Raw genomic sequence first — 111,837 nt, forward strand, 5'->3', positions numbered from 1 at the left:
GCCCTCTGACTCCGCTCTGACTCCACTCTGACTCCGCTCTGACTCCGCTCTGACTCCGACTCCACTCTGACTCCACTCTGACTCCGCTCTGACTCCGCTCTGACTCCGACTCCACTCTGACTCCACTCTGACTCCACTCTGACTCCAGTCTGACTCCACTCTGACTCCACTCTGACTCCAGTCTGACTCCACTCTGACTCCGACTCCACTCTGACTCCACTCTGACTCCACTCTGACTCCAGTCTGACTCCACTCTGACTCCACTCTGACTCCAGTCTGACTCCACTCTGACTCCACTCTGACTCCGACTCCACTCTGACTCCACTCTGACTCCACTCTGGCTCGGACTCCATTGTAACTCTAATCTGGCTCTAATATAACTTTGATGATCGATTGAACACACAGATTAAATACAAAATGCAAGAAAACGCTTATAACACCTAACAAAAAGGCTAACGGTGGCAGCTGGGTTAGCTGCTACTTCTGTATGTTTTAGACCTAACCCATACTGACCTTTGACCCCTATTCACCTTAACAGCTGGTGATAACAGCCTTTTCTTATTCCTTCTGACTAACTCCTATTTTACTGAGTCATACTTCCTGTATCATTTCCAAATTAAAAGCCCTCCATCAGTTTGCATTGAGCCTTTTATCGAGAAACGATTGCAGAAATGTCACGTGATCTGTGGCGTGAGGAAGACGGAGAGAAGACGAAGACGCTCACAGAGACGTTAAGGCCTGCTGATGTTGGCGCGGTTCATGAATCCACTTCCTGTCTCTCTGCAGGTTTGATGAGAAGCTGAACAGATGACCCTCTCTCACGTCACACCGGAGGGACCCAGGAGGCCACAGGGTCAGGAAGCCTGCTGACCTTTGACCTGTGGCGTGTACATATGAGCAGACTGCTGTACGTCTGTGTGCTGGTGGCGTTCGGACTCGGAGAGGACGAACATGCTAACGGGAACTCTGCTGCTGCTTTCCTCTGAACTTGAACAAACGCTAACTTACTGTTTATTTATTGGCGTATTTAAGACGGCGGTGAGAGCGAGACACCCGACACATCGCGCCGTCACGTTTCTGTCTGAGCCTCAGATCTATGGACGTGTGGGGGGCGGGGCTAATCGGGCTCTGTAATCCAGGTGATTGAATCTGTTTTGGTTTTCATGTCCAGGTGAAACACGCGAGTGGAGCTTCACTGCGGAAAGTTGCTGACTGTGTTTCACTTCCTGTAATAAAGCGTGGATCAAGCAGCCTGGCTCGTCCTGTTTGTTTCGTGAGGTCCCGTCTACCTGAAAACGCGTGACGCTGCCTCACGGTTTGCGGCCTCACCGCCGTTTCAGGGTCAGCAGCGGGCTCTTAGGCTTGACGAGGTAATGTTGACAGCTGTGGACAGGACGATTATTTATTTTTTCTTTTTAGTTTTGAGTTCACAGAATTATTCATTTTCCTCACAGTGTAAACGCGAGTGCTTACTGGCTGAAATGATTGTCAGGTGACCTGTATTCTTCTTTCTGAATGGCCTGCAGGGAACAGCTCAATCCAAACATCAACAGTATCAACACCAACGTGAGTTCAGCCCACTGAACTGTGTCAGAGGCCCTGCTGTGACTGTGATTTACGTCTTTTCTCTCACACGTCCAAACCTTTCCGTGATCACTCTCGTCTGTTTTTTACAGCCTGTGCTCGTCTCCAAGTGCTCTACGTTCAGCTTTCCAAAACGCACAATTTCAAAATAAAAGCTCAAAGGTGTTGCGTTAAATCATTATTGTGAAAAGTGAAAATCACAGTGGCACACTGCTGCTTTCAAATCAGTATTGGAAATACTATGACATTAGGGGTGTCCAAGTTCATGGGCTGCATCCTCCTGAGGCCGCATTTGTAGGCCGATTACGTCACAGCGACGCGATGAAGGCTGTCCAACTTCAAAAGCTGCTCCAAATGCGTTCCCCTTTCCCCAGATTTGGTAAATGGACTGGTTCTTATATAGCGCTTTTCTACTCTGTCCGGGATTTGAAGGATGGGTCTGGTGTATCCTTTGTGACCCACATTATCCCAGAATTCATATTCATATTCCAGTTTCCAACAATGGCAGCAGCTACTTTTAATATTACTCTGGGTCACAAAATAAACGTAACATATTTTCAGGCGAGAATGTAGCTGTGTGAACTTCAAATATCTGCTCGGTTTATCACGATATCGCATATTTGCAAAAGTGCTTCGACGGTTTGGGAGACGAACTCCCCGCACATCGTTTTCAACCCCACCGTGTCTTTGGCTACTCAGGTCAAACATGATATACAAGTCAATTAGATACTTATAAATGTTATTGTTTGGCTGTTTTTGGTGTTTGATTTGTTTGTGAGTAAATCGGTTTGGCTGAGATTAAAGTTATAGTTCTCACACAGCTGAATAAACATCAAACAGAAAACTGATTAAACAGAAGTGTGAGATGGTCGAGAGTTTCCGCCAGTGTCCTGTTATGTAAGCAGTGTGGGCTGTTTCACCTGCACCAGAACTCAACTGTTTGCATACAGTGGCTTGCAAAAGTATTCGTCCCCTTGAACTTTCCCACATTTTGTCACATTACAGCCACAAACATGAATCAATGTTATTGGAATTCCACGTGAAAGACCAACACAAAGTGGTGCACACGTGAGAAGTGGAACGAAAATCAGACATGATTCCAAACATTTGTTACTAATAAATAACTGCAAAGTGGGGTGTGCGTAATTATTCACTCTTCCATAAAGGCCAACTTTGTGCAGTGCACGACTAATAGTTGTCCTATGGACAGATTCCCCCACCTGAGCTGTAGATCTCTGCAGCTCGTCCAGAGTCACCATGGGCCTCTTGGCTGCATTTCTGATCAGCGCTCTCCTTGTTCGGCCTGTGAGTTTAGGTGGACGGCCTTGTCTTGGTAGGTTTACAGTTGTGCCATACTCCTTCCATTTCTGAATGATGGCTTGAACAGAGCTCCGTGGGATGTTCAAGGCTTGGGAAATCTTTGTGTAGCCTAAGCCTGCTTTAAATGTCTCAATAACTTTATCCCTGACCTGTCTGGTGTGTTCTTTGGACTTCATGCTGTTGTTGCTCCCAATATTCTCTTAGACAACCTCTGAGGCGTCACAGAGCAGCTGTGTTTGTACTGACATTAGATTACACACAGGAGCACTCTGTTTAGTCATTAGCACTCATCAGGCAACGTCTATGTGCAACTTACTGCACTCAGACCAAAGGGGCTGAATAATTACGCACACCCCACTTTGCAGTTATTTATTTGTAAAAAATGTTTGGAATCATGTCTGATTTTCGTTCCACTTCTCACGTGTGCACCACTTTGTGTTGGTCTTTCACGTGGAAGTCCAATAACATTGATTCATGTTTGTGGCTGTAATGTGACAAAATGTGGGAAAGTTCAAGGGGGCCGAATACTTTTGCAAGCCACTGTAAATAGGGGCGTGGCCTCTGTGACCGACAGGTTATCATAACAAACTGTCTGTGAGGGCTGAGCTTTAATGAGTAAAATTTGAGGATTTTGATTGGATGTTACTGCTGGGCCAAAGATAGTCACTTCAGTACACATGAAAACAAAATGCTGAGGGTGACGGTGTTTTTGGTTGGATCCATTCTCAGGAGGCAGTTTTTGGTGCTCCGGTGTTAACGTCAGGTTCAGTGTCTTATTATTTCCACACAGAGAAGAGAAGTAGCCTTCCCGGCAGGATCCCAGCAGACCTCACAAACTGGAACACAAAAACGCACCACCCCATGCACATGTGAGACCGTACATGGACAGTTATAAAAGTGTGAAAGTATCTTTTACGTGAGCCGTGCTCCGGCTCTGTGTCAGCTCTCAGGTTTCCTGTAGGTGGTGATCAGCTTGAGCTGGATGGTGATGGGTGTGAGCTGGTGGTGGAGGTGTAGTGTATAGGTATGTGTGGGTGGAGTCAAACACACAGCCCTCAGTGTTACAGTAAAACAATATAAAGATAAAAAATAGAAGTCTAATATACAACACAATGCAGTCTTTCATAAACAACAGTGTCCAACACAACCATAGTGACTGTGGGCAAGAGTTCGTGTGTGTGGGGGGGCAGTCAGTGAAAGGGTGGATGTTCAGTTTGTTTTTTTTATGTCTGGGGGGGTTCAGAGGGAAGAGGTGGATGCAGGTCTGGAGTTGGTGTGTGTGAGAGCAGGGAGAGAGTTCAGCATCCTGACAGCCTGATGGATGGAGCTGTCTCTCAGTCTGGTTCTAGCCATGGCGTACACCTCCACCATAGCTGGACTGGCCATCGGCCCACTGGGCACTGGTGGGCTGATGGGGTTTTTTCATTTTCATGGGCCGATGGGTTTTTTTGTTTTTTTCCGTAACGGTATAAACACTGAAAGGTGGTGGATTGGCCAGATGCTGGGAGATGTGTAAAAATAACTCAGTTGTTTGGCTATGGCGGAGCTTCCACAGATTCAGTAACATTAGCAAGTGGTGGAGGCCAGCAGATGCAACACGCTGGCAGGTGGATGACGGAAAGGCAGGAGGAGCAGAGACCCGAGGCGGTGAACTGAACTTCAGGTAAGAAGTTGTGACCTGCAGTCTGTCTGGTCAGATATAACTCGTACTGCTACTAGCTAGCATGACGGAGTTTCTATACTGCTGGGCGGTGCTATGATGTTACTGATGTTGAACTTGTTTTATCTTATTTTATTTATAATGTTAGTTATTAGAGTTGCCAACCGTCCTGTAAAAAAACAGAATCGTCTCGTATTCAGAGAAATTATTACGCGTTTCGTGTTGAGGTGAAAAGGAACAGATTGTCCCGAACTTCAGCTACAATGTAAGTACTAACTAAGTACTGTGTATGATGCCAGTATTTTCCCACATTTTCTAGATTCTGCACCAGTACTGTGTGTAAAATGCCATCAAAAAGTCAATTAAGTTTTATTCTTTCTCACCTGTCTTTCTGTCTCCTCTCACTTTTTAAAGGTTGCCATGTTAGAAAACATATTTTGCCATGCCATGCTGTTTATTGATGTGGCAAATGAATGGTTTATGAAAATATATCTAAATCTGTCATCAGTAATCAGTAATGATCATGTCTCACCTCTAGTCTCCTCTGTCTTAATTTCAGGTTTTCACCATGTGTTGTGTTCAGGAGGTTAACTCGACCAACAGTCTGCTTCCAGGTACTGTTAGAACAGCAGGGAGGATGGTGCAGGTTTAAGTTTATTAGACTGATACCAACAAGACCGTGTACATCACTGTGACAACAGCGTTTGTTTTCATTCAAAGGATTCATGGTTTTTCCTATAATACCTGGTGGGCCGGTCTCTAGTCAAAATGCCCGGGAAGATTTTTTTGTCCCAGTCCAGCCCTGACGTCCACCCAGGAATAGTGATGGGTGTAAGCTGTGGATGGAGGTGTAGTGTATGGCGATGGGTGTAAGCTGTGGATGGAGGTGTAGTGTATGGCATGGGTGTAAGCTGTGGATGGAGGTGTAGTGTACGGTGATGGGTGTAAGCTGTGGATGGAGGTGTAGTGTATGGCGACGGGTGTAAGCTGTGGATGGAGGTGTAGTGTATGGCATGGGTGTAAGCTGTGGATGGAGGTGTAGTGTACGGTGATGGGTGTAAGCTGTGGATGGAGGTGTAGTGTATGGCGATGGGTGTAAGCTGTGGATGGAGGTGTAGTGTATGGTGATGGGTGTAAGCTGTGGATGGAGGTGTAGTGTATGGCGACGGGTGTAAGCTGTGGATGGAGGTGTAGTGTATGGCGATGGGTGTAAGCTGTGGATGGAGGTGTAGTGTATGGCGATGGGTGTAAGCTGTGGATGGAGGTGTAGTGTATGGCGATGGGTGTAAGCTGTGGATGGAGGTGTAGTGTATGGCGACGGGTGTAAGCTGTGGATGGAGGTGTAGTGTATGGCATGGGTGTAAGCTGTGGATGGAGGTGTAGTGTATGGCATGGGTGTAAGCTGTGGATGGAGGTGTAGTGTATGGCGACGGGTGTAAGCTGTGGATGGAGGTGTAGTGTATGGCATGGGTGTAAGCTGTGGATGGAGGTGTAGTGTATGGCGACGGGTGTAAGCTGTGGATGGAGGTGTAGTGTATGGCATGGGTGTAAGCTGTGGATGGAGGTGTAGTGTACGGTGATGGGTGTAAGCTGTGGATGGAGGTGTAGTGTATGGCGATGGGTGTAAGCTGTGGATGGAGGTGTAGTGTATGGTGATGGGTGTAAGCTGTGGATGGAGGTGTAGTGTATGGCGACGGGTGTAAGCTGTGGATGGAGGTGTAGTGTATGGCGATGGGTGTAAGCTGTGGATGGAGGTGTAGTGTATGGCGATGGGTGTAAGCTGTGGATGGAGGTGTAGTGTATGGCATGGGTGTAAGCTGTGGATGGAGGTGTAGTGTATGGCGACGGGTGTAGGCTGTGGATGGAGGTGTCTCTGCCAGTGTGCTGTTTACTGAAGGTTTCTATTCTCACTCTGATGACTCCGCTCTTTGGGCGCTCTGTCTCATTTATGGCCCGCCAGCTTGACGCCCCGCCCACAGTCCATTTCACGCACTGTTCACGCGTCCACTTCGCGCTCCGATTGGCTGACGTTCTGGGCCGGCCAATCACAGAGTTCCCTGTAGCAGAGGCTTGGCGAGTTCACGCTGTCCGCACGTGCTGCTCGGAGGGCAGCGGGACCCCCGCCCCTCCTGCGGTATAAAACGGGACGGGGTTGTTTACTGAAAGAATCACAGACGGTACCGACAGCCTGGCCCGGTGGCACTTCCAGTTCTCTAATTTAGCAGCTGCCCTGGTTCATTAAACCCTTATTTCATTTTGTTTTCGCGCCTCGGTGGCGGTTTCTGCACTAACCGGACATTTCACCGTCGCTCCGTGACACTCTGACCCCTTGACTTCCGGTCCGTTTCGGCCGTCGTCATGGTTCTGTCCCCGGCCAGGAGGCTGCGGCTGTTCCGGGTGGTGTTTTCCGAACCCGGCCGCGCCTTCTATAGCAGCGGGGACAAGCTGTCCGGCTCCGTGCAGCTGGAGACCGAGCAGCCCTGCAGGGTGACCGGCCTGCGCGTCACCGCCGCCGGCTGCGCGCGCGTCCAGCCCCGCAAGAAGCGCGGGAGGAGCCAGGAGGTGGAGTACCTGAAGTACGACGAGGATGTGCGGCTGGAGGAGGCGCTTAGCCCAGGTGAAGCTCCGAGATCAGACAGTACAGGAATTAGTTAATCAATACAGGTATCGATTCAAAGCTCACATAAAAAAAACTTTATTATCCAGATCAGTTAGAGAAACACGCGGAAGAATCTGAATCTGCATGATTTTAGGATTTCTGCAGTCTGTCAGTGATTGGCTGATGTAATGCAAACTTTAATTGTGCTTATAAAAACCCACGAATGAAGGAGGAAATTGTCTTCAGGGACCAGAGCAGTGTCTGCTTCAGCTGTAAACATGTTCATTTTAACATGGGAGTCTGCGGGGTCTGGCTCACTACTGCCTCTGCTGGACTCCAGGGGAACTGCAGGATGTGAGACCCACAGACAGGATAAAAACAAAAAGAAAGTCGCTCTTTTTATTCCTAAGAAGTAAAAGCTCCATCTCCTGCAGTCAGAGAATTGAGATTTAATGTGAAACAGGAAGTTGCTCATTACGTATTTCCTGTGTGTCTCAGACTCTGACGGCTGCTTCCTGCTTCCTGCTGGTAAAACCTTCAGCTTCCAGTTCGGCTTCGAGCTGCCGCCACCCGGGTGAGTTTCCAGTCCCGCCGCTGCTTTCTGATGGCGTGTTGATCATGATGCTGAACGCCACTGCTCTGCTTTCAGATGCCTGGTGTCGTCCTTCAGAGGGAAGTTAGGCTCGGTGCGGTACTACGTGCGGGCCGAGCTGCGCCGCCCGTCCGAGCATGCCCTGCAGTGTGAGAAGGAATTTGAGGTGGAGGAGCCGCTGGACGTGAACCGAGCCGACCTGCTGGTACGAAACGCCCGGAATCAAACTTCAGACAGGAAGTAGATTCTGGTTAATGCACATCTCCTGTCGCTGACTTCCTGTTCTACTGTTAGATGTTCATATCAGACACGGAGAAACACTCAATTTGTTACAGGCTTTTCTACCCTCTGATCTCTGTGATGTCATAGAGAGGGCTAGAACCCTACCCATCTGTTGTCAGTGAGGGGCAGCCAGTCAGAGGATAGTAGTCTTAAAGGGGGTGGAGCTCAAAGTAAGGGGGGCTCAGCATCAGTAAAGGCCATGCAGCGCAGCTCTGCTGTGAGATGTCACCTGTGCTGCTCATTAACTCCTCCCCCTCCCCTCAGGCGCCGGTGGCAGCCTCCGCTCAGAAGAAAGTCACCTGCATGTTCATCCCTGATGGCCAGGTGTCCATTAGCGCTCAGATCGACAGGAAGGGCTTCTGCGAGGGCGAGGACATCTTCATCAACGCCAAGTTCGAGAACACGTGCTCCCGCATTGTGGTGCCGAAGGCTGCCATCATCGCCAAACACTCGTATGCCGTGGACGGACGCACCAAGGTGACGCCCTAACCTTTACTTTCAGACGTGAGTGCCATGGGACAGGAAGTGTGACCTGTGCGGTTTCCTGTGTGCAGGTGTTGCGTCAGAAGCTGTCGGCGGTGCGAGGAAACCACATCATTTCTGGGATGTGCGACATGTGGCAGGGCAGGACCATCAGGGTGCCCAAACTGAAGCCCTCTCTGCTGGGCTGTGACATCATCCAGGTGGACTACGCTCTCATGGTGAGACACTAATGTTGTCATAAGATCAGAAGCAAAATGAGTAAAATGGAAGGATGCAGGCTTAACCTGTAGCCCCACCCCCTCAGATCTACCTGCACATCCCCGGCAGCGAGAAGCTGACTCTGGAGCTGCCGCTGGTCATCGGGACGATCCCGTTCAGCGGCGTGGGCAGCCGGACGAGCAGCATGTGCAGCCAGGCCAGCTCCAGCTGGACCTCCTTCCCCTCGGCCCCTCCCAGCTACAGCAACATCCACCGCGACCTCAGGGTGGACGGCCCCCGCACGCCGCTGCTCTACGACTACGATGGCACCGAGGACGAGGAAGAGGGTGGGCTCATAATGAGAGCGCCTGAACTTCACTGCCCCCCTCCCCCCGTGTACAGTGAGGTGAGCGCGCCAGTTTAACTTAGTGTGATCTCAGCGACAGCAGCAGCACTTTGGACATCACGGGGTCGTTTGGCGGTCTGCTGTCAGCTAATCCTGTCCTGATGATGTCATCCATTTGTTTGTCTTTCTCTTCTTCAGGTAGATCAGAACTCTGAGAACTCCTCTCAGGTGGTTCCCATCTTCTGAGGACAGCGTCCCCTTTAAACGGTCCAACGCCCCGTCTCTCCACCAGGACACGGGTTGAGGGCGGAGCCACAGCTCGGCCTCTGACCTGACAGCCATTCCCGTCTGATTCAGCTGTTTCCTGTCAGTGAAAACAGAGAAAATGTTTTTTTAGATACTTGCTGTTGCATTATTTACTGTAGTAACAGGAAGTTACCTGTGTGTAAGATTTTGTAAATAAGAGCCTATTTTTAATTTTTTTTATCTGATACTTGAGTTGAAAATGTTTGGGTGTTTTCACAGTTTATTCCCAAACAGCAAAAATAAAGCGATCATGAAGAATGTTGCCTTTTAGTCATTTTCTTTTTGTTGTAGAAAATAAATTTTGCTACAGTTTCATGAAATGAAGATGAGTACAAAAACTGAAAAAACAGCCTCAATGGCAAAGTGCAGTGCCCCGCCAAAGTAAAATGGTGTTGGCCCCGCCATAATAAAGTACAGAGCAGGGCTGTCAGATGAATTTTGAATTTTGTTTCTTTCAGAATTTAAATACTTTCTGAAAGTGTTCTCCTTTAATGATGATGATGAGGAGGAGCTTAGAGGAAAAGTAAGTTGTGTTTAAATGTTTCGGGTTCTCCACTTCCTGTTTGATGTTGTTAAACACGGTGAGAGGGGCACTTCCTGCTCTGTGATTTAAACATGTTCAGGTTTACTTCATAACAGCACTGTCAGTGCAGGTCTCCTCACCCCAGCCAGTCCCAGCAGATGCCCCCCCCCCTCCCTGAGCCTGGTTCTGTTGGAGGTTTCTTCCTGTTAAAAGGGAGTTTTTCCTTCCCACTGTCACCAAAGTGCTTGCTCACACACGAGGTCGTCTAAATGGAGTTTCTGTGTAACACTGTAGTCTTTGCCTGACAGTATAAAGCTCCTTGAGCCGGCTGTTCTTGTGGCGGTGCTATATCACTTAAATTGAATTGAACTGCCCCCTGCTGGCAGGAGAAATGAACACGTGACTGAAACATGTCAAATAAACAAGAAAAAACAGTCCACACATAACATCCAGAGATACCTGACACAGAGGACCACAAATGTGTGCGTGTGTGTGTTTGTACTGAAGTGGGTAAGAGGTCGCACAGATGCATTTCTGAGCAGCACAGGTGCTTCTGTATTTTTAACTTCCTGTTTTTCCTGGAAAGATGAGCACACGCTGGACAAGGCCGTTTTTAGAAACCACTGACCCACTGCAGTGTGTGTGTGTGTGTACACGTTTAGACGTTTTTGTGAGGACAGAGAATTGGCATGCCGCTATACTTGTGGGGACCAACAGCCCTTATGGGGACATCATGTCTGTCCCTGCAGGTTTGAAGGTAATTTTGAGGCTCAAAATGTGGTTTTAGTGTCAGGGTTACGGTTGGGTTAGGCATTCATGATGGTGAGGGTAAGCAGCTAGGGAAAGCATTATGTCAATGGGATGTCCTCACTAAGATATGAAAACCAGTGTGTGTGTGTCAGCGGTGGTGTGTGATTGGCTGAGGATCAGCGTGACAGCTTCTGACTCAGCCACTCATGTTTCCAGCTCTGCTTCCACTTTTAGAGCCTGCAGGCAGAAAGCAGGGCAAAGGTCAGTATCACAGCCTAATGTCTGAATCCACACACTCACTTTAACAGGTCAGCAGGTCGCTAACGAGCCTCTACTTTATTATGATTGTTATTTATTAATATTTACCTGCACCTTTAGTTAGTATGACCTGAACCCTTCAGCCTGTTTCAGAGCTCACCTGTGTCGGCCTGACCGTGATGTACTCTGGATTATCTGTGCCTGCATGAGTCCAGCACTGACACTGGGGCAGAAAGTCACAGGCTCATTTCCTTCTTGTTTCCTTACAATCTGGTCTTTAAGTCTGACGTCATTAGCCATGTCTGGGCCCAAACTCAGCTGCAGGTCCCAAAGTCAAACGATCACTGCAGCTTTACTGAGAGCTGAAAAACTGTCTAAATTCTTTCATCTTTAATAAAATGATCAGCGTTGCTGCTTTACCAGGTGCAACAATTAAGTTTAACATCCATGAAAACAGAATTTATGAAATTTAACAGAGTTAGAAGTTAGCAGGAAGTTACCTCGCTAGTTTCCACCTAATCATGATACAGCATTTTCTGACTGAGAGATTTGTGAAACAGTTCAAACGTACAGCTCTGCTGTCACTTCCAACATAAATGAAGACAGAAAGCTAAACAGCAGTGACGTTTGTAAGGTTAGATTGGCTAGCTGGTAGATAATGATGTGCTATGTGACCGCTAGCGATACAGCTATGTTAGCATAGCATAAACAAGCTAACTTTTTTTCCACTCGATAAAAGTTAATGTGAGGGTTCCTGATGGTTAGAGACAAATGCAATCGCATGGCAGGACGCTGTAAACGGACCAAACTTCAGTCAGGAGAACAACTGAGATCCACAATATGAGGTTAGTCATTAATATACTGCTGCTGGGCTGTAGTTACATCATAAGGGTTTAAAACTGAGCTTTAAAACGATTAGCGGTAATAAAACCGAGAGAGGCGATCACTGACTGTTTTTAGGGGCTTGTTGAGATTAAATAGAACAAGATACAAAGCATTAAAACATATTAAAAACACAACAGCCTTATTAAATGCAGACTACATTGGGCCCGGAAGCAGGACTCATCACGTCATCACTTAAAAACCGAATAGCAGATTTTATTCATTTTACAAACTCAGGAAGTCAAATAACGACTTTTTAATAACACACTCAAAGAAAAACTGCAGAAAAACTGTGAAACTGCAGCCGTGGCAAAGAACGCAAACCGTTTTTATTATTTTTGTCTGATTGGTCACAATCCTCAAATCTGCCCAGAGACAGTGAAAGAAGGATTCTGATTGGCCTAAACTGCCCCGGAACTCAGAGCTCATAAAATGAAAGTGAAGACTCTCTGAGACGCAGACGGATCGAATACGGATCAGGACCAATCAGAATAGATCAGGACTGATCAGCTTCATGGACATGTTTGTCCTGCAGCTGATGTTGATGTCTCTGTTGCTCCACCGCACCATGAGCTCAGGTAGTGAAAGCTGCTGTGCTCACCTGTCTGACTGTACCTGTATCTGTCAGTGTTTGGTTATCTGTTCGATTCAATGATTAATTAGATCATTCAGAGACTCAAACGTCACATTTTTAAATCAAAGGTAAAAGATAAAAACATGGTCAGCGATTTCACCGATGGACCTGTGATGTCAGACTGATTTTACAGGTTCAAACTTTTTAGTCTCTCTGTACATTTAAAATGTTGCTCGGCATCGTGTAAAAACTGGATTCAAACTTGATTTTAGAAAGGTAAGAAAAAAAAAAACTAACTTTGACAGCATTTAGTTCAGTTTTAAAAGGATTTCGTCATGTTAGGGCTGTGTGACAGGCAGGGGTTAGGGTTAGGGTCCAAAGTGCAGATTCAACAGAGGCGAAAGTCAAAAAGCAGCTTTATTGCTGAACAAAAAAACATACAAAACCTAAACTGGGAATCAGGAAAACTAAGCATACGTGGAGGCACACAGGGAAACACACAGCTCTAATCTAATAAGTCCCTGTTAAATCATTTAATAATTGATCAAAAATATTAAATTTTCAATTCAGTTCACATCAATTTTATTTATATAACACCAAATCAGAATTAGAATACTTTATTAATCCCTGAGTAGTCTAAGGAGGAAGAAAAGCGTCTGGACTTCTTTAAGTTGCTTGAAGACGTTTCATCCGAGAAGCTTCTTCAGTTCTGAGGTCGATGGTCCCAGCCATGGGGGTCTGCACATGATTGATTGTTGGGTTTTCTCTGTATGCACTATTGTAGGGTCGACCTTACAATATAAAGCACCTTGAGGTGACTGCTGTTGTGATTTGGTGCTGTGTAAATAAAGTTCAATTGAAATTGAATGATAGCAAACACTGAAACACATTTCCTGCACGCAGAAATGAATTTTCCTTGCTCGAAATAATTTTGCTGTCAAGATGCTTCTGAAACCAGTTTATAAGAAGGACAGCAGTCTTAACAACATCACACTGATAGCTATCGACTAATGACAAAGCTGAACACACTTCCTGGGCGTTTCCTACCATTTTAGACTGAAGTAGCAGAGGCCAAAACTCTGATAACCATCTTTGAACAGAGGGGCTGGCTAACGACACCAACCGTCACCACCTGTAATCCAGTTTCCTAGGCGCCTCAACCCGCACTCATACCTTGCATCATGTAGAGCAGGGGTGTTGAACTCCAGGCCTTGAGGGCCGGTGTCCTGCAGGTTTTAGATCTCGCCCTGGTTCAACACACCTGAATCACATGATTAGTTCATTACCAGGCTTCTGGGAAACAAGACACGTTGAGGAGGTCATTTATCCATTTAAATCAGCTGTGTTGGATCAAGGACGCATCTAAAACCTGCAGGACACCGGCCCTCGAGGCCTGGAGTTGGACACCTGTGATATGGAGTGAAACAATGGTTTCACCCAAAACCTGATAATGACCTACATCCATTTGTTTTTTACAATGGTTCATGTGATGAAGCACATGATGACATACCTGGGACTTTTTACCATTTGGTTTTAGAACTGAACAAGCTTGTGGGATGAAATGTCTCAAACAAGGCTAACACACCAACACAACAGCCACTGTGCTTACACAGGCCACGGAGAGCAGCCACTGGTTGCAGGACTCCAACCTCAGCCAATGGCGTGATAATCGGGTTCAGCAGGAGCCGGTAGTGGGGAAGGGTAGAGCCCAGAGGTCGGGAGCATTGGGAACATTAGCCTGAAGTGGACTTTTTACGTTATTTTAAGTAACATTGTTGCAAACTTGTTCCATCAGGCACAGGACGACACTCCCTCTGGGCACTTGCCTCCTACATCCCAGGCTCTGCCCACTTCCCAGAGTTCACTGTTGTTCTGATGTTGGATGACATCCAGGTGGGATACTATGACTCAAAGGTCGACCGGGTGATGAGGGCGAGCACGGCATCTGACCACGAAGCGGAGCTCAACCTGGGCGTGGATGTGCTACGAGACATTTACTCCAGCATGAAGAAGAGGCTGAATCTGGTGAAGCATCGCTTTAACCTGACCATCGATGGCGTTCATGTCCAGCAGAGGGTGACGGGCTGCGAGGTACTGGAGGACGGCCAGCCGGCACTCATCATGTTCAGAGACGGCTCCAACGGGCAGGACGCCGACAGCCTGCTCTACAACATGACCCACTTCACGTACGCTGTCAGGGAAGGCTGGGAGATCCAGTGGGACGCCCTGAAGAAAACCTCCCTCCAGATGCTGTATTCAAACATCTATCTACCGTTCTGTGTGCGGACGCTCCAACACCTCCTGGAGCGCGAGAAGCACCTTGTGATGCGAAGGGTGAAGCCTCGACTCCGCTTTATCACCAGGCGAGTGGTGGGCGGGGCTCAGGTCACCTGCCTGGCCACTGACTTCTACCCTCGCCACATTAACCTGAGCCTGCTGCGGGACGGCCAGCCCGTGGACGAAGGCGAGCTGCGCATTGGCTCGGTGCTGCCCAATGGGAACGGCCTCTACCAAGTGAGGAAGACACTGATGGTCGGCGAAAAGGAGCTGCAGAGGAAACACAACTACACCTGTGAGGCGTCTCACCTGAGCCTGGACAACCGGCTGAGGGTCAACTGGAGGGCGGAGTCATCGTACTCTCACAGAGTTCATTTCATCTCGCCTCTGGTCTTCCTGCTGCTCGCTGCCGTCCTGCTGCTGCTGCTGAGGAGGAGGAGAAGGAGGAAGGAGAGGTCAGAGGGCGTGGCCACAGAAACACAGGAGCAGGTGGGAGAGAGTGAGCAGTCAGACGACCTCGTGACCTCGTGACGTACCTACAGAAGGAACTGAGCTCCAGTTTGTCGCTGCTCTCGCTGCAAACAGAACACAGTAACATGTATGAAATATTAACATGTACAAAAATATTTGCATATCACATATTTCCATCATGAACTCTGTACTAACAGAGCATCTGTGGAGGCGGAGCTTGGATTTTACTAATTAGCAGTATGTGTGGATGCAGACTGATAGTCAGTCTAACTAGCATTAGGCACTCTCGACCAATTAACTTCACTTCCTGAAAGTGACCACGCCTCCAAACACGCTCCTTCTGACTCTCATCTCTATATGTTTCTGCAAGCTGTTCATTCTCGTCTACGAGCCCCACCCTCCCTTTTCAATTCTCCGACTTCTTCACTTCTGTGTAGTACACGGGTTCTGCCTTCCCCAAACCGCAGCTCAGTTCATGTCTAAGCTTTTACCCACTAAAACGCTGTCAAACATCAGGGCGTGTGAAATAAATGAATTAATAACACAGTGCTTCAAAATGAACCCAGAAACAGAAATGTCCTTCTGTTTTTATAATAAAGTCATGATTTTATTTATGTCATATTTATCTATTGATGGATGCTGTCACGAGTTTTTGTGTTTCAAACTTTGTAACTATGTTCTTTAGTGACTGTTCCTCCCTTAGTATTTACCTCAGCAGTGTATACTCTGTGATTTCCCATGTCTCCCCACTCACTGTGTAAGCTGTGTGTCCTGAGTCTGTGTGTTTCCTGTTTTATTTTGATAGTTCCTGTCCTGTGTGCAGTGTATCTAGTTTTGCTTCCCCCGTCTCGTTAGGTCTGATGTGTCCCAGCTGTGTTAACTACCTACGTCACAAGGTAGTGTCCTTAGACGGACAGTAGTCAGGAAGTGAGCGGCTGTGGACAGCCCCCTTTTTTTTCTCCATAGAAACTTTATTGAACAAACAATGAGTATCCAACATAACAGATGGGCTGTGGACAGCCTCCCAGCCTTCAACTCGCCCTTACTTACGTGTTTTTCCGGTCGCTAGCGCCACAGCGCGAAAACTTTAAAATGGACCCAGAAATGTCGCTCCGTTGTTTGGACAATTTTAATTCTCAAGGAGCTAGAAAAACCTTATCGTCGTCGCCCACACGTTTTGTACCTTCGGCTCATCAGAGACAATCATGTCCAGGTAAAATAATTTCCTTTAATCTACACGCATTTAGGAATTATTCAGCTAATTACACGATAATTGAATTATTGCCGGCGTTGTGCCAAAAAAGTGTTCGCCTGCCAAAACTGATTTCCAATGTTTCCGTGTGTAATATGTGTAAAATCTTTATGTATGTTGGTAAATAGACTTCGGTGAACATGGATTACAAAGGTGTTTTATATATACAATAATTACCTGTTGTTCAAGTGTCTTTATAACTCTGGTTATAATGTAGGTACAGCTGATATATTTGTTTTGCTGTCTGCTGTCCTCTTGGCCAGATTACTCTAAAAAATAAATTTCTAATGTCAACAAGATTGTTTGTGAACTGGATAAATAAAGGATATACAAAAGTCACTGCCAAAAACTGACTCCTTGTTACAGGAATGTTGCTGGTGGCTCAAAGTGACCTGATATCATTAATGAGGGAAACATTTGACGTGTTTCACGTATTATAGACCAACAAGTTATTTATAGCAGGTTAAATACGAGCAATCAGTTTAGGGCAAAAACCGGAAATCAGTTTCTGGCAGACGATCATTTTTTGGCACAACATCGGTCATTCTTACACATGTACTGTATTGTGAGAGATACAGATATTGACGGGGTCGGGTTATGTTAAAAAGTATAAATTGTTATACTTTGTTCATTGGTTCAAAGGTACCCCACACTTTTTTTGCTTGTTTGTTCTAGTGTATTTTTCATTTGAACTGTTATTCTGCTAGAGTACTCATATTTACAAGACGGTTATGAACGCCTCATGGGTGTGTCAGAAAAACTCTTGTGTACGTATGTTCCTTGAAGGGGTTGGGAGTCGTTCTTTTTCCACTGCAGCCGAGGGCTGGGAGTTGAAGAGGAGCTGCTGTATGTTTTGTCATTGATCTGATTTTGAAATAAAGCATATGCAGTGAGAAAGCAACTCCCGGAGTCATCCCTGCCTTAAAGCTGCAACATATCATTTAAACTATATAAACTAAATATCTTTGAAATGTATAGAATCTAATCTTTTGTTTGTTTTTTTACACAGCACTTTATCAAACTGTTGTCTGCTACAGAGTTACAAGTATTATACTAATAATACAGTATCCACCATCTCCTGCTTGCATATTTGTGAAAACATCTCAGTGGTGTGGCAGCCACGAGTGAGCCCTGCAAACCTGTGGATGGACGATGCAGTGGACAGTGGGAGGATCCTGAAGCGCTCTGCAGACCACCCTGTGTGATTCTCCACTCGCCGACCAGAAAAGACAAACCGCAGGTCTCAGTTGCAGCACCATCCACGTCTGATCTTCAGCAACACTGCCAGAGACTTCCTGTAATCTATTACAGTTGTTCAAGAAACGATCCAGGAACAGGTCACTCAGGTTAATCCTGTGTGAACATCTTTACACACTGTGTATTTGAAATATTCATGTTTAATTGTTATTGTTATTTATTTATTGCTATCAAATAAATATCCATGTAATATTGTTCAAAGTTCAATTTCAATTCAATTCAATTTTATTTATATAGCGCCAAATCACAACAAATGTCGCCTCAAGGCGCTTCATAGATACAGAGAAAAGCCCAACAATCATATGACCCCCTATGAGCAAGCACTTTGGCGACAGTGGGAAGGAAAAACTCCCTTTTAACAGGAAGAAACCTCCGGCAGAACCAGGCTCAGGGAGGGGCGGGGCCATCTGCTGTGATTGGTTGGGGTGAGAGAAGGAAGACAGGATAAAGACATGCTGTGGAAGAGAGACAGAGATTAATAACAGATACGATTCAATACAGAGAGGTCTGTTAATACATAGTGAGTGAGAAAGGTGACTGGAAAGGAAAAACTCAATGCATCATGGGAATCCCCCGGCAGCCTACGTTTATTGCAGCATAACTAAGGGAGGATTCAGGGTCACCTGGTCCAGCCCTAACTATATGCTTTAGCAAAAAGGAAGGTTTTAAGCCTAATCTTAAAAGTAGAGATAGTGTCTGTCTCCTGAATCCAAACTGGAAGCTGGTTCCACAGAAGAGGGGCCTGAAAACTGAAGGCTCTCCCTCCCATTCTACTTTTAAATACTCTAGGAACAACAAGTAGGCCTGCAGAGCGAGAGCGAAGTGCTCTAATAGGGTGATATGGTACTACAAGGTCATTAAGATAAGATGGGGCCTGATTATTTAAGACCTTGTATGTGAGGAGCAGGATTTTGAATTCAATTCTGGATTTAACAGGAAGCCAATGAAGGGAAGCCAAAACAGGAGAAATCTGCTCTCTCTTTCTAGTCCCTGTCAGTACTCTTGCTGCAGCATTTTGGATTAACTGAAGGCTTTTCAGTGAGTTTTTTGGACATCCTGATAATAATGAATTGCAGTAGTCCAGCCTGGAAGTAATAAATGCATGAACTAGTTTTTCAGCGTCACTCTGAGACAGGATATTTCTAATTTTAGAGATGTTGCGCAAATGGAAGAACGCAGTCTTACATATTTGTTTAATATGTGCGTTGAAGGACATGTCCTGGTCAAAAATGACTCCAAGGTTCCTCACAGTGTTACTGGAGGCCAAGGTAATGCCATCCAGAGTAAGAATCTGGTTAGATACCATATTTCTAAGCTTTTCAGCGCCGAGTACGATGACCTCAGTTTTATCTGAGTTAAGAAGCAGAAAGTTAGTGGCCATCCAAGTCTTTATGTCTTTAAGACATTCCTGCAGTTTAACTAATTGGTGTGTGTTATCTGGCTTCATGGACAGATAGAGCTGGGTGTCATCTGCATAGCAGTGAAAATGTATGCTATGTCTTCTAATGATGCTGCCTAGGGGAAGCATGTATAATGTAAACAGAATTGGTCCTAGCACCGAACCCTGTGGAACTCCATAATTAACCTCAGTGTGTGAAGAGGACTCTCCATTTACATGCACAAATTGGAGTCTATTAGATAGATATGATACAAACCACTGCAGTGCAATACCTGTAATACCTACAGCATGTTCTAATCGCTCTAATAGGATATTATGGTCAACAGTATCGAATGCTGCACTAAGGTCAAGAAGGACAAGCACAGAGATGAGTCCACTGTCAGAGGCCATAAGAAGATCATTTGTAACCTTCACTAAAGCTGTTTCTGTGCTGTGATGAACTCTGAAACCTGACTGAAACTCTTCAAATAAACCATTCCTCTGCAGATGATCTGTTAGCTGTTTGACAACTACTCTTTCAAGGATTTTTGATATGAAAGGAAGGTTGGAGATTGGCCTATAATTAGCTAAGACTGCTGGGTCTAGAGATGCTTTTTGAGTAAAGGTTTAACTGCAGCCACCTTGAAGGCCTGTGGTACATAGCCGATTATTAGAGATAGGTTGATCATATATAAGATCGAAGAATTAATCAATGGCAGGACTTCTTTGAGCAGTTTTGTAGGAATGGGGTCTAAAAGACACGTTGATGGTTTGGAGGAAGTAATTATTGAAGTTAACTCAGAAAGATCGATTGGAAAAAAAGAGTCTAACTTAACATCAATGGAACTAAGAGTAGCTGTAGATAATATTACATCTGTGGGATGATTATTGGTAATTTTTTCTCTAATGATAAAAATTTTATTTGTGAAGAAGTTCATGAAGTCATCACTAGTTAACGTTAAAGGGATGGTTGGCTCAACAGAGCTCTGACTTTTTGTCAGCCTGGCTACAGTGCTGAAGAGAAACCTGGGGTTGTTCTTATTTTCTTCAATCAGTGATGAGTAGTAAGCTGTTCTGGCTTTGTGGAGGGCTTTCTTATAAAGCAACAAACTATTTCTCCAGGCTAAATGATGATCCTCTAAATTTGTGACACGCCATTTCCTCTCCAGATTACGAGTCATCTGCTTTAGGGTACGTGTTTGAGAATTATACCACGGAGTCAGGTACTTCTGATTAGAGACCTTAGTTTCCACTGGAGCTACAGTATCCAGAGTCGTACGTAGTGAGGAGGTGAAATTATTAACAAGATAATCGACCTCTGTTGGGGTAGCGTTCAGATAGCTGCTCTGCTCTGTGTTGGTACAGGGCATTGACGATGATAACAGTGGCTGGATTATATTCTTAAACTTAGTTACAGCGCTTTCAGAAAGACATCTACTTTGATAAAGTCCACTCTCCACTGCTGCGTAATCAATTATTGTAAATGTAAATGTTATCAAGAAATGATCAGACAGGAGAGGGTTTTCAGGAAACACTGTTAAATGTTCAGTTTCTATGCCATATGTTAAAACAAGATCTAGAGTGTGATTAAAGTGGTGGGTGGGTTCTTTTACATTTTGAGAGAAACCAATTGAGTCTAACAACAGATTAAATGCCATGTTGAGGCTGTCATTTTTAGCATCTACATGGATGTTAAAATCACCCACAATAATTATTTTATCTGAGCTCAGAACTAAATTAGATATAAAGTCTGAGAAATCAGACAGAAACTCTGTGTAAGGCCCAGGTGGACGATAGATGATAACACGTAAGACTGGTTTCTGAGTTTCACAGCTGGGGTGGACAATGTTAAGCATCAGGCTTTCAAATGAATTAAAAGTCTGTCTTGGTCTTTCATTAATTAATAGACTGGTGTGAAAAATTGCTGCCAAAGTTATGTTCATAAATCAAATTGAGTTCAGTGACAATTACTGTTTGTTTGAATCAATTTATTAATAACATAAAACCTTTAAACTAATGCAACACACATAACAATGTAACAAATATATTCAAATAAATACATTTCTGAATACATAACTCATTTGGAACCGATCTTTCTAGCAGTGAAAACAGTCAGTCCATCCTCTCCCTGCTCTCCTCTCCTCAGCCTCTCTTTGCTGCCTCATGTCCTCTCTGATGAGGTCGAGCAGCTCATCATCTTCTCCTCTTCCTCCCTGTCGTAGGTGGCTGATCCTCTTCGTCATCGTTGTCGTTTTGCTCACCCACTGCTGTGCTTGGCCCTGGAGTGTCCTCAGGGAGAGAGGACATTAGCACAGGAGGCCTAAACAAAGGCATCTGTCCTATCACCTCATCCATGAGGGCAAACCAGGGCCAAGCACAGCAGAGGGCTTCCCACTGACCCCCTCTCCTGAGCCTGGATACTTGCAATCCTAAAGGCAGGAAATCAAAAATGACAGCAGGCAAATAAAAACACAACAACTCTTAGTAGTTGTACATTTATTAACTTGTGTTCTTAAGAATTATCTTCTTGATAACACACATACGTACTTTGTATTCTTTAAAGTTATCTCATGTCTTCTGGCCTGCAAGCGTGTGACTTTCAGACACCAGAGGAACGCCGTGTGGACATCACAGGTTCTGCACAGCAGCGAGTCGTGTGGTACCGGGCCACGAGAGTTGAGGCTCCGCTGTGGTTTTCAGGGGTTTTATCGTGAACGCGGTGTCCCTGGGTCTTTCCCTTGTTGTAGCTGTGTGTCTTATTTTGAAAGAAATATTTACACGTTACCATAGCGACCAGAGAGCATTAAGCGGCAGAGAGGATGTTACAGGATGACGCTGCTAATAAAGTTACACAATTACACAGTACATTCATGTTTATTATTATATTTACAAAATACCAGTTTTTGGTCATTTTATGTGGTTGTTTTTATCCGCGACACCTTAAAGGCTCCGTGTCTGACATGAACCGGTCTGTGGCGCAACAAAGGTCTGGGACCGCTGCTGTACAGCATGAGGGTTAATGGGACCGCACTCATATGAATATGATGTGTAAACTGATTTATTCTTGTACCTCCACGCCGTAGGGCCCAGTTCTTCACCCCAGTGAAGAGGTGATCGTTTTCTCCTCGTTTTAATAAATTAAGCCGTTTGTTCCCCACAACATGTCACCAATTCAAAAAAAATCTAAATTAGCTGTGTGTGAGCAGCATTACATGAAAAACCCGCAATACAAGCTGGTTTACAGTTATTTAACCCTGGAGAACCCATGGGGTCAGAGCCGACCCCATGGGTTCTCCAGGGTTAAATAAAAGGAACATGTCTCTGCAGATGCCCAAAGCTTCACAACACGACCGCTATAACAATTTAACTTTTGTACAACCAGATATTCATATACTTACATTTGAAAGTGTTTTCCTCTTCGACCACCATCGTTATCAGGAACAAATCTGCTGTATGACCCGCAGTGAATCCTGGGATATAGTAGGACACGAAGGACACATCGGACACGAAGGACACATCGGACACGAAGGACACATCTTTTTGGGTATAAATTTGGGTAAAAGTAGGACGCATTTGTCACCACATTTTGAGCACTCTTTGAATTCGGACAGCCTTCGTCGCGTTGCTGTGACGTCATTGCCTCCAAATACGGCATTTTAAGCATCTTTCCCCTGAATTCGGACACAGCGAGTGACTCATGGTGAAAGCAGCCATTCATCTGACCTGTCTCTCCTTTCCTAATGACGACGTCCCTCCGTCTATATACGAAGCTCCTCCCCAGCTGTGCATGTCCTCTGACTGTGAGGGTACGAGATGTTACTAGATGCTGTTGTTGCTGTGTGTTACTAGTTTTTGTTTTAGGCACGAGTGTAACGATGGCCCTCCTCAGACCAGCTGCTGCTTCCTGTCACGATCAGCTGGTTCCAGGAGGAACGTTCACTAAATGCTTACAGAGCGTGTGTGAGACGTTTTTATTGATCCAGCAGCAGAAAATAAAACTGATTACATTTTGTACAAAAGTTTAAAAACATTCAGAAAAATTCTCATCATCATCATCATCATCATCGTCAGTCTGACTCGGCTTCGGTCAGACCGCAGGAACATGTGACTGGAAGTCATGTGTGCTGGTGCTTTAGTAAATAGCCTCGTCCATGTTGTCATCGCTGTCGCCGCCAAACTCCTCGCCGTTATCAAAGTATGACATGATGTAATCCGTCTCCTGCGGCGCCAAGAAAACATAAATTAGAGATCAATCCCATGTTATTAACAGATGAAGCCCAGATTGGTTTCTGATTGGCTGATTTTTAAACCAGTTAATCCCAGTTTAGAGCAGAAACATCCAGCAGGTGTGATTTTAACAGGACGTCCCAGTGACATCACTGAGATGAGATTAACGACCTTTAGAGATTATCTGGGATTGTTTGGTTACACCCTCGTTAGAGGAGCGTCTGAATAAACTGATCGATCTGGTCTCACCTCCTCAAACTCCTCTTCGTCGTACTCCTCCTCTCCCTCTGCCTCCTCCTCCTCCTGCTTCTTCTTCGTCTCTCCCTCCTCGTCCTCTGACGTCTCCTGCTCCTCCTTCTTCTCCAGGCTCTGGCACAGTTAAGGTGGACTTGTTAGTTTAAGGTGGAACCAGCAGGAAGCCGAAAGTAAACTTGGATCAATAAAACCCAACTCTGTGACACTTTATTAGGAACACCTTCAAACTGAATTAACATTACAATTTTTTTTTAAACATCAAACGCTCGAAGCAGAAACAACCGAACTCAGACATGTGGAACGTGACTGACAGCGAGACTAAATCCAGACTCACCTCCAGTTTGAGCAGCACCTCCTCTTTATCCTTCACACCCTTCTTCTTCATCTGAGGAGGAGGAGACTGAACGGCGGCCGATACACCTGCACACACAGCACACCGGTAAACACCGGACCATCACCATTACATGGGGTGTGATCAGAGTACAGAGTGTAATCAGAGTACAGAGTGTAATCAGAGTACAGAGTGTAATCAGAGTACAGAGTGTAATCAGAGTGTACTGACTGTCTCTGGCAGGTTTCCTGACGTGGACTCGGAGCTCTCTGGGAAATCTCTTCCAGTCTGGAAAACAAGGAGCGGTTAACAGCACTGTGTACTGCTACTGTGAAGTATTACTGTACAGTATGACTGTGTACTGTTACTGTGAAGTATTACTGTACAGTATGACTGTGTACTGCTACTGTGAAGTATTACTGTACAGTATGACTGTGTACTGCTACTGTGTACTGCTACTGTGAAGTATTACTGTACAGTATGACTGTGTACTGCTACTGTGAAGTATTACTGTACAGTATGACTGTGTACTGCTACTGTGAAGTATTACTGTACAGTATGACTGTGTACTGTTACTGTGAAGTATTACTGTACAGTATGACTGTGTACTGCTACTGTGTACTGCTACTGTGAAGTATTACTGTATAGTATGACTGTGTACTGCTACTGTGAAGTATTACTGTACAGTATGACTGTGTACTGCTACTGTGAAGTATTACTGTACAGTATGACTGTGTACTGCTACTGTGTACTGTTACTGTGAAGTATTACTGTATAGTATGACTGTGTACTGTTACTGTGACGTATTACTGTACAGTATGACTGTGTACTGTTACTGTGAAGTATTACTGTACAGTATGACTGTGTACTGCTATATGTACTGCTACTGTGAAGTATTACTGTACAGTATGACTGTGTACTGCTACTGTGAAGTATTACTGTACAGTATGACTGTGTACTGTTACTGTGAAGTATTACTGTACAGTATGACTGTGTACTGCTATATGTACTGCTACTGTGAAGTATTACTGTACAGTATGACTGTGTACTGCTACTGTGAAGTATTACTGTATAGTATGACTGTGTACTGCTACTGTGAAGTATTACTGTACAGTATGACTGTGTACTGCTACTGTGAAGTATTACTGTACAGTATGACTGTGTACTGCTACTGTGTACTGCTACTGTGAAGTATTACTGTATAGTATGACTGTGTACTGCTACTGTGAAGTATTACTGTACAGTATGACTGTGTACTGCTACTGTGTACTGCTACTGTGAAGTATTACTGTATAGTATGACTGTGTACTGCTACTGTGAAGTATTACTGTACAGTATGACTGTGTACTGCTACTGTGTACTGCTACTGTGAAGTATTACTGTATAGTATGACTGTGTACTGCTACTGTGTACTGCTACTGTGAAGTATTACTGTACAGTATGACTGTGTACTGCTACTGTGAAGTATTACTGTACAGTATGACTGTGTACTGCTACTGTGAAGTATTACTGTACAGTATGACTGTGTACTGCTACTGTGTACTGCTACTGCATCCTGTATTTATATTTATTTTATACCTGAAAATTTTTATCCCTAATTCTTCTACTGAGCATGTGCAGAAATTCACCTGGTTTCTGATTGGATAAATCCTGAAAAAAACAGTGAATGCTGCTGATTTTTGATTGGTCACTTGCTGTGGGCGGAGCCTCACCTGGAGCCCAGTCCAGCAGCTTGTCCATCTGCTCGCTCCTGTTGTACTTATCAGAGTAACGCTCCACATCTGGACAGGAAACATGAAGCACAGGTGAGACTTTCACAATAAAGCTGCAAAACATCAGCCGGAAGACGAGCCAAGTGTGACGTGTGACCTCTGACCTCTGTGAGTCACCAGCGGCTGGATGAAGCAGGGCAGACTCCTCATGGCGCCTCTGAAATCCTGCTTCAGGGCCAACAGATACTCCGCCTCCTCCCCGCCTGTCAGGGGGAGGGGCTTCCGCTCCATCACCTTGACAACAGCAAGGCATTAACTCCATGTTCCAGCATGCATTGCTTTCACCACTTTAATGACTTAATTTCAGACTTAAATTACAGCCTGTCTGTGTGCATTGATCAGATTATTGATCAGTGATGGAAGACAGACCTCTGTCAAACTCCTGATCAATAATCAATAATCTGAGAGGACAGGAAGCTGAGTGTTGAGATAACATGCGGCTCAGATTGTGGTGTTTGTAACCAAAATATCTGAAAATGTTATGTTTGTGCACAGATGAGGATTTGTGTGTTTGCTGTGCCTGTGGGTCTTTGTGTCTGCAAACACACCTTAAAAATAAATAAATTGTGTTTTTGTAAAACACATTTACACAACTACAACGTCTGAGTTACAACAAAATATTTACGACCAAAGTCTGAGCCAATAACACGGCGTTTTATTATCAGCATGAGTTATTGGCGGGAACTGAGTGACATCATTAGGTCACACCTAGTCTGATGCTTATCTTCCCCCCCCCCTCTGAGTGGTGCAGGTGAGTCTCTTACAGGAAACACAGGTGTGGGCTGCTGCACCGATGGAGGTGGAGCATCTCCTTTGACTGTTTCCATAGTGAAACTTAGCGTCCTCTGCCCCCGCCCACGTGCCGCCATCGCTGCTCGGATGGGTCTGACTCAGCAGTTAGAGCAGAACCTGGATCAGAACCAACGGAACACAATTAGAAGTCTCCAAAACATGCGAGGCTGAAGTGGAGGCGGGGCTAACAGTGTGAGTGAGCGTGTGTGTGTGTGTGTGTGTGTGGGGGGGATGTCTGCAAACAAACGTAATTATCAAAACAGACATGTGACAGGACGGTCCTCTGCTTCATCAATGAGACGCACACCTGCCTCAGGATCACACCTGAGAGGAACAAACTCCGCCTGCTGGCTCAGGTGTTCCAGTCTACCTTTACTGTGCTCATTTAACTCCTCTGCATGTTACACACGTTTGTCGGCAGGCCAACAGCAGAACTGACCCAAATATTAAAGACAGTACCACCCGACCTGTACCTGTCCTCTACCTGCACCTACCTGTTCACAGGTGCGCTCGATTTACCACACGGAGCAGCGCGAGAGTAAAGCACGAGGGAGGTGCTAATAATCGGCTCGGTCATTTTTAATGATCGTTGGCTTTCAACGATCATTAAAAATGATCGTAATTTAGATTAAAATTAGATTAATTGAGCAGCCCTATGTCACGTGTATCGGGGTGAGATGATACATGACTGATGATTTGCGTGACTTCAGTTCACAGGTGACAGCTCACAGGTGACACACTCATCCGCAATGAGAGGTTCAAGTAAACCCGACGAACCGGATTAAAAAGCAAAACCTGTTTGAATGAAAAAGATAAACAGCACATTATGTGCATGTCATGTCTTTCTGTGTGTATGGAGACAGAGAGCGAGGCCAATCACGGTGCGGGGACAGTTCCCACCTGGACACCTGGTGAGGCGGACCTCCAGCAGCGGGTTGTAGCTGTTAGCAGCGTGTTAGCGGAGCTCCCTAACCGTCAGTGCGCCTCTCTCTGCAGCCTCAGTCCGTCCCGTCGCGCCTTCTGACTCCGCTCTCTCTCATCTCTTCCTCGGGTCTCTGTCGGAGCAGCTGTCCTGTTTCTACGCGCTAAAACATCTGTTCACATCTGTTTACGTGCTGCTCCGCGCCATCACAGCTTCTTCTTTTTCCGCGGTGTGCTGCTGCTTCGGTCCGCCATCGCCACCTACAGGTCAGAAGTGTTTCCGACGGTTTATCTCAGGCGTCTCAAACTCCCTGCACAGGGGCCTCTTCCGGCCCGTGTCACCTCCAGTTCCGGACCATAGATTCATGTGAAACATATAATGCTGTTTGGTTTTTGTTAGGAGGATTTATTTGTTGTGGAGTGCAACAGTTCTAATGTGTACACAAGTGTCTGCATTAATATTGTGTTAAATGATAGAAGTGCTGACACGTGTGTGTCCAGAAACAGAGGACTAATGTGTCTGACTGTTAGTTCACTCAAAGGCTTCAGTTAATTAAGACTGAGGAAAAAAGATTTGCTCTCACATTTGCAGTTTTTATTATTATGTAATATTTGAAATTAAACCTATAATACCCTTTGTATCATGATCAACATGTGCCATAATTTCAAAATGTTATGGACAAAACTGTTTTTGTCTAAAATTAACATTGTTGTTAACAAAAAGTAGCCATAAATGCCCAGTGTATCAGATGCGATAAAAAATATATATAATAAAAATATATCATACACAACATGATGCAGCAGAAACAAATGTGGATTTTGTTATAAGGGTTTATAAACATCTCAGTTCCAAAACATGAGAATTTTCTGGTTATTTTTTGATGGGCCGGGTCTTACAGGGTTAAAAACAAACACTTTGTACTCCTTGAACATTAAGGTGGCCCTCCAGTGCCAGCCCGCTCATTGAGTGTGAGACCCCTGGTTTAACTTCTTCTTTTTGTATCAGCACCGTCCACTGAGCCCGGTGAAGGTCGGAGAATCAGCAGCGTGATGGTGCCACAATAACAGTGTAACACTCACCTGTAGATTGATCAGCTCACCTGTGGGATCAAAGCTGGAAGCTCTCAGCTGAGACACCTGCCACGCTGCCCTGGATCTGCTCTGTTATTGGCTGCGTGTCTAACCCTGTGATCACTTCCTCCTTTCTGTTTCTTTGCCCCACTTTCTCCTGTTATTACATGAGTGTCTGACCTTTGACCTGTGTTCCACTTTCTGTTTAAATTTCAGTTCTTTGAATTCTTACACTCGCTGACTGCCCCCTCCACCTCCACCTCCACCTCCACCTGTACTCTGTCCTGTTAAAGTGCTCGTTTGGACCGAGTGAGACCACAGCAGGACGTTTGAGCTGAAGGAAGTGGGCGTTTAGACTGAACCAAAAATACGCTGTCAGTGCCGCCTTATCAGCTGCTGTCTTCAAACACGTACCGTCTGCACCTCAGCAGCAGGTACAGGTGAGGACCTGCCTGCAGCACACCTGCACACCCGAGTCAATTCAGACTTTTACTAAAATAAAGCCAGCAGAACTCCTTCCTTCATTTCCTTGGTCTGGTTTCCTGATTTCCATCCTCTCCCCTACTCCCCTCCTTCCACCTCCTCTCTCCTCCCTGCCCGCCCCCGTTGTAGGCTCCTCCCCCTCAGCCCCTGAGTGCAGGCTCAATTTGAAGTCAGACTTGCAGAGTTCAGCAGCGCATGTGAGCTGCACAGGTTTCAGATTCAGAAGAAGAAGGTGCAAAGGAAGAAGAGCAGTGCTGATGTTCTGGATTTAACCCAAAGCATGAAGAAGACGTGGAGCTGGACGCTGCTGCTGCTGCTGGAGGGACTCTGCTGCTCAGGTCAGGCTCACACTCACACTGACTAAACCAGTTAGATTACAGAATAGCGCGTGATGAGGCAGAGCTCGTTCAGAAAACCACAAATGAAAGATCTGAAAAAATGTCCTAGCTCAGAATGAGAAGACATGAAGTCATGTGACAGTAAAATGAAAAACAGCAATAAAAGCTTGATTTTCTTCATTCCTTGTAATTCTCTGTGATTCCTTTTCCTGTTTCCTTTAATGCCTCCTTTTGTTTCTTTCTTTAACTTTGAAAGGTCATCTATTATTCCTTCCTTTCTTCTTTATTTCTTTGATTATGCCTTCATTTCTTCCATCATTGTTTTCCTCTCTTTGTTTGTTTACAGTCTCTCAGGTGTTTTCTTGGCTCCTTTCTGGACAGTAAAACATAATAAACTGGTTTTAACTGGTCCCAGTGTGTCTGTGTCTGAACTCCAGTTTGGTTTAAAGTTCCCGTCTCTATGAAACGACAGTGTGTGTGTGTGTGTGTGTGTGTGTGTGTGTGTGATGAGGACAGAAGGTCACATTCATATTCATCAGACTCATTTCTATGCAGTAGACTGAGCGCGCTCAGTGTGTTTTGTTGTTGAACTTGATGATGTGTCAAGAGCGAGAAACTCTCCAGACTGTCAATCAGCTGATGACCCAGAGCGCCCAAGAGCTGATGGGAGGTCTGTGGGGGTCTGTGCTGGTCTGTGGGGGTCTGTGCAGGTCTGTGCAGGTCTGTGGGGGTCTGTGCAGGTCTGTGCTGGTCTGTGAGGGTCTGTGCAGGTCTTTGCAGGTCTATGGGGGTCTGTGCAGGTCTGTGGGGGTCTGTGCAGGTCTGTGGGGGTCTGTGGGGGTCTGTGCAGGTCTGTGCAGGTCTGTGGAGGTCTGTGCAAGTCTGTGCAGGTCTGTGCAGGTCTGTGGGGGTCTGTGCAGGTCTGTGGGGGTCTGTGCAGGTCTGTGGGAGTCTGTGCAGGTCTGTGCAGGTATGTGGGGGTCTGTGCAGGTCTGTGCTGGTCTGTGCAGGTCTGTGCAGGTCTGTAGGGGTCTGTGCAGGTCTGTGCAGGTCTGTAGGGGTCTGTGCAGGTATGTGGGGGTCTGTGCAGGTCTGTGCAGGTCTGTGCTGGTCTGTGCAGGTCTGTGCAGGTCTGTCGGGGTCTGATTGGTACACCTGAGCACTCTGGTAAAAATTGAGCTGGTAAACGAAACACCTGAACCTTCTCAGGTTCACAAACTACTGGACAGGAAGTGACTCAGCAGCTTGTTAATTGGCGTGATTAGCAGTAGTGGGATGGGGTGGGGGGGGTGGGGTCAGGGGCAGATGCAGACATGTGACCTAGAAGGGGGTGGGCAGGGTAACCGTCTGGTTCTCAGGGCTCAGACCTCCCGTGTCTGTGGGGAATCCATTGTCAGCACCATGAAACCGTGAAGTTCACGGTCAGAGCGGCGTGTGACATCACACCGCAGAATGGAGGGCGGGGGGGGGCAGCTCTCATGACCTGCAGAGGCCTCGGGGGGTTCAGTTCGGTTCAGGGGATTTAGGGGGCAGGTCAGGGTTAAAGGGGGGGGGGGTAGGGGCGGGGGGCAGACTGTCTGCTCCAGTGTCTTAAAAACCCCACCCCCCATGGCGAGGACCCAGATGGGAGGCGAAGGATTAAATCCTGTAGGAGGAGACATGTGACATCATCAGCTGATCAGACAGCTGTCCTCCTCCTCCTCCTCCTCCTCCTCATCATCATCATCAGATGCTTCACTTGAGCAGCTCGATGGTTTGAAACATCAGCTGATGTGTTTCTGAGTCGTGATCTGTGAGCATGACTCGCCATCACACACCTGCTGAGCACGAGACACAATACTGCCACGATCCAGGTTATTTGTCTGTCCACTGACGGCCTCCAGAATAAAGACGCCTCTCGGTTGATCCGCAGCCAGAACTGCATCGGCTTCTTTATCGAGTCACAGTCTGAATAAAGCAGGGGTGTCCAACTGCAGTCCTCGAAGGCCGCTGTCCTGCAGGTTTTAGAAGTGGCCACTGATTTAAAGGCTAAATGACCTCAACATGTCTTAAAGTTCTTCAGAGGTAATGAACTAAGCATTTGATTCAGGTGTGCTGACCCAGGGTGAGATCTAGAACCTGCAGGACACCGGCCCTTGAGGCCTGGAGTTGGACACCCCTGGCATAAAGCATGCCCTGCTGTGGTCCAGATGTGTTGTCACGGGACACCAAAAGGTGTGAACGGTCCACACCTGGTTTGTACACCTACATGGTGTCGGGTCCGATCGCGTGCTGATGATTTCCTGTTTAAACCAGTTTTGACTTTTCCTGACGTGACGTCATCAGGATTCATCGTTGCTTTGATAAAGAGGAGTGATGTGGGCCCGGTGCCAGCCCGGTGCCGGCCCGGTGCCGGCCCGGTGCCAGCCCGGTGCCGACCCTGTGCCGGCCCGGTGCCAGCCCGGTGCCAGCCCGGTGCCTGTCCGGTGCCAGCCCGGTGCCAGCACGGTGTTGGTGCTGAAGGAAGATTTAGACATGTTTTCCTGTTCTCCTCTTTGAGGAGATGAAATTGGCCTTTAGAGTGATTTGTGCTCAGAGTCTGTGGAAACAAGCGTGAAGCTGTATAAAGAGGCTGAAGTGATGGATGTTTATGAGGAGCTGCAGGCCTGGAGGCGTCCTGGGGTCCGGCAGCTGCAGGGTTTGGTGTGTTTGGTTGTTTGTGGGATCCTTTGGGGGTGGGGTGGGGTGTTGTGTCTCGGTTAACTTTTGTTTCTCTATTGTCGTCGTTCACACTAAAGGATTTGGTCCTGCTGCCAGACTCAGTCTTTCCTCCCACAGCATCCTCTCAAAGAGGCGATGGGGAGGAGGGGGGGAGCCTGGGAAAGTCACCTCAACCAAGTTCAAGTTGAAAAGGGCCAGAGGAGGGAGGAGGAGGAACGATGCATTCACTGAACAGCATAATAAACAGACACAAGACCTGCATTGGTCTTTATCTGAGGGGGCCCGCAGAGAGGCTGATCTGTGCTGTGTTTGAGGGGTGGCTGTAGAGCAGGTGGCGGTTTAGTTTGCTGCTCCAGCATGCCAAATATCCCTGGACAAGATGTTAGGTCCACTTTGCTCTCCGACACATCCATCACAGAACGAATTCTGTAGAAATAATGTGTGGTATAAACTGCTCTGAGGTGGAGCAGGAAAGCGCTGTAGCAGTTCGTTCACCACGTGATGGAAACAACACACTGCAGACCTGAGCCCGGCTGCTTTCTGCTTCTTGTTCAGTCCAGGCCTTCAGATGATGAGAGGTGTAGTAACACGTAATTTAAAGACCTCAGTCTGTGTGACTGACCTGATTGATTATAATTGGGTGCATGCAGTCTTCTAACGTTCCCAGGCTATTTTGTGGCCTTTATTTGATAGAGACAGTATAGACAGACATGCAGCAAAGGGCCGGGGGTCATACTCAAACCCGGGCTGCTTCTCTCCATCCACGCTGCTCATCCCACTGAGCTAAACCAGCGCCCATGAGCTGATTTATAACAAACACTGGCTCTGATTCTTTCAGTACATATACATCTTTGCCATCATTGCCATCATTGCCATCGTCACATTCATGTGTTCATCATAGCCTGAGGGTCAACGCGAGCCCTGAGTTCTGCCTGCCGGAGTCACCTGGATACTGCTTTGGGCAGGTGTTTCCAGTCATCATCATCGCCACCTCATCGCCACCTCCTCGCCCTTATTATCATCATAACCCTCATCTCCACATCCGCCTCCTGTCAGTGAGTGTTTGTGTTTTTAAACCTGCTTCACCATCAGAAACGTCCACTGAGACTCCGCCCCTGACCCTCCTGCTTCCCCTTAGGTGTGCTCGGAGCGTTGGAGTTGGCCTTCTTGAAGGAGCCTGGTGATGTCATTGCGGTCAGGGACCGTCCCCTGATGCTGGACTGTCAGGTGGAGGGGGAGGGGCCCATCGCTATCACCTGGAGACTCAACGGGGTTCCCATAGCGACTGGTACCAGAGCAACAGTGCTCACCAACGGCACGCTGCTCATCAGAAATTTCTCCAAGAGACGAGAGAGCAACGAGACGGATGCCGGAGAGTACGAGTGTGCAGTGCAGAACCGCTATGGCATGCTGGTCAGCCGCAAGGCCCGCGTCCAGCTCGCATGTGAGTTGCCGTCGACCCAAACACACAAAAAACATCAAACAAACCTCACAGTAACACACAGGTGACCCACCTGTACTAACGGTCTCTTCTCCACCTCCCACCAGCCCTCCCTAAGTTCCTCTCTCACCCAGAGTCCATGCATGTGGATGTAGGGGGTGTGGCCAGACTCACCTGTCAGGTGAATGGCATCCCAGAGGCCAACATCACCTGGCAGAAAGACAGACGCTCACTGAGCCCCGATAACCACAGGTATGTCTTTAGTGAAGTGTGATGAGATGAAATTTTAACGTGTAAGGATTCAAGCCTGTTTGTATATGCTTTGTGTACAGGTACACCTTGCTTCCTAATGGCGTGCTGCAGATCACCGGCGTTCAGCAGACTGACAGCGGTTTGTTTCGCTGCATCGCCTCAAACATCGCCAACACTCGCTACAGCCACGAAGCCCAGCTGACTGTCACCGGTAAGACAAAACTGAGGGCAAGGTTCTGTAAGGCAAAACTCACATAATTAAAGACTGAATGCCCGATCTGGGGGTAAAAAGAGTCCAGAGTGTGGGTAGAAGACTCGAGAGTGAGGGTAGAAAGAGTCTAGAGTGAGGGTAGAAAGAGTCCAGAGTGAGGGTAGAAAGAGTCCAGAGTGAGGGTAGAAAGAGTCCAGAGTGAGGGTAGAAAGAGTCCAGAGTGAGGGTAGAAAGAGTCCAGAGTGAGGGTAGAAAGAGTCCAGAGTGAGGGTAGAAAGAGTCTAGAGTGAGGGTAGAAAGAGTCCAGAGTGAGGGTAGAAAGAGTCCAGAGTGAGGGTAAAAAGAGTCCAGAGTGAGGGTAGAAAGAGTCCAGAGTGAGGGTAGAAAGAGTCCAGAGTGAGGGTAAAAAGAGTCTAGAGTGAGGGTAAAAAGAGTCTAGAGTGAGGGTAGAAAGAGTCCAGAGTGAGGGTAAAAAGAGTCCAGAGTGAGGGTAGAAAGAGTCCAGAGTGAGGGTAAAAAGAGTCCAGAGTGAGGGTAAAAAGAGTCCAGAGTGAGGGTAGAAAGAGTCCAGAGTGAGGGTAAAAAGAGTCCAGAGTGAGGGTAAAAAGAGTCCAGAGTGAGGGTAGAAAGAGTCTAGAGTGAGGGTAGAAAGAGTCTAGAGTGAGGGTAGAAAGAGTCTAGAGTGAGGGTAGAAAGAGTCCAGAGTGAGGGTAAAAAGAGTCTAGAGTGAGGGTAGAAAGAGTCTAGAGTGAGGGTAGAAAGAGTCCAGAGTGAGGGTAGAAAGAGTCCAGAGTGAGGGTAAAAAGAGTCCAGAGTGAGGGTAGAAAGAGTCCAGAGTGAGGGTAGAAAGAGTCCAGAGTGAGGGTAAAAAGAGTCCAGAGTGAGGGTAAAAAGAGTCTAGAGTGAGGGTAGAAAGAGTCCAGACTGAGGGTAGAAAGAGTCTGGAGTGAGGGTAGAAAGAGTCCAGACTGAGGGTAGAAAGAGTCCAGAGTGAGGGTAGAAAGAGTCTGGAGGGAGGGTAGGAAGAGTCGAGACTGAGGGTAGAAACAGTACTGAATGAGGGTAGAAAGAGTCCAGACTGAGGGTAGAAACAGTCCGGACTGAGGGTAGAAACAGTCCGGACTCAGGGTAGAAATAGTCCAGACTGAGGGTAGAAAGAGTCCGGACTCAGGGTAGAAACAGTCAAGACTGAGGGTAGAAATAGTCCTGAATGAGGGTAGAAACAGTCCGGACTGAGGGTAGAAAGAGTCCAGACTGAGGGTAGAAACAGTCCGGACTGAGGGTAGAAACAGTCCAGACTGAGGGTAGAAACAGTCCTGAATGAGGGTAGAAATAGTCCGGACCGAGGGTAGAAACAGTCCTGAATGAGGGTAGAAGTAGTCCGGACTGAGGGTAGAAAGAGTGTAGAGTGAGGGTAGAAAGAGTCTAGAGTAAGGGTAGAAACAGTCCTGAATGAGGGTAGAAACAGTCCAGACTGAGGGTAGAAACAGTCCAGACTGAGGGTAGAAATAGTCCGGACTGAGGGTAGAAAGAGTCTAGAGTGAGGGTAGAAACAGTCCAGACTGAGGGTAGAAACAGTCCTGAATGAGGGTAAAAAGAGTCCAGAGTGAGGGTAGAAAGAGTCTAGAGTGAGGGTAGAAAGAGTCTAGAGTGAGGGTAGAAAGAGTCCAGAGTGAGGGTAGAAAGAGTCCAGAGTGAGGGTAGAAAGAGTCTAGAGTGAGGGTAGAAAGAGTCTAGAGTGAGGGTAGAAAGAGTCTAGAGTGAGGGTAGAAAGAGTCCAGAGTGAGGGTAAAAAGAGTCTAGAGTGAGGGTAGAAAGAGTCTAGAGTGAGGGTAGAAAGAGTCCAGAGTGAGGGTAGAAAGAGTCCAGAGTGAGGGTAGAAACAGTCCAGACTGAGGGTAGAAACAGTCCAGACTGAGGGTAGAAATAGTCCGGACTGAGGGTAGAAAGAGTCTAGAGTGAGGGTAGAAACAGTCCAGACTGAGGGTAGAAACAGTCCAGACTGAGGGTAGAAACAGTCCTGAATGAGGGTAGAAATAGTCCGGACCGAGGGTAGAAACAGTCCTGAATGAGGGTAGAAGTAGTCCGGACTGAGGGTAGAAAGAGTGTAGAGTGAGGGTAGAAAGAGTCTAGAGTAAGGGTAGAAACAGTCCTGAATGAGGGTAGAAACAGTCCAGACTGAGGGTAGAAACAGTCCAGACTGAGGGTAGAAATAGTCCGGACTGAGGGTAGAAAGAGTCTAGAGTGAGGGTAGAAACAGTCCAGACTGAGGGTAGAAACAGTCCTGAATGAGGGTAAAAAGAGTCCAGAGTGAGGGTAGAAAGAGTCTAGAGTGAGGGTAGAAAGAGTCTAGAGTGAGGGTAGAAAGAGTCTAGAGTGAGGGTAGAAAGAGTCCAGAGTGAGGGTAAAAAGAGTCTAGAGTGAGGGTAGAAAGAGTCTAGAGTGAGGGTAGAAACAGTCCGGACTGAGGGTAGAAAGAGTCCAGACTGAGGGTAGAAACAGTCCGGACTGAGGGTAGAAACAGTCCAGACTGAGGGTAGAAACAGTCCTGAATGAGGGTAGAAATAGTCCGGACCGAGGGTAGAAACAGTCCTGAATGAGGGTAGAAGTAGTCCGGACTGAGGGTAGAAAGAGTGTAGAGTGAGGGTAGAAAGAGTCTAGAGTAAGGGTAGAAACAGTCCTGAATGAGGGTAGAAACAGTCCAGACTGAGGGTAGAAACAGTCCAGACTGAGGGTAGAAATAGTCCGGACTGAGGGTAGAAAGAGTCTAGAGTGAGGGTAGAAACAGTCCAGACTGAGGGTAGAAACAGTCCTGAATGAGGGTAGAAACAGTCCAGACTGAGGGTAGAAATAGTCCGGACTCAGGGTAGAAATAGTCCGGACTCAGGGTAGAAAGAGGCTAGAGTGAGGGTAAACAGAGTCTCGGGGTGTTTTTGAGGGTTTCTGGTCTTCTGGACACAGCTGCAGGATCCAGGATCTACAAGGAGCCCGTAATCCTGTCCGGCCCTCAGAACCTCACCATCAATGTCCACCAGACCGCCATCCTGGAGTGTGTTGCCACAGGAAACCCCCGGCCCATCGTGTCCTGGAGTCGCCTCGGTAACGCCTCCTCCTGCACTCATTGATCCAATCACTAGTATTGATTACCTGTTAAGTTCAGCTGTGTTAATGATGGTGTCTGTGTGCGGTCAGACGGCCGGTCCATCGGCGTGGAGGGGATCCAGGTTCTGGGAACAGGAAACCTGATGATCTCTGATGCCACTCTGCAGCACTCAGGCGTTTACGTTTGTTCGGCTAACAGACCGGGCAGCAGGTCCAGGAGGACGGCGCTTGGACGCCTCGTTGTACAAGGTAGGTTCGCTTGCACACATCAACAACACATCAGCTGGCCAAAAGCTGTCCTCACCTCAAACAGTCAAACTTTTCACCTTAGAAGTCCTGCAGGTCAGATCTTTGATCTTCAGACTGAGGGACATTTCTGGATGTACGGCCTCTGTTCTGTTTGAATAAACCTTTATTTGTATTCACACTAAGTTTCAGACAAATCCATTCGGAATGGTTGTGATTATCAGGCAAAGTCGGTCAACTGCTGCTGGTTGAAAATGAGTCACTCTCTGTCCTCCTTTCAAAGCGAGTTCTGGTTCTGGTTCTCCTGAAGGAGCAGCTTTTGGCACTGAAGTGACTCAGGGCAGCGAGTCTGGTTTGCTGGCCCCTCATCAATGATTGGTGTGCAGACTGAAACAAACCTGCTGCTCCTTCATGACTGACACTTCTCCTTGAAAGTTGGGCGCGCAGGATGTAGAGCAAATCATCCACTAATCGGAAGATCGGTGGCTGAGTCCCAAATATTCCTGGGAAAGATGCCCTCAGATGCATCCACCAGAGTGAGGACGGCAGACAGGAAGTACAGGTGCAGAAGAAAGCGCTGGTGTTATGTGTGAATGAGGCAGTGCTTCGAGCACTCAGGTGGAACAGGAAAGAACGCGATTACTGACCAATAAGATCCTCAGAACAAGCCTGAGGCAGACTTCCTGTGAACACAGCGGCGAGCAGCTGCAGAGCAACCACTCCATCTGCTCAGCTCCACCTCATCATGTCGAGTGTGCAAACACACATGCAGGGTGCGTGTGCGTTCATCTGTCAGCTCTTGAACTTGACTGGTTGTGTGTCAAGTTCAGTTCAGCCTGCTGCTGTCGGACTCTTCACCCCCGACATGTGACCTCTGACCCTCTCTGTAAATCAGAGACAGCAGCACCTCAGAGGTCACTTCCTGTTAACGTGAGCGTCAGACGCATTTGTTTCTGAAACCGTGAGGTGTTGATGATCTTATATGTGAGTTTGTGGGAGAAAAACGCACTGGCTGCAGCTTTTCCTGCAGTTTCTGTGTGCAGCCACGTGTCATCTACACAGCAGTCAGTGTTTTCCACACACGGTGGAAAGACCAGCACACAGCCCGAGGACTCCATGAGTTTCCTCTGCAGCTCCACGCAGACGTGTGAGACGTTCAGGGACTCCTGTCCTGCTCGCTCAGCTGCAGCTCAGTCAGAGGTCATGTAGGAGGAGGGGTCAGAGGTCACACAGGCCCATTGTGAACGTGTGTGTGACTGAGAGCTTCATGAGAATCTGGATTAGCATGAGAAGAGCCCCACTTCACAATGAGGACTTTATTCCCACTGAAACGCCGTCTGTCACTCTGACACTCAGACTTGCAGACTGTCCTCGCCACAAAAACACGAGTGGGCAGGGCCACAACAGACGGCCTCGGTCTAAACCCGGCCGCAGCTCCTGCTCTGTGTGATGATCCAGCTTTCCTTGTCCTGCATGAAAGGGTTCATCCCTCATGCACCCATCTGAAGTCAGTTTGACTCAACGCACAAGTAAATCACCCAGTGCTTTCCACTCACACAGTGTGTGACGAACATGTTACACAACAGCATCCAGAGGAGATGCTCACACATCATCAGCGCCCACAGAGACCGTAGGAAGAAGAAGCCACCGTAACAACCTTCTTTTCACGTCCATGTGATCCCAATCAGAGACAGACGCACTAACATCACAAATCATTTCTTCTATTATTATTATCATTATTGTTGTGTTTATCTCTGTTGTTAGTTTCAGCGTACGTCGTTTCCTTGTCTGTAGCTGGTGTGAGTTATCATCACATCTGAGTTGTTTTTACAAAGACGACTTCGTCGTTTTACACGTGTGCCACTGTGAAACTGCAAACAAAAAGCACGCGTGACAAACAATCAGAGACGCTAAAATAAAAGCGAGGAGACGCGATGTTTCCGTTTCAGTCAGGATGAACTCGACAGTGTCTTCAGACGCTGATCATCAGTAAACTAAATCATCAGCAGCAGAGCAATCCCATAGTGATCATCAATAATATGAACACAAATATTCTAGTTTAATAAAAAACAATCAGAAGAGTTTTTAAAGATAAAGTCTGTTAGTGTTGCTGTGCATCGTTCAGGCTAGCGTACAGCCCACACAACAACACAACAACACAACAGGAACACAACAGAAAGTAGGAAAGTACAGATACACAAAATACAGTCCTGCTAAAAATGATAAAAAAAAGTGTGTGTGTGTGTGTGTGTCAGATATGGGGGTGGACATATAAATACATTTTATTTGTGGAGGGATAATGACCGTTGACCTCCTAAGATACAGAACCCCAAGTTCAAGAGCAAAACACACACACACACACACACACACACACACACACACACACACACACACACACACTTTTATAAATGACTCCTATTCATCCCTCTCCCCTCCCCAGTGACCTCTGACCCCTGACCTCCCCCTCTTTCCATATAAAGTGGGAGGGGGCGGGGCTCTTGTGGGGTGACAGAGATGTGTGTGTACGGTTTCCCTGTAGCCATGGAGATGAAGCGGGTGGAGACAGACAGCTGTGTCTGTGTGTGTGGTAGTGGGAGGGTGGGGTGGTGGGGTCAAAGGTCAAAGTGGTGTTCAAAGATAACAGAGACACAAGTTTTCCCTCTGAGGACACGGCGTGTGATGATAACATGATGAGTTTTTAGTGATTAGCTTCATGTAGCGAGTCCATGAGCAACATCACCTTTGAAGGCATAAACCTGTTACAGTTACATTAAACACAAATTAAATACGTGTTAACGTTTTGACCTTGGGCTCGTGGCTTTTCTCCCCGTTACGGCGCTGCTACGATGTTCGATAGCGTTCCTCACATTTCTAAGGTTCTTTAGATAAAATGACCGTCTGACAGTTTTAGTTCCTGGTTCCTCTCCACTCGTGATGGTGCTGCGGCACACCCCCCCACAGCCCACACAAACTTTTCAGAGGGTAAACCACCAGTTTGCCCTGTGCTGAAACTGTAACGCTCTGTCTTCTGGCCCGCAGCTCCTCCAGAGTTTGTTCAGTGGCCACAGTCTGTCTCCAGACCAGCAGGGGCCAGCGCCGTCTTCAGCTGCACGGCGTCCGGCGTCCCCGACCCCCACCTCATCTGGCTGAAGAACGGCAAACTGCTGATGCCCAGCGGCAACGTCAAGCTCACCAACGGGAACACGTGAGATCCTTCTGTTTACGCTCAGGTCTTTCTCTCTGTGAGGTTACTGCACAGTTTAACGCCCCACCTCTTCTCTGCCACCACCTGCAGGACGCTCGCCATCACCCGCATCACCCCCGAGGATGAAGCCATCTACCAGTGCATTGCCGAAAACAGCGCTGGCACCAATCAGGCCAGCGCTCGCCTCGCCATCAGCCAGGGCTCAGAGCTGCCCGAGGCCCCCACCGGCCTCCAGGCGGCGGCGCTGAGCTCCAGCAGCCTGCAGCTGACCTGGGACCAGCCGGCAGAACATGTGAGCCAGCAGATCATCGGATACGTCCTGCACATCAGGAAACTGGGCGGTGAGAGAGGGGCGGGGTTGGTATTTTTAAGTCTGAGATCGTCCGTGTGAGGAGACTAGAAATGAGATTAAAGGGTAATGACGTGATATAATTACTGGTTCCTGATTGGCTGGAGACTGATTGGTGCGTGTAACCGATAAGCCCAATCAATCAGTCTGCAGCACCATCACCTGTTTGACCTTTGATCTGCGACCTCCTCAGAGCCGGACAGTGCGGAGCTGCAGGAGGCCGTCAGCAAAACCACCTTCAAACACGAATTCAGCAACCTGGAAGCTGCCACCACCTACTCCATCTACCTGAAGGCGTACTCGGCGCTGGGAGGCAGCCAGCAGTCTGACAGCATCATGGCCAGCACGCTGGGCGGTGGTAGGTCACCTCTGACTGATAACACTGGAAACACTCACACTATATCTAATATCTATAAAACCTCCTCAGCATTCCAGCCTCGGAAAAGGACCTCCACCTAAAACTAATCTCGTGAGTTCACGAGGTGTTTCAGATCTACTCACAATGGCGTGAAAACATCAGCTGAAGCCTGTTATGAAGTTCTGCAGCTGATGAAGCTGTAGATTTGTAGGAAAGCTGGTAAAGGTTTCTGGTAAAGCTCCCTCGGTGTGAGGGCAGCGCTTCCTACCACACAGAGAAGGATTAATGAACAGTAATCTGATCAGACGTTTGATAGAAGGATGGTGCAGCTCCACACTTCTGCCAGCAGGGGGCACACCCACCCAGCCTGAGGCTTTCAGCACCATCTTTATGTTTCAGAGGATGAATGCAGAAATGTCACTGTTTGATGTGGTGATGTCATGACCAGGGCATGACCTCAGAGGTGCGGGCTGGGGCGGGGTCGACCTGCTCTGATCAGGTTTAAACGTTTTGGAGATGCTGTCTCTGTGAATGACCGCAGGCTCTGTCTGCCCCACAGTTCCCAGTCCTCCCAGTTTCTTCACTAAGGTCCTGAACCAGACCGCCATGCAGGTGTACTGGGAGCTTCCCAGCAAGCCGGGGAAGCTGGAGGGCTTCAGACTGGAGTACCGCAGTGTTTCCAACGCAGAAGTGCAGGGGCAGGAAGCCTTCCCAGCACACATCAACACCCACACCATCTCCCACCTGGGTGAGTACGAGACTGTTTACAGGCAGCCCGACAGGAAGTGGATACAGTGTTGTGATAATCTGTTCGTTTACTTCCTGCAGAGCCGGCGGCCATTTACGAAATCCAGCTGGTGGCGTTTAACGGGAACGGAGACAGTCCGTCCAACCGCCGCCTTGTATCTCTGGCCGAGGGAGAGAGAGCTGCAGCAGGTAGGAGCCTGACCTTTGACCTCTTGCACACCGTCACCAATGGAAGCAGTGTAACATGTGATGTTTGTCGCCCTCAGCTGGTTCAAGCTGTAACTGCGATCAGTCTGACAGCTCGACGTCCGCTCTGCTGGTCGGCCTTCACAGCGGCCTCGCCTGCATCCTCTGCTGCCTGCTGCTCGTCCTGCTGGCGTACAGACGCAAGTAAGGCCTTCACCGTCCTCACAACCACCACCGCCATCATGGTCTTCATCATCCTCACTGTGTTCTCTGTGCTCAGTTTTTTCTGCAGGAAGGGGGAGAGCTGGGAGACTCCACCCACTCTGAATGGCGTCAGTGGTCCTAAAGGCCACACACCTGAGAGCTTCGAGCTCAGCCAGGTAAACACACACACACCTGGATGATTATTAAGTGATTATTATTATTAACACCTTTCTGTCAATGACCCCCTTCTCCCTTGCTCCGCCTACAGAGATGCGATTCCACCCTTCCTCCGCTGATGGTCATGGTTGAACCTGCTCCACCTGTTCACCTGGGCACAGGCACCGGATAAAACACCACACATTACCCCCCCCCCCCTCTCCAACGCCGGCCTGTGGCGCCTTCTCTCCTCCTGACAGCCTTACCACATTTAGAATAAGAGATTAACGCACAGATTATAGTGATGATGATGATGATTTGTCTGAGGAAGCTCCAGGTGGCGTCCAATCGCACAGGGAGACTGAACCCGTTGAACTTGACTGCTGTGACACCAATTCCAAACGAGATCGTCTCCAGGTCAAAACCAAAGCGGAATTCTTCACCTGTAAACACACAGATTGTTGGTCACATGACTCTGGCTCCTCCCCCTGTGCGTTCAGATGCTGATGCTTACTTCCTGTTGAAACCAAAAGCTTTTTCTTTAGTTTGGGCTCATTTTGTTTTAGTCACCGACGGTGCCGAGTTTCCAGAGACGATGAGGCCTTCTGCCGGCTTGACCAGAGACGGCCTCTGAGATGAGAAGTTTGGCGTCCTCAGAGGCCCAGAGCCAAAGGGAATGATTGTTTCTCTGGTCAGCAGGTAACCTTAGAGGACGCTAACGCTCCTCTGCTCGCTTTAGCCTTTCAGTGTTTGTCTGTCTCGTCGAGTTCGCCTTCGGTCAGGATGTGGACGAGGCCCACGGTCGGCTTGCCTCTCCTCCCCTCCCTCCACCCCCCTCTCCAACTCCTCCCCCCAAAGAGAGCTACCTCGGGCTTCGTGCCAAACCTCTAAATTGCTGTTAGCCTCCCGCTGCAGGTCAAGCTAACCTACCTCAAACCAAAAGCCTCCTCTGGGACCTTTTCCCTGTTTTAGCCTTTTTGCCCACGAGACCTTGGCTTCGTTGCTCTGGATCCATCCCTCGCTGTCTGTAGACGTCTTTGCTTCTGCTGATGAGGGACGGGAGAGCAGCTCTGTACCTGAGAAGATCTGACTGCTTCACCTGGGAAAGGTGAGACAGGAAAGTGTGGGACATCTCCGGCCTTTTCTGTCCTGATTCCAATGAATGTTTTTGTTTTCAAGGGCTTCCACTTCCCGTTACCTGCCCACAGGTGTGTGCAGCCCCATGAGCCATGTCTAAACTGACCTCTGATGTATTTTAATGTATCCAATGAATTCATATAGATGAAGAGCAGCTTTCTGTAGAGTTCAGCCAAATATTATTTAAAATGAGCTGAATGCCTTCCAAAGAAAAGAAAAACTAGTTTCCTGTTTGTTTTCACTCCTGTCTGAGTCGAAGAACAAACAAAACCAAAATAATTCCTCGCCATCACATTTGATGTCTCACACAAACACTTTGGAAAAAGGAGTGAAAGTATATTTTCTTATGTCGTCGGATGAGCTGTCAGGAAAACCAAATAAATGAAGGATAAAACCGCGCTGACCAAAAGCTCAGAAATATCCAGATATTATGTTTGTATTTACGCCACAGAGCATGCTCACTCTGTGCGGATTAATGTCTCTGCGAGTGACCTCCGACCCCCTGACCTCCTGATCCTGAGGACCAGGTCCCGTGTCTGATCCGTGCAAACATTTTCCAGACCAACAGAGAAAAATTGTCCACATTTTGGAAACGTGTCCTTCTTCCAAACATACATTCCTCAAATTTAACTCATAGATGATATTTTCTCTCTGCAGGGAATGTTGAACTCTTTTAGGTGTTTGATATTTTGGCATTGGTGCTTCCTAAAACAAGTTAAAAGAGTAGAAAAACAGAATGAAAAGATTGGATTTGCTGATGAAAATGATCCGGTAATACCTCGAGTGCATGAACGCTGTGCTTGGCCATCAGCCCCGAGGACTCTGAGCTTCACATCTCCTCACATGAACGTTTCTTTAATGTTCTTCTTGTGAGCTGAGGGTTGTTGTCTCTGCTGCACGATTCAATCCACAGGCAGATGTCCTGCTTCTCAGTCAAAATCCATCAGTGATGGTGAGCTGTTCTGGTCTGTATGCACTGAAGCAGTCCCAAACCACGACACCACCATAGATGCTTTTGGACTGCGGGAACATTTCCGTAGTTGTGGTCACTCCACGCTGCAGGAAGTACAAACTGCCAAAGTTCTTGGAACCTGTTTAGCTGCTAATTCAGGACTTTTACTCTCTGAGTGACAAAGTGCATGCTGATTGGTGCACCACCATCACTCGCCATTTAAAACAGTGTAATCAACAGTTCTCAGCTCTACAAATGGCAGAAACCATGGAGAACAGGAACTCTGTTCTTCTCTGGCCTCACCTCCACCCTCATTAATTGCAGCGTCACTATAACAGGTTATGTGAAAGTGCTCTGTGGTCCTCGGCTGAGACAGAGTTGTGGTTCTCAATGCTTTCTACTCACGCTGCTCTCCTCCGTCCTCTAAAGAACCTTCATCACCTGCGTTACAGGCAGTGCTGATCATTTCCTGAAGTCCTCGCTCTTCTCATCTGTCCAGGACTCACTTCCTAAAGCATGCGGAGACCTGAAAGCATCTGTTTCAAATATTGTTTTCACCCGTAAATAAAGGGTAATATTTCAATGCTATTGAACTGCTTTCTGTTTAAAACCTTTTACGATGTTTTAAGTTGCACTGATGCAGAAAAGAATCTCAAACTTTTTCCTGGAGCCGGTGCTCCTCCTTAAAGCCCAGACTTATAGACCAGAGTGTAAACTGTGCCAAAGTGTAGGTCAGGGTGGGAACTCCAGGTTTTGGATCTCACAGTCAACACACCTGAACCACATGATGAGTTCATTACCAGGCCTGTGGAGAACGTCACATGTTGAGGAGGTCATTTAGGCGTTTAAATCAGCTGTGTTGGATCAGGGACACGTCTAAAACCTGCAGGGCCCTCGGGGCCTGGAGTTCGACTAGCGTAGGTGAAAACTGTCGTGAGCCATCTTTGTGTCAGAGCGTCTTTGATTTTGGACCTTTGACCTCCTCCCCCAGTTCAACAAAACACCCTCCTTGCTGTCTTCAGGGTCAAAGGTCAGAGGTTGCAGAGCTCCCCGCTGTCTTCATTTCCGCTCTAAAATGAGACGATTGCTCCTAAAAGTAAAGTTTTCAGGTGTTTTGTTGAGTTTTTGTTCTTTTTCTAGAACTTTCCGCTTTCCGTTCATTCTTATCTTTCCGTCGCTGCCGTTTGGCAGCAAAGAGGAAAGCTGCCAAAATAAAGACATTAAAATTAGTATTTTTATTCTAATAATATTATGATTCTTCCAGTTTGACTCTTTTCTGATTCTTTATGTTTGTAGCTGATGTGAAGATATTTGTAGAGTTGTAAAAGCTGTTCCAAGCTGAAGGTAGAGCCTCTGATTAAACAGCCATATTTACCCATAAGCCATACATGATGTCAAAGCCATGCTGTGCATAAAAACCTGTTTTATTGTTCGTCCGAGCTCACCTCCTGCTGTCGACACGCTGTAGAAACTAAACCTGAGATGTAGCGATCGTAGAGACTGAAGCCTAGAACCAATGAGAAAAATGATGCTTTAATGATTCTGTTTCCTCTATAAAGATGTTTGAATAATGTGTCACAAAAATAAAAGCACCCAAAGCTTTAAACTGCTTTTTAAACCGAGCTCTCGTATTCAGAGCCTCCTGTTTGTGCTGCAGATTCTCTGCACAGACTGTTTCTCTGTCCTAATTTCTGCTGTTCAGACACATAAAAACCAAATAAAGCTGAAGTAGAAAACATGTCTTTGTTCATCATTTATTTAGCGGACGAGCTGCTCGTGCAGCGACACCTGAGGTTTGACAAGGTGAGTTTAATGTACAGTCATGTGAACTGCCGATAAAGACGCGTTAAACCGATTTGTGACTGCATCAGCACTAAAACTGTGCAGCGAGAGATTGATGGCCAAGCAGCTCGTGCAGGCGTGAGGTGAAGTACTTTTGTACCTCACCTTAACACCCGGATATCACCTGGGTATCATCTGCATAGCAGTAAAAATGGATGTTTTCTAATAGTATTAAATAAGGGAAGCATACATTAAGATCACTGGTCCCAGCACAGAACCCTGAGGAACGCCACGGCCAGTTTTGGGTGTTAGGGGTTACAAAGTAACAAGTTACTGTAATCGCATTACAGTTGCAATTATGTCATTACTTTCATTGAACAAGTTCTTCAGATAGTGGCAGCTGGACAGAAAGAAAACAAATATTAAAGAAACATTATTGTATGGTACAGTCAGCTGATTCAGTTCATGTGCAGGAGGACATGGTGGAGCAGTACAGCGATAGCTTTCGAGGAGTGGAGATGTGGGCATTGCTTTTATTTTACTACACAAAAGGACAGGAAGACAGTCGAGTGGAAAGTGCAGCCAGCACACAAACAACCAGACTTTTCTACTAACACAACTTTGACTTGTCACAATAGTGCGGTGTCTCCTTAAGACAGCATAACTTGATGTTTAGTGATGTCACAAGTATTCACCACTGCCGTCTGTAGAGCGGCGTGCTCACACATGGACCTCATATCGTTACCTCACTAACTCAAAGTATGTTGTATGAACTGTATGTTGGTTGTATGAACTGCGGTATGATGAGACCGCAGCCGTTCAGCCGGGCTTGTAAGGTTGGTGTTTATTAAAGGACACTGTGGAATTCCCACTGACCGTGTGGTCGCAAGCTTTTGACTGTCCTGCTGAGTGTATCGCTGCCTCCTGTCGACCACTGAACACAGCCCACGTTACAGACACTTTGCTAACATGTGAACGGGTGGCATGCTAACGCTAAGCTAGCCAAGAACCCAGAGTGTTGTTAAAGCATCCAGAGCCTGAACTTATGAGCTCATCTTTAATTTGAGTTAATAAGTGATAAACTAAAATATGTTCATATGTGTGCGGTCATTAGGAGAGGGCTTTGAGTTGGTGTGTGGGACTGTAGCCTGTAGGTAACTGGTAACAGTGGGTTTCAGGTCATTTTGTAGAGAAATCAGAAAGTAATGTAACCAGTAGTCTGACAACATACTTCTCCGGCGAGGAATTAAATAAGTTACTACATTACTTTTAAGAAAAGTAAAAGCTAATGTGTGATCCATTACTTTTCTTGAGTAACTACCCCAACACTGCCAAGGATGATAACGTTGCTAAAAACCTGAAACACAAACAAACATGCATGAGTCACATCATACTCATGATGAGCATCATGGTCACATTTGAACCTCCAAAGCTGCAGTTCCTCTAACATCCAGCAGATGTACCAGTGAGTCAGTCCCCAGAGCCCCCACAGGTCACCTGTTTGAACTGGATTAAGGCTTAACGCTTGCATCATTAGGGGCGTGGCCTCCTTGACTAACAAGTGGATGGTGAAACAGGCAGCTGTAGCTGCTCACTGTCCGCTTGGCTGAACTGGATCTCTGGACCACGTTTGTGCTGTCAGACATCATCTAACCAATAACATGACTGCTGTGAGGTCACCATAGTAACAGACTGAGAAGGCTGAGCTCTGAATGAGTGAGATTTGATTTGATGTATGCCACGCCTATACTGCCTCTGGATGCAGACACATCCTGTTGTCTTAGAGCTCCACCCTGTGGTTCACAGAGTGGGCACGTCCATTTTGGAGGTGTCCCTGACGAGGTCATCCAGACACTAGAAGCTGCTCTGTGGATTCAGATGAGATTAATGATTGATTGAGATTAATGAGAAAAAAAGATGCACTTTAATTTGTAATCAGGAGGCATCAGCATGCTGCTGACCTCTCTTAAAGGCCTGACACAAGGGTCAGAGGTCAGCGCCTTCTCTCTGAGCATCATCTGTGGAGGGCGTTACAAACCATGTGATCTAAACTGATAAAGTCAACATGCAGACAAAATGACCGCGTTATTCTGATTCTGTGGCAACAACTCTGCTCAGGTAAAAATCACCTGACACAAAGCATAAGTCACATGCTAAAGTCACGTTTCATTGGCTGATCTGCTGCAGTCTGGTTGTTGGTGGAGGGCTGCGGCTCGTGCTCCCTGCTGTGAGGACCCTCTCTGGTGGACATTCGGTCTATGTATTGGGGCGAAGTGTCCGCATCACTCCTCACCCAGCGGCAGCAGGCGGCGAGGTCGGCCCTAAAGGACGGCGTGTAGAAGCCGTAGATGATGGGGTCGCAGCAGGTGTTCAGGTTCCCGAACACAAAGAGGGCGTGGTGGACGTACTCCGGTGTGATGTGCAGCACGTCGGGCTGGAACCAGTACCAAATCCCCAGCAGGTAGTATGGCGTCCAGCACACGACAAAGGACAGCACGATGACCACCGTCATCTTCAGAGTCTTCATCCGAGCCTTTGGGATGATGTCGGTGCCACTGCGACGCAGGGGCGACTCACCTGCTGCAAGAGGGAGTGTCTACATTACTGATCATACAACAAATCAGCTGTGATGGCTGAGAACAGGTGTGGTTCAGATGCGTTACAGGTGTTGTTCACAGATGTGTTACCTTTGTCTCTCAGGTGCTGCTGGTGGATGTGCAGCAGGATGCGGCTGTAGCAGCAGCTCATCACCAGCAGGGGGACGACATACAGCGTGGTAAAGTGAAACATGTTGTAAACAGTTTCCTGCCAGCGGCGGCTGAAGCTACCGTGAGACGCACACTGAGTGAAGTCCACCGAGTCCACCCTGATGGTCCTGAAGATAAATAGCTAATGGACGGACAGAGTCACACTTTGGAGGCCTCACATTAGTATTTCTAACAATAAACAACAGTTCATTAGATAAAAATCCAGATGTGACGTCCTGGTCTGAGTTTCAGTCTTGCTCTGAAGCTGCTCTTACTTTGAACTAGCAACTGACGTCTCAGCATCGGTAGCATGCCTTATAGAAACAAAGGGGAGCAGTTAGCCTGAGCTATCAGCAGGAGGTTGTGCATGGATAATCCAGAGCATTCCTGCCAGGATTAACACGCAGTCAGAATTTACTGCAGGAACTTTCACCTGGATCAGCTGCATGTGAGAGCAGCCGGCACCTGCTGACAGGTGGAGAAGCTGCTCACTGCTCAGACAGGAGGATCTCTAACAAGAAAACATGATCATTTGACCTGCTTTAATAAAATCAAGTTTCTTGTCGCCTCATACATGTGGGTGCAGAGTGAGCAGCAGGTGCACAGGTAGCAGCAACACACAACTTAATGTTATGTTACATGACAGAATGCTGCATTCACTTTTCAGCTGTGGAACAAACTCATGTCTTTCATAACAAAGCGAGTCATCTCCAGGTGTTTTATTTTTCACGTATATGTCAGAGACAAAACTCCAACCGTGAGTTACCTCTGCTCACAGTTACCTCTGCTCACAGTTACCTCTGCTCACAGTTACTTCTGCTCACAGTTACTTCTGCTGACCGTTACCTCTGCTCACAGTTACCTCTGCTCACAGTTACCTCTGCTCACAGTTACTTCTGTTGACAGTTACTTCTGCTCACAGTTACTTCTGCTGACCGTTACCTCTGCTCACAGTTACCTCTGCTCACAGTTACCTCTGCTCACAGTTACCTCTGCTCACAGTTACCTCTGCTCACAGTTACTTCTGTTGACAGTTACCTTTGCTCACAGTTACTTCTGCTCACAGTTACTTCTGTTGACAGTTACCTCTGCTCACAGTTACTTCTGTTGACAGTTACCTCTGCTCACAGTTACTTCTGCTCACAGTTACCTCTGCTCACAGTTACCTCTGCTCACAGTTACTTCTGCTGACCGTTACCTCTGCTCACAGTTACCTCTGCTCACAGTTACCTCTGCTCACAGTTACTTCTGTTGACAGTTACTTCTGCTCACAGTTACTTCTGCTGACCGTTACCTCTGCTCACAGTTACCTCTGCTCACAGTTACCTCTGCTCACAGTTACTTCTGTTGACAGTTACCTCTGCTCACAGTTACTTCTGCTCACAGTTACCTCTGCTCACAGTTACTTCTGTTGACAGTTACCTCTGCTCACCGTTACCTCTGCTCACAGTTACCTCTGCTCACAGTTACCTTTGCTCACAGTTACCTCTGCTCACAGTTACCTCTGCTCACAGTTACTTCTGTTGACAGTTACCTCTGCTCACAGTTACTTCTGCTCACAGTTACCTCTGCTCACAGTTACTTCTGCTCACAGTTACCTTTGCTCACAGTTACTTCTGCTCACAGTTACTTCTCTTGACAGTTACCTCTGCTCACAGTTACCTCTGCTCACAGTTACTTCTGCTCACAGTTACCTCTGCTCACAGTTACCTCTGCTCACAGTTACTTCTGTTGACAGTTACCTCTGCTCACAGTTACTTCTGCTCACAGTTATCTCTGCTCACAGTTACTTCTGCTCACAGTTACCTCTGCTCACAGTTACCTCTGCTCACAGTTACTTCTGCTCACAGTTACCTCTGCTCACAGTTACTTCTGTTGACAGTTACCTCTGCTCACAGTTACTTCTGCTCACAGTTACCTCTGCTCACAGTTATCTCTGCTCACAGTTACCTCTGCTCACAGTTACTTCTGCTCACAGTTACCTTTGCTCACAGTTACCTCTGCTCACAGTTACTTCTCTTGACAGTTACCTCTGCTCACAGTTACCTCTGCTCACAGTTACTTCTGCTCACAGTTACCTCTGCTCACAGTTACTTCTGCTCACAGTTACCTCTGCTCACAGTTACCTCTGTTGACAGTTACCTCTGCTCACAGTTACCTCTGCTCACAGTTACCTCTGCTCACAGTTACTTCTGTTGACAGTTACCTCTGCTCACAGTTACCTCTGCTCACAGTTACCTCTGCTCACAGTTACTTCTGCTCACAGTTACCTCTGCTCACAGTTACTTCTGTTGACAGTTACCTCTGCTCAAAGTTACTTCTGCTCACAGTTACCTCTGCTCACAGTTACCTCTGTTGACAGTTACCTCTGCTCAGTTACGTCTGCTCAGTTACCTCTGCTCACAGTTACCTCTGCTCACAGTTACGTCTGCTCAGTTACCTCTGCTCACAGTTACTTCTGCTCACCGTTACCTCTGCTCACAGTTACCTCTGCTCACAGTTACCTCTGCTCACAGTTACTTCTGTTGACAGTTACCTCTGCTCAAAGTTACTTCTGCTCACAGTTACCTCTGCTCACAGTTACCTCTGTTCACAGTTACTTCTGCTCACAGTTACCTCTGCTCACAGTTACCTCTGCTCACAGTTACTTCTGTTGACAGTTACCTCTGCTCACAGTTACCTCTGCTCACAGTTACCTCTGTTGACAGTTACCTCTGCTCAGTTACGTCTGCTCAGTTACCTCTGCTCACAGTTACCCCTGCTCACAGTTATGTCTGCTCAGTTACCTCTGCTCACAGTTACGTCTGCTCAGTTACCTCTGCTCACAGTTACTTCTGCTCACCGTTACCTCTGCTCACAGTTACCTCTGCTCACAGTTACTTCTGCTCACAGTTACCTCTGCTCACAGTTACCTCTGCCCACAGTTACCTCTGCCCACAGTTACTTCTGCTCACAGTTACCTCTGTTCACAGTTACTTCTGCTCACAGTTACCTCTGCTCACAGTTACTTCTGCTCACAGTTACCTCTGCTCACAGTTACCTCTGCTCACAGTTACTTCTGCTCACAGTTACCTCTGCTCACAGTTACCTCTGCCCACAGTTACTTTTGCCCACAGTTACCTCTGCCCACAATTACCTCTGCTCACAGTTACTTCTGCTCACAGTTACCTCTGCTCACAGTTACCTCTGCCCACAGTTACCTCTGCCCACAGTTACTTTTGCCCACAGTTACCTCTGCTCTCAGTTACCTCTGCTCACAAATACTTCTGCTCACAGTTACCTCTGCTCAGTTACCTCTGCTCACAGTTACCTCTGCTCACAGTTACCTCTGCTCACAGTTACCTCTGCTTACAGTTACCTCTGCTCAGTTACCTCTGCCCACAGTTACTTCTGCCCACAGTTACCTCTGCTCTCAGTTACCTCTGCCCACAGTTACCTCTGCCCACAGTTACCTCTGCTCACAGTTACCTGTGGTGATGCCAGCAGAATGCTGAGGGTCCAAGCCAGTAGCAACATGCGTCGGTTCCTGCTGTGCGCACTCAGAGCATCCAGTGGGTGCAGAATCGCATGCTGGCGATCTAGGCTGATGACAACAAGGATGAAGGCAGAGGCGTGCATGGCGAACAGCTTCAGGAAGCAGAGCAGCTTGCAGAGCGCATCACCACCATACCACTGCACTGTCATGTTCCACACTGCATCCAGAGGCATCACCACAAATGTCATCATCAGGTCGGCTGATGCCAGGCTCAGCATTAATGGGCGCAGGTGAGATGCCAAACGCTGCCCTCGCCACACACTGACCAATAGGGCAAGATTACTGCAGGCAGCAAACAAGAAGAGGATAAAGGTGGCTCCAACTCGGAACTGAGCAGCCCGGGTGAAGCTGGGAGCCTCCCAGTCTGGTAGAGGAGGGTACTGGGAGGTGTTGTGAAGGGTAGTGGCCATAGAACTGGTGGGGGGTAAAGACAACCTCAGGATGGACCAGTTACCTGCCATCCTGTACAGAAGAAGAAAAATGAAAATGAAGTTTTAGAATCACAATCAGATTCTTAAAAATTACTAACTGCTTTCAGTTAGTAAGTTTTAGGAGGTAGGGTTAACTTAGCACAAACACTAGCAGCAGGTACAAACTGTTAGCTTACCTTAGCACAAGCTATAAAAGCAATCTGAAACTGTTAGCTTAGCAAAAACCTTCTTATACCCATTTTCTTTTAGTCATTAAGCAGCGTATTCATTGGACGCTGAGCATTCATAGCAGGTACATTTGTGTACCTGTGCCCTCAGTGTTGTCTGACAGTTAAAATGTTTTCCTGGGGTCGCACTAGTTTGTTCTCCTTCATGTTATCGTTTGGGATGTTCTTCTTCTTCTGTATCTTATAACCAGTGGACCTTCTCTGCATTGTGATGCGAGGCTTCTGGGGGTCACTGAACCTCAGTTTGCGGAGACACAGAGACTTGGTGTACAGGTGTTTTCTTAAGGTTTAATCTGTTCTACAAAAGTCACAGAAGATAATTCACTTGCTGACCTTTGATTGGATATTGCAGATCACCTGTCTGTTTCTCTCTTTGTCTACCAACCTGTAGTCCAACAGCTCTTATTGTGTAATAGACTTCCTATCTGTCACAGATAAGAATCTCCTGAAACGCTGAGGAGAAGGGGATGGGGTTACCATGGTAACTGGGGAGTCAGTTGACTCAGGTTCACCTGTTAAAGATAAAAATAGCTCTAGCATGAAGCCCAAGGCCTTTAAGTGTTGGTTCATTAAAAAGAACCAAACCAACCAACCAATGTTGCTATCCTAGTGGGGACATTCCATTGACATAATGCTTTCCCTAGCTGCTTATCCTAACCGTAAACCTAACCATAAAAATGGTAAATGGCCTGTATGGTGCTTTACACATTCAGTCATCCACCCATTCACACACTGGTGATGGCAGCTACACAGCCACCCTGGGGCGCACAACCATAACCCAATTGTAACCCTGACACTAAAACCACACTTTGAGTGTGAAAAATGCCTTTAACTTGTGGGGACCTGGAGTTTGGTCCCCACCGAGATAGGAAAAAAGCACACAAACACACACAAACACGCACGCACACACACACACACACACAAACACACACACGCACACAAACACACACAAACACACACACACACACACACAGGTCAGGTTACAGCTCAGAGGTTTGCAGCTAATTTTGGCTCCAGGATCAGTGTGTGTGTGTTTGTGGGTGTTCATTATATTACCTTGGCAACCTCCACCTCTGTCACTGCAGAGGTTCAGACTCCGCCTCCTACGTCTGACTGGCTGAGCTCCTTGGCCAGCATGTTTGTGTCTGATGCTAGAGAGGCAGAGCCTTCACCAATCAGAGGGCTGGGTGGGAAATATCAGTGTGTTGAACAATGAACGAGAGTGTGTGTGTGTGTGTGTGTGCACGCACGTGTATGTGTGAGCGAATACAACCTGTTAACCAAACCAAGTCTCCATAAACATGTGATTCAGAGCACCTGACCTTCAGCACTGACCAGTCGCCTGAAGGTTAGTATTGTAAAGAGTACAGTGAAGTGAGATGACGCCTATGCACACACACTACGGTGACAGTCCTGTACAGCTCGAGCTGCTCACTCAGTCCAGACAATGGAGGTGAACAATAACCAACAACCTGCACCGCCGTGTGCCATGCCAGGGGCGACAATGGTGAACTAGAGCACAAACTTCCTGTTAAAGTTCTTCTTCTACGCCATCAAACCCAGCCCCTCTTACTTCACCTCCGTTTTGAATATGCAAATTAGTCCCAGCTTCTAACTCCCGCCACACATCCACCTTTTACCTGCAGCTCAAGCTGACCTGCTCAAAGAAAAAGAAGGGTGTCTCCTCTCTGCAGTGTTAGAACTAAAACAGGAAATAACAAGATGACATCATCAAACAGCTGTTCTGGGCTCATTGCAGTCAGATGATCCTTCAACAGGTTAGCCCCGCCCCTCAGGATGATGTGATCAGGTTGAGTTTGATCAGAGAGCTAAGCAACAGACCAAGCTCAGTTCACAATCACATCACAGCAGCTTCACTGAGGCTTTTATTGTGAAAGGGTTTGTTTCTACCTGCTCAGCAGCTATGGATCGTTTCTCTGCCTCAGGTCGGACTCCTCTGTTCTCCTCCTCTCCTCCTCATGTTCTTCCTGCTCTCCAGCACAGCAGAACCCAGCAGAACCCACAGAACCGCCTCTGATCCTGATCCTCAGCTGCAGCAATGAAGAGAACCACTGAGACTCAGCCAGGCTGCAGCGAGGAGGAGGAGGAGGGGGAGGAGCTACAGCCCTGTGTGTGTGTGTGTGCTTCCTGCTGAGTCAAAATCACTGTTTCAATAGTTTCATCACTAATAATTTAATTACAATTACATAATAAATGTTTTACACAGAAAAACAGTCCGAAGAACTCAGGCTGGAGACGGCTGGTTGTGTGCTTTTATTTTTTCTTAGGTTTTCTGTTGTCAGCGTCTCGGGCCAGAGTGAGCAGCACAATGTGATGGCTCAGCTCTTTTTCACGGTCTGAGCCACGGCAACGCTGCCGCCGCATCAGCTGACTGAAGCTCTAAGGACTTCAGTGACAGGTCCTCTCCGATTACCGACTGTCCAATCAGGAGAGCTTACATCAGCAAACAAAACTGAGACCTCCAACTGGACACAAGGGAGGACTGCTCTCTGATGTCACCTGGGCTGCTGGGCGGGGCCTCACTGTCCGGAGCCAGTGAAGCATTGCTAGAAAAAAAAAGGTTTATTTATTGACTTTTAAAAAATTGATTAATAAAGTTTGATTAATGGATGTGTCACCTGTCAGCGCGAGGGTTCCCTCTGTCCAACCACAACTCACCTGGAAACACACAGGTACGTTATCAGTTCCACTTCCTGTCGCATTTAAAGCAAAGCACACCTGTTTGACGAAGTGATCGCCCAATTAGGTTTCAGTTCAATTCAGCTTTATTTATATCAGTAGTCGCCCCAATCCTGTAAACACCTGCAATAATACAGAGAAACCTCAACAGCCCCTGTGAGCAAGCACTTTGGTGACAGGGGGAAGGAAAAACTCCCTTATAACAGGAAGAAACCTCCAGCAGAGCCAGGCCGGTTCAGGATTTAATGAATCAATATTGCATTATTCAAATTAAAATAATTTTTTTAAAGCCAGCCCTGTTCGACCGACAGCACTGTCAGGAAGCCGGCGCCATCCTGAGCAGCTCACTCACACTGAACTCCCGCCTGCATCGGTCTGCCTGCTCTCTCTCATCCAATCAGCAGGAGGCTTTCAGACTCTGCTGCTGTTTGCTCACGGAGACGCCCGGAGGTCCCCGAACGGGAAGCGCAGCGCGCTGCAGATGGAATAATAACCTCACGTAGACCTCACTGCAGCTGTGCACATGCTTTCACATATAAATATATTCATGGGTACAAAGTGAATAATTCATCAGGCTCCGTATTATTCACGGTGACTGTGAAGCTTCAAACAGCTTCTCTTCGTCCTCACACAGCTTCAGCTCTGGACTGACAGTGACAGCCTGCCTCCCTCTTCCTGTGGTGTTCAGGTGCAGACAGACATCAGACCACATGTTTGTGCACACCTTTATAAATCTGACTCAAGGCAACAGGTGCACCCCAGCTCTTCATCAACTTCAATTCAAATCACAGCGGTCACCTCAAGATGCTTTGTATTGTAAGGTGTAGCCTACAATAACACAGAGAAAACCCAACAATCATATGAGCCCCTATGAGCAGCACTTTGGTGACAGTGGGAAGGAAAAACTCCCTTTTAACAGGAAGAAACCTCCAGCAGAACCAGGCTCAGGGAGGGGCGGGGTGAGAGGAGGAAGACGACACAAAGACACGCCGTGGAAGAGCGCCAAATGATTCAGTGCAGAGAGGTCTGTTAACACAGTGAGTGAGAAAGGTGACTGGAAAGGAAAAACTCAATGCATCATGGGAATCCCCGGCAGCCTACGTCTATTGCAGCATAACTAAGGGAGGATTCAGGGTCACCTGGTCCAGCCCTAACTATATGCTTTAGCAAAAAGGAAAGTTTGAAGCCTAATCTTGAAAGTAGAGATAGTGTCTGTCTCCTGAATCCAAACTGGAAGCTGGTTCCACAGAAGAGGGGCCTGAAAACTGAAGGCTCTGCCTCCCATTCTACTTTTAAATACTCTAGGAACAACAAGTAGGCCTGCAGAGCGAGAGCGAAGTGCTCTAATAGGGTGATAGTGTCCACATGTCCCACAGGTGTTCCTCAGGTGTGCTGTGACGTGTATGAGGTGGTGGAGACTCACTGCGCTGCCGCTTGTTTAACTGGTCTGAGCTGGAGACAGAAATACAAACATTGTGGTTTGTTCAGAGGAAACAGGAGAGGAAACAGGAGCCCACCTGAGGTCCAGATCTGGGCTGTGTTGGTCTTACCTCTGTCCAGGTGCTATGCTCATGTATTCAGGTGTTTCCGAGGCCTCCTGCTGAGATCCTGTTCACACACACACCCAACGTGAATCACACAAACTATGAAGTCCTACACAAGCCTGTTTCTAGCTGGAACAGGTAAGACTCACCTGCGGCGTCAGTCTCTGGAGCATCTGGTTGCTGATTTGCTGCTGTGCCCGGGCTCTTTGTGATGTCACTCTTCCTGTGAGGACAAAGCTGATCAGTGACCTATCTGACCTTTTGTGTAGCGTGTAACAATGGGACTTACCTGACGTGAGGTCCAATAGGTAGGCTGTGTCGATGTGGCCAGAGGCTGTGTGGTGCTGGTGGGTGGGGTTTCTGAGTCATTTAAACAGGAGGACATATTACACTGCTGTCAGGACAATATTCACCGGTCTGATGGTTTGATATTGTTTGATATCACCTGTGCTCATTCACAGGTGTGGGCAGGTGGTACTATGTCATGTGACATGCTTATATTTATTGAATCCTGCCTCTCTTATTGATTTCTTTGAACTAACGACAGAACTCTCTTCCTCCAAACCATCACCATGTCCATTCCTACAAAACTGCTCAAAGAAGTCCTGCCATTGATTAATTCTTCGATCTTAAATATGATCAACCTATCTCTAATAATCAGCTATGTACCACAGGCCTTCAAGCTGGCTGTAGTTAAACCTTTACTCAAAAAGCATCTCTAGACCCAGCAGTCTTAGCTAATTATAGGCCAATCTCCAACCTTCTTTTATATCAAACATCCTTGAAAGAGTAGTTGTCAAACAGCTAACAGATCATCTGCAGAGGAATGGTTTATTTGAAGAGTTTCAGTCAGGTTTCAGAGCTCATCACAGCACAGAAACAGCTTTAGTGAAGGTTACAAATGATCTTCTTATGGCCTCTGACAGTGGACTCATCTCTGTGCTTGTCCTGCTAGACCTCAGTGCAGCATTCGATACTGTTGACCATAATATCCTATTAGAGCGATTAGAACATGCTGTAGGTATTACAGGTACTGTGCTGCAGTGGTTTGTATCATATCTATCTAATAGACTCCAGTTTGTGCATGTAAATGGAGAGTCCTCTTCACACACTGAGGTTAATTATGGAGTTCCACAGGGTTCAGTGCTAGGACCAATGCTGTTTACATTATACATGCTTCCCTTAGGCAGCATCATTAGAAGACATAGCATACATTTTCACTGCTATGCAGATGACACCCAGCTCTATCTGTCCATGAAGCCAGATAACACACACCAATGAGTTAAACTGCAGGAATGTCTTAAAGACATAAAGACCTGGATGGCCGCTAACTTTCTGCTTCTTAATTCAGATCAAACTGAGGTTATTGGGCTTCATAAGCACTGATGGGTTTAGTGAATGGGTGTTGTGGTAAGACCTGAGGACCGACGGTCAGACTCTGCTGCAGCGTGGCAGTCAGTCGCTCCACCAGTTGGTCCTGGATGCCGCCGCTGTCCTGAAAGTGAAGAAGACGAGGTTTGATGCTCCCGTGCATCATCTGACAGAGATCTTAATGGACTTCTATCAAACTGACTCTGACCCGAGGTCCAAGCTTTTAGTAGGTCAGATTGTTGTAAGGCTTTCTTTGCAGCACAACGACTGCACCTCATACAGAACGTCCTCACGGGTACGCAGAAATCTGAAGTCACTGCATCAGCTCAGGTCAGCACAGGTTGACCTTTAAATCCATCCTGTGGTTCCCGATACAGCTGTGACCTGCTCAGCTCAGCAGCAGATATTTGAACGGCTCCGAGTGTGTGTCTGTGTTTTTTTGTGTAGTTTTGTTTCGTGTGAAGTGTGTCGAGTTGATGTGTGTGATGAAATGCTGTATGAATAAAGTTTGCATCGACAGTTTGAACAGAGACACGACAATGCTGCTCTGATCGCTCTCACTGATCAAACAACCTCCAGCAGGTGAGTACACCCTCGTGCTGACCTCACATTACCACCGTACCTACCTGGCAGTGAGAGAGCGCACTCAGAGCCTGTTTGTAGAGCTGAACCGCTTTGTGTTGCTTCCTCTGCACCAGGTAACACTCAGCCAGCACCTCGCACACCTGAGCCTGTGCCAGGTAGTCCCCTACACACACACACACACACGTGAGCACAGGGGTCTCACCTGTCCAACGTGCATAGACAGTACTGATGTTACCTGTGTCTCTGAATCCCTGTAGGGCGAGGATTAAGCTCTCTGCTGCTTCCTCTTCCTCGCCGATCCGACTGAAGGCAAACGCAAGGTTACTGAAACACCGAGCCTGGTCGCCACGGCAACCCTGAGAGCCTGTACACAAACACAGAGCATTGTTATAGCTAAACTGATTTTCCTGTCAGACTCCTGATTAAAGGTCACAGATGTGGCAAGTGTTTGTGAGGGTCAAAGGTGAACTGCTGAAACAGGTGAGCCGCAGGTGTGCGCCTCACCGTACAGTCCAGCGGCCAGCCTGTGGTAGTCCACGGCGGACCTGAACTGGCCCATGGAGTTCAGCGCCGCTCCCAGGTTGTGCAAGACTTTGGGCAGCAGGGGGGGCCACTTAGCCGCGGGGCTCAGAGCCTTCTGGAAACACTGCACTGCCTCCTGGAAAGACCTGAGCCGGCAGTAAGACACGCCCACCGACAGGTACAGCTCACCTGAGTGACAGAGAAGCAGTTACAATAACTAGTGCGTGCTCTCCTCCTGCCTGGCTGTTTGGTACGCAGGGACTGAGAACAGGAAGGCTGCACAGATGGTTATCATCACCGCCTTGGAGGCCATCGCCAGATCCTCCTGTCTCAGGTAAACCAGGGCCATGTGATGCCTCACATCCCGCCCACAAACCCGTTTGACCCGCGGCTCTCTAGTGGGTGCCACAGGTCCATCAGGTCCCACACCTCCAGACCCACCTCTTCCCCTGGACCAGGGGTCTGCAACCTTTAACACCAAAGAGCCGTTTGGAGCCGGTTTCCACGCAAAAGAAAACACTGGGAGCCGCAAATACTTGTTGACATCTAAAATGAAGATAACACTGCATATGTTGTTTTTTACCTTTATGCTTTGTGTGAACAACTAAGGTGTGCTGCTTCTGAAATCCATGAAGTGCTACAGAGAAAATTACATTTATTTAAGTAATTAACACATTTAAACTCTTAAAGAAATATAACAAAAGGAAAGCTGAACTAAAATGATCCAGCAAACAAAAACTGCTGTGAGCCACCCTCATATCGCCTTTGTGCTTTTGGAGCCTTGACCTGACTTTTAAAAAATAATTGGAAAAAAGCTCTATGCTGCTAAAAAAAATAAATATTTGCAAAATTCTGCCTAAATATGTATTTTACCTGGTTAATGTGTGTGGCGGGGCGTGGTCTGCAGCGCCGCTGCAGGGGAGGCGGACGCACCTGAGCGGCACCCGCAATCACGCCTCGCCACCTTAATGTCTGTGCTGTTGTGTTGGTGTTGTTGGTGTGTGTCGGGCTGTGAGCTGCAAAGCTACAGCCGGCTGTGTGCGTACAGCAACCGTGTGTGAAAAGTGGTCAATAAAGAGAAGCTGAAAAGCGTGTTCATGCAAACATCGTCGGGTCTGCCGTGATATGTTTACAATGGGACTTCTGCTCCTGAACCTCTGCGCACAGCGTCTGCAGATCGGGGCTTTCATCTTTATGCAGGACTGTGAGCTGTCGTCTGTGAGGCGTGAGCGGCGTTTGTTTTAACATACTTCACGGTGGAGCTGCTGACATAATGTGGATCTGAAGATCCATAATTGGCCTACCTGGGGTTGAAAGTCTCGATAAATGCACGGCGTTTCGGCGATGAAAAAATAATAGAATATAATTTTATTTTTATATTTCAATATCACAACAATCTTCCAATCTAGAACTACAAGTTAAAAAAGAACTAACATAAATAAAATACACTTCAGCTAAATACTTCTCATTTATTTTCCCAAACCACGCGGAGCCGCACTATAAGGACTAAAGAGCCGCAGGTTGCCGACCCCTGCCCTGGACCATTCGGACGGTTAACAAACACCCTCCCCCCACACCCCCCTTGGCCACCCACCAACCTGAACCCTCGTCACTCAGGTCAGTCACACACAGACTCTACTTGGACCAAGTCTGCACCACCTCCAAGCATTTTGCAGGTTTTTTCTCTAATGCTTTCTCTTGTGCCTCCTGTGTGTCAGTTATTCCTGCACAGTTGGAGCACCACAGCTCGATTGCACGGTGATACTAAAGGCCTGTTCTATTCTGTTCTATTCTGTTCTATTCTGTTCTATTCTGTTCCATTCTGAATCAAGCAACCTTCTTTCAGGTGATTACCCAGAGTCCTCGGGTCCGTAATGCTCCCCATCAAACTCAGACACTCTGACAGCACACCGATGATGTCCTCCTGGTTGCACTGATCTGATTGGGTCATGTGACTTCCTGCTTCTGACAGGGCGGTGGCTGCAAGGTCCAACATGTTGGCCACTCTGTAACTCTCTGCAGCTCGCAAGTAACCCTGAGCCGCCAGCGCCCAGTCCTGTGACACACAGACAGACACACCTGAGTCACCTGGCTCACCTGTTCTGTGTCAAATTCAGGTTTTGGTCCTGACCCGTGTCCTGCTGTAACAGCGGCTCATCTCCATGCAGGCGTCCCCCTCGCTGCAGCCGTCTCCTTGTGACCTATACAGCTGGGCAGCTTGCAGGAAGTAGGTGGCGGCCTCCCGGCTCTGCCCCAGTGCATCATGGGCCAGGGCGAGGTTGAACTGGAGGTCAGGGAGGCGGTCGGCCTTGGGACCAGGCTGAGCATGCCGCAGGAAGTCCAGACCTTTCCGAGGTCGTCCTACCTCCACATAGGCAGCCCCGAGGTTAAAGGAACAGGCCCGCAGGACCCGCGAGTCCTGGAGCTGAGAGCATGATATGACATGTAGTGCCAGGAGTGCCACTAACACTGCTGACACGCATCTGTTCTTGTAACCGCCTCACCTGGTCTGCAGACTTCAGGGCATCTCTGAAGTACCGCAGCGCCTCCTGTGGGCGTCCCTCCTGCAGCGCTTTGTGCCCAGAAGATGTCAATTCCTCAATGTCTGCTGTCTGCTTCCGCCCCACACTCCCACTCCTCCTCTTCACCTTCACAGCTTCTTTACCTGAAGGGGCTGCACGGGACGTCATGCTGGACCTGAAGAAGGAAGAGTCACCTGGATAAAGACATGCAGATGTGCTAACCTGCTGCCTTCATCAATGAACCGGCCGACCACCGGAGAACCTGCAGGTTCAGGTGTGTGGACCAATCAGTCAGATCCATCCTCAGGATCAGGCGCAGGTCAGTGAGACAAATCAGTAACAGTGATTATCTACGTTATTATTGATCCATGAGGAAAGGTCTGATCAATCAGTAAGAGCTTACTGAGGTTATTAAAGGGCTGAATCAGCGACGGCAGAGTACATCACTGAACTGCTGCCGATAACAAACACTCACAGCCTGGGGATGATGAAGCTCCTCCTCCTCACTGCTCACCTGTCCCCTAAACCGAACATTTGAAGCAGCTAGCCCCTCTGCTAAACCGCTCCGACCTGCAGGTTGACTCGTTGCTATGGTAACGCGGAAGTGGTCGGTAAAACCGGCAGCAGCAGAAGAAGACTTCGCAAGTAAACTCTTTGCATTATGACGTCACGCCAGGTGAGTTATAAGATGTAAATGTTCGCGGGAAGACCGTTTTCGATTCAGCTATTACGACAGTGAACTCCATAGACCACAATCCACCGCAATGAGGTTCTAGCCAATAGGAGGCAGGGCTGACGGCTCGACCAATTAGAGAGCGGCGGGAGCTTTGAAACTCCAGGCAGGAAACAGTCGGAGGACGGTTGGAGCTCCGCTGCGGTTTCTGTGTTTTTACCGAGACTTTGGACACATTCGGGCACCGAGAGGACCCGGACCGGGACACCGAGATACCCGTAACGACCCGACACAGACCCGGGACACCGAGAGGGGGGACAACATGGCGGATTTAGCCGCGAACGGCCACTGTGAGTGTCGGTCAGAGAGTCCGGTGTTGTGCCAAAGTAGGTATCCCCGACAGAATTTGTTTCCCCTGTGCTGGGAACACCAAGAAGTACTGATGTTTTCATTTTGTGAAAAAGTGAAAAATTAGTATCGTTACATTACCATTCAGTTTGAGGGTTATAACAGAAAATTATATATTTATTGCTCACGGGTATCAGATGGGATTATTTCTAACAAACCATTAACGTTTTGGCTGATAACTATTTTTATATTTTTATTCTCCTATAACTTTACTATATAAAGAGCTAAATCCTCCAAAGTTTCAGGAGTAATGCGTCATAATAAGAAGTGTTTGTGAACGAAAAATCAGCAATGTGGGATACTATTTGTCCGTGATTTACACAGGGGGGACAAATTGTGGCAGGATCAGCCTGATATTATTTGTATCCCACTATAACTTCGTTGTATAAAAGCTAAATCTCAAAAATGTCAGGAGTAGTTAGTCATTATAAGAAGTGTTTGTAAACTAAAAATCAACAATGTGGGATACTGTTTGTCCGTGATTTGGACAGTCCAGCGTGTGCTCCCGACGCAGGGGAAACAAATTCTGTCGGGGATACCTAATTTGGCACAACACACTCCGTGATTTTCTGCGTCTGTGGGGTTAATTTAAAGGAGCTGACCTCAGTGCTGCTGCTTGCAGCTGTACCGATCAGCCACAGCATTAAAACCACCACAGGTGAGTCACCTGTCACAGGTCAGGTGATCGATGGACACTTGTCCAGGTGGACTCCTTATGATCCGGGTCTCAGCCTGAGATCTAAGGGCGTTTCCCCACATGCGGTGTTCTGGTTCACCTGTACAGGTGGACACCGCTGGTGTGAAACAACCTGTGGAGGAGGCATTCTCGGTCTGGTTAGTTTACGGCGTGAACGTGATCCGAACCAAGAACCAGGTGTGTCATAGGTTTGAGAAACAAACGTCCCGTAGCCCCACGTGCTGCACGCTTTTTCTCTGTGTGAAAAAACAAAACAAAGACTTAATGAAATGACGTGTTTACCGTCACTTCAAGACAATAAGAGCAACACGCTGAACCAGTGACGCAATAAAGTTTCACGGGTTAAATGTCAATCATATGTATTTCACCGCTGTAATGTTCTGGATATTTATAATTGAGCGTTTGTGAACATTAGAGCAATTTCTTATGTTTGGAGCTTCATAATATGAGAGGATGGCTCGTGGCTCCTCTGTGATTGGGATCAGAGTCAAGTCTTTGTAAGAGTTTACATCAGATATTATTACTGCTTTCTGAGCTCACTGGTTTAGCGAAAACTTCCCACCTGACCATCTCAGACTTACCTGAAGAAGATTGCAGGTCAAAGATCCTCAGCAGCCTGCTGTCATCAGTTTCAATAAAAAAATCTTAAAGTGATGAAGGTGAACATCAGCCTGCATCTGGATGAAGACGCGATTGTAACGTGTGAGGAAGCTTCAGCTGCTTCATTCAAAGATTGTGGATCAAACGTGCGTCACGTCCTCCATCATCATCAGCTCGAGCTCACCCGAAGGAGCTCCGAGAAACACGGCAGACCTTCATCACCCACGGGACTGTAAACTGATGATGGCAGGAAGCTGAATCTTCCATACTTCCTGTGAGGAGACTATTTTTGAGCTGGAATTTATTCAGGTGTGAGGGAAGCATCAGGAGTGCAGCTGGTTTTAATGATGCGACTCATTAGTGTTTCTGTCTGTAACTTGGTGCTGATCACATTCATTGATAAAGAGCAATAAATGCATGATCGATCATCCAGGTGAGGAAAAGTAGCTTCTGTTCATCTGAAGCGTTTTCAGAGGGAGAAACGTTTCATCAGGTGATATCTTTAGTATCAGCTGACTGCAGGTTCTGAACCGGACATTTGGAACCAGGCCACGGACCGATGACCTCATGGCCTGTCGTTGGTCAGCTGGTGAGGGTGAAACGTTTCTCCCGCTTCAGACGAACACAGTCGACCTTTTGGGAACGTATCAACCGTTTGATCTGATGTAGTGTTAGCAACGGGCTCAGCGTCATTTAAACAAACTGAGACACAATATTGATCTGCGGTTAAAGGAGCGACACGGGTGTGATGTCATGTTTCCTGGCGTGTTGCAGATGAGCGTCTGACCGCCGAGCAGATGGACGAACGGAGGATCCAGAATGTGGCCTATCAGTACCTGTGCAGGCTGGAGGAGGCCAAGAGGTCAGTGACCCGGACCGGGAGCACCTTAAGTGTTTGCTCGCTTTCGTTAACAGAACCAGTTTCTTCTTCAGGTGGATGGAGGCGTGTCTGGGGGAGGAGCTTCCTGCTCCCACAGAGCTGGAGGAGGCGCTGAGGAACGGCGTTATTCTCGCCAAACTGGGTCATCGCTTCGCTCCGAGCACTGTTCCTCAGAAGAAGATCTACGACCCGGAGCAGCTGCGATACCAGGTCACGACACACACCAGCTAGAACCGGTCTGATCCGGTCCGCCGCTCTTTGGGGGCGGGGTTATTGATCAACTCGATGATCAGCTCTGTATTGTTCCCTGCAGGCTGTCGGTCTTCAGTTCCGCCACACTGACAACATCAACCACTGGAGAAACGCCATGACGGCACTCGGGCTGCCAGCGGTCAGTGAACACATCGACGGGTCATCGTATCAATTAGCTGATTGGTTTGAAGCTGGGCTGATCACCTGTTGTTGTTTCCAGATCTTCCATCCTGAAACGACCGACGTGTACGACAAGAAGAACATGCCGAGAGCGGTGTACTGCATCCACGCGCTCAGGTACGCCTCGTGGCTCGTCTGATCACCTGTCCTCTGTGCCGCCGCTCACCTGTCCTCACCTGTGCTCACCTGTGCTCACCTGTGCTCACCTGTGCTCACCTGTGCTCACCTGTGCTCACCTGTGCTCACGTCTCTCTGCAGCCTGTACCTGTACAGACTCGGTTTGGCTCCACAGATTCACGACCTGTATGGAAAAGTCAAGTTCACAGGTAAACGCCACATAGGTAACTATGGTTATGGTTTGGGTTTGGTGAACTTTCACAGACGTTGGTGCTGGGAAGGTTTGGAAGGAGCTTTGAAACATGTTTGAAAAAAGAAACGCGGGGGCGGCCGCTACAGTACTGGCTGTTGGACCAATCACAGTCAAGTTTGCTGACCTGTAACTTTGTTCAGAGGAAGAGATCAACAACATGAAGCTGGAGCTCGACAAATACGGGATCCAGATGCCCGCCTTCAACAAGATCGGAGGAATCCTGGCCAATGAGCTGTCGGTGGACGAGGCTGCAGGTAGGGCCAGACTCTGATTGGCTGATAGCGGACGGAGCTACAGGATAGGAGCAGACTGATTGGCTGCTGGGGGTACTGACCCTGCATTCTGCCAACAGTCCACGCGGCGGTGGTAGCCATTAATGAGGCCGTGGACCAAGGGGTTGTGGGTGTGACAGCGGCGGCTCTGAGGAACCCCGCTGCTCTCCTCACCGACCTGCAGGAGGCGTTGATGAGCGTCTACCAGGAGATGCTGCAACAAGCGAGGAGGAGGAAGGCTGAACGGGCCGCCGGCAGGGTAAGACTTTGATTGGTTAAAGAGATTTGTGTCGGTCCAGGCAGGTGACTGTTGGCGTGTGTGTCAGCAGGCTGTGGCGGAGGACAAAGACATGTACGAGGAGTATCTGACTCAGAGGGAGATCCAGGACCACATCGACGCCGTCAATGGTGAGAAATAAGCCCCTCCCCCTGTTCTGATGGCATTAATGCTGGTATTGATGACCTAACGATGATGTCACTGTGGGCGTCAGTGCGGGCAGCGGTGGAGCAGGTCGACGAGGCTCTGGACGTCGCCGACGAGCTTGCTCTGCTGTCGGCACTCCAGCTGCCGTGTTTGGCCCTCAGGGGCCTCCGTACTGACAATGGGCCCTGGTACCTGGATCAGCTGACCGCAGACCGCCAGCAGAAGGCCCAGGTAAACTAACAAGTGCGGCCTTTTTCTGACCTCTCTGTGACCTCTGACCTCTCTGTGACCTCTGACCCCAGAATCAGGGCTCTGTGGATCCTCTGGAGCATGAGGAGCTTCAGGAAGGCGTCACCGCTGCCAACCAGGAAGCTCAGAGCACGCGAAACAGTACGCCATTTTCTTCCCATGCCCGAACCAGGCTCACCTTTTGACCTCTGACCTCGCCTCAGTATGTGTGTGTGTTTGTATGTCTCAGTGGTGGCGGCCCTCCAGAGCGTTAATGCGGCACTGCGTGGAAATGACCCCAGACGCACCGTCAGCTGCCTGATGACCTCTGACCTCCAGCTGCCTGAAGTGTTTCCGTTTGCGGCGACATTTTATCACCGAGAGCTGCAGCTGCTGCAGAGGCAGACGGCACAGGTAACCACGGCACAGGTGGAGCACCGGGTTTACCTGGAGATGAGTGACAGCGTCACTCAGGGGCGGATCTAGAAGGGGGGCATCGGGTGGGGGTGCCACCCCAGTTTTGCATATGACAGTGCTGTTTATTAAAGTAAGACAGCATGAACAGTTTGAGCGTAGTTACAGTCAGCAGTGAATATAAACGCTAACACTGAAGCAGAGTGTCCCCCCCCCCGCACCAGTAACAAATGGTTCAGCCCACAGCGGGACGGCTTTTTCTTGTTTTCAGTAGCAAGCGATGCTCATGATCGTGCCAGAGCACATTTTAAACAACACCATGGGAATTTCAGATTTCACACAGGTGGGTGGATGTTACACTCTGGAGGAAGGTGAGTTATTAAACCTCTGGGGTCCACGGACGCGCTGCACCTCCAGATCACACGACTGATTTAAGATGACACCGCAACAAGCTGCAGCCACGCTGAGTCTTTCAGCCCGTGTTGAAGTTTGGACTTCAAAGTTTTTAGATTTTAATTACAGGCCAGTAAATCCAGAGTTATGATAAAAATATTTATATATATAAGCCATGCTTGTTTCTAAATACTGTTGTCACGTGTTTTTTTTTAAAGCGTTTTCTAAGGACAGCACGAAAACAGTAAAGAAAGGAGAAAAAAGACACTTCTTTCCTATTGGTGGAAAAATGCACCATGTCGACCAATTTAAAAAATAAAAAGTCAACATGTGGGATTTGTTTGTTTAGGCAGAGGGGAAAGTTTTGGGAGTGACGGCAGCGAGACAGAGCGAGAGAGAGAGAGTTTTTAGACGTGGGAGATTTGTGACGTTTAGTGTGGAGTGTGTAGTTAGTCTGTTGTGTAGTCGTTGTGTTGTGTGTCAGTGAGGGCACTAATGAATGTCACACAGGCACATTTGCAGTGTAAACACTGTAACAAGGTAGAAAACCAGCGGAGTGATACACCTGTTGTCAGGCCTGCAGGTTTGTCCCTGCGCTGTTTCCTGTCTTGTGGTGGACAAACTTTTATTTTTACTGTCACACCTCATTTTGTGGGGCATCTTATTGCGACACCTGATGTTCTCTCATTTTAGTTTTAGTAATATTTTTAAATGGTTGTACAAGATAAAAAATAAAAATAAATAGTTGTATATGTTTACAAAATGTACAATTTAAATTTACATTTCAAGCTATAAAAAATAATTTACTCAACATGTCTGTTTGTTTACAGTAAAAAAATACTACTAGGATGTGAAGTTTGTGTGATTTCAGATAAGTTGTGTTAACACAGTATGTCAATGAAAAACAACTAAATTCAGACACGTGAGGTTAAGCTGAAAAGAAAGAAACCAAAGAAGGAGGGCAGATTTCTGACATTTTGTAATTTAAGCTGTAACGATTTTACCTTTTTTCTAACAATAAACAGTGAAACTTAAGTTAGACTTGTGTTTGTAAATGAAGCGCCCCATGTTGTGTAGCTTTCTGATTGTATACTTACTGGGCTACATATTTATTATACAGGCTATACAGCACATAACATCACATGTTTTATGTCACTAAAGTGTTTAATTATGTGGGCTACAGAAAACAGTTAAGTTATGGACTATATTTCTATGACAAACGTGAATACTTACTGCATTTGAATCATTTTAACCACATGTAACCACCTGCATGTGTGTTTGGAAATAAAAGCCCTGATTTTTCCACCCTAAGAAAACTCCTCTAGCTCCGCCCCTGGCGTCATTGTCATTCAGCTGGCACTTCCTGTTGTCTCCTCCAGGGAGAACTGCAGGAGGAGGAGCTCTTTGTTGCCGTGGAGATGCTGTCAGCCGTTGTTCTCATCAATCAGGGTCTGGAGGCGGGACACCCACAGCAGTTCAGCTCCTCATTGGTCAGTTCGTCTGCAGGGCTCTCTGATGTAGAGCCCGCGCTGCTCGACAGGTACCGCCTCTTACCCATTTACCTGCTGATGATGTCACTGTTGATGATGACGTCCCTGATGATGTCACTGTCGCACAGGTACTTTGAGACTCTGGCTGGTGTGAAACAACAGGTGGGCCGAGACCTGCTTACCTGGAACCAGCTGCAGGAAGGAATCGCCGCTGTGAACGGCTCGGCGCAGGACGAACAACAGCGTACGACAACGCGATGACATCGTTACAAACACACAATGATGTCATTATAAACAACAAACATTAACTTCTTTGAATTCTGTTGAGCTGACCCTGCGACCTCTGACCCCTGTGACCCCCAGAGCTCCTGGCTGTTGGCCTAATAAACAAGGCCGTGATGAGCGGAGACCCTCGGCGGCTTATCTCCGCCCTGCTGCTGCCCTCCTGCGGCGTGGACGAGGTTTCACCTGCCAATGCCTGCAAGTACCTGACCCTGCTGAGCCAAGCCAGGCAGATCAAAGCTCAGGTGACTGCTCAGGTGTGACTGCTCAGGTGTGACTGCTCAGGTGTGACTGCACAGGTGTGACTGCACAGGTGTGACTGCACAGGTGTGACTGCTCAGGTGTAACTGCTCAGGTGTGACTGCACAGGTGTGACTGCTCAGGTGTAACTGCACAGGTGTGACTGCTCAGGTGTAACTGCTCAGGTGTGACTGCTCAGGTGTGACTGCTCAGGTGTGACTGCTCAGGTGTGACTGCTCAGGTGTGACTGCTCAGGTGTGACTGCTCAGGTGTGACTGCACAGGTGTAACTGCTCAGGTGTGACTGCACAGGTAACCGAGCCATCACCTCAACCGTCCCTCAGAAACTGACTTTAAACTTTATCGTGACCCTCTGGAGGTAGAATCCAGGTGAGGTTTAAACTTTCAGTCACATGTCCCCCTCCTGTCCAACCAGGTGAGCAGAGACCCGGGAGCCGAGCTGTGGTTGGCTGATATCCAGGAGGCCGTGAGGACGGCCAATCAGCAGAGTCAGAGAGCTCTAAAGTGTGAGTCACAGATTCATTTACCTGTAACCACACCTGTTCAGTTTTTAAGCATGTGGGTTAGAAAGATCAGAGGCTGGACCGCCGTCGTTTGTGTTTGATGATATCCGTGATCATTGCGACGCACCTGCGGCGCTTTGTGTCAGACGGAGGAAGGTCGTGAGAGCGAAGCGTCTTCCTCTTACCTGTTCGCTGTCAGCAGTGACATCACTGAAGGTGTGCCAGGAGACAGGTGTGAACATCGCTCCGAGCTGCACAAGAAGAAACGACTAAAGGGCAGAACTTCCTGTCAGCGTGTTGATTATTGATCCGTGTGTTGATTATTGATTGTGTGTCCGTCAGTGTGTCTGTCCGTTGCCGCGGTGAATCAGGCCGTAAAGGAGAACAGGGCGAAGCAGACGCTGCGGGTGCTGTCTCTGCCGGAGGCGGAGCTTCACGGAGTTCTACCTGACTGTGCTGCAGACTATCAGAGAGAGCTGAGCGCCCTGATGGCACGCCGCACACGCACAGGTGACGCACGCACACACACGCACAGGTGACACACACAGGTGACACACACACACTGAGAGAATCACGTGTGTGTCTGTGTCTGTGTATGACCTGTGTGTGCGTGTGTTCAGGAGATAACCGCAGTCAGTGGGTTCGCGTCCGCCTGCAGGACGGCTCCGTTTATTTCTTCCACCTGAGCAGACTGCAGGGCGGCTGGGAGCGCCCCCCCGGCTTCGTGCACAACAGCGTCTTCTTGGATCGCCACGACATACAGGTGAGACGCACCTGAGGCTTACCTGCTCACTTCCTCGTCAAACCAGAACAGTGTTTCTGTGCTTGGAAAGTTTGATCTGCGATTGGCTACAAGCTCGCTGCGCCACTTTCCCCCTGCAGGAAGTGGTCGGCAGCGTTTCGGCCCAGTACAGTCGCGGCGTGCTGTGGCGGAACAGCGAGGCCCTCGTCGTTCGCCTGCAGGCGCTCTGTCGAGGCTTCCTGATCAGATGGCGGATGGCGGCAAGACGTCACTTCCTGATGAATCAGACGGCCGCCGTCATTGTCATCCAGGTGAGCGTGAGCCCCCTGCAGAGCTGAGGCTCGTCTGGGAGCTACAGGTGTGTCACAGGTGTGCTCTGCTCTGTGTTCAGTCTCACTGGAGGAGGTTCGTCGAGCAGAGGGTCTACAGACGGCGCCTGCAGTTCCTCTACATGAACTGGAGAGCTGTCGTCAAGGTAACAGCTGCTGTTCCCAATCACGTGACTGAGATTAGATTAGCAGGCGCAGCTCACCTGATTATTCACGTCTGCTTGTGTGAACAGATCCAGGCGTTTGCGAGGATGTGGTTGGTGAGGAGACGATACTGCGCTCGGCTGAGTTTCTTCAGACGTAACGTGAGTTGTTGTTGTTGTTGTTGTTGTTGTTGTTTTTTGTTAACGTTGTCTGTTTTATTGAAAGCAGGTGAACATAACAGTAGTTTGACCTTTTACACTCTTTGCTTTTTTAAACTTGTAATTGAGAATGAAAGACGGGGAAACCTCGGGTGGGTGAGTCAGCATCTTAATATTGAAATGGGAATTCAACGTAAAGAAAATCATGGTTCATAAAAATGATTTTAAGTTTTGATTAAAATAACTTCTGACTGCAGATCTCTAAAGAAGTCGTCTGAGCCTAAATCACGTTCACCCCCTACAAAGCTTTTCACGCCCCCTTGTGGGCAGATGGATAATATTTAGTTATACCTGTTGAAATCCTCTTGAATCTGTTACTGATTATTATATTATAATTATAATATAAAATATTATTAAATTATATATTATAATAATATTATTATTATGAATACTGTACTGATTCGGGGTAAAATCTGAATCACATGCTCACCATCTTAAAACCTTGGAGGCATTTTCCAAACTGCAAATTCTGATTACGTCTCTCAGAGCAGATGTCATTATTTGTCGTATGGGTTCGTCTGCCATGTGTATTTTATTCTGTAACTTTATGTCCGATATTAAAGCTGGTTTTGCTTTAACTATTGTTCCCTCAACATCTTTCCATCCGGCGGTGTAATCAACAGAGACATCAGTGGCTGAGCTGTAATATTCTCGTAGACAGGGAAGCCCACGACCTCCCTTTTCTTTCTTTAGTCGGGCATTTATATTTAACTGTTCCAGATGTGTTTTGAGAACATCACCACACAGTTTGTGGTACGGGAATCGGTAAAGACTGAAACAAACACAGCAGTCGGGGAAGAATATTTACTCTGATTCGATCCTGGAGCGCAGGTCCAGAAACAGAACGGTACTCCATCTTTGATTGTAGAGATTCGTTTAGCGCGGCGTAGTTGGCATTGAACGATGTGTTACCACCCGTAGGTACCTGATGCTATCTGCATCTCACTTCCATTTATAGCGATTCTTAACTTCGACTGGTGGCTCATAGTTTAGAGTTAATACTTGCGTTTTCTTACATTAACCTTAAACTCTGATAGCATTTCCATGGTTTGGGGGCCTGTGAGGATATTGTTAATCGTAAGTCATCAGCACATACTGCTAATTTCTGTTCCCCTCCTGCTGTTCTTCCTCCAGTTACGTCTCTGCCTGATCCACTGACTTAATGGTGCAGCGGTGAAATACTGCAGCCCTGTCGAGTCCCGCGCTCCAACATAAATGGTTCAGTGAGGTCTCCATTGAGTTTGATTTTAGCTGTTGGTTTATTGTGTAGCCCTGAAATAATATCAATTACAGATTTATCAAAACCAAAATTCTCAAGCACCTCATATAAAAGGACCACCTCGCTGAATCGAACGCCTTCTCAGCATCTAAACTTAACACTAAGGTCTCTAATTTTTGTTTATCTGCCTCATTATGTGCAAAACCTTTCTGACGTTGTCCTGTTTCTGTTTGATCAATAACCCAGGTGATATTGTCTCTAGTCTCTGATGATGGATGAACAACTTGTAATCAATATTCAGGATAGTTACATCCTAGTTTATAGTGACGTGAGTTCTGCTGATGTCACTGTCATGTGACTCATGGACTCAGATACTCTCAGCATCTCGGTCATCAAGATCCACCTGTGAGGTCCTGATGCAGGACAGCGTGTACACCTGTGTCAGCCCGTCAGACACAGTCTTTCCACAGTAACGGTTTGTGTCCACAGGTGGGCGCCGTCGTAAAGATCCAGGCCTTCTTCAGAGCTAACCGAGCTCGCGAGCAGTACAGGATGCTCGGTGAGTTCACGGATGCCTCTGATTGGTCAGGCTGCCGTGTCATCGGTGACTCATTAATAAGACCTCTTCCCCCTCACCTGTTTTAGTGCACTCGGCCACTCCCCCTCTATCTGTGGTCAGGAAGTTCGTTCACCTCCTCGACCTCGGGGATGGTGACATCAGAGAGGAGGCGGAGCTGCTGCGTCTGAGGGAGGAGGTGGTGAGAAGCATTCGCTTCAACCGACAGCTGGAGGCCGACCTGGACCTGATGGACCTGAAGATCGGGCTGCTGGTCCGCAACCGTGCTACGCTGCAGGTACGGCCCCGCCCCCTCAGCTCGCCACGCACACACACCGATTGGCTCCTTGTTGTCCTCGTTAACAAAGCGCCGTCTGTGAACAGGAAGTGGTGTCTCACTGTAAGAAACTAACGAAGAAGAACAAGGAGCAGCTGTCAGACATGATGGATGTGGAGAGGAGTAAAGGCCTGAAGGCTCTGAGCCGAGACAGGAGGGAGAGACTGGAGGCCTACCAGCACCTCTTCTACCTGCTGCAGGTAAGACGCACACCTGCCCGCGGCTCGCTCACCTCAGGCTGACCTCAGCAGGTCCATCACATCACTGTACCTGCCTGACATCTCTGCTTCACCAACAAAGCAGGGGCTCCACCTGGTGGTGATAGTGTGCAACTGCAAGTGGAACAGACGATACATTGTGTGCGTGTGTGCGCGTGTGCGTGTGCGTGTGTGTGTGTGTGTGTGGCAGACGCAGCCCCTGTACCTGGCTCAGCTGATCTTCCTGATGCCTCAGAGTCGCTCCACCTCCTTCATGGAGATGGTGGTGTTCAGTCTGTTCAACTATGGCTCCGACCGCCGCGAGGCCTTCCTGCTGCTGCAGCTCTTCACAGAGGCGCTCCGCTACGAGATCAGGTAACGATGATGTCACTGCACCTGCGTCTGAGCAGTCACGTGTTGTCACTGCTTACCTGTGTGTGTGTGTGATGTCAGGCTGAAGGTGGAGCAGCCCCAGGACGTGATCACAGGAAACCCCACCGTCATCAGGATGTTGGTAAACTTCTACCGCCACGCTCGTGGTCAAAACGCCCTGCGCGAGGTGCTGGGTCCAGCTCTACAGGACGTCCTGCAGGACCGCACGCTCAGCATCAGGACCGACCCCGTGGACGTCTACAAGACCTGGATCAACCAGACCGAGACGCAGACCGGACACAAGAGGTCAGAGCGCGCCTCTGCTGCGCTGCTTGTCTCTCCTGCGTTGCTCGTCTCTCCTGCGTTGCTCGTCTCTCCTGCGTTGCTCGTCTCTCCTGCGTTGCTCGTCTCTCCTGCGCTGCTCGTCTCTCCTGCGCTGCTCGTCTCTGCTGCGCTGCTCGTCTCTCCTGCGCTGCTCGTCTCTCCTGCGCTGCTCGTCTCTCCTGCGCTGCTCGTCTCTCCTGCGCTGCTCGTCTCTGCTGCGCTGCTCGTCTCTGCTGCGCTGCTCGTCTCTGCTGCGCTGCTCGTCTCTGCTGCGCTGCTCGTCTCTGCTGCGCTGCTCGTCTCTGCTGCGCTGCTCGTCTCTGCTGCGCTGCTCGTCTCTGCTGCGCTGCTCGTCTCTCCTGCGCTGCTCGTCTCTCCTGCGCTGCTCGTCTCTGCTGCGCTGCTCGTCGCTCCTGCGCTGCTCGTCGCTCCTGCGCTGCTCGTCTCTGCTGCGTTGCGCGTCTCACCTGTATTGTGCGTCTCACCTGTCTCACCCAGCTCGCTGCCCTATGAGGTTTCTCCCGAAGACGCTCTGGCTCAGCCTGAAGTCCAGCGACGCATCGACATCTCCATCATCAACCTGAAGAACCTGACGGACCGAGTCCTCAAAGCCATCACCGCCAGCCTCCACAAGCTGCCGTACGTCTCTGCCGCTGCTGCACGCCGCGTCACCGGTCTCTTCTCTGCTAAACGGTCGTCTGTGTTGTCGCAGGTATGGTCTGCGTTACACCGCCAAGGTCCTCAGAGACGCCCTGAAGGCAAAGTTTCCTGAAGCCGGTGAGGACGAGCTCTACAAGGTAAGAACACAGATCGACACACCTGAATCACATGATTAGTTCATGTAGAGGAGGTTGTTTAGTCATTTAAAGCAGCTGTGCTGGAGCAAGGACGCATCTGAAACCTGCAGGCCTGGAGTTGCACACCACTCAGGTGTGCTCAGGTGAGCATGATGATGGAGGATGTGTGATCAGCAGATTTGGAGGTCTACAGAAATCACAGCTTGCAGGTCGGAGCTGAGACTTGATTGGTTGCTTGACGTGAAGCTTGGTCTCTGTACGGCGGCGGGCCTTGAAGTCAGAACCATGTGGCTCTGACGCTGTGACCTGAATTGAACCGCTAACGCCGAGTCTGCCCTTCTCCCTGCAGATCGTGGGTAACCTGGTCTACTACCGCTACATGAACCCGGCCGTCGTGGCCCCGGACGGCTTCGACGTGGTGGACCGTTCGGCCGGCTCTGCTCTGCAGCCCGGACAGCGCCACATCTTGGGCTCCATTGCCCGCGTGCTGCAGCACGCCGCTGCCAACAAACACTTCCATGGAGGCGGCTACCACATCACAGCCCTGAACCAGTACATCAGCCAGACCCACAGCAGGTTCAGGTGGGTTTCAGGTGACCTCGCTCTGAGGTGTCGGGGAGGTGGAGGTTCTGACGGTGTTGTGTGTCTCAGGAGGTTCCTGCAGTCCGTCTGCGACGTTCCTGAACCGGAGGACAGATTCAGCATGGACGAGTACTCGGAGCTGCTGATCGTGAACAGACCCGTGATCTACATCTCTGTGAGCGAGCTGCTCAACACGCACAAGGTCAGGAAGCTCCGCCTCCAGCTGTATCGTCATCTTTTCGCTGCATGCACACCTGTACCTGGTCTACATAAACCCTCACGTCTCTCTGCAGCTGCTGCTGGAGCATCAGGAGGTTTTGTGCCCGGACCCCTCGGACCCCCTCGGCCTGATCCTGAAGGATCTCGGTCCGGTTCCCGGCCTGCAGGAACTCACCGGTACAGCCAACCGATGCTCCGCCGTCGCCATCCGGTCTGAGCAGAGTCTGACTGTTTTCTGTCCTTCAGGTGAGTCCGCAGCTGATCCAGGATCAGACGCTCAGAGTAGCAAGATGGAGGTCTCTCTGACCCTGACCAACAAGTTTGACATCTTCGACGACGCCAATGACAAACCGGACGCCAGAGGACTTCTGCTCAGGTAACCCCGCCTCTAAGCCTTTACCTGCTCAGTGTCTGTCAGAGTTTGTTTACCTGAATATAAAGAAGAACCCGGTGTTCACAGAAAATATTTGTTTGTTTGTTTGTTTTTTCCAGCACCAAGCAGCTGATCATCGATGTCATCAGGACGCAGTCAGGTGACTCTCTGCGTGACATCCTGAGGACGACACCGTCACGCGACCAGGTAAAACTCGCACTAATAGGTTGGTTGGTGACTGGCACCCGCTGCAGTCTTGATGTCTGGAGATTGCACGATACCACTTTCATGACCGATATTTGATATCTGTCGATACCGATATGAATCCGATATAGTGTGTTTATAATCAATAAAACGTTTTTTGTTTTGTTTTTTAAATATCTTGCTGCATTTTGTACAAGTTCATACTCTAGTTTTAAAAAACAAAACACTAAAGCTATTCTGTTAAACCTGTATGCAAGAAACACACTGCACCCAAAATATTTCATAGTTCAGCAAAACTGATCAATCTAACAAACTTAAATCCTCCATCCTCCCTGTTCTGGTATTTTAAAGAGCACTGAGCAGAAATATTAAACAACCTGACTAACAGGGCTGCAAACTCCCAGCAAAAAAACCACAGGGGACCACGTAGTGCTGGGTCATATCATGTTCACTGTAACACCAGTGTAATGTTGGGCAACGATAGGAAAATGAAACATGGCGATAGAATATGGGTAAAACGCGCATGTGCAGTGCCTTTGTTTACATACGCACATGGCGGCGACGCAGAACGAGAAGAGCGAAAGTGGATCGTTGAATGAAACAGATGAACCTGAACTGGTTTGTAAAAATGCAGCTTCACTGGTGTGGAACTGGTTTAGCTTTCCTCCGTCAGATACACAACAAAGCTCTATTTTTGGTAGCGCATGCTAGCGGGCCGTCGTTATTACCGTGTTGTTTGGAAAATACGGCGCACTTAAAATCAATCCTTTGGTTTTTCTGAAAGTCGACAGAGCCCCTTATAATCCCGTGTGCCTTATGTATGAACTCTGGTTGTGTTTACTGACCTCGAAACGATTTTATGTGCACGGCGCTCGAAAATCTGTCAAATGTTTCAGTACGACTTTGCTAAGCTACGAAGCCGCACCGCTTGATGGATTGTCGGAGCGTTACGGCTATCGTAGGCGGAGCCTCGCGGAGTGATACGTACTGTGCTTCAACATAATGTTACCGTATTGTGTGTGTATAACCTCTTTTTAAGTGTTGTGGATGTTATACTTGGTTATGCTGAGGATATGTCGGCCAGTCAGACAGCAATTTGCATTTGCACTATTAATTATTTATATAACTTTAATGCACATAAAAAACAGCTGCTTGTTTAAGTGAAAATACATTGATGTTTTTTTTTGTTTTTTTTTTGCACTAATAAAGTTGTGGAGTTGTAAAGTATTTTGTCTCGTGTCAATTATATCGTTATTGCAGATTTTCAGATGTATATGGTGATAAATATTTTTGGTCATATCGCCCTGCTCTAGAACCCCCCACCCTCCACCTCATGATGCTTAAACGACGCAATCAACCTAAATTTAATGCATGTGTAAAAAAATAAATAAATAAAATTAAACTGCACAGATGGTTCCCAAAGGAAAAAGTACTACAGCTTACTAGGGTATATTAGACTTAACAGTTACTATATACAGTAATGGACTTCTATACATTTACATCAGATTAAAACTTTGGGTGTAAGATTCAGATAATTATTTATTAAAAGCTCGACATTTTAAACGAGAATAAGAAAGAAAAGTATGTCTTTGTGCCCCCTTTTCCCTGTTCATGCCCTATCGGCCCCCCTGGCTAAACTTTGCTAGCTCCGCCCCTGCACAGTTACGTCGGCTGTAGAAAAAGATCCTGGTGTAGAAATAATATTAAATAAATTCTAACAACAGCTGATCAAGCTTAAACGTGCTGCTGGTGTTCAGCCGCTGGTTTCCTCTTTCAACCAGACTGCCGAGAAGTTTTGCACGCCACAGCGCTCTATCACGTGACCACACTGCTCCGACTGCTACGGTTATGAGCCGAGTTACACCGTGTCGTAGTTTTGTGACATTTAATGGATCAATTTCATTTTTTATTTCTCTCCGATATCCGATCCAGTATTTTAGGTCAGTATCGGACCGATACGGATACGTAATATCGGATCGGCCCATCTCTAATGATGTCATCTGATCTCTTCAAACAGGAAGTGTGTCACGATTGGCTGATGCAGCGCCGCGCCCAGCAGGATGCTCGGACTCCTGAGAAGATGAAGCGGAACCAGTCGCTGGTCGCCAATGGCAACCTGAGCCTGGAGGAGAAGAAGAGGAAGATCCTGAGGAGTCTTCGTCATCTGGAGGGACTCGGCACCCTGAAACCGCCAGACAGCGAGAACCAGATCCTGCAGATGATCGCCAAGGTAACGAGACCTGCCTCCATCTCCTATTCCAGCGTCCTCCTTCACTACATCTTGCCTGCAAGCGCCCGCCCTCCTCTGCACGTGTGCAAACTGTTTTACCCAGAATGCACCAGTGGCCTGTTGCCTGCACGTCCCTGACTATGTCGCTGCACGTTTCCCCACCAGGACATCCGTCAGCAACGTCTCCACCGCCAGCGCAGAGGGGCGGAGCTCCTGAAGCTCCATCAGACTCTCAGCAGCCTGCAGGCTAAGAGCAGCTTCCACAGTGAGCAGGTGGACTATTACAGGCATTACATCACTTCCTGTCTGGACAACCTCACCGCCAGGTATGCACAAGCAGGTGTTTTTGGGTAACGACCGAGTTTTTCTCATCTCAGGCCATTAGCATCAGCTATAACTTCCTGTTCTCGGACATGGCCGCGCCAAACGTTTAGAAGTACCGCAGCAATGAACGGCGATGGGGCGGGGCTGTAGTCGGTTTTGGGGCGGGACGAACAAACGTTTGTCACACAATCAACAACACAAGGGATAAACTAAAGTACAACAAACAAAGTCATTCGGGAACAGGTGAGCCGAGGTCGACCACGAGCCCCGGGTACAGGAAGCGCTATCAGAGGCGCCAGAATACGAGAGCTTTAAACCGTGCGTTCGAAATCTGAGTGAGGAGAAGCTCGCTGAGGTACGAGCTGAATGTTTGCATGAAAAGTTCAAACATCACCAAGAGCGTTGTCGTCACGAGCCGGCATCCACGCCGACCTGCCATCAGCTGATCTTAAATATCCACCAACAGCTCCTGAAACAGGAAAGAGGAGCTTAGACCGCGTGTGTCCTGAAGGTGCACGTCACGAGGCTGTCAGCGAGGTCCATCACTGATTGGCTTTTTCTTGCAGCAAATCGAGCAATCAGAAGGCGGCAGACGGCAAAGGGAGGAACAAGCTTCCTGCTCTGAGCTACAGCGCCACCCGGCTGCACGAGAAGGGCGTTCTGCTGGAGATCGAAGACCTGCCAGTCACGCAGTGAGTGGAACGCACAGACAGCACACGTATGACGCGCAGCGAGGACGCGTGCTTACGAGCTCTGTTTCCAGGTTTAAGAACGTCATGTTTGAGATCGCTGCCGGGCCTGAGAGAGGAAGTTTCAAAGTAAAAGCTCGATTCCTCGGCGTGGAGATGGAGGAGTTCCTGCTCAAATACCAGGTAGGACCAAGGCCACGTCGAGCCGGGCCACATGAACCAGGTGATACGAGTTTAACGTGTGTGTGTGTGTGTGTGTGTGTGTGTGTGTGTGTGTTAGGACCTGCTGCAGCTGCAGTATGAGGGGGTGGCTGTGATGAAGATGTTCAGTAAGGCCAAAGTCAATGTGAACCTCCTCATCTTCCTCCTCAACAAGAAGTTCTTCAAGAAGTGAGAGGAGCGGCACTCGGCTCCTGCGGCGAGGCTCACACTCCCGTCTATAATCAGGAAACTGAACGGCGTTTTGTACCAAATATATCTCGCTCAGTGGGACGTCCTTATACACTCCTGTCTGTGCTGTAATCACTGAGTTCGTGCTCTGTCTGCAGCGCCGTCTTTGTTTTTATGTCCGTAAGATTCAACTAAAGGGATTATTTTTTATTTCACGTGATATTTTTATGCATGTTTATATGATACTAATCAGAGTGAGTCGTCTGTCTCCCTCTCTGTAACACTTTCATGGGACATCCTCTCCCTACACCTGTTTTAATATCTCACTACAGTATTTGGATGCGGTGCAGAGTGAGGCATCTTACCCTAGTGTCTCTCTTTGTTTGGGAACATGTGCTTCAGTTTAATTTGGAGGAGTGACACGTCAGTGTTTGTCTTGGTTTGTTTCTCAGGACTCGAACTACACTACGCTGTCTGCTTTTGAAAGGTTTGACCCTTTCAGGACTCCGTAGTGGCTCATTGGTCACTGATGTCTGGTTGTAATGTTTAGCTGCACTGAGCTTTGACCAATCAATACCAGCTGATCAATACCTGTAAATATTTCCTGTCATTTCCTTCTTCTTTTGTCTTTGCTACAATAAATGGTCTGTATTTGTATAGCGCTTTACAGTTTTATTTATATAGCACATTTAAAAACCCGAAGGCACATCAAAGTGCTTCACAGTAATATGGAGTCAACATAAGTCAATAACAGGGTACAAATCAGGCACTAACAGACCAGGAGAGTTAGATAAATACCAAATCTGCTAAGAAGACAAAAACAGCAGTAAAAATAATAAATTTAATAAAACATAATAAAAGATTTAAAAGGGTATTAATTGGTCAGGAAAGCCAAGTCAAATATGCTTTTAATCCTGATTTAAAGGACTGGATAGAGTCTGAGGCTCGAATAGAAGCTGGGAGGCTTCCAAAGGTCGGGTGCAGCTGAAGCAAAGGTCGCCTCGTCTTCAGTCTAAACTTAGGTTGGGCCAGGAGTAATTGACCTGATGATCTTAATGCACGACAGAGAGTGTACAGATTGAGGTCAGTGAGGTAGCTGGGCGCAATGTTATTCAGGATTTTAAAAGTGAGCAGCAAGATTTTAAACTCGATATTTGATTGGTAACCAGTGTAGATCAACAAGAGTCAGAGTAATAGGGTCAAATTTTCTAGCTCCAGTAAGAAGACGAGCCGCAGCATCCTGAACGAGCTGCAGCCTTCGAAGAGAGAAGGAGACCACAGTAGAGAGAATTACAGTAATCCAACCTGGAGGTCACAAAAGCGTGGATACGTTTTTCCAGGTCCCTGTGTGGTATATAATGCTTAGCTTTAGAAATCTGAAGTTGAAAAAACCAGATTTAACAACAGATGATACTTGCTTATCGAGCTTAAAGGAGCTGTCCAAATAGACACCCAGGTTACGCATAGAATCAGAGAGTTAGCTCGGGGCCCCAGCAGAGCAACAAGCTGGTCTCCAGGAATATGTCGAACACCATAACTTCAGTCTTTGTCTCATTTAAAACGAGAGAATTATCTGACAGCCAATCTTTAACCTCTCTCAGGCAATCGTTCGGGGAGTTCAGTGATGCTGCCAGTCAGTCAGTTGACAATAGATTTGAATGTCATCGGTGTAAAAGTGATAAGAAATATTGTATTTTTCAAATATGGAGCCCAAGGTTAGCATATACAAAGAGAATAATAAAGGGCCCAATACAGACCCCTGGGGCACACCACAGCAGAGAGGGGCAACAGAGGAAGAGTTTCCTCCCATCACAACAGAGAAGGATCTATTTGTGAGGTAAGAATTAAACCAGTTAAGGGCAGAACCCTTGATGCCTACAACATGCTGTAGCCTCCTCAAGAGTATATTATGATCAACCATGTCAAAGGCTGAAGACCGATCCAATAACACTAAAACGGCAGGGCGACCAGAGTCAGCAAATACAAGAAGATCATTATAGACTCTTAGCAGTGCCGTTTCAGTGCTATGGTGTGGCTTAAAGACTGGTATTTGTCAGTGATAGTATTTGTAATTAAGTAAGCCTGTATTTGGAGAAAGACGGCTTTCTCTAAAATTGTGATAAAAAACGGAAGCTTCGACATTGGCCTATGAAGGGTCTTACTTTTTTTAAGAACGGGGTGCACTACCGCATGTTTAAAGGCAGTCGGGGCACAGCCCACTAACAATGATAAATTCATTAAGGATAAGATGCAAGGCCCAATTTCATCAAAGCCTTCCTTGATAATTCGGGATGGAAGGATATCGTGCACAGAATTTGAGTTTCTCAGTTGTTCAATTATTCCCTTAAGAGTGGGAAGTGATAGCAGCTCAAAGTGAGAAAAGGTGGACATGCATCCTAAAACCGGAACAGGATTCAGCACAAGAGAGTGAGAAGCCTTCAGTAATAAAACTTTTCCAGTAAAATGATCAAGAAATTGCTCACAGAGAGCCTGAGCTGAGCTCGAAGAGTCCGGACAGGGATTTATCACTGAATTAAAATTTTGAATAACGTTCGGGGGTTGTGGCTGTTAGTCTCAATAATGTCTGATAGGAAAGCTGCTTTAGCTGCCTTTACGGAGTTCTGGTAGAGAAAGCGGCTCCTACAAAGAATGTCAGAGAATATCTGAAGTCTTTTTTCCACCTCCTTTCAGGTTGACGGCAGGCACGACGTAAGGCTCGTATAGTGTCATTCAGCCATGGTTGATGAGAAGTTCTGGGATGTTTCATCTTTATAGGGGCCACAGTATCTAAGATGGAACAACAGGTGGATAGCATTTACTTGGTCCTAAGGACCCCAAAGCTTTACACTATACACAATCATCCACACACTGGTGATGGCAGCTACACTATATGTTACCATGAAAATGGGAAATGCATGCAGTGATGGAAATGGCAAAGTCTGCACAGTTGTAATGAGCTTGAAAATTAATAGTTGGTGTTGCCACCATTTTTCTTCTTTTAGGCAGACTTCTAATTTTTTTTAGTCTTCAGGAACAGTTCTCCAGGCTTCTTGAAGGACATTTAAAGCTTCTCTGCCAAGATGATCCCACACTGCTTCAGTAATGGTAAATGGTCTGTATTTGTAAAGCACTTTACACTATACACAATCATCCACCCATTGGTGATGGCAGCTACATTGTAGCCACAGCCACCCTGGGGCGCACTGACAGAGGCGAGGCTGCTGGACACTGGCGCCACCGGGCCCTCTGACCACCACCAGTAGGCAACGGGTGAAGTGTCTCGCCCAAGGACACAACGACCGAGACTGTCCAAGCCGGGGCTCGAACCGGCAACCTTCCGATTACAAGGCGAACTCCCAACTCTTGAGCCACGATCGCCCCAACAAATAAACATGAACATTTCAGTCATTATTTCTATTTTTAATTTAAGTTAAAAGACTAAGCGTGTGCGTGCGTTAAAAACTGATGATAGCCAGGAACAAGCTGAATATTGCGCTTTTTTTTTTCCTGAGATGTGATACACTTTGGATTCTAGCCAATCGTTTTACATTTCCGAGGATAGTAGGCGGGCCCAGGTACGTACGTTCTTTTAGAGCAGAGCTACAGATTAAAAATGCCCAAGGCGAAGCGGTCAAAGTCTGGCTGTACTTCACAGCAAAAGATGCAAACTCAGCAGCTGCAACAAGTGCTTTAAGCTGATACTGTGATGCTGTCAAAGGAGGTAACACCTCAAATCTGATGAAACACCTGGCGACGCATAGCGTTTTTTTAAAAGCCGAGAAATGCGCCGTATTTGATAGCTTGCTGCGAGACCTCACACCGAGCACATCTACTGCGGGTGTGGTGCCTGTTATCGGACCCGGAGTTAGCAACATCCCCCAAAAACCCGAAGAGGAGAGTCCTGGCCCCTAGCCCTGCCAGTGTAGCAGAAATGATGAGGATGATGATGCAGCAGCAGCCGTTCTTCTCTGCGTGAGTAGCTTCATGTTGTTCGTGTGTAATTTACGTTGAGTAGGCTAACCACGTTATTACATTAATGCATGTAAGGTGAACTAGCAAACACCATCATAGCTACATGCGGCTGTCTTCTTGTTTGATGGCAGATACTCCCTTCACCCTGGACAAAAAGGCTAAAATGACCAAAGAAAAAGTGGAAAACAGTTAAACATGAGAGGTTTTTGGACAAAGTTTGTGTTTTTTCCATTGTTTAAGCTGCTTCCAGCCAAGAGTGATACCATATATGCCCCATAGCTGCAGAAAAGGCTAACATTGTTATCTTTTTACAAAAAAACAGTTAAACATGAGAGGTTTTGTGTTCTTGATTATTTAATCACCGGTTCGAGCACCGTTTAAGCACCGGCACCGCTTCAAAAGTACCGGTTTGGTACTGTATCGGATAAAACTTAAACGATACCCATCCCTTGTCTAAACCCCATTAAGGTTAACCAACCTAAAGATTCATCAATGTTTTAGAAAGCTTCCTGCCTGATAACTCAAAGAGCCCATGTTCTCTCTGGTGTTGTCCCTGTAACGCAGTGGTTCTTGAGCGGAGCTGATGTTTAACATCGCAATCACTTTTACAGCGGAACAAAGAAGTTAATGATATGTACATCCACTGCAAAGCTGCAGCAGCATGTGTAAGTCGGCAGCTGCAATAAAGAAGTGTACTGAAAAGTGCGAATACGTGGGCGAGTCTGTCGTCCATTGTTTACAGCGGTGCTGAAACCCTGGATTGGGGCACGACAGACTCGCCCACGTGTTCGCACTTTTCAGTACACTTCTTTATTGCGGCTGGCGCCTTACACATGCAGCTGCAGTGTTTCAGCTACAGCCTACACACAACAACAACAACAGGACCTAGTTCTTTCTGTTTTAAGCCGGCGAGGCATGATTGGGGATGTCGCTCAGGTGCATCCGCCTCCCCCGCAGCTGCATCACAGACCACGCCACACCACCGCTCTGCAGTCAGAAACAGGCTGACTGCAGCCACTAACAGTGAAAAGTATTAAACTCTCACTAAATGACATATTTTTCATCTCCGTTCAAAAGTTTCTGGACTTCTTTTTTTTATTTCCATGTTTGGTTCACATCCTGTTCAACTTGTTGCTTTTTTGAAGAAGTGCTGCAGACGATTGAAGCAGTCGAGGGACAAACGTTACAAATATCTGAAGTGAAAGTTGTTTAAAACAAAAATGACTGAAGGATTCATTGTGACTGAGTTTATGTAAATATAAGCTCGGCTTTTCTGTCATTATTTTGTTTAGATGGGGCGTGAAAATATTTCTTCCTGCCATGTGGGGAATGACGTAAAACATTGGAGAACGCTGTGTTGTAAAGGCCTTCACTCATTCAATTCATGCTTCTTTGGCAGCCCGTCCTAAAGACACTCTTTTCACAAAATCAAAACTTGGTGATTAAAATTGATTTTTACAGCTCATCTTGAACCTGACCCTGCTTAGTGCTGGACCAATCAGAGCAGACTTGTTGAAAGTTAAACATTAAGGCTCAGACATGTATTAAGTCCAGTCTTGGACCAAAAATATTTTTTAAGTTGAAGCTACACGTTAAAATGGCTTTTCAATTAGCACTAGCTTTAATCCACATCTGGGAAACTGGTTATGAAAGTAAACATATTACCATATAGCCTGTGTCAAGGCCCAGTGATCAATCATCTATTTTAAATAGATTTAAATCTCATTTTAAATAATCTGCAGATTTTTTTTAAAATTGCAGTCATAAAATGTTAAAATGTACCCGACTAATCAACCACCTTCAGCCCAGAATCAAAGTGCAAAACCCTAAAATCCCCAAAGCCTGATAAATGTTCAGTTTACGACACAAAGCTTTAGAGAACTCTGATTGGCCAAAACGCCAAATGCAGAAGGCGACCTAACCCTAACAGGAGATAAACACCAGAGGAGAACCTGTGATTTAACACCATGACAATGTGAGACGATGGCTGTGTCCCAATCCAGCGACCGCATGCTTTGTAGCGCGCATTGGTAGACTGATTACGTCACAACGACGCAACGAAGGCTGTCCTCAAAGAGTCCTTCAAATGCATCCTTCATTTCCCCAGATTTGAAGGTCCGGTGTAGCCTTCGTGAATCCCACAATTCATAGCGCGGCGGTGAGTGTGGATAGTTTTTTGTGAAAAAATCGCGGATGGGTGAAGCGGAGCAGCTGAAAAGTGAACTTTTAAATGTAAGTACTGAATGTTATTTATTTAATAATGAAGAACATTAAAACATTCCTGTTGGCCACATGTCGGCAAAGTTATGTGACATTAGTGACGTTTGTACTACCACCGCTACCTTCGGGACATCCTCCCTGCTGCCCTTTTTTTCAGTGAAGATGTTTTTCAGGGCGAAGTGTAGGGCAGCTCCAGTGTTTGTACCACCTTGACGGTAAGGCAGGAAGCTGATGAACTGCAGAATGTCTGCCTTGTCTCTGAATGAGTTGAGGGAGATGTGTGCAGTCGGCACGTCGTTGTATGTAACAATGCCTACTCGGATTTTAAATGGACCAGTTTCCAGGCTGCTGATGACCGAGCGCAGGAAATTACGTGTCAGCCTGAAGTTTTCCTCTCCAATGCTTCCGGACTCATCAACAATGAACACAATGTCTGCCTTGTTAGCTGTTTTGCAATCTGTGAAAGGAGCACACTCAGTTTAGTCAGCCCAACTGAAACTGTATGTGATGTGAATCTGAAGCCTAGACTGTCCAATTGCACAGCCTTTCACATGTACCCCAATCAGAAAACATGGGTGAATAAGGAAGTGCGGCTTCTACTAAAGGCACGTACCAATACCTTCAGATCAGGGGACGCTCAGACCTACAGTACGTCCAGGGATGACCTGAAGAGGAGCATCAAGAAGGCGAAGCACAGCTACAATCTGAAGAACACTTTGTCAGCTCTGACTCACAATATATGTGGATAAGCATTCAGGCCATGTCTGACTACAAGCCCAGCAATTCCACACAGACAGCCATGGATTTGTCCTTCCTCAATGAGCTAAATGCTCGTTTTGTTAATGACAACAAAGAAAAAGAAACCCTACCCCCTGATGACAGCATTTCAGGACGTGTGCTTTGAGCATGTGCAGAGCAGCTTGCAGGGCTCTTCACAGACATCTTTAACCTGTCGCTTGCGTGTCAGTGTCAGTGCTAAAACACTCATCACCAACTAGCCTGAACCACTATCGCCCTGTTGCTCTCACGCCCATAGTTTTGAAGTGCTTTGAGCAACTGGTCCTGGCACACCTCAAATGGTAAAATGGTAAATGGCCTGTATTTATATAGCGCTTTACTAGTCCCTACGGACCCCAAAGCGCTTTACATATCCAGTCATCCACCCATTCACACACACGTGATGGCAAGCTACATTGTAGCCACAGCCACCCTGGGGCGCACTGACAGAGGCGAGGCTGCCGGACACTGGCGCCACCGGGCCCTCTGACCACCACCAGTAGGCAACGGGTGAAGTGTCTTGCCCAAGGACACAACGACCGAGACTGTCGAAGCCGAGGCTCGAACCGGCAACCTTCTGATTACAAGGCGAACTCCCAACTCTTGAGCCACGATCGCCTCAAGGCATGCTTGCTCCCCACACTGGATCCTCACCAATTTGCCAATCGAAGCAACAGGAGTACATAGGATGCTGTACCCACAGTGCTTCACTGTGTACTCTCACACCTGAACAACAAAAATACTTATCCAAGAATGCTGTTTCTTGACTTCAGCTCAGCATTCAGTACAGTTGTTCCCTCCAAGCTGATCACCAAACTTGTGGATCTTAGAATCAGCAGCTCCACCTGTACCTGGATCATGGACTTTCTGACCAACAGACCCCAGCATGTTAGGCCAGGCCATAACTGCTCTGCTGTGTGCTGAGCCCATTCCTCTATGACTGCAGACCTTGGTGAGTCTGCTACAGTGAAGAACTAAAGCTGTGTGGTGCTGACAATAACCTGTTCCTGAGTACCAGCAAAACCAAGGAGCTCATTGTGGACTTCAGGAGAGAGGAGACAGACACCCATGTCCCCATCTACATAAATGGCACAGCTGTTGACCGGGTCTCCAGCTTCAAGTTCTTGGGGACCCACATCTCTGAGAATCTGTCCTGTTCAACTACAACCTCCAGCCTGGTCAAGAAGACCCATCAGCGCCTCTTTTTCTTGAGGACACTGAAGAAAAAACACCTGTCTGCTGTCATACTGAGTAACTTCCACCACTGAGTGATGGAGAGCATCCTGACCAACTGTGTCACAGTGTGATGTGGGAATTGTTCTGTTGCTGACCACAAGGCACTGCAGCAGGTGGTGAAAGCTGCGCAATGCATCACAGGGACTCCACTTCCTGCCACTGAGGATGTCCACAAGACGAGGTATCTATGCTGAGCACGCATCATTCTCAGGGACTCCTCTCATCCTGCCAATAAACTCTTCCAGCTCCTGTCCTCCACAAGGCGCTACAGAGCCTTCAGACTAAAACCAGCAGGTGAAGGCTTGATGCTGGTTTTAGTCTTTCCAGACTAAAAGCAGGTTTTAGTCTGGAAAGACTAAAAGAATCATTTGTCCTCTCAGCCGCAAAAGAATCCGGGTCACAGGCACCAATTATTAAATTCTGTTCTTTTGAATTCTTTTGGCGACAAAGAAAGACTTACGACTCAGAGTGGTCAAGTTCGAAAAATGATCTCTATTGTATATTTCCGGAAATGGAGACCTGTCACACGAACACACACGCTTAGGTCTGAAAGCATTAGAAGCCAGCATGGTTATGTAGTTCTGCTGCACGTCACACACACACTCAGTTTACTTAGTTCCGCTTTTTCTATACTTCCTGTTTTCTGCACAAGACGTGCAGTCTACCCTGTGACTTTTGGCCTACATTCTAACTCACAGGGGCGTTTTCCTGCACTGGACTCTATAAAACAATATAAACAGAAAATAAGCATTAAGAATATATATTTATATCGTAAAATTAGGAAGAGCTTCTTCCCCACAGCTGTCACCCTACTGAACTCAGTCCGCCGCTGAGCCTTTCCATCCACACTCACTTAAACCTCTACACTCCACCTTCCTCCTATCCTTCCCAGTGATAATTTCATTCTCAACATTCACCATATGCTTAACTTATATGTACATAATCTGTCATAACTATTTCCATCTTTTATCCTACACATATCTGTATATAATCTGCTCCTATTGCACTTACTGCTTTTGCATTTCTGATTAGATGCAAACTGTATTTCGTTTTCCTATATTCATTCATGTGTAATGACAATAAAGTCATATTGAAATAAATGAGTAAATAAATAAAGTCAATTCATGCTTCTTTGGCGCGCCTTGAGGCGACATAAGCGCCTTGAGGCGACATTTGTTGTGATTTGGCGCTATATAAATAAAATTGAATTGAATTGAATTCTTTGGCAGCCCGTCCTAAAGACACTATTTTCACAAAATCAAAACTTGGTGATTAAAATTGATTTTTACAGCTCATCTTGAACCTGACCCTGCTTAGTGCTGGACCAATCAGAGCAGACTTGTTGAAAGTTAAACATTAAGGCTCAGACATGTATTAAGTCCAGTCTTGGACCAAAAATATTTTTTAAGTTGAAGCTACACGTTAAAATGGCTTTTCAATTAGCACTAGCTTTAATCCACATCTGGGAAACTGGTTATGAAAGTAAACATATTACCATATAGCCTGTGTCAAGGCCCAGTGATCAATCATCTATTTTAAATAGATTTAAATCTCATTTTAAATAATCTGCAGATTTTTTTTAAAATTGCAGTCATAAAATGTTAAAATGTACCCGACTAATCAACCACCTTCAGCCCAGAATCAAAGTGCAAAACCCTAAAATCCCCAAAGCCTGATAAATGTTCAGTTTACGACACAAAGCTTTAGAGAACTCTGATTGGCCAAAACGCCAAATGCAGAAGGCGACCTAACCCTAACAGGAGATAAACACCAGAGGAGAACCTGTGATTTAACACCATGACAATGTGAGACGATGGCTGTGTCCCAATCCAGCGACCGCATGCTTTGTAGCGCGCATTGGTAGACTGATTACGTCACAACGACGCAACGAAGGCTGTCCTCAAAGAGTCCTTCAAATGCATCCTTCATTTCCCCAGATTTGAAGGTCCGGTGTAGCCTTCGTGAATCCCACAATTCATAGCGCGGCGGTGAGTGTGGATAGTTTTTTGTGAAAAAATCGCGGATGGGTGAAGCGGAGCAGCTGAAAAGTGAACTTTTAAATGTAAGTACTGAATGTTATTTATTTAATAATGAAGAACATTAAAACATTCCTGTTGGCCACATGTCGGCAAAGTTATGTGACATTAGCGACGTTTGTACTAACTTGGTTTTAAAGCCTTTAAATATACGCCGTTTGATAGTCGACCTTAATCTTACAGAGAATGTGATGATTTTGTGGATAATTAAAGTCAGTCATATATCCACAAACACAACAGGCTGAAAGTCAGTGATGCTGCTCGGTTTGCAGTCCTGAATATCACGGCACAAGCAGGATTCACTGCACTGTTAATGTTAACTATGTTATATTGCTGCCTCTGTTCGGTGGTGTCGAGCCAAACGGACTTTAACGTGTGTTTGAACGAGCTGATGGTTCACTCGTTAAGCTGAAAGAAAGATGCTTTAATCACAGCAGTCACACATGTGTCCACTGTACCATCTGGAACTCTTCTTGTTCAGCACTCGTAATAACACTAAATCCTCCTGTTTGTAGCAGTGTGTACACCTGAGACTGTCACCTGTGTGTCTGTCCTGCACTCTCTCTCTGTTTCTTTCTCTCTGATTGTGGAATAAAAGTATGAACATGTGTTTATAAGTTACACTTGTGTTTGAATCCTGCAGCTTATCGCACATTTGATTTCCATGTGTGACGACTGCAAGTGTCCAGAGTGAGGACAGACTGAGGGACCCACTGCTGCACATGTGTTTGTAGACTTTCTGCCCAGTTTGACCCATTTAGCAGAAGTCAGCCTGTTTAAGGCTCTGATATCTATTCTGTGTGACTTAAAGCAGTTATGACATGGTCTGATTTTCTCACCCAATAAAGGAATATTTCATATATCAGTCTACTCTTCATTCTATCAGACACAGTTATCACAGCTTGTACATTTGCTTTTCACACATATATGTAAGCACTGAGCCAAATTTAGTAATGACAACATACTGAAGGAACAACATTTGTCTCATATATATAACACATCTATATAAACACTGTCACAGATACTTGAGTGTCTTTGAGTGAAGATTTAAGGTGATAGGAAATAAATAACTGCAACTTGAATCTTTACTGAAGCTCAGTTCAAGCTCACTGCTGTAATAAATCTTAATTAATATAATAACAAATATAATATTAGCCATATTATATTTACATTACCAAAGTGTAATGACACTCGTCTCATGCGTGACATTAGCTAATTGTTATTTACAGAAATATCCCGTGGTCTCAGCCTCAGATACTTAACTGAGGAGTTTGGCTCCGCTCTTCTTCACAGCGTTGCTTCAGCTCATTGAAGTTTGCTCCATTCGAATACGCACAGCTCTCTGAGCTCTGCACTCTGGGCCGCTGCAGCAGCTCCGTCTGCGCTCGCTTCAGCGTCCTGCCGATTGGTCCGAGCTTCAGCTGCGGGACACGCGGCCTCGCTCTGATGTACAGGGGAGTTCACGGTCCACGCGGATCGTCGTCCCTCCTCCACGGCGCTCACAGCGAGCCGTTTGCTGCTGTGCACTTTACTCTCGTCTGTTGCTGAAGTCTGCTGCAGCTTTACAAACCTAAGTTTTCTCCTCTTCTCTTTTAAAGCCATACTTCTTTGGTCTATTTCTATTTGTGCTGTCATTAACTTCAGTGTTTAATATGCTAACTGAGGCCTGTAGAGTGTGAGATGCTTTGATATTTGCACAAATTGACTGCAGCCACACCAACATCCTATGAACAACCCTTCTCACTGTAGAATGACGGACTTTGTGTGGAAATGACCTCATCACTCCTCCCAGATTGATGGACAGCACCAAGAGTATTGCTGATGTCTCATCCTCAGCACTGATAACACATTCTTGCTGACAACAATTCTACTTTTATACAGGTGGCTGCTTCTTACACCTGTGACAGGTGAGACCTGTGTCTGGAAACTGCCCCTGGTGGGCAGAGCTTTTTCCTTTTATAAGCACAGGTGCAGGTAATTTGTTGATCTCTTGTGTGAACCTGGAGTTGTGTGAATACTGGGTCCAAGCAGCGCTATTTGGCCTTTTTAGCTTTTCTACAACAGCTTGATGTGGCCTTCTGTTGGTGAGGTGGGCCCCAGATAACGTTCTGCTTGAGCTTTGGCAGAGGTTTAAATTATTTGTACCCCAGTAGCAAAAAACTGGAAACTTGCTGGGGACAGTTGACTGAAAAACAGACATGAGGCAAAGTGGGAGGGATATTCCTCCTGAGGTAACCTGCTCAGTGTAAGTAATGTCCTGTTTTAGTTTACAGATAGCCAATGGCTGCTGGGCCGGCGTCCTTAGATGTCTGCGTCTGTGTTTTGAGGCTGATTTAATTTGGCAGCGAAGAGCTGAGAACTGTTCTGATGGTTGTGGCTGTTTATTTGGTCTATTTGTTAATTATCGTATCAGCACCCATTAATGTACGGATTGTGTTTTAGCAGACAGCGAAGGCGCCACGTGGAAACTGATCCTTTTTCTCGCCGCTTTTGCATGTTCATAGAATAAAATAGAATACAAATGCTATTTTATTCAACTGTGTATATAGTATTTTATTCTATTCTATTGTGTAGAGTTGTGTGCAGTATCTTATTGATATCTTATTCCAGTCTTTATTTTTTTCTAATTTTTCTATGTGACTTTGCGCTGTCCACTGCTGTAACAAAACAAATCTCCCACGCGTGGGACTAACAAAGGTTATATTATCTTACCACGGTGACGGGCTTTGATGAGTTTCTATGGCATATCTTTGCCCAATCAAGTGTGGCCGTTTAATGTGTTCGTTTTTAATATATTCCCCTCAGCGCTCGTCTGTCTCCCACCTGTTACCTGTTTAGAACAATTGTTTTTGTATTAGGGTTAGCCTTGTGGACTGACTGCGTACCTGCGGCTCATTCCCACTGGGTGCCTCCCTCGGGTAACACCATGTTGATGCCTATAGAACTCGTAACAGTGGGCTTGGTTTTTTCACAGGATTGTATATAAATCAAAGTGAACTGAGGGGGTTCAGCTGTGAGATGAGGACACGCCCCAGTTTCCAGCGATTTTTCCACCTGTTTATTAATAAAGGTGCTTCTGATTTAAAACCTGCTAACATCTCGGAATAAAATGAGTGAACTGACTTTCTCTGCCCAAGCTGCTCCTTTAACAGCGCCCCCTTGTGGTGAAACAGGTGTAGTGTATAACAGTACAGATTTGTTTTTCAGTACTTACAGTGGGAACTGGTTTCTTTGGAGTATCATAAACAATAAACCAATGTTTGTCAACACAAGTTCAATAAAATATCATCTCTGAAAGTACAGACACAGGAAACGGGTAAAATAAAGATGGGTTTCCACGGATATACCAACTATTATATTGACTATAGATCATTACAGTACATACAGCGCAGTAGGTAGTTTTACACGTTATCAATCAAACAGGAGCGTATAAATAAATATGTCAGCTTTATGAATGAAAACAAGTTAGTTTGCAGCAGGACGTTTGTGTCTTCATCTGGTAGCAGGAGGAAAATGGAAATGACCTCAGTGCAAATTGTGCATCTGTAAACATCAAAGGAGTCTGATTATTTCTCTTTAGGCCAGTTCAGGTCTGAATGGAGGAGAGGATGAGAAATTCGGAGGAATCTGAGGAGCTTTCTGTGGCTAAACATTCAGACAATTAAATGAAGGTAAGGAGAGCTTCACCCACAAGTTTCAACTTCAACCTGCTGAAAATCTCTGAGGGAGCTACAACGGTGAAACGAATTACCACGTGCATGAGGAAATATGTTGAAGAGCTCTAGTGTTGGGTAATTTCAGTTATCCTTTCTTTTAATTTATTAAACTGATCTTGGGTTGGAGTTCTTCATCGAGCTTTCCTTGGATGTAAGAATTTTACACCAAGATGGTGGATCTCCTACTGGTCATCCAGAGGTACTGCAGTTTGTCTGTGGCAAAACGATGCAACAGGAAGCTGTTCTTCTGTTTGCCACACTAGAAAGAAGTAATCGTGACTGCCACTGGAAGACATTAAACACTGTATATCAAACAGGCCCACTAGGCCAGAACCAACCCACCGACTGCTCCAGGTCAAATGCGTGGCTGACTGCGGTGATGCCAGCTTTACTTAGCATGGAAAATGTAAAGTACTTCTGCATGATGTTTGACTCATAAAGAATAAATATCAACGTTTTCTAGTTCAAAAATACTCAACAGTAACATTTTATGCTTTTGAGGACCCACTGTAACCTACAAGTTGTAATGCACATGCACCGTATGAAAAGCAGGTGATCGCTGTGTCAGGTACATGTCATATGGTTTATTAGGAACTGAAGGCATGCAGATGATGTAATAATCTTCCTTCTGAGTTTAATTTAAATTTTAGGTGTTTTAAGAACTCCCCTTGTATGTCAGCACAGTGGCTGATCAGGGGGAGCCGGGCCTCTGCACAAACAAGGCAAGTATATCCTCATAACTCACTGACTTTAAACTGCTTTTCAAGCACTTTGGTTTCTTAAAGATCCAGAACAGTATTTGTGATCAAGAATACGTAGTTTGATTTAAAGCTTTCGTACTAATATGTTAAAACAAATTGGGACTACCTGTGAAGACACTGCTGACAGGCGTCACACAATGTCACTGAAGAACCTGCACAGACATGCACACGTCATCATATTCTCAGAATAATCTGATTCCTGAAGATGTGATGTTATATATGAAAGGTAATCGGTAAGGTGATAGAGTCTAACTGCATGTTGCAATGATCTTTAATGTTGGTTGGATTAAACTCATACTGACCTCACAGTTTCACACCAGGAACAGACTAAACCTGTATTAAACCTAAACTCTTCTCAGGTGAATTGAGTCCTTGTTGGTGCAGCTCTCCTTAAAGACCACACCATGGTATTAATTTGAGTTCATCTGTGATGATCTAATGGAGATGCTTCACAGTAAATCAACCCCTGATTAGTCTCTGCAGCTACCCTTTGCTTTGCTCCCTTGTCTTCATTCATCAATCCCCGTTGGACTCAATGACTTTCTCCGCCAGAATCTCCTGGAAGGTCGAAAGCTGCTTCATCTGCTCTGTCTGCATTGAGTGTCTCCTCATCAGCTTCTTCTTCATCTTGAAGTCTGGGCCCCGTTTGGGTGAGGCTGGGGCTACTGGAACCAGGATCTTGTGTCCGGAGTTGATGGGGGAGGTGGGTTTCCCATTGGCCCGGATGTCAGGGATGGGTCTCTGCGGGTTGATGTTAAGCGGAGGCAAGAAGCCGGGCCTGGTGTGGGAGATGTGGTCCAGCAGCAGGGTCCCAGAGCCCCGGCGCTCCAGGAGCCCTGGGCCACGCCGTCGCATAGTGATGGGGGAAACTGAGTTGGGGATGTTTTCCAGAGACTCCCTGGAAGAACTAGTGACCAGGGACAAGGGGGAAGCGTTGTACCTCCTCCGTTCTACCGAAACCCTCCCAGAGTCCGGTGATCCAGGAATGGACTCTGGACAAAGGTGGGTATCTGACTCATAGTGCTCCATCCGTGTGAGCTTGGGGTGAGCTAGGGCTCGGGCCACAACTGTCCCAGGTCCAGCAGCGTTCTCCTGGGATTCTGGAGCTGTGTTCCTGCGGTAGAGGATCTGGTGCTGCTGCACTTTGTCAGCCCACGATGGACCAGACAGCCCTGCGCAGTCCTCAGAGCAGGATCGGTCAATGAGTTTAGGGGATGTGGGGTCGTGCGTCTCAATGCTGTGACGCCGTGACAATAGTGGCCTCACCGGCTCTGTGACAGTCAGTCCATTCATCTCTGTGATCGTCTTGTTCAGGTTGCTGTTGCCCTCCTCCTCCAGACCTCCATCCACCCGGTCCTGGGGAACCCCACTGAGAACCGAAGGTGCCACCAGGCCCCACGGTTCTGAGTTCAGACGCTTAAGCAGTTTACGGGGAGGTGGCTTCTTCTCACCTGGAGGTCGAGCTGAAGGTAAAGGTAATGCTGAGGTGAGTTTGAAGCTGAAGATCCCTTCCTCATCTTTGTCTCCTGCAGGGGAGGAGGTGCCAATCTCCACCTCAGAGGGTGACATACAGGCAGGAGACAGTTTGTCCACAATGCCTGGGGATGGTGGGGAGTTGAGGTACTGTTTGGTCTTCTTGGTGCCTGACGGAGATGTGTCGGTGGTGATGATGATCACCTCCTTGCCCTTGGCCTTGCAGGAGTCCAGCAGAACCTGCAGGGTGTCTCGGTCCCCTTTGTTGATGGCGTGGACGAGAGCAGAGGAACCAGAGTAGTCTTTGAGGCTGGGATCGGCTCCGTTCTCCAGCAGCAGTGACACCACCTCCTTTCCTGCCTGCTCTGCACAGGCATGCATCAGCGCTGTCCGGCCACTCTTATCGGGGATGTTCGGGTCAGCTCCTTTCTCCAACAGATACCTCACCATCCTCTGCCGAGTCTGTGGGTCATCGTAGCTTGCTAAGCAGGCAGCGGAGATGGGCGTCTCGCCACGCTCATTGCCCTCGTTGATGTAAGCGCCACCCTCGAGCAGCAGGCGGGTCAGCCTCAACTTCCCCTGGAAGACAGCTTTGAGGAGGGCATTCCCCTCAGTCTGCAGGGATCCTCCATCGCCCATGATCCCTCGCCTCTCCTCAGACCTCCTGCCCACAGGATGCTGGCTTAATGCTGAATCTTCATCCTCCTTGATAAGTTACATGACCTGCAGAAAAAGTACATTGAGGTGAGTCCACCTGAATAAAAAACATGCTAACATGATGGAACCAAAGATACTATTTAAATTCTATGGAGTTTTTAACCACTGATATTTATTGAGACTCTTTCTGAGTTGACGTCAGTAATAACTTCCTCATCAATTCTGTTGTACATGTACAATGACAATAAAAGACTATCTTATTGTATTCTCCAAATCATCAATGTGACTTATAGACCTTCTTTCCTACAAGACTGCTCAAAGAATTCCTACCATTAATCAATACTTCAATCTTAAATATGTTCAACCTATCTCTGCCTTGAAGCTGGCAGTAGCAGGTTTCAGAGCTCATCACAGCACAGAAACAGCTTTAGTGAAGCTTACAAATGATCTTCTTATGGCCTCTGACAGTGGACTCATCTCTGTGCTTGTCCTGCTAGACCTCAGTGCAGCGTTCGATACTGTCGACCATAATATCCTATTAGAGCGATTAGAACATGCTGTAGGTATTACAGGTACTGTGCTGCAGTGGTTTGTATCATATCTATCTAATAGACATACAAGGTCTTAAATAATCAGGCCCCATCTTATCTTAATGACCTTGTAGTACCATATCACCCTATTAGAGCACTTCGCTCTCGCTCTGCAGGCCTACTTGTTGTTCCTAGAGTATTTAAAAGTAGAATGGGAGGCAGAGCCTTCAGTTTTCAGGCCCCTCTTCTGTGGAACCAGCTTCCAGTTTGGATTCAGGAGACAGACACTATCTCTACTTTTAAGATTAGGCTTCAAACTTTCCTTTTTGCTAAAGCATATAGTTAGGGCTGGACCAGGTGACCCTGAATCCTCCCTTAGTTATGCTGCAATAGATGTAGGCTGCCGGGGGATTCCCATGATGCATTGAGTTTTTCCTTTCCAGTCACCTTTCTCACTCACTATGTGTTAACAGACCTCTCTGCATTGAATCATATCTGTTATTAACCTCTGTCTCTCTTCCACAGCATGTCTATATCCTGTCTTCCTTCTCCCACACCAACAAATCACAGCAGATGGCCCCGCCCCTCCCTGAGCCTGGTTCTTCCTGGATCTTCCAATCATATGACCCCCTATGAGCAGCACTTTGGCGACAGTGGGAAGGAAAAACTCCCTTTTAACCGGCAGAACCAGGCTCAGGGAGGGGCGGGGCCATCTGCTGTGATTGGTTGGGGTGAGAGAAGGAAGACAGGATAAAGCCATTATCCTCAGTGTGTGAAGAGGACTCTCCATTTACATGCACAAACTGGAGTCCTGAAACCTGACTGAAACTCTTCAAATAAACCATTCCTCTGCAGATGATCAGTTAGCTGTTTGACAACTACTCTTTCAAGGATGTTTGATATAAAGGAAGGTTGGAGATTGGCCTATAATTAGCTAAGACTGCTGGGTCCAGAGATGCTTTTTGAGTAAAGGTTTAACTACTACATTTACCCTTAGCCAGCAGGATTTCCTTCAGTGTCGCCTGCTCTGGCCCCTGGAAGACAATTGACTATGGTTGCCGGTGTCTCTAGCTTCACATGTCTGAGAACAGAATCACCAATTACCAGAGTTTGACCCCCGGCGGGTGTGTCGCCGAGTGGGGAAAAACGGTTAGACACATGAACGGGTTGGTGGTGTACCTGGGCTTCTGTTTAAGAACTCAGCACCTGTTATCTCGATTTCTACCCCATCTCAGCCCGTTATTTTGGATACTTTCTCTCCTGTTTCACTACCTGAGCTGGTAAAATTAGTGAATTCAGTAAAAGCATCCTCCTGTTCACTTGACATTGTACCTGCATCATTATTCAAAAATGTCTTCCAGTCTATTGGCCCATGTGTGCTCACTTTAATCAACTCTTCACTGGCGTCTGGTATAAATCCGGTTTATTTTCAAAACGCTGCTATTCTCCCACTTTTAAAACAACCTCAGCTTGACCCCTCTCTTTGGAGCAGCTACAGACCTATCTCTAAATTACCGTTAATTACTAAGCTTCTAGAAAAGTTTGTGGCTCAGCAGCTTATGGCAGCTCCTGATAAACATGGCATTTACGATAAGTTTCAGTCCGGTTTTCGTCGATTTCACTCCACGGAGACAGCTCTTCTTAGGGTCTCAAGTGATATCTTGATGAATAATGATGCAGGAAAATGCTCTGTTCTACTCATGTTGGACCTCACATCAGCTTTGACACAGTTGACCATCACATCCTCATTGAAAAGCTGAAACATTGGGTTGGTGTATCTGGAGCTGCATTAGAGTGGTTCTCCTCTTATCTCCATCACCGATCCTTTTCTGTGGCGGTCTCTGATTTTAGGTCATCCTCTACCTCCCTTACTTATGGTGTCCCTCAAGGGTCAGTTTTGGGGCCTTTAATGTTTTTAATAAATCTTCTCCAGCATATAATGGGCTCTTGAGGACATTTCTTATCACTGTTATGCTGATGATATTCAGTTGTACGTTTCTTTTATGCCCGAGGATTTATCTAAGCTTCAGCGTCTGAATGATTGCTTAGATTCGATCAAACGTTGGCTGCAAATTTCCTCCAACTCAACGAGGGGAAAACCGAAGTCCTCGTATGCGCCCCTGATAGGTTTCTGTCGCAGATAGTGAAAGCCCTCGGTCCTCTCTCACTCTATGTTAAATCCTCTATCAGGGATTTAGGTGTCACCTTTGACTCGACTCTCACATTCAATGTGAAATCTCTGGTTCGGTCTTGTTTTTATCATTTAAGAAATGTGGCTAAGCTAAGCCTGATGTTATCTCGCTCTGAACTGGAGATTGCTATACACGCATTTATTTCGTCACGCTTGGATTATTGTAATTCGCTGTTTATGTGTCTAAGCAAAGGTTCTCTGGATCGTCTGCAGGTTGTGCAAAACGCTGCAGTGAGGCTTTTGACAAAATCCTGCAAGTCCTCACATGTGACACCGTTATTATCTCAGTTACACTGGCTTCCTGTTAAATTTAGAGTCAGTTTTAAGATCCTGGTCTTGACCTACAGAGCTGTGCACGGACTGGCACCAGCCTACATCTTTGATATGCTACAGCCCGATGTCCCCAGCAGGTCTTTGAGGTCATCTGATCAGGGCTTACTTGCTATAAAAATAGCAAGTAAGCCGTTTAAAAAGGTGGTATTTAGAATACAGTTACTTTGTTGAAATAAAGGGATTACACAGTTTTTACACAGGACCTGTTTTATATACGCGCAGAATAGTTTTCTATACGAGATCACTGCAAAAAGTGCAGCCTTACCTAATGTCACTCATTTATGTTAAGGTTATATAATCTTGACATAAATGACCAGGGCGACCGTGGCTCAGGGGGTTGGGACGCGTATCTGTAACCGGAAGGTCGCCGGTTTGATCCCTGGACTCTCTGTCCTGGTCGTTGTGTCCTTGGGCAAGACACTTTACCCTACCGCCTACTGGTGATGGCCAGAGGGGCCGATGGTGTGAAATGGCAGCCTCGCTTCTGTCAGCTGCCCCAGGGCAGCTGTGGCTACAACTGTAGCTGCCTCCACCAGTGTGAATGTGAGAGTGAATGAATAGTGGCATTGTAAAGCGCTATATAATCCATTATTATTATTATTATTAAACATCTAGCTGGTGTTGGTATGGAGAGTAACCTTCAGTAATAGTAATAAATCACACAGCAATAGGACATTCATGTAGTTGTAAACAGCATGATAATATATTAAGTAATCCAAAGTATTCAGAATACGTTACAAAATACATTTTGGGGCATGTAATCAGTAATCTGTAGTGGAATACATTTTAAAAGTAACCTTCCCAACGCTGAATATAAATTAATGAGTAAATACACCAAGAGTGTGTTTCAGAGGACGCACATGAAGATTATGAAATAAGAAGCTACTGTAAGTTTTGTATTAAATTGCTACACAGATATACTACAGAAAAACACCACTGTGTTGGAACAGGAAGTGATACTCTACTGCAGAGAGAACACCAAGTGACAGTATGTGTACTGCATATATGCCTGTGACCTGATGAAGGTCGGATAGACCAACGTGTGTGCAGCAGTTACATGTAACTGTTTCATGAAGCAATAAGGCAAAAATATTGAGATGACAAGCTGAGTCTGAAGGAAATAAAACACAAAAACGGGCTGTTATTTGTGTGTGTCTGTGTGTGTGCATTTATACAATGTTTACATATCGTTATGGGACCAAAAACTGGCATGCTACTATACTTGTGGGGACCATCAGTCACTTATGGAGACAAAGTTTGAAGACATTTCTGAGGGTTTTCGTGTCACGGTCACCGGCAGCTAGCGAAAGTATTACGTCAATGATGTCCTCACTAACATATGAAAACAAGTATGTGTGTGTCTGTGTGTGAGGCAGTGTTTCTGCTGCAGCACCGTGTAGCGCTAACGGACATTATTAGAGATCGATCCCCGATCACTGATAGATTACTGATTACGTCACGTGTCCCCACGGTCACCTGGCACACAGGTGGAACCTCCGACTCATGACGACAACGACGATGATGATGATGAAGGTGAGCTGTGGAGGAATGCGGATCTCTCGGTTTCTACGTCACTGCGCTGCTGTGACGCACGCGGATCTATATTTACACACGCATGAGATAGGTGCACGCGCGTGTCCCATCGCAACACACGTGCGCGTGCACCAAGATGAAGATAAACGATGTTTCTATAGCTTCATCATCATCATCCTCAAACATCTCGAGGTATCACAGCGATCAAACGGACCCACACACGCACGCGCGTGGTGCCGGTCCCGGCGATGCTGGTGGCGATGATGATGAAGATGGAGCAGAGCTGCAATGATGGAGCTGATGAAGGTGTGTTTGGTGTTCTTACCCCGGCATGAAGAAGCCTCTTTATCGACTCACCGACCGTCTGAGTCCGTCACCGACCGCCGCTGTTTACCGACGGACTGACTGCGCTCCTCCTCCTCCTGCGCGTCTTCCTCCTCCTCTTCCTCCTCAGTCTCAGCGGCTTACAACGGATTCACCCCCCCCCCACCCCCACCCCCACCGATGGTTAACGGCACAACCGGACATTTTAGACATTTCTCCCTGATCAATAACCTGATCAGACTGAAGCTCTGTTTTTAGTTCCGCTGCTTCATTTTAATAGAAATCACCTGTTAGATGGCCACGGCGTTTCCATGGCAACCGTACACTTCCTGTTCGCACGAGGGAGAGTTTTGCTGTTAAAAAAACATTTCAGCGCAGACAGCGATTATTATGGGATGTTTGTAACTGTAATAAAGCAGGTCAGAGACTCTTCATCTCATCATCATCTTCATTATTATCATCTTTTATTTTTTTATTACCTGAAGATAAAAATAAAATACTGCAGCGCTCGCGCGCGCGCACACAGAGTGGTGCTATTATGGAAACAGTTTCTATGGTAACTGATGTCCTGAATTCCTGCAGAAGTGTTCCCACGGTGACACACACACACACACACACACACTGCGTGTGTTTAATGCATTTTAATGAATCAGCTGATGTGTTTTTGCTGAACATGCTGGAACCTCCTCACCAAATTCAGAAACCTTCATCATCCTCATCCTCACAGGGATGTTCTCCTGTCTCTTTGAGGGTTCTCCAGGTTCCTCCTTCAGTCAAATCCTCATCAGGTTAACTGGTGATAATAAACCTGCCATTGCCATGAATGTTGGTTTATCTCGTGTCAGATTGGCCACCTGTCCAGTTGTACTCCACCTTTCAGCCTATGACAGCTGGAATAGGCTCCACCCCTCCACAACCCTGAAGTGTCTTAGCATAAAATCTCAGTGACACAGAGGAGCAGAGACGGGTACCTGATGTTTGATCTGTTTCTGAGAATTTGCTGGAAGAAACTTTACAAAGTGCATTTTGGGCAAATGTTCAGACTCGCATCAGCCTGTGGGACAGGTGTCTGCTCAGGTGTCTGCTCAGGTGTGAGCTCCGGTGTCTGCTCCGGTGTCTGCTCCGGTGTGAGCTCCGGTGTCTGCTCCGGTGTGAGCTCAGGTGTCTGCTCCGGTGTCTGCTCAGGTGTCTGCTCAGGTGTCTGCTCCGGTGTCTGCTCCGGTGTCTGCTCCGGTGTGAGCTCAGGTGTCTGCTCCGGTGTGAGCTCCGGTGTCTGCTCCGGTGTGAGCTCAGGTGTCTGCTCCGGTGTCTGCTCCGGTGTCTGCTCAGGTGTCTGCTCAGGTGTCTGCTCCGGTGTCTGCTCCGGTGTCTGCTCAGGTGTGAGCTCCGGTGTCTGCTCCGGTGTGAGCTCAGGTGTCTGCTCCGGTGTCTGCTCCGGTGTGAGCTCCGGTGTCTGCTCCGGTGTCTGCTCTGGTGTAAGCTCAGGTGTCTGCTCCGGTGTCTGCTCTGGTGTGAGCTCCGGTGTCTGCTCTGGTGTGAGCTCCGGTGTCTGCTCCGGTGTCTGCTCAGGTGTGAGCTCCGGTTTCTGCTCCGGTGTCTGCTCCGGTGTCTGCTCAGGTGTGAGCTCAGGTGTCTGCTCAGGTGTCTGCTCCTTCCTCACAGCATCTTGGTTACCACAGAGGTATCCAAATCCATGATCGCTGTGAGAATTTTCCCATCTCCACTGCCATCACGCCATCAGCCAAGCTTCACCTGTTTATAATGACAGGTGTTGCTCAGTTTAAGTCCTCGAGTAAATATATGGCATTTGGGGAATGAATAATCAAATAAAGGCATGTTAGATTAATCTGTGCAGTGTCTTGATGCATGCTCAATCATCCAGGTAAGGAAACCCCAAAAGGTTGATTCTGTTCATCTGGACGTTTTCAGTGGGAGAAATGTTTCGTCATCATCAGGTGACTTCCTCAGTCTCAGCTGACTGCAGGTTTGCCCAACCATATAAACAGGACATTTGCACAATGACTGAAACCAGCACCACTGAATGAACAATGGCCTGGGAGCTCAGTTCCTTCATCATTAATATGCGAATTGTTATGACCATTGAACAAAGCCAATTGATGAAGGCCTAAGGAGCTTGCAAAGAAAAGCGTCTGGACTTCTTTAAGTTGCTTGAAGACGTTTCACCTCTCATCCGAGAAGCTTCTTCAGTTCTAAGGTCAAATGGTGGAGAGTCCCAGATTTAAACCCTGTGGGAGTTTCCCCCCACAGGGGGACAAAAGGACCCCCTGATGATCCTCTAATCACCTGAGCCAAGGTGTGAAAGTGGGTGTGGGTCACAATCAGCCAGAGTTTCAGGTGAGCTCAAACCTGGCCCCACCCTATCATGTGATTTCCTGAGGACTGGGACTGGGACTCTCCACCATTTGACCTTAGAACTGAAGAAGCTTCTCGGATGAGAGGTGAAACGTCTTCAAGTAACTTAAAGAAGTCCAGACGCTTTTCTTTGTAAGCTCCTTAGACTACGATGACCTGGATGACTGAGAACCTTCACAGACCTATTGATGAAGGACTATTGATTACTGACTCAGGACGTTTCACATTTCACGGATCACATTAACTCGGTGGACCGACTCATCAAATTCACCAGGGAGGATATGAAAAGTGGCAGGTTAGCCTTCTTAGACTGTGAGATCTCCATCAGTAATGGGGGACATCTAAAAGCTGATGTGTACCGTAAACCTACACATACGGATCAGTATCTAAGGTTTGACTCTCATCATCCACTGGAGCACAAACTGGGCGTCATCAGGACGCTACAACACAGAGCGAACACCATCCCCACTGACACAGCAGCCAGGGAGGCAGAAGAACATCAAGAAGAGTAAATGTGGTTATGTGGAAAGACCCAGCTGGACTTTTGTCAAAGCTGGGAAGGCTCCTAAAGAAAGTGAGACTGTCAGGACGTCCAGCGTCTGGATGGGTGTTCTTCAGCGGAGATTCGTGTCTGGCAACTTGGTGCGTGGCTGTATAAGAGAGATACAGAATGAGACAAGGTAGTTTGCAAGTCGTGTACAAAATCACAGCGGTGGCCTGCGCTAACTAGGGTTAGCTGAGAATCTGGCGACGAGAGGTCGTGTGCGCTGGCCTTATGAGTCCCTGGCTTAATTACCCACAGGTGCGAGCAATAAGCAGAACACAGTGGCTCCTCCCAGGGGTGGAGATGCAAACACTGGCACCCACCCAGACCATGACACAACCGCTGCCCAAGAGAAAACCTGTCGTGATCCCGTACGTGTCAGGAGTATCGGAGCAGCTGAGACGCATTTTTTGTAAACACCGGGTCTCTGTGGCTTTAAACCCTAAAACACGCTGCGCTAAAAACTGGTCCACCCCAAGGATCGGGTCCCGGACACAAACAGAGTAACATAGGATAGGCAGGATTTATACATCGAGGAAACCAAACAACCTCTGGCTACAACACAGAAGAGCCTCCTCGTCAGGACTCTGCAGTCTGTTTACACCTACAGGCCAGTGGACACTCTTTCAATGATGAGGATGTAACATCCTGGACAGGGAGGAACGCTGGTTTGAGGGCGGAGTCAAGGAGGCCATTTACATGAAAAGGGAAAGACCATCTCTGAATGGAGGAGGGGCCTAAGGGTACGTCTGTCACCATCTTACATGCTGTGATTGCAGCCATTCCCCAACGTTCCTGGTTTACAGTGGTGTCCTGGTCCGTCTGGTCTTTGTGGTCCCTGCTGATTGCCTCTGGGGGATAATGAAGAGACCCATGACTCTTGGTGTCTTTCAGTGCTTCTGTTGGTTTGTGTGAAGCATCAGGACGTGCTGTGAAATTGAAGCGTGTTCTTCTAAACTCTATGAACTTTATCAAGAAAACTAGTGTGAGGAGAAAACCCCTAACATGTGACATCAGTGTAAATTAAACTCAGACCTCATCATACGGGCTGATCAGCCTCATCACTGTCGATGCTAAATTACTATCCAAGCTATTAGTAAGCAGGCTTCTTATAAACCCTGATCAAACAGGCTTTATCCAAAATCGTTTCTCATCTACAATTAAATATTGTACAATACTCGAATCAGACAAGTTATAAAGCCGATGTTATATCCTTAGATGCTGAAAAGGCGTTTGACAGAATCGAGTGGACATACTTATTTAATGTATTAAAAAGATTTGGCTTGGGCGAAGGTTTTATTGGATGGATTAAAACTCTTTACAAACTTCAAAAGCTTGTGTCATAACTAATGGTGCACAATCATCAGCATTTCCACTGCAGAGAGGCAAGGCTGTGCCCTCTCCTCTTTGCATTAGCACTTGAACCTCTTAGTTGTCTGTGACAAAAAAAATTAAGATTAAGATTAAGATTAAGAAAAAAATGGAGATTAAGAATAACCCAATTATTTATAATACAATAAGGGTTTGGAGGGAAATGCGTAAAAGATTGGGTAGAGAAGACTGCACTTCATTCTTGACTCCTTTACTGAGAAACAAAGGATTTGTTCCAGTCGAGCAGTATGTTCGATAAGTGGCACAAAAATCAATTAAGGGTAATTGGCGACTTGTTTCAAAACAACACACTGATGAACTTTGAGCAACTGTAGTCAAATTTTAACATTCCTAGAGACCATTTTTGGCGGTTTCTCCAAGTTCGTAATTTTGTTAAAAATTCCAAAATTCCACAGTCTTGCACATTAACATAGGCAGATCCACTCTTACTTGCAACTGCTTGCTTCTCGCAAGCTTCACCCAATACAAAATCCTACACTGCCTATACATAGCTCCTAATGCTTTGCATAAGATCACACCTCATATTTCCCTCGTCTGTAGTAAATGTCAAAAAGAAACTGGCACTTTTTTGGAGCTCCATATCTCAAGAACAAAGTAATATCTTTAAGAATCGGCTCCAAAGGGACCCCGGGTATTTTCTTCTCAGCCTACCCTCAAAAGAATTGACATTAAATCACTTGCAGCGCAAACTATGTGATAAACTATTGTTGGTAGGAAATGTATCCTCATTGACTGGGTTAAGGATAAACCTCCCTCTGTGACTTCGTGGCACAGTTAAAAGTTTAAAGTTGTTCCTCGTGAAAGAACCGCTGCTGTTTTAGGAGGACATGAGGATCCGTTTCTCAAAGTTTGGTCCCCTTTGCTTATTTATTTGCCAAATGATCTGTCCCAACTGAGGGGGGGCTGCTTCTAAGATGTCCTCAGGTAAACAGGAAGGGAGCGTAAAGGACAACAGTTCACTCTTGTAGTTTATCTTTTTTTTCTAAATCTGTGGGTAAATGGATGAAAATATATTTTTCTTTTCTTCTTTTTTGTTTCTTTCTTTCTTGTTTCTGTTTTCTTCTCTGTTTTTTCTCGTATGCGTATTTGCACAGGTATATGACTTTAATGCATGTTTGGGGTTTTTTCTCTTGTTTGTCTGCTTTGTTATGTTTTTGTTTTTCCTGATAAAGAATAAAAACTGTTAAAAGTAAAAAAGCAAAAAAGAAACTCAGACCTCAGAAGATTACTTTTATTATCAAACTATCCAAAGCATTTACACTGAGCATGTGCAAACGGTCATGTGACAGCCTCACCCCAGCTGTAAGCTAACATGTTGGCTATTGACGATCAGCTAATTGATCCTTCATTCACTTATCTAAACTGTCAGATTTATAATGACATCGTCACTGCAGAGAGTGATTTGATTGGCTGTGGTGGTCTTATGATGTCACTGTGCTTTCAGGATCCTTTGGTCTTTCTGATCATCGCCTCCAGGATCTTCCACTGATCGGGAGTCACCTGAGACACAAAACAAATGTTAATAAACAGGTGGAGCCGCTGAATATTCAGGTGTGAAACAATGCGACACTCACACTGCGCAGCTCGTTAAACTCTCCTGCGAGTGACACATACTCTCCTCCATCAAACCGAATCACCTGGAAACAAACGTTCCTGTTACATTCAGCAGGAAGTTCAAGCTGACCAATTAGTGGCGCCTCGCAAATGCACCTCATGAACCATCCAAGCCTACAACTGTTTGACCTTTGACCCCAGGTCATTTTAAACTCACAGCTCCAGACATCCAGGAGGCATAGTTGCTGCTCACATAAGCCGCCAGGTTTGCGATCTCAGCTGGTGTGCCGAGTCGGCCCGTTGGGATGCGGTCGATCATGGCCTTCTCGAAGGCGCCGGTTGGGTCCAAGCGGCTGAAGGCCCCCTGAAACCCCCCAAACAAGCCAAAAAACATAAACAACAACAACAAACTGAAGATAACAAACACCAGCCGCTACAGTCACGTGGGTGGCACCTTTGTTCTGATTGGTCCAGGCTGGATGATGTTGAATCTGTGGCCATAGCGCCCCCATTCTGCTGCCAGAGACCTGAGACACAGCCACAACACGAATAATGCTAACCACAGGTGATGCTGTGACACGTTCACGGTCATCTAACCTCACAGAGTGACCTCCGAAATCAAAATGGAATTTAACCTACTTGTAGAGCGCCTCAACTCCGGCCTTTGCCGAAGCACTCGGGACCACAAAGCCAGAACCAGACTCAGCATATATGGTGGTGATGGCAAGGAAGGATGCTCCTGAACAACAATAAAAACCAGACAGCAACATACCTGACACACATGATCCGAGCGAGACGGTCAAAGACATCTGAACAGAATCTCAGAGAGAAGTCTCGAATGAGAAAAAGGCGGCACTCTACGCCTAAAGAGCCAAACAGCTGGACAGGAAAAGGTTGTTCTACCTTTCTGGTTCTGGATCAGCCTCTTTCCGAGCTCCAAGGTGACAAACGCTGTCCCGTTCAGGACGATGTCGGTGACCGTCTTCCAGGCGTTTGGCGACAGACGTTCTGACGGACAGACAAAGTTTCCTGCAGCATTGTTGATTATTACCTGCACCAATCAGGATGGGAGGTTTAGGGTATGGGTCAGCCAATGAGGGGCCTCAGAGATCCAGAAAGAGGTGAGTGTTTGGTGTGTGCGTGCTTACATCAGGAAGTCCAGTCAGAGCCTCCATCTGATCGACACATTGAGCGACGGCCTGAGGATCTCTGACGTCGCACTGCACCGCGTGCACCTGAGGACAAAGAGACAACTCGTTTGGACCAGGACAGGCTACAGCGTCTGTATTGGATCCAGACTCTGGTTCTGACCTTGTTTCCAGTTTGGCTGCTGATCTCCTCAGCTGTCCGCTGCAGGACGTCCAGCTTCCTGAAGCACAAGATGGAGTCAGGGTTCAGACAGTGCTCGCGGCTGGTTTTGAGTTCTGGTGGCTGCTTGGTTTAAAGAGGAGATCCAAATGTTCTGATGAAAAAGGCACGACTCATCTATAAAGTCAGGTTACTGAAGAGGAGAACTCTCGAGAGTTCTGGTCTACTGTATGAAAACGGGTTTTCCCTGCTATCAAAATAACTCGGAGGTAAACCTCAGCGTGACGATGCTTCTTAATAACGAGAGGAGAGGTCAAAGGTAACGTTTCCGTTTTAATGGGCCTCTCTTCACCAGCTGGTTCTGCGGGATCTCTGCCAACATCGTGGTCAAATCTACAGTTCCTGCGCTGACGATCAGATTATGGTCATGTGACCTCTAACCTGCTGGCAATGATGCACTGCGCTCCCAGCTGCGACAGGGTGGCAGTCATGGCGCGCCCCAGCCCCGTCCCTCCTCCTGTGATTAAGGCCACACGGTTATTGAAGCTTCCCGAGGGCAGCATGGCGTCTTCAAGGGGCGGAAAAAGGTTGGCCTGCGGCCCGGAGCGGAGACCCGCTGACCCGTGGAGCCTCGACTGGAGCTGCAAACACATACGATCAATCACTTCATCAATCCGGTAAAAGGAGCGATTGATTACATTGAGCATCAGTTAGCCTCTTTATTGATAGACTTCCAATTTGAACTCTCAAAATGTGACAGGTGAGTCTGGTACACAAGTGTGTAACTGAGTCGGGGCTCATTGATCTCCTGACAGGAAGTTCATCTAACCACCACCAATCACATGTTATTTACTCTGATGAAACTGATCAGTCTCATTGCTCTGCGGAGCATCAGGGCCACGTTAAGAAAACCTGTTAATAATCGTTTGGAGAAGTGGAAATGTGCAGGTTACAGTAGTTACTGTTTCATATTGTGAAACCTGCTGTAAATCAATAACAGACTAACTGTTATTTAAAATGCTCTGCAGGTCAGAGCAGGATAAACAGGTTAGTTTGCTGGACTGCGATGGTTTAAAGTAAAGAACACAGCTTACATCAAGTGTAGCAGAGATTCATATGAACTTTAGCTGATGATGGTTGTGTAGAGCAGGGTGGCAACCTTTCTGATGATGAGTGCATCTAAAATTTCCTCAGTCAGGGTGCCGTATGACTGCATTAGCAATACATTTACTAATGCTTTATATGAACAGTCACTCACTATATAGAACAACTTTATAGATTATATTTGTTCGCAGATGTTGGCAGCTGTCAGCGAATAGTTATCAGCTATTTAGAAACAAAAAAAGACTTTTTATCCATAACATCAAATGAACTGAACAACGGAAAATCCAAATGCTATTTATGGTCTCTTCACAACAATGATAAGAAAAATAAACTGGTGACTAAGGACATCAAAGCCCTCCTCAACAACAAGAAGAGGGCTTTCAGAGGCACGTGTCACGTGAGCAGAATCATCTGCAGCTCAACGTGGCAAAGACCAAGGAACTGATCGTGGACTTCAGGAAGACCAGGAAACACTCGAGCCCTGTTTCAATCCAGGGGTCAGTGTGGACATTGTGGAGGACTATAAATACCTCGGAGTTCACATTGACAATAAACTGGACTGGGCTACAAACACCACAGCACTTTACAGGAAGGAGTCGTCTCTATTTGCTGAGGCGACTGAGGTCCTTCAGCATCTGCCAGAAAATGCTCAGGATTTTCTACGAGTCTGTTGTGTTCAGTGCGATCCTCTATGCTGTTGCATGCTGGGGGAGCAGGCTGAGGGTCGCAGACGCCAACAGACTCAATAAACTGATCCGTAAGGCCAGTAATGTTGTGGGGATGGAGCTGGAGTCCCTCAAGGTGGTGTCGGAGAGGCGGATGTTGTCCAAGATAAAG

The 111,837-nt window shown here is 47.1% G+C and overlaps 10 protein-coding genes and 1 long non-coding RNA gene across 23 annotated transcripts in view; 6 read left to right on the plus strand and 5 right to left on the minus strand.

Moving 5' to 3' along the window:
* The window catches only part of bnipl (BCL2 interacting protein like), an 11,277-nt gene extending 10,027 nt beyond the window's left edge, over nucleotides 1-1,250 (plus strand). The window contains exon 10 of the mRNA XM_085177215.1: nucleotides 787-1,250. Within this exon, the coding sequence (XP_085033341.1) occupies nucleotides 787-811 (25 nt within the window). The 3' untranslated portion in view covers nucleotides 812-1,250. The remainder of the gene's footprint in view (nucleotides 1-786) is intronic.
* Nucleotides 1,251-4,614: 3,364 nt separating this feature from the next.
* Nucleotides 4,615-9,628, plus strand: LOC146509253 (thioredoxin-interacting protein-like). 2 transcript variants are annotated; one of them, XM_085177214.1, is made up of 7 exons: nucleotides 4,615-5,178; nucleotides 7,662-7,737; nucleotides 7,813-7,960; nucleotides 8,302-8,514; nucleotides 8,592-8,738; nucleotides 8,825-9,124; nucleotides 9,263-9,628. In XM_085177214.1, exons 1-7 carry the CDS (start codon nucleotides 5,133-5,135, stop codon nucleotides 9,308-9,310), a joined length of 978 nt encoding a protein of 325 aa, XP_085033340.1. In that variant the 5' UTR covers nucleotides 4,615-5,132; the 3' UTR covers nucleotides 9,311-9,628. The 2 variants fall into 2 exon arrangements, with proteins under 2 accessions (XP_085033340.1, XP_085033339.1); XM_085177213.1 differs by lacking the exon at nucleotides 4,615-5,178 and adding an exon at nucleotides 6,619-7,181.
* Nucleotides 9,629-12,116: 2,488 nt separating this feature from the next.
* LOC146509254 (hereditary hemochromatosis protein homolog) lies at nucleotides 12,117-15,855 on the plus strand. The gene is made up of 2 exons (XM_085177377.1): nucleotides 12,117-12,361; nucleotides 14,153-15,855. The coding sequence occupies exons 1-2, from the start codon at nucleotides 12,298-12,300 to the stop codon at nucleotides 15,163-15,165; spliced, it is 1,077 nt and encodes a 358-aa protein (XP_085033503.1). The 5' UTR covers nucleotides 12,117-12,297; the 3' UTR covers nucleotides 15,166-15,855.
* Nucleotides 15,856-22,949: 7,094 nt separating this feature from the next.
* polr3glb (RNA polymerase III subunit GL b) lies at nucleotides 22,950-27,557 on the minus strand. Of its 2 annotated transcripts, none has more exons than XM_085177379.1 (8): nucleotides 27,343-27,557; nucleotides 26,342-26,486; nucleotides 25,682-25,811; nucleotides 25,518-25,586; nucleotides 24,037-24,093; nucleotides 23,809-23,894; nucleotides 23,469-23,588; nucleotides 22,950-23,211 (listed from the first exon to the last, which is right to left on the minus strand). In XM_085177379.1, the coding sequence occupies exons 2-8, from the start codon at nucleotides 26,444-26,446 to the stop codon at nucleotides 23,125-23,127; spliced, it is 654 nt and encodes a 217-aa protein (XP_085033505.1). In that variant the 5' UTR covers nucleotides 26,447-26,486; nucleotides 27,343-27,557; the 3' UTR covers nucleotides 22,950-23,124. The 2 variants fall into 2 exon arrangements, with proteins under 2 accessions (XP_085033505.1, XP_085033504.1); XM_085177378.1 differs by having other exon boundaries at nucleotides 27,270-27,557.
* Nucleotides 27,558-28,259: 702 nt separating this feature from the next.
* Nucleotides 28,260-42,541, plus strand: LOC146509256 (immunoglobulin superfamily DCC subclass member 3). Its single transcript, XM_085177368.1, has 14 exons — nucleotides 28,260-29,182; nucleotides 33,021-33,326; nucleotides 33,431-33,575; nucleotides 33,656-33,786; nucleotides 36,748-36,885; nucleotides 36,979-37,137; nucleotides 40,174-40,339; nucleotides 40,430-40,680; nucleotides 40,882-41,046; nucleotides 41,606-41,794; nucleotides 41,875-41,982; nucleotides 42,060-42,183; nucleotides 42,260-42,359; nucleotides 42,452-42,541. Exons 1-14 carry the CDS (start codon nucleotides 29,125-29,127, stop codon nucleotides 42,530-42,532), a joined length of 2,121 nt encoding a protein of 706 aa, XP_085033494.1. The 5' UTR covers nucleotides 28,260-29,124; the 3' UTR covers nucleotides 42,533-42,541.
* A 650-nt stretch (nucleotides 42,542-43,191) lies between these two features.
* LOC146509257 (gonadotropin-releasing hormone II receptor-like) lies at nucleotides 43,192-55,229 on the minus strand. 2 transcript variants are annotated; one of them, XM_085177375.1, is made up of 4 exons: nucleotides 55,062-55,229; nucleotides 52,426-52,954; nucleotides 48,898-49,099; nucleotides 43,192-48,790 (listed from the first exon to the last, which is right to left on the minus strand). In XM_085177375.1, exons 2-4 carry the CDS (start codon nucleotides 52,951-52,953, stop codon nucleotides 48,357-48,359), a joined length of 1,164 nt encoding a protein of 387 aa, XP_085033501.1. In that variant the 5' UTR covers nucleotide 52,954; nucleotides 55,062-55,229; the 3' UTR covers nucleotides 43,192-48,356. The 2 variants fall into 2 exon arrangements, with proteins under 2 accessions (XP_085033501.1, XP_085033502.1); XM_085177376.1 differs by lacking the exon at nucleotides 55,062-55,229 and having other exon boundaries at nucleotides 52,426-53,748.
* A 162-nt stretch (nucleotides 55,230-55,391) lies between these two features.
* ttc24 (tetratricopeptide repeat domain 24) lies at nucleotides 55,392-63,015 on the minus strand. Of its 5 annotated transcripts, none has more exons than XM_085177369.1 (14): nucleotides 62,909-63,015; nucleotides 62,377-62,569; nucleotides 62,004-62,297; nucleotides 61,727-61,928; nucleotides 59,855-60,061; nucleotides 59,586-59,714; nucleotides 59,392-59,513; nucleotides 58,812-58,889; nucleotides 57,684-57,754; nucleotides 57,544-57,617; nucleotides 57,401-57,458; nucleotides 57,274-57,302; nucleotides 55,790-55,829; nucleotides 55,392-55,717 (listed from the first exon to the last, which is right to left on the minus strand). In XM_085177369.1, the coding sequence occupies exons 1-14, from the start codon at nucleotides 62,926-62,928 to the stop codon at nucleotides 55,606-55,608; spliced, it is 1,629 nt and encodes a 542-aa protein (XP_085033495.1). In that variant the 5' UTR covers nucleotides 62,929-63,015; the 3' UTR covers nucleotides 55,392-55,605. The 5 variants fall into 5 exon arrangements, with proteins under 5 accessions (XP_085033495.1, XP_085033497.1, XP_085033498.1 ...); XM_085177371.1 differs by having other exon boundaries at nucleotides 62,870-62,983; XM_085177372.1 differs by having other exon boundaries at nucleotides 62,377-62,588; nucleotides 62,870-62,968.
* LOC146509259 (uncharacterized) lies at nucleotides 60,193-61,336 on the plus strand. The gene is made up of 2 exons (XR_014876862.1): nucleotides 60,193-60,851; nucleotides 60,889-61,336. It is a non-coding gene; the product is annotated as an uncharacterized LOC146509259 (long non-coding RNA).
* On the plus strand, nucleotides 62,617-84,956 carry iqgap3 (IQ motif containing GTPase activating protein 3). 6 transcript variants are annotated; one of them, XM_085177362.1, is made up of 38 exons: nucleotides 62,617-62,713; nucleotides 65,547-65,634; nucleotides 65,706-65,862; nucleotides 65,966-66,043; nucleotides 66,125-66,201; nucleotides 66,343-66,410; nucleotides 66,595-66,708; nucleotides 66,807-66,985; nucleotides 67,053-67,134; nucleotides 67,218-67,381; nucleotides 67,453-67,540; nucleotides 67,629-67,792; nucleotides 69,565-69,725; nucleotides 69,804-69,919; nucleotides 70,039-70,202; nucleotides 70,633-70,723; nucleotides 71,063-71,230; nucleotides 71,341-71,483; nucleotides 71,603-71,773; nucleotides 71,854-71,937; nucleotides 72,025-72,096; nucleotides 73,862-73,931; nucleotides 74,018-74,226; nucleotides 74,313-74,465; nucleotides 74,674-74,837; nucleotides 74,916-75,140; nucleotides 75,657-75,797; nucleotides 75,871-75,955; nucleotides 76,305-76,537; nucleotides 76,607-76,739; nucleotides 76,831-76,933; nucleotides 77,003-77,132; nucleotides 77,249-77,336; nucleotides 79,351-79,563; nucleotides 79,729-79,889; nucleotides 80,454-80,579; nucleotides 80,651-80,759; nucleotides 80,857-84,956. In XM_085177362.1, exons 1-38 carry the CDS (start codon nucleotides 62,632-62,634, stop codon nucleotides 80,968-80,970), a joined length of 4,968 nt encoding a protein of 1,655 aa, XP_085033488.1. In that variant the 5' UTR covers nucleotides 62,617-62,631; the 3' UTR covers nucleotides 80,971-84,956. The 6 variants fall into 6 exon arrangements, with proteins under 6 accessions (XP_085033488.1, XP_085033489.1, XP_085033492.1 ...); XM_085177363.1 differs by having other exon boundaries at nucleotides 67,056-67,134; XM_085177366.1 differs by lacking the exon at nucleotides 62,617-62,713 and adding an exon at nucleotides 62,958-63,070.
* Nucleotides 84,957-93,692: 8,736 nt separating this feature from the next.
* On the minus strand, nucleotides 93,693-103,712 carry ankrd34a (ankyrin repeat domain 34A). Its single transcript, XM_085177868.1, has 2 exons — nucleotides 102,727-103,712; nucleotides 93,693-97,880 (listed from the first exon to the last, which is right to left on the minus strand). The coding sequence occupies exon 2, from the start codon at nucleotides 97,794-97,796 to the stop codon at nucleotides 96,201-96,203; it is 1,596 nt and encodes a 531-aa protein (XP_085033994.1). The 5' UTR covers nucleotides 97,797-97,880; nucleotides 102,727-103,712; the 3' UTR covers nucleotides 93,693-96,200.
* A 4,539-nt stretch (nucleotides 103,713-108,251) lies between these two features.
* decr1 (2,4-dienoyl CoA reductase 1, mitochondrial) lies at nucleotides 108,252-111,814 on the minus strand. The gene is made up of 9 exons (XM_085177869.1): nucleotides 110,338-111,814; nucleotides 109,900-109,957; nucleotides 109,737-109,823; nucleotides 109,492-109,639; nucleotides 109,228-109,327; nucleotides 109,043-109,115; nucleotides 108,806-108,952; nucleotides 108,609-108,671; nucleotides 108,252-108,534 (listed from the first exon to the last, which is right to left on the minus strand). The coding sequence occupies exons 1-9, from the start codon at nucleotides 110,601-110,603 to the stop codon at nucleotides 108,475-108,477; spliced, it is 1,002 nt and encodes a 333-aa protein (XP_085033995.1). The 5' UTR covers nucleotides 110,604-111,814; the 3' UTR covers nucleotides 108,252-108,474.
* Between the last annotated feature and the right edge of the window lie 23 nt (nucleotides 111,815-111,837).

The sequence above is a fragment of the Neolamprologus multifasciatus genome, chromosome 11 (assembly GCF_963576455.1).
Source record: "Neolamprologus multifasciatus chromosome 11, fNeoMul1.2, whole genome shotgun sequence".
In the NCBI taxonomy this organism is placed as follows: domain Eukaryota; kingdom Metazoa; phylum Chordata; class Actinopteri; order Cichliformes; family Cichlidae; genus Neolamprologus; species Neolamprologus multifasciatus.

Bases quoted from the DNA above. Each gene is read 5' to 3' on its own strand.
- LOC146509253 (XM_085177213.1), top strand. From the start codon at position 6,923: ATGGTTCTGTCCCCGGCCAGGAGGCTGCGGCTGTTCCGGGTGGTGTTT. The intron at 7,738-7,812 runs GTGAGTTTCCAG...CTCTGCTTTCAG, and splicing joins TTCGAGCTGCCGCCACCCGG to ATGCCTGGTGTCGTCCTTCA. The intron at 8,739-8,824 runs GTGAGACACTAA...CCACCCCCTCAG, and splicing joins AGGTGGACTACGCTCTCATG to ATCTACCTGCACATCCCCGG.
- LOC146509254 (XM_085177377.1), top strand. From the start codon at position 12,298: ATGGACATGTTTGTCCTGCAGCTGATGTTGATGTCTCTGTTGCTCCAC. The intron at 12,362-14,152 runs GTAGTGAAAGCT...TTGTTCCATCAG, and splicing joins CCACCGCACCATGAGCTCAG to GCACAGGACGACACTCCCTC.
- polr3glb (XM_085177379.1), bottom strand. From the start codon at position 26,446: ATGGCGGCACGTGGGCGGGGGCAGAGGACGCTAAGTTTCACTATGGAA. The intron at 25,587-25,681 runs GTCAGAGGTCAC...TTTCCTGTCCAG, and splicing joins GCCGCTGGTGACTCACAGAG to ATGTGGAGCGTTACTCTGAT. The intron at 24,094-25,517 runs GTGAGGCTCCGC...CTTGTTTTCCAG, and splicing joins GCTGCTGGACTGGGCTCCAG to ACTGGAAGAGATTTCCCAGA.
- LOC146509256 (XM_085177368.1), top strand. From the start codon at position 29,125: ATGAAGAAGACGTGGAGCTGGACGCTGCTGCTGCTGCTGGAGGGACTC. The intron at 36,886-36,978 runs GTAACGCCTCCT...GTGTGCGGTCAG, and splicing joins CGTGTCCTGGAGTCGCCTCG to ACGGCCGGTCCATCGGCGTG. The intron at 42,184-42,259 runs GTAAGGCCTTCA...CTCTGTGCTCAG, and splicing joins CTGCTGGCGTACAGACGCAA to TTTTTTCTGCAGGAAGGGGG.
- LOC146509257 (XM_085177375.1), bottom strand. From the start codon at position 52,953: ATGGCAGGTAACTGGTCCATCCTGAGGTTGTCTTTACCCCCCACCAGT. The intron at 49,100-52,425 runs GTAACTGTGAGC...TCCGTCCATTAG, and splicing joins TTCTGCTGGCATCACCACAG to CTATTTATCTTCAGGACCAT. The intron at 48,791-48,897 runs GTAACACATCTG...TCCCTCTTGCAG, and splicing joins GCAGCACCTGAGAGACAAAG to CAGGTGAGTCGCCCCTGCGT.
- iqgap3 (XM_085177362.1), top strand. From the start codon at position 62,632: ATGAACCGGCCGACCACCGGAGAACCTGCAGGTTCAGGTGTGTGGACC. The intron at 66,044-66,124 runs GTCAGTGAACAC...TGTTGTTTCCAG, and splicing joins CGGCACTCGGGCTGCCAGCG to ATCTTCCATCCTGAAACGAC. The intron at 73,932-74,017 runs GTGAGTTCACGG...CACCTGTTTTAG, and splicing joins CGAGCAGTACAGGATGCTCG to TGCACTCGGCCACTCCCCCT.
- ttc24 (XM_085177369.1), bottom strand. From the start codon at position 62,928: ATGTTCGGTTTAGGGGACAG. The intron at 62,298-62,376 runs GTGAGGCGGTTA...TCATGCTCTCAG, and splicing joins CCCTGAAGTCTGCAGACCAG to CTCCAGGACTCGCGGGTCCT. The intron at 61,929-62,003 runs GTCAGGACCAAA...TGTGTGTCACAG, and splicing joins GCTGTTACAGCAGGACACGG to GACTGGGCGCTGGCGGCTCA.
- ankrd34a (XM_085177868.1), bottom strand. From the start codon at position 97,796: ATGGGCGATGGAGGATCCCTGCAGACTGAGGGGAATGCCCTCCTCAAA.
- decr1 (XM_085177869.1), bottom strand. From the start codon at position 110,603: ATGCTCAATGTAATCAATCGCTCCTTTTACCGGATTGATGAAGTGATT. The intron at 109,328-109,491 runs GTAGAACAACCT...ATTGTTGTTCAG, and splicing joins GCTGATCCAGAACCAGAAAG to GAGCATCCTTCCTTGCCATC. The intron at 108,672-108,805 runs GTGAGTTTAAAA...GTTTGTTTCCAG, and splicing joins CCTCCTGGATGTCTGGAGCT to GTGATTCGGTTTGATGGAGG.